This window comes from Notolepis coatsorum (assembly GCF_963971535.1).
Source record: "Notolepis coatsorum genome assembly, chromosome: 13".
NCBI lineage: Eukaryota > Metazoa > Chordata > Actinopteri > Aulopiformes > Paralepididae > Notolepis > Notolepis coatsorum.
Window position 1 is genome coordinate 120,436,296 of NC_140177.1, and position 136,885 is coordinate 120,573,180.

General features: G+C 45.0%; 1 protein-coding gene across 1 annotated transcript; it reads left to right on the forward strand.

The window, feature by feature from the left end:
• Positions 1-29,699: 29,699 nt before the first annotated feature.
• LOC311239696 (uncharacterized protein) lies at positions 29,700-93,507 on the forward strand. The gene is made up of 23 exons (XM_084328105.1): positions 29,700-29,815; positions 31,450-32,093; positions 32,257-32,448; positions 33,519-33,614; positions 33,951-34,089; positions 37,282-37,442; positions 38,204-38,395; positions 46,632-46,727; positions 49,252-49,399; positions 55,289-55,482; positions 56,245-56,436; positions 57,725-57,820; positions 60,330-60,477; positions 66,854-66,999; positions 67,758-67,949; positions 69,231-69,326; positions 71,841-71,988; positions 76,835-76,980; positions 77,739-77,930; positions 79,207-79,302; positions 81,703-81,850; positions 86,825-86,971; positions 90,296-93,507. Exons 2-23 carry the CDS (start codon positions 31,452-31,454, stop codon positions 90,337-90,339), a joined length of 3,651 nt encoding a protein of 1,216 aa, XP_084184231.1. The 5' UTR covers positions 29,700-29,815; positions 31,450-31,451; the 3' UTR covers positions 90,340-93,507.
• The last annotated feature ends 43,378 nt before the right edge of the window (positions 93,508-136,885 follow it).

Below are 136,885 nucleotides of genomic sequence, written 5' to 3' on the forward strand. Positions count from 1 at the left end.
CCAGTTCAGCCCAGGCTACTCGCACAGCCCTCACAGCTAGCTTAGCCCCTGCTAGCCTACCCTGCCTCTGTAGCTAGCACCTCTGTCTCATCCGCTAGAGCCCCTGCTGCTAGCCTTTTAGTCTCGTCCGCTAGAGCTCCCGCTGCTAGCATCTTAGTCTCGTCTGCTAGAGCCACTGCTGCTAGCACCTCAGCCCCTTCCGCTAGAGCTTCCGCGGCTAGCGCCTCGTTCTTGTTCGCTAGAGCCCCAGCTGCTAGCATATCGGTCTTGTCCGCTAGAGCCCCTGCTGCTAGCATTTTAGTCTCGTCCGCTAGGGCTCCCGCTGCGAGCATCCAAGTCTTGTCCGCTAGAGCTCCTGCTAGTCTACCCCAGACAGCTAGTGTAGCCTCTGCAGATAGCCCTCTAGACCTCTCGGCCAGAGTAGGCCCTGTAGTTAGCACAGGCCCTGCAGCTCGTACTCATAAACCTTCTGCTAGCTTAGCCCCAGCTAGCCTACCCCAGACGGCTAGCGTAGCCCCCGTAGCTAGTACTTTTGTCTTGCCCGCTAGAGCTCTTGCTGCTAGTGTTCTAGTCCTGTCTGCTAGGGTTCCTACGCCTAGCACCTCAGTTCCGCATGCTAGAGTTCCCACTGCTAACGCCTTAGCCCCGCCAGCTAGTGTAGCCATAGCAGCTAGCACCCTTGTTCCTCCTGCTGGAGTCACCCCGACTGCTAGCACCTTAGCCCTGCCTGTTAGTGTAGGTACTATGGCTAGTCTTTTTCGTCTCTCGGCTAGTGTAGCCTCTGCAGCTAGCACTGCTCGGGCAGCTAACCCAGCATCTACTACCAACCTAGCCCCTGCTAGTGTAGCCCTTGCAGCTAGCACAGGCCCTGCAGCTAGCACTGCCCAGGTAGCCAACCCAGCCCCCACTGCCAGCCCCGCTCCCGTTATCCGAGCTCCTATCTGGGTGGTCACTTTGTTCCCCATGGCTAGGACTGATTTTTCAGCTAGTTTGTCCCCAGCAGTCAGCACTGCCCAGAAGGCTAGTTTAGCTTCCGCTGCTGGAGTAGCCCCGTCAGCCAGTTCAGCCCAGGCTCATGCTTCGGCTCCCGTCCCCGGGGAGTCACCTCCGGCTCCCGGGGAGATCCTGACCTCTGGTCCGGCTCATACTTCGGCTTCCGTCCCCGGGGAGTCACCTCCGTCTCCGGCTCCCGGGGAGATCCTGACTGCTGGTCCGGGTCGTGCCTCCGCTCCCATCCCCGGACACAACCCACACACACACGCACCACACACGCTTACTCCATTCACACACACACACGCACCCACACACGCTACACGCGGCCCTCGGCTTCCACGCCCGGCCCTTCCTCGTCGTCTGGTCCGGTCTTCTCGTCTGGTTTCGTCTCTACGTCCGGCCCGGCCTCCACGCCCGGCTCTTCCTCGTCGTCTGACCCAGTCTTCTCATCTGGTTTCGTCTCTACGTCCGGCCCGGCCTCCACGCCCGGCCCTTCCTCGTCGTCTGGTCCGGTCTTCTCGTCTGGTCTCGTCTCTACGTCCGGCCCGGCCTCCACGCCCGGCCCTTCCTCGTCATCTGGTCCGGTCTTCTTGTCTGGTCTCGTCTCTACGTCAGGCCCGGCCTCCACGCCCGGCCCTTCCTCCTTGTCTGGTCCCAGCTCCTCGTCTGGTCTCACCTCAGCACCCGGGCCTGCGTCTTCTACTGGTCCCGGCTCTTCGTCTGGTCCCTCCTCAGCACCTGGTCCTGCGCCTTCTACTGGTCCCGGCTCCTCGTCTGGTCCCGCCTCTACGTCCAGTTTGGCTTCTGTGTCTGGTCCAGTCCGACGCCGTGGTCTGCGCCGTGGTCGACGCTGCGGGCTGCACCGAGGTCTACGCCGGGAGAGACCCCCGTCTGGGGTCCTTCGCCCAGTCCCGAGGTCTACACCTGGAGGGGCCCCCGTCCGAGGTCCCGCTCCGGGGTTGTCGCCCTCGTCCCTCGGCTCCGGCCCATTCGCTCCGTTTCCCAAGTCTGCACCTGGAGAGACCCCCGTCCAGGGTCCCGCTCCGGGGCTGTCACCTTCGCCCCTTTGTCCCGACGCCACACTCCGGGCCTCTGTCTCCGTTTCGAACACACGCACACACGCACACACCCAGACATCTCCCAGTTCTTGCCCTCTTCGTCCTGGTCTCGTTCCGTCTCCGGCCCCCCTTCGGCGGCCCTGTGTCTTAGTCTCCAGCCCCCCTCGTCTGGCCTCTGTCCTCGTTTTCGGTGCCCCTCTCCGGGCCTCTGTCTCCGTCTCGAATACACACACACACGCGCACATCCAGACATCTCCCAGTCCTTGCCCCCTTCGTCCCGGTCTCGTTCCGTCTCCGGCCCCCCTTCGGCGGCCCTCTGTTTTAGTCTCCAGCCCCCCTCATCGGCCCCCTGTCCCCGTTGCATACACACACACACCCACCCAGGTCTCTCCCAGTCCTCGTCCCCTTCGTCCTGGTCCTGTTCCATTTCCGGCCCCCTCTCGGCGGCCCTCTGTCTCCGTTTCCGGCCCCCCTCGCCAGTTCCCTGTCTCTGTTGCAAACACACACACACCCACCCAGTTCTCTGTTGCAAATTATGTGTCTGTAATATTTTCCTGCCTGTTAGTCTAGTGTCCTTGTCTTGTCGTATTCATTCTGTCTTTGTAATAGTGTCTAGTCTAGTCTCACGTATTCCTTGTCAGTGATTCTGGTACCCTAGTCATCCAGCTGTTTCCTGTCTAGTAATCAGTGTTTAGTATTTAGTGTTTGGCCCCGCCGTTGTCCGGCGCTCGTTCATAGTTTCCTGTTATGGTTTGGCACTTGTATTTGTATTTGCAACTCAGCTTGTGTGAGCAGTCTTCGTATTCGTGCTACGGCACCTCTCAGCTCGTGGAGCAGTTCTCGTATCTGTACCTCAGCAACGCAACTCTTGTCTTAGCCTCTGTTTTGTTACCCAGCCACGCTATGCCCTCTTGTTTTGTTACCTGTCTAGTACCTCGTCTCAGTAAGTGTATTCTTAGTGTTCTGTTTTTGGTCCTCTTTGATTTCCGTCTTTTGTTCTGGTCTAGTGTAGCCCTTTTATTTTGTTCCTTGTCCCGCGCCGGCTTGGCCGAGCCTCTGTTTATTTCCGTGTTCTCTCGTACGTTCATGTTTGCATTCTGCCAAGTAAAGACATTATTAGTAATCTACCGACTTCTTCCTCCTCTGTCTGCACTACTTGGGTCCCGCCACCAACACGTCCCCTAACACAGGGGTTCTCAACCTTTCTGCTGCCAAGGCACCCCTGTGTCCAAAAAAATATTCCAGGGCACCCCTACATACGATAAAGACTTTTGCGGTCCTGTCTTTTTTGCTACAATGATGACAAACGTGCTTGCTTTCAAAATAACGTTTATTTAACCCATTGAAACCGGGAAACAAACAGAAAATCATGTATTTTATTTTTAAATACAGAAAAATATCAAAGTGCTCTGTTGCAGCTGCACTGTTTTCCATAAAAATAACATAGTGTGACCATTTATCTAACAGAAAATCATGTATTTATTTTTTTAAATACAGAAAAATATCAATAAAGTGCTATCTGTTGCAGCTGCACTGTTTTCTATACAAATAACATTGTGACCATTTATCAAACAGAAAATCATGTATTTGTAATGGCCATGTTTTGTCTGTAAATGTCTGATTAACTTGGAGGGTGCCAAAGACTTGTTGGACAGCACTTGAGAACAAATGACACACTGTGGTTGTGGTGAGCTTTTGCTCCCAAGGAATACAACAAAGCCATAATTAAGGTATCCATCTTCATATTTCCGACATTTTGCCAGTTTTGGTTTAGCCGAACATTTTAGCTTTTTGTTATTAACAGCTTCTGTGTCATCATCTTCTGTGTCCAAGACTGTGTCAATCTCAGCAGTCGAATTGGTAATAGAAGGTACTGAATTGGTATTGGTAACTGTAACCTGTTTCGATGGACGAGTCAGAAACTTGTCCATTTTGTGTGAAAATTCAGCTTTGCGTTTCACGTTGGAAATATTATTCTAGTGAGGTGACGCTTGTTTATGACATCACATCCTGCCATTCTTTGTTGACGGCCAGGGACACAATGTTGACTTATAAAACAGCTATATATAAATGTAATCTGCAGAGTGCCTTTTACTGTTTATCTGTTAAATACAGTTTTCATTCATTCATTCATTCACATTTTGTATCATAATAATAACAGCAGCGGATACACTCACTTTGTCTGCACTTGGCGAGTAGCCCATCACCGTAGCCCAAGCGTGTAATTAGCACGCTTGTGATCCGGTCTTGAACTTTCCATAACGTGTCTCGATAAATCCATTTGATTAGATCCAGCACTGAATGCATTTAGTAATTATTATCACGACAGCCGCCCGTTTTGCAATTCATTGATAACGGATCAGAGCCGGCTCTGTAACGGAGATAGGACCCGCGATGTGACGTCACACGAATGCGACTTCTCTGGAAATGCGTTGGAAAATCTGTTGGTAAAAGCAATGACGCCTGACGCGGACGTTAAGTTGTTTCTATAATAACTTTACGAAACGTGTGAAGACATTTTGATCGATTTCTTTTTTAGTTCATGTTATTAGATTAGGCAATTATTGTATACACATGAAGCACTAGATAGACTATTTGTTTAGTTAATAGTTGTCATTCTATATTCTTAAAGAAACATTCCCATCAGGCATCTCGCGGAACCCCAGGCAGCTCTCCGCGGAACCCCTGTGTGCCGCGGAACCCCTGTTGAGAACCGCTGCCCTAACAGATTCAAGATTCAAGATTCATGATTGTTTATTGTCATCTGCACAGTTAAACAGACACCGTACAATGAAAATCTTACTTTGCTAGTCCGCCCTTCACAGAAAATCACCCAATACTTAACAAAACGTTTTGACAATATAAATACAAGCGAGTGCAAAAAAATTGCACACACATGCACACACACACACACACACACACACACACATGCACAGAGACAACTGAATGATTATGGTCTAGTTTCATGTCTTTGGATGGAGAACTGGCTGAATAGGATGAAGATAAGACTGGCAGAGAGAGAGAGAGAGAGAGAGAGAGAGAGAGAGAGAGAGAGGCTTGTTTGTTTGGTGTGTGTGTGGTTGGGTTTTTGTGTGTGTGTGTGGTTGGTTTTGTGTGTGTGTGCAGGGCCGCCTGGGAGAAATGCGAGGCCCTGTGCGAGATTTAAACGCGAGGCCCCCCCCCCCCAAAGGTAAAAAAAAATTAAAAATTATATATATATTTTTTTTTCATACAGTCAACATATTCTTAAATAATAGCGCTGCCCGAGGCTGGGCATGATACAGTCAACATATAGCAAGAGAGAGAGCGAGAGAGAGCTCCCGTTCTACAGTCAATATACAGTGTACAGAGAGAGAGAGAGAGATAGACACATTGGAAAGAAATTGAAATGCTATTTGGCCCTAAACAGAGAGTACACAGTGGCAGAATACCTGAGCACTGTGACTGAAGATCCTTGACTAGGTACAGACTCAGCGAGCACAGCCTAGCCATCGAGAAAGGCCGCCATAGGCAGACTGTGTGTGTTAGAAAGAGAGAGAGAGAGAGCATGTGTGTTTGTCGTGTGTGTGTGTGTTAGAGAGAGAGCATGTATGAGAGATCCAAAAGGACAAAGATCAACACTTAAATCCAAAGAGAGAGAGAGAGAGACACATTGGAAAGAAATTGAAATGCTATTTGGCCCTAAACAGAGAGTACACAGTGGCAGAATACCTGAGCACTGTGACTGAAGATCCTTGACTAGGTACAGACTCAGCGAGCACAGCCTAGCCATCGAGAAAGGCCGCCAAAGGCAGTCTGTGTGTGTTAGAAAGAGAGAGAGAGAGAGAGAGCATGTGTGTTTGTCATGTGTGTGTGTGTTAGAGAGAGAGCATGTATGAGAGATCCAAAAGGACAAAGATCAACACTTAAATCCAAAGAGAAGAGGGTCTATACCAGAGAAAAACAAAGCAGCAAGGAGCCAATGGCCGACATCAGCTAAATAGGCTAGCCAGGTACTGTGACACCAGGCCACACACAGCTTTGGCCAATGGCCCAACGCTACCCAAGCTACACAAACGACCAAGACATTCACACAGCACATGTCGTATCTCCAAATGTTGTGAAGTAGCATATGTTTTGCCTGGAAAAAAACATCGTTATTAACAAAACATTCGGGAGGGAAAGGAAGGAAGAGTGGGGTAATGTCATTACATTTTCATTCATCTTACCTGCACCAAGGAACGCAGGGCGAAAGGCCGCAACACAGGTCTCCACGTTGACGAAAGGCCTCTCGCTGGCGGGACAAAAATAAGCTATGCTATGGCCGGAGCCTTGTCATGGTGCAGGCCCGACTACATCTTCTGTCAAAGATGATGTCGTAGTCAGAGAGCCAGAACCCCCTGCTATTCTCATGGCTAATGTCAATGGTCGTAGCACAAGCTAACAGCTAACTCTAGCCTAGGCTAACTGATAGCATCAAACTAACGTTACGTGCGCAGCCGGCAGCTAACGTCGTAGCTAAACAGCTAACTGGCTAACACGGCTATCGCTAACCATTAGCTAACGCAGAAGCAAGCTATGCGGCTACCACTGAAACTACAACATGAGAAAAGCAATACAGGCGCTGACACCAGGCCACACACCGTTAGCTACTAACTCCATACTACAACAGCTAGTCGACCAGTTTGGCTCCAGAGAGAGAGAGAGAGAGAGATCCACGGCGGGAATATAATAGGTTGCATGAACTCACCATAACGCAGTATCAATGGTAAAGTTGGAAGGAGACTTTCTTGGCCCACGGTGTAATTTCTTCTGATCCATGCTGCTTTTGAAAAGACATCCACTCGCTCCTCTGAATAGCGCTGAATTAGATCCCTGTACCTCGTGTGTCCGAGAAGAGCCCGGAAACACTATCCTAAAATCTGTAGAGCAGCAAAGCCGCAGAAACCGGAACACTGCAGTCTGCAGAGCCGCAGAGGCAGGAACAAGTCAGACACATTCTACAAACGTGTCTAATGTGAAATATATAAGCATATAAGAAAAACTAGATTTTAGGTCTGTGATGAAAAAGGGCCTCGCGGGAAGGGGGGCCTCGCAAAAATAAATAAAAAATAAAAAATAAATAAAAAAATAAAAAAATATTTTTTGTTTCTTTTTTTTTTTGCGCGGCCCCCCTTCCCGCGAGGCCCTGTGCGACCGCACTGCTCGCACACCCCCTGTGTGTGTGTGTGTGTGTGTGTGTGTGTGTGTGTGTGTGTGTGTATGTGTGTGTGTGTGTGTGTGTCTGCGTGTGTCTGCGTGTGTCTGCGTGTGTGCGTGCATGTGTACGTGTATGACTACTACAAACCTGAAAGAACCACACTCGACTGAACCACACTGAAAGCTTTGTGTTCTTGTGTATTTTGCCATCTTGCTACTGTGTAGTAAATGTTGTATTTGAACAGCTCCATGTCGAGTCTCTCTCTATATCTATCTCCCTATCTCTCTACCACAGAGAGAGAGGGGGGGGGGGGTGCACCAGTTCCACACGTGGGGCGACAGTGGCTCAGGAGGTAGAGCAGTCGTCTGGCAATCCGGAGGTTCCCGGTTCGATTCCCGCTCCTGGGCAGCGTGTCGATGTGTCCTTGAGCAAGACACTTAACCCCTAATTGCTCCCGATGAGCAGGTTGGCACCTTGCATGGTAGCCTCCACCGTCGGTGTGTGAATGGGTAATATGTAAGTAACAAATTGTAAAGCGCTTTGGATAAAAGCGCTATATAAAAAAGCAGCCATTTACCATTCCACACGGCTGCTGTATATGGAGCTTTGGCATTTTGTCATTTAGAGCTAGCTCTGGTGCTTTTATCCAAAGTTCTGTAAGACAAGTCAGCAGGAAGGGTATACTCTTACAGCTGAGTAACAATGATCATCAAACAGTGTTGAAACTTGGGTGCTGCAGTGTTGAGTGCATAGACATAAGACATATTAGCATAGTAGGAAGAGTGCATGATAGTATAAGGTTAGTGTAAAAAAAAAAAAAAAAAAAAATATATATATTGATTGAAAATGTTTAGTCGACGGTGAAAGATTGTTTGGGATTCGCCTGTCCTAACTGTCGTAGGAAGTTCATTCCACCATTGTGGAGCGAGGACCGAGAATAGGCGGCTTCTCTTTGATGACCCTCCCGGAGTTCGGATAGGAGTGGGTCTGAGGCGGCCAGAGAATGTAGAGTGGAGGGGTCTTGAGGGTGTGTAGTTAGAGACCATTGACCGTAGGTAGGCGGGAGCCATTCCCTTCGCTGTGCGATATGCCAGGTTGAGGACCTTGAAACGGATTCATGCAGCGATGGGGAGCCAGTGCAGATCCCTAAGAAGTGGGGTAACATGGGCTGACTTTGGTAGGTATAACCATATTATACCATTATTTGTCTACTGCAGCTGCTATGTGTACAGAGTTAGCTAGCTAAAGAGATCAGGTTCATTAATTACCAGGACTGATCATAATCACAAACACCCCACCATGATAAATCATCATTATAAAAAAAAGTATGATTTTAATTTCTATTGGTGTTGTGTGTCCTCCAGGTCATTTCTATTGGTGTTGTGTGTCATCCAGGTAATTTCTATTGGTGTTGTGTGTCCTCCAGGTCATTTCTATTGGTGTTGTGTGTCGTCCAGGTCATTTCTATTGGTGTTGTGTGTCGTCCAGGTCATTTCATTTCAAAGCTTTATTTAAACTCAAAAGGCAACTGAGGTTTCCCTCATTTACAGTCACGTCAAGCATACATACAGGGAAAAAAGGCATACAAAATCACACAGCATATAAAATCACAACAATAAAACAAGCAAGGATAACAATAAATTAAAACACGTACAACTTGATTGACAAAGGTTGTAGATCAAGGTTTTAAACTCTGCAACAGAGAGGAAAATCTCAAGCTTTAACCTCTTAAGCTTCACTCCCAAAACGGGGCCATTTTTGTTTTTGTTTTTGAGGACTGCATACTTTTTCTTGCAAAGCTTAGCTTTATACGTTATACTTATAGTACATGCATGAGCCTGGGCTTTTTTTTAAGCTAACATTCTGAAGTTACTAAAGTAAAAAAGGGTAATCACTTTTAGTGCTAATGAAATAGAGTAACAGAGGTTTTAACTTGAGTTGAACTTGAACTTGTGTACTCACATTTCTCTTTAGTGGTTGCCAGATTCCTGTTTTTAAGTTCCAGCATAGAGGTATTATCTGGAAAACACCTAATTTCCATAGCCTGAAGTCGTACGTAGTAGAGGTCCAAACTTTATAAAAATCCATAAAATCTATAATAAAATGAGTGCCTGAAAGGTTTTAGTAAAGCGTATACCATAAAAGAAAAGCGTGAAAATCCAAAATGGCTATCCACCTCCATGCGTTCTGAAGCTTCAGTCACAAAAAATGTTTGCTCGTCAACTTTCACATACTTCCCCCACTCGCACCCACCCACGTGGGGTATCATTGGAAGCAGACGCTCATTGGCTACACCGCTGACAAATTATTTTCGCCATCAGCGGTGATTGGTCAGTTCTAGAGTTCATTTGACATGTGGCCTGTAAAAAGACGCTCGCCTGACATATCGTCATGTAACTCGAGATCCGAGGCACGCAATTGGTTCGAGTGAGGTGGCGTTCGAAAGGCGGCAAATTCAACTTTCGAACGTGTATTACATGATCTATATATATGTATATATATATATCAATTCATAATTCTCAATTCTTACATCTAATTTGCACATGTATTACATTTCTTTGGCGGGGCAAGGCTGTCGGGAGATGAAATAATATTAAATATATTAAATGTTTTACGGGGAGCTTGGTGCGCCTGGCGAGAGCTTGTATGGAACACGGGAGAATACAAATGTAAGTGCAGCCGCCAGTTTAGTGTTCGTTTTTTTTGCTAGTATGCTCGTGAAATTGGTATTAAATATAGCTCTAAGTGGTAATTTTATTTGTTTTGAACTACCTGCAGATACCCTGTGGGAAATGTGGTCACATCATGAGAATTAGGCTAACCTTTAGTGTGGTAGTGAAATATTAACCTTCTATAGTGTGGTAGTGAAAGGTTAACTTTCTGTAGTGTGGTAGTGAAAGGTTAGACTTCTGTAGTATGGTAGTGAAAGCGTTAACCTTCTGTAGTGTGGTAGTGAAAGGTTAACGAATACTATATGAATACTGGCTAAGCGTCCCGCTCTTAAGCCATACCGAGATATACCTCATCTCATGTACCTAGTGTACTCCATCAACGAATAAAACCAAAATACACCCAGCACCTGTCAGGCCCCCCCCCTACTGCCGTACTATATAGTACTGGGTGTGGCCACCACTCACTCTTCCTTGGAAAAAATCGTTTCCAAAGAAAAGTTTCCCCAAGGGAACTCAGGGCACGCTAAGAGCGGGACGCTTAGACAGTACTCATATAACTAGGTTATATACATAACCTGTCGTTATATTTCGTATTGGCATCGCGTCCCACTCTTAAGCCATACCGAGATATGGGGTAGAGCGGACGCGAGGCCCGACAAATGCACCCCCTGAGGACCCGTAAGCCCACATCAGGGGGGAGGGGAGTCCCGTCACCCCATCCTTCCTAATGAAGAGGGGGCGCAGTCAACTCCACCCGAGTGCGAACAAGAGGGAACTAGAACCTCTTGAACGCACAGCACAGGCGGAACCACGTGTGACACCACACATTGTGGCCCACACACGCCTGCTACCCTACCAAAGGACGGGAAGCAGGAGAGGCCACAGACCTCAGAACCGCCTGGGAGACAGAACCCCCGGTCATGTCCATGAGGTAAAACCTTACGAAGGGACCCGGGGAGGACCATGAACCCACAGCACAGATGTCCTCCACCGAGGCCCCACCCAGCAGAGCGGCAGAGGCCGCCACCCCACGAGTGGAGTGCGCCCTGACGCCCCCAGGGGGAGCCAACCCGGCCAACGTGAAGGAAGGGCAATGCCCTCACACAACCAATGGGACAGGCGCTGTTTCGACAGTGCCTTACCAGCACGAGAGCCACCGTAACAGACAACTGAACGGTAGCCCTGAGGCCCTGAGTACGGCTGAGGTAAACCCCCAAGCCCGGACCGGACATGACAGGTGAAGGCCTGCCTCCAACTCACTAGCGTGAGGAGGCGGATGAAACGCCTGAACCATAATATCCCTGGAGCGGAAGTACGCAGAGTGGCACCGCTATCGGAACGACAGACAGGCACTCTGGCCGTACCGAGAGAGCACAAAGCACACCCACGCATTTAGCGGAGGTGATGGCCAGCAAGAACGCAGTCTTGAACGACAGCCGTTCCAACAGCGCTTGCTCAAGAGGCTCAAACGGGGCCAAGGACAACCGACCGAGGACCAAATGAAGATCCCAGCTCGGAGCCAAAGAGCGTTTCACCGGCTTAAGGCGTCAACGCCAAGCAGGAAACGCTTCACAAGAGGGTGGCCATACACCACTCTTGGAAAATACGCCACTTACCCGCGTAACCCGCGATAGTGGAAGGAGCATGCGCGTTCCGGATGGTACCAACCACAGAAGGATCCATCCTCTCCAGACTCGCCCTCTCACCAGCCAACCCACCAGCAGCTGGCCCAGCACAGGGAACTAACACAGAGACCCGTGCGCTTGAGAGAAGGCCCGCGATGACCAAGGAACAGGCCATGACGGGATACCAAGAGCTGGATCAGGACCGGGAACCACACAGCTGCGCCCCGGTCCGGCGCAATCAGGATAAAGGACCTGCGCTCCTCAACGTACCCGCCCCAACAACTGACCTAACAGATGTATGGGGGAAAGAATCCCAGGCGGCACGGCATCGGTCCCAGACCTGCCTGACTATGTCCGGACGTAATCCCCACCCATCAGGGTGAGGACCGCCCAGCAACATTACACCTGTACCCACATTCACCCTGCCGGGGATGTGGAGAGCCCTCAGGCCGCGCAGATGGAGAACGCCCATAGCCAGCCGCCCGGTGCAGACAGGGGGAGCATACTCCTCCCTGTCTGACGATATACGACACTAACATCGTATTGAACGTCCTGACTTGCCTCTCACCAGGTCTATTTCCATACTGGAAAAGAACCACCTCCGTAAACCTCCTCCTGGGGTGAAGAGGAGGCCAAGAGGGACCACGGAATGAGCAGATGCCCTCATACCGAGCAGGCGTATCACGGACAGCGCCGTAACCGTCCTAGGACGAAACCTCCCGAGCGTGTCGCAACACGCTCTGAGAGGGATGCCCATAGCACTCCACCCGTTGACTGGGTAGAGGAGTACTCTACTTCCAGTCTACAGCAACCCCAGGCTGGTAGGAACCCTGCCTGGCATGAGACCTGAAGATCCACCTTGACCGCCAAGGACCAGAACGTCGGCAGGGCAGAATACACTTCGTAACCCCTGACGACGCAGAGGCCCCAGTGCGGCCTCCACGCACTTGGTGAAGATGCGGGGAGCCAGAGAAAAGCTGAACGGCAGCCCCTGGTACTCATACGCTAACCCTGTAAGGAAGCGTAGGTAAGCCCTAGGACGGAAGATCGGTGATGCGAACATGCATCCTACAGGTCTATGGAGGAGAACCAGACCCCCACCTGACAGTGTTCAACAGGTAGGAGACGATCCAAAAAATACTGAACCTTCCCATGGTCCAACATGGGTCTGACACCCCCCCCCCTCCCGATTTCTCAGGCACCAGAGAACACCGGGAGGAAAACGCCATGACGATGGATTGCTTCGTCCACAGAGATCAGATCTCGTCGACCAGAGCTGTCACTGCTGGTGACCCTGACAATAGGGTCTGTACCAAACCCGAAAACGGGTGGGGTTGTCCATCCACCTCGACATATGGTACTGCTGTAGCCATATGTGATGACACTCCCAACGCACCCGCCGCCATGTGGCGCAGGTCCGCTAAGAACTGTAGATAGGCGGCCCGGTCCCACCCGCTGTGCGTAGCCAACCCTGGACCCATGCGAGCAGAGCGTTCCGTGTCGGGACATCTGACCCTGACACTACCCACGAGGCAATCGCAGCCAAGGGGGGACCCCGACAGAAAGGGCCGGTTTGATACGGGGGAAGCTGACATCAGTTCTAGGTGACAAAAGCTCCCCCACTGAACACCCCTCCAGAACATGCTGAGGAGTTGTTCTGCAGCCGGACATGCAAGGTGTGAGGCCCCCATGGGTTCCTACACACCGTAGCCCTGCAGTGATATTACTACCACCCAAATCACGCGCACCTGTGAGACCACTGCCAATCTTTCAGGAGTGGGAGGCACCAACATGATACCTGGCCTGGCGAAGGCGAGGCCGGGGAAGCCCGCACTGTGTGCCTCAAAAGGTTTCAAGCCCCCCTGCTGACAACACTTATAGTTGACAGACGTAACACCAGGCTCAACCAACACAGCTTATGGTGTGGGAGCCGCTTGACAGCACAACATTCTCACGGACAGACCCAGGCTCAGCCATCAACTCAGCTCAGCCCCTGTCCCCATGAGAAGCAAAAAGTGGGGCCGCCCGCGCTTCAACGAAGGCACGCGGCCCGCAGCCAAAGGAAACAATCAGAGCCCCCTTTTTCCGCTGGTGTTGGGGGAGGGAGTGATCGGAGAGCGGGCTGCTCGCGGCAGGACGTATATTCCAAGCCGAGCCCATCCAACATGGCCGATCCCTCGGCCCCCAAGGCTGTCGGCCTTGTGGACACCTGTCGATTCAACGCCCAGGATACCTCTGGCGGGGGAAAACATGGCCGCCTGTCGAGGGCCTCGTCATCGCCGCTGACGAGGCCGTGCTCTCTCTTCTTCTGGCTGCGCGGTGTGAGGCGGTGTGGGGCCTAGGACAATACCGCCCACGCTCCAGCGGAAGACCAAAATCCTCTGCGGAGAGGGGAACCCTGAGCGGTTATAGCTAATAATTTAGGACCTGCTCAGAGGTCATCAATCGGCACACATGCGATGCATGCATGCAATTCGTATCTGCGATTAACCCATCCCGTCGTCCTTTCCCCCCCCAAGGGCAGCCGGGAGCAGACAGGCGTCAACGTGAGCCGCGCCAGGGGACCAATCCAAGTGCTCCTGTCCGTCTTCGTCAAGGACGCCACAGCGTTAGCGATCTATTGTTGTGCATGTTTTTCCATTGGGTTTATCTTATCGGGGGGGAAACCCTTGCGAGCATGGGGAGAACATGCAAACTCCACACAGAAATGCCTGGGAGATACCCCACCTGGGTAACTGGCATCATGGAAACCTGGTACCCAAGCGCGAATCGAACCCTGGACCTTCTTGCTGTGAGGCGACAGTGTTAACCACTACACCACCGTGCCGCTTGCGGCTAGGTCAAAGCTAATAACGTCAACAACCTTGCGCGATGTGTCGACATCGGCTGGCCCTCAAGGCCCCGCCACCAGACACCATTTTTTTATAGAAAAAACAGCAATTCGAACACAGTTACTAATCGCTGCCAATTCCATACCATGGCGGTACAGGCTTTAGCAGCCCACCAGCCCTCGCCGGGCCTACCCACCTCATGGCGTCAGCCGGGCGGGGCACTGTTTCAACATGTCAAAAGCAAAGGACTGATGCTAACACGGAGCACCAGTGGTGGTTGCAACCAGCAACCCCCACTGTGGTGTGCACCATGAAGGGGTTAATGAATAAATTAACTAACACCACGAACATACTGTAGAATGGGCAAGCCCATGCACACAACGTTAAGGGGAAGCGGACCAGAAAGAACCAGTCCCGCATTCATTCATAATATTCACAACAGCACACCAGCCCTAGACCTCAGCCCATTTACCCATGACGGTAAACAAAGCCCCCCCCGCACTACTCCCCCAGTAGACACCGATTGACCGTCAGCATGAATGGTTGAGAGGAGGGAAGACTGTAGCATAGACAGACATTCCCGTAGCAATATAGCATAGCGTTCAACGCTAATGTGGACAGAAAACAGTCAGCTGAGCCACAACACTGGCCGCCGCTAAATTCCATCCTGCAGCAGTATAGCTCTACTGCCACCCGCCGGGCCGACTCGCTCTCAAGCATCGGCTTCCGGGTGGGACACCGTCCAATCCCCGCCGAGGCACAGGATCGATGCTACCTGGCTAGGCTACCTAGCCACGGCACACCCGCCCTGCACCCTGTTGTCAACCCGTTTACCCGTAAAAAGGGTAAAATAGGACTCAGCAAAACCCCCCACAATAGCTACCGACTGACCTTCATCAATGAACCGGTTAAGAGGAGGGAAAAGCGGCAACATCCCACGGCGGGGAACATTAGAACAGTGCCCAGCATTTCAGCATTAGTGTTAGCATTAGCATTAGCTTTAGCATTAGTCAGTGGCGGCTGCTGGATGCTTCGCCACTAGGGGCGCTATACCAAACATTTTGCAAACATGTACAAGGCACGCATTGGCGAATATTATCACCATTGCCATCGATCAATATATGATCACAGTCAGTCAAATGCAACCACGTTTCCAATAGCCCAAAACAAACACGCACAGCTCTCTCTCTCTCTATCTCGCTCTCTCTCTCTCTCTCTCTCTCTCTCTCTCTCCCTCTCTCTCTCTCTCTCTCTCTCTCTCTCTCTCTCTCAGATCGATTCAATAAGAAACACATATGTATATATTGTCATTTTAAACAAGTTACCATTCATTGTCTGAGTGGTTATGCTCTACCCGCGGCGAAATTAGAGAGAGAGAGAGAGAGAGAGAGAGAGAGAGAGAGAGAGAGCGAGCGAGAGAGAGAGAGAGAGAGCGAGAGAGAGAGAGAGAGGGGAGAGAGAGAGAGAGAGAGAGAGCGAGAGAGAGGGGGAGAGAGAGAGAGAGCGAGAGAGAGAGAGAGAGAGCGAGAGAGAGACCGAATTAACTCACTGTTTACGTGGTCCACTCACTGTTGTCCCGACTCCCCAGACTGTTGATGTATATCAAGCCGGAGGGCTTGATAAAGTGTATAATCCGCTGTTGATGATGTATATCCAGTCCACTGTCCAGACTGCCATATAGCTTGTTAGCTGTTAGCAGTTAGCACCACACAACAAGTAGTTTGATTTCTTTGTCCATTTCCGCGTCGAACAGACTGCAAACTACCTGGCGTTCTATCGCCATGCTCTAAGACAAACTCTAACCTTAACCAACTTTGAAAGAGTGCCTAAGCTTAACCGTCGAAAGAACTTGCAGTCACGCTCTAAGATAAATAGCTCGCATCTCAGTCACAACAACACAACTATGATCTCTACCACCAAGCTAGAATTGGAACATAGAAATTGGATTCGGCCAATCAGAGATTGTCTCCGCGAAATGCTGCTACGGAAAAAAAAACTGACTCCGGCCAATCAGAGAGCGGCTCCGCGAAATGCGGCTACAGAAATTCTTGACGCTGCTGCCTAGACCGCTTCAAATCGCGCCCGGATTCCAACATAATAGTCATATTTCAACGCACAACGCGTTACGCACTGATTGGCTGCGACGGATACAGCGATCACACAGTGACGCGCACTCAGAGCGCTATTGCTTCTAGCCCGGGCAGAGAAATACAAAAAAAAAAAAAAAAAAAAAAAAAAGGTGAGTCACTTCCTGTTCAGGAAAACGAGTATTTTTTATTTTATATATTAACGTTATATTGTGCATTGGAAACACAAACATACTTAAAATGAGTAAATATTATTCATTTTAAACATGTTTATATTATTTATAGGGCTATAAAACAAAAAACCAAAAAATTTATTTTTCTTGTTCTACTCTCATATAACCAGGGGCCTGAGGGGGGGCGGCGCCCGAGCGCCCCTAGTGGCGAGCCGCCACTGGCATTAGTGTTTAGCAGCACGCTCCAGGATCGCTTGGAAACCGCCCACTTCAGGGAACGTTCACCAAACCATCCCGCCCCTGGCGCCGACACACAACTCGGTTGTGTAACAAAACAAACCAGCATTACTAACACATCAATGCCTAATGACACAGGGCCTACCTGTGTGCGAGCCGGCTCGATAGCCAAACCTTGCACGCTGTCCCCCGAGCGTGTAGCTTATTGCCAGCGGAAGAGTGCAAGAATGCTTCCGCATTCGTCACCGCACGCCAGTACGGTAATGCGCCTTTCCTTTCGCCCCGCTCAGACAAATGCATGTAGTACATTGCAACACAACGCAGCATTTCCGCGTACATTGCAACGAATCACTTGGAGTTTGAAAGTGATATCAGAAGAAACTACTCAACCTCGGCTGTCTTTAACTATGAGTGAACACAACGCATTGTAACGTTAACGCAGCTGTCAACTGTACTTTACTATGGAATACATGTATATTGTAAATTGAACCCTTGCACTGAAGAACCATTATGAATCTGTGTTAGAAAATGTTTTATATTATCGCAACGCGTCGTCACAGACTAAACAGTGTTCTGGATTTTCCTACAATGGATTATTGATTGTAAATTGAACCCTTGCACTGAAGAACCATTATGAATCTGTGTTAGAAATTTTTTTATATTATCGCGACGCGTCGTCACAGACTAAACAGTGTTCTGGATTTTCCTACAATGGATTATTGATTGTAAATTGAACCCTTGCACTGAAGAACCATTATGAATCTGTGTTAGAAAATGTTTTGGATCTAAATCACTTGGAGTTTGAAAGTGATATCAGAAGAAACTACTCAACCTCGGCTGTCTTTAACTATGAGTGAACACAACACTCTCAATTCCTTCATAGTTAAAGACAGTAGAGGTTATACTTTATTATCTAAACATGGTAAGTTAGAGTGCTGTGTTCACTCATAGTTAAATACAGTAGAGGTTGAGTACTTCATTATCTAAAGATGGTAAGTTAGAGTGTTGTGTTCAGTCAGACAGTAGACAAGTAGAGGTTGAGTACTTTATTATCTAAACATGGTAAGTTAGAGTGTTGTGTTCACTCATAGTTAAATACAGTAGAGGTTGAGTACTTCATTATCTAAACATGGTACGTTAGAGTGTTGTGTTCACTCATAGTTAAAGACAGCCGAGGTTGAGTAGTTTCTTCTGATATCACTTTCAAACTCCAAGTGATTTAGATCCAAAACATTTTCTAACACAGATTCATAATGGTTCTTCAGTGCAAAGGTTCAATTTACAATCAATAACCCATTGTAGGAAAATCCAGAACGCTGTTTAGTCTGTGACGACGCGTCGCGATAATATAAAACATTTTCTAACACAGATTCATAATGGTTCTTCAGTGCAAGGGTTCAATTTACAATATACATGTATTCCATAGTAAAGTACAGTTGACAGCTGCGTTAACGTTACAATGCGTTGTGTTCACTCATAGTTAAAGACAGCCGAGGTTGAGTAGTTTCTTCTGATATCACTTTCAAACTCCAAGTGATTTGTTGCAATGTACGCGGAAATGCTGCGTTGTGTTGCAATGTACTACATGCATTTGTCTGAGCGGGGCGAAAGGAAAGGCGCATTACCGTACTGGCGTGCGGTGACGAATGCGGAAGCATTCTTGCACTCTTCCGCTGGCAATAAGCTACACGCGTCCCCCGATCTGCTGCCACAAGACGAGGGAACATCAGAATAGACCCGACGTGTCGTTGGAACATACCCCGAAGATTCCAGGGGTAAGCAAATCTCCGTAAGCACTCAATATTATCTAAACTTTTAATAACAACTAGTTGCATAGGGCGTCTTGCATCCGCTATGATGGAAACGAAAATAGAGGAAGAGTGAGTGGTGGCCACACCCAGTACTATATAGTACGGCAGTAGGGGCGGGGCCTGACAGGTGCTGGGTGTATTTTGGTTTTTATTCGTTGATGGAGTACACTAGGTACATGAGATGAGGTATATCTCGGTATGGCTTAAGAGCGGGACGCGATGCCAATACGAAATATAGCCTTCTGTAGTGTGGTAGTGAAAGGGTTAACCTTCTGTAGTGTGTTAGTGAAAGGGTTAACCTTCTGTAGTGTGGTAGTGAAAGGGTTAACCTTCTGTAGTGTGGTAGTGAAAGGTTAACGTAAGGTTATGTATATAACCAAGTTCTATGAACACTGGTGACGCTCAGCGTCATTCTGCACTAACCTCACTTTGTGCACAGCACTGAATAAAAAATCCACAATGTACCTTTACATACCGACATCCGTCTGGCCACACCCCTATCCGCTTACCTTCATAAGCAGGTGTGTGGTCACCTACTCGCCTCCTTCCCAAACTTTCACCACAAGGCGAGGTCAAGGGCCGCAGTGGCGTCCTGACGCTGAGCGTCACCAGTATTCATAGAACTTGGTTATATACATAACCTTACGTTCTATATCATACTGGCTTCCGCTCAGCGTCATTCTGCACAACAGGAGCTGAGCGGGAGCCAGAAGCTCGACAAATGTACTCCGCTGAGGCCCCCCACAACCATCAGACCGGAGAGGACAGAGCCCCCCGACCCTCCCTAATGGAGGATACCCTCCCTATTGGAGGACGGGAGGGAGACGGATCCGACCGTGCGAAGAGAAACTCGAGCAACTCAACGCACAGGGTGAGCAAACCGTGGCTTGACCCCACGACTACGCACACGCACAACTCGCATGCCACCAGGGAACGAACGGAAGGAACAACCCTCGTTACTGCCCCCAAAATCACAGGGTCAAGAGCAAACTCAATCCCGTGGCAAGGCCGTAGCAGCGGAGCGCGAAGGAAGACCCAGACCCACTGAAGGGACTGGATCCCCTGGAAAAAGGGGGCCCGGAGAGGTCAATGACGCCAAGCATCAAGACCTCACCAGGCGGTCACTTAGTGACACTGCCCCCCACATCGCCAGCGTATTCGGACAGGGCCCCTCCAAGAGCAGGCCCTTCCCCCCACTAGTACGCCGCCTGGCACACTGACCCTGCAACACAGGCAGTCAGCATGGCCGTAACTTGAAGCACTCAAAAGGCTAACCATAACGGAAGCAGGCAGCGCACTGGGGAGATGACCCCAGAGGGGTCGATCCCTTAAACCAGGCAGCAGGCTTTAGACCCGAGCCTGGAGCACTGCGGACGAGACAGGCGCCAAAGGGGTCAACTGAAAACAGCACCCCGGCGGAAGGGGCGTATGCTGGCATTGTTGCGCACCATGACAAAGCCTCCACCAAAAAAAAAACACCCAGAGGGGTCGAGGCAGAGAAGGCTGACACGATTGGCAGACGTCATGAACGTGCAGGGGCACACTCAACCGGGTAACCCGGGAGTTGACTCTGCTCCAACACACCAGGGAATCAACCACCCTCTTGGTACCACAGGCGGTGGTTGTTCCTATAACCCCTCCAGGCCTACGGGTCAACGAAACACAACTTCGGACCGGGCCCGGCGGCTCGGGAAGCACACAGGGCTACCAGAGGAGGTCCAGAAGACCACCCCAACAGCCCCCTCTTCGCCATGCGTGAGAGAGGAACGAAAATAATGGAGAACCAGCCCCTTTATGATAGCGCAGGGTACAACATGTACCCAACAAAAGGTCTCCATAACGGCCAACCCTGTGACACCCGGGCCGACCCCGCATTTTTCCCCCCGAAAAAAGCACAAGTCCCTCAGGGTACCAGAACAGCAGATCTGCGTCCCCGGCGGACAATGGGTTAACTGACCTGGACCAGCGCGACCAGAACCAGTCCCGTGCCCTAACCACGCCGACACCCCACTCCAGGAGAGGGGGTCGGCATGCGTGTCGATCTAAAACATGAAAAGAGGGCGCCACCCAGACGGTCCCATTTGTACCACGCTCAGTGGCCCACCCCAAGGGCGTGAGACCCCTCTACCTATGTTCTGATCTATTCTGTTAACATCCCCCAGATATGAACGAGAATCCGTCAAGACCCAGTAACAGGCGCTCGGAAGAGGAAAAAACCCTCCCCCCCCCCCCCCGTGCCAAGCTGCCTAACAGCTTGGCCCTGACCGAATGAAAAGAGAGTCCAAGAAACCCCCTGACATATCAGAAGAGGGAAGGAGGGGTTTATCCGGTACCCCCTCGCAAGCCCAACCCTTGCATACGACAACAACAAACAGCCATATGATACCTTAAGTAGCCAGTATGCTAATGAACAGCGCAAAGCTAATTCAATGCACGCTAGCCACAGCCACGTCTGTGAACAGGGTTTATAACAAGGCCAAGTTATGTATGTGTGAACCCGACACCCGTGTCTATGTTGCAAGACACAGAAAATCTGATAGTGAGAGAGCGGCCTGAGCCGTGGTACTTTTTCATACACGAGCATTACTGCAGACAACAGAGCACACAACTAACCTCAACCTTTATGTGAAGATTCAGGTCGAGGCAGAAAAACCTTTTTTCAACCGAGTGTAGGCTGCAGGCCTTGCTTAAGCTCTAACATGAATGTAGCGACCAACAAGACTTAAAGTCTAGCCCTCCTATCAAACCCATACTAGCGAAAGATTCACACGTCGTATCCCCATCATATGTTTGGTGAATAAACACACAGTTTGTAACAAAGAATACAGTTCCTCCTTTTAGGAGGGACTCTTTATTTTCTATAAACAAATCATATTTGGGCCGGGAAGGGAACAGGGGGGGACCACAGAGGGAAAAAGTCAAACTTTCAGCGACGCTTGCCACGAGCCGCTCGGGACTTGCCACCCCGGGGAGCCCCGGAGGGACGGTAAACGATCGGAGGCTGGTCATGACGATCCCTACCGTCACCTCCGGGTGTAGATGGGCCGGCTGCAGTGGCGGAGGCGCCCTCTCTCCTCCTGGCCTTCTTTGCCGAAGGTCCAGCAGTGGCAGCAGCGGTGGCTACGGCGGCGGAACCCCGACGACGAGCCTGCCGTCTGACTCCACCGGCGACATCGGGCGGGGGAAAATGAGGCTGGAGCACGGAACGCTCCTCCTGCATCTCCCTGCAGGTTGAGGTCATCAATTGCAGTGCCGACCCGAAAAGTCCAGCATCGGAGAGGGGTGCCGTCAGAAGTGGAGTCCTCTTCTTCTCCGGCACACGCGCCTGCTCCAGCCAAAGGTGGCGCTGGACTAGAGTGGCCAGGGCGCGTACTTTCCCAGCGGCTATGGCTCCTGCCGACTGGGCGAGCTGATCATGTTGCAAATCAGTCAGCTCCATACCGCCCGTCAGTATCCCGGACATGAATCTCGCCAGCTGCGCGATGTTAGAAGTGGCAGCCAGAGATTGCGTCGCGGAGATAAATGACTGGTCACTCCAGAAAGCCAACCGCCTCGCCGATTTCCCTTGGGGAACCGGCTTCCGTAACGGCTCCCACACCACCTCAGGACAAAGGAGCGCCGCCATCGGCCTATCAAGCCGAGGCACGCCCTCCTTCATGCCTTCTACCAAACCCACCACCCTCGTGACTTGCACATAGGCGGGGGTGAGGCCCATGATGTGGGAGACCACCTGTCCCTGACGGACGTAGGCCTCCATTGAGGGGAAAAATGGACAGACAACGTCCACCCCTCTCACAGGACGGCGTTGCCATAGATGACCTATGAGATCGTCAGGAATAGGAACAGGCAGTGGCTGCGGCAGCGGCATGCCGTTTGCGACTGCCGCCGCCGCCATGAGCTCGGGGAACAAAGCACGCAGTTCCCCCTGCATACTTTCCCCCACCGAGCTCGCGTCCCTCACATGCAGCAGACTACTGGTTACAGAGCCACATTCTGATGTGGCTGATAGCAGGGCATCCCACCGCCGAGTCGGAGGTTCTAACCCAACATCTGCGTACGAGGAATCCCAAGGACACATCTCACCCCCCTCCAGTGTTACCTGGACGGGCGGCGGACATGTCTCCACCGGGGCGTTGAACAAGAACCCGTCCGCTTCTACCATGTAGTCCTCTGTTTCCATCGGCCATCGAGAATCAGACGCATCCTCATCCGGCTCCAGCAACTCACCAAAACCAGGCCGTTCGCGTCTACAAGCCACCATCTTGCGACGGGAGCGAGCCGACGCAAAAAGTTTGCGTCTCAAATCCTCCGCAACCAGAGGAGCCGGCCGCCCAACAGCAGACGACTCCCCGGAGGCAAAGGAACCAGAGCCGGAACCAGGCCATCACACAGGAGACGGCGCTGGTGCACCAGCTCCTTGGAGAGGCAAACTATCTATCGGACGCCTACCGGGCGCGGCTGCCGACCACGAAAGAGGCCTCAACCCCGCTCCAAGACGCACGACAGAGGAGGCAATGGAGAACCGCTGGTGAAGGGTGACGTTGCTAGCGCGACCCTCCGAGGTAAACATTATGACTTCGCTTTTTTCTTTTAAAATTTATGAGAGAAAGAAAAAAGCAAGAAAAAATTTAAACACGTAACTCAACTTTCTTCAACTAACAACCTCGTCAAGTGGGGTATATACCAAGGCACTTCCTTGTGGTGAAAGTGAAGAAGGAGGCGAGTAGGTGACCACACACCTGCTTATGAAGGTAAGCGGATAGGGGTGTGGCCAGACGGATGTCGGTATGTAAAGGTACATTGTGGATTTTTTATTCAGTGCTGTGCACAAAGTGAGGTTAGTGCAGAATGACGCTGAGCGGAAGCCAGTATGATATAGAACCTTCTATAGTGTGGTTTAAAAAAAAAATTATTTGGTGTTTTTTTTCCCTGTGTCTTACATACAGGTGTATGCCCAGCCCATGTGGGCTTACAAGACACATAAACAATAAGTATAATAGTATACTTGACATTGACAATAAGTTAGTAGTGAAAGCGTTAACCCTTTGTAGTGTGGTAGTGAAAGGGTTAAATCTGAATTGAATGAACAGATTTGGGCCCACTTTGCCTGCAGTCTTCATCCTATGTCGGGTAAAACCCTCATTATTTTTTATCATCCACTGATCTGTACGTAATAGGACAGGTTTGCGGAAATGTTCCACACTTGTTATGTCTTGTTTCAATCAAGATCATCTGGTCACGTTGGAACGAAGTAGATTTTTGGATGACGTAAAAGAAAATGCAAAGCCTTGCCAGTGAATGTTTGACACACAGTTGGATGGTAAAAAAATTTAAAAATAAAAATATATGGGGTAGGTTTGAGGTTTGAAATGCCTTTCCTATGATGACTTAATTAAACCTCATCACATTACAGTAATATGTTAACGATGCTCAACCACTTCTACAGCATACCATAGGATGTACAGTATGTGGTTTTGTTGGTATGATTTGATTTGATTTGATATTTTTTATTTTCGTGTCTTACATACAGATGTATGCCCAGCCCATATGGGCTTACAAGACACATAACAATAAGTATATAATAATATACTTTACCAATTACTTAACAAATGACATAGACCAAGATGGCCATAAAAAAAGAAAAATACAAGAAAATACAATAAAACGTAATATAACACAAGCTGTACTCAATGTAAATAAACAGAAAAACAGAAAAACAAGGTGAATTCAAATACAATTATATAGGATACAGTGTGTTTTGTCTCAGGTGCCATGCCTTCTCCAAAAATCCTGCAAAACCGAAGATGTCCTCCACAAAAAAACAACTCAACATACAGCTCTCAGACTGCCAAAACAAATCTGGGTTTGCAATTTGAATTTTTTCAAATAAAGCCCTCCTCAAAGTGGTGTACAAAGGGCAATAAAAAACAAAATGATATTCATCCTCCACCACTCCCAGATCACACAGAACACACAGCCGCTCCTCCTCAGGTTTACCCTGGAATCTACCCACTTCCACAGCCAATGGCAGGGTGCCAGACCTCAACTGGGCACACAGAGACCTAGAGGTATGTGTGTGTGTTCTACCACAATGACAGTTTTGTAACAGGTTAGACGTTATAGTAGCCTACTGCGGGTGTGGCAGACATTAGGGCAACTTACGGTAATTTAAGGACAGTAGGCCAACAGCAGATTCCTTATTTATTTATTTATTTATTAAAGGACTTATTGTACCTTTTCTTTTTTTTCCTCTAAAGCGAAAGCGAAATGAAATAAAAGTAGATGTTTATGTTCTTTTTATCACATTATATCTTGCACTGATTGTATTTTAGAGTTTGTCATTTCCAAAAAAAATAAAAATAATTATGACACACTCATTGTACTAATTTTGCGTCCAATTAAATGCTTTCTAGAATGACATTAACAGCACATTGTAACTGAGCAGCACTTAACTAAATTGAACAAATGTTCAATGTTACCTTGCTAGCTAACATTACTAATGTTGCATAACATTGCTAAACAATGTACATTGCTAACGTACGTCTAATACGCTTTGTTTCGGCTTGATTACAAGGTGGGTTTTCATTGATGGTGGCATAACAATCACACGAAATCACTGCATTTAGCTAATGACAACTACTGTCAAGGGAAACAGGATGTACCATATACTAATGATTAGAGGTTTTGATCTTCTAATTGATAATAAATACTTGTGTTCTAAGTAACATGTCTGAGTACTACAATGTTGTGGTAGTTAAGCTGTTAAGCCTTAAGGTCCCCCTATAGGGGGACCCTGCTTTTCTTTATCATAAATCGATCAATAGAGACCGTATTAGATCCCCAATTATCATATCATGGGATATCATTGGAAAGCCACACTCGTTGGCTACAACCCTCTGCAAAGATTTCGAGATCGCCAAATGATTGACGGAGCTAGAGCCCCGGGAGTCGGGGGTGGTAATGTGTACTTTTGCGTACTTTGGGGCACGCCTCACATATCGGCATGTAACTCGAGAACCGCTGAACGGATTTTGTCACCTGAAAGGGCAGTCGACAGGCAACAAATATGGCTTTAATTCTATCTATATAATGTATTAAAATAAATGCACACCCGATACACTAGAGGTCGGCAAAGAATTGTCCATATGTGGGCCCTTGGATGTTAAGAGATTAATGTTTTTTTTGTAGCCAAGAGTAAAGACCATAACCCTATCAAAAACAGTAGTCAAAGTGTATATTTTCATTTTTACCGATGTTTTATACAATTTATCGGAAATACGAATTTATCGGAAAATGCTAATTATCGTAAAAACCGCAAGGAAATGACTAAATCCAGATTCAACCCTGCCATTGGAAAGAGGAGCATTTTCCCTATCCATAGATGTATGATTTGGCCATAATAAGGTCAAGGTCAAGTTCAAGGTCAAATATGAATTTATAATTAAAATCGATTATCATTAATTACTGTATCTACAAATCCTTCTGTTTAATCATCTTCCCTTTATTCATTTGCTTAGATTTTTTGTACACATGATCTCAATAAGGTGGTGAATGAGCTCAGTGAGCATTTTCTCGTACCCCGCAGATTTAACATGATCAAAGATGCGAAAATCATAAATCATAATTTTTATTCTCCTTTTCTTAATTACAATTTACTCAGCCTAGTAACAGACACAATATTTATGACACTGGAAATACCCCCAGGTCCCTAGATGTTCCTAGATACCAAGAACATGCTAATTGACCTTGCAGAAGTGGAGCAATCTTCCATTTACTTAGGCATGTACCTTTAGGCGAAATATTCCTACAGCTTAACAAAGTGACCAAAGTGTAATCTAGTACTACATACAATGTAGGCCTGGTTATAGTGGGCAGTTACGCGTGTTAATCAGTTACATTTTCAGGTCAGTACTTGTAGAAAGAAATATAAGCTTGTAGGGTATTTTAGTCCAGCGTTTCTCGCAGATTGTCTTCCTGCGAAAATATTGTTTTCTGTCACAGTTCACTGACAAGATTGTCTATGTGGTATTTAAGTGTTAATTTCTCATCAAGCCACATTTTGAATGAATGAAGTTTATTTTTCGGTCTTGTTTACAGACAAATCAAACACACCCATGTGGACTTGCAAAAAAATATTATTTATTTATTATAAAATATTATTATTATTAAAAAATATATATTTTTGCCTATCCTTTACAAATTCTTAAAAACGAAATATATTTTAATATAAGAAAGAAAAACTTAAAATATGCTGCAAGATATAATTTTTTTAAAGAAAAAAACAAATGTTTGATGTTTTACTCAAACTGTACTCCTGAATTATTTTATCCTTTAAGGCTTTTTTAAATCGCCCCTGAGAAGTATACAACTTCAACCCATCACTAAGGCTATTCCATAATTTAACTCCCAAAATTGAAACACATCAAGCTTTGCATTAGTTCTTACCTTTTTACATGTTTTAAGAATACATAACCCTCTTAAATTATACTTTGAATACAAACTGGTAGGTTCTTACTCTTAGCACGAAAAATTATTTCCACGGTTTTTATGTACACCATATCTAAAAATCTTAATGTGCAGGAGTTTATGAATAATGGATTTGTCGATTCAAGGTAACTAGCTTTGTTTATTATTCCAATAGCTCTTTTCTGTAGTTTAATATGATCTATATTTGTTTTATAAACATTCCCCCAGACCTCAACACAATATGACATGTATGGCACAACAAGTGAGAAATACAATATATGCAAACATTTCTGATTTAAAATTGATGAGATCAAGCCAATATATGTATATTCTCTCTCACATCGGTTATTATAATCAATGTTTCTGAAATATATGCAGTATGAAAGAACAGCACCAGGCCCAACCTCCATTTATTTCAATTAATTTGGCACAATGACACAATTTTTTTGGCCCGGCCACAAGTACTCTCAGCCTTTTGCTGTAATTAAATCTCTGCATACATACTTAAGATAAGATAAGATAAGATGTAAATGTATAAGATAAGATAAGATATTCCTTTATTGGGAGGAGTGGGACAGGTATGGGCAGGGTAATAGTAGAAAGACATAAATATAGGCATAAATAAAATGTGATCTGAATATAAACATAGGAGGAAAAAATTATAAATGCAGATGATGATCTGTATGCCCTATCGGTTATACGGTACAATAAATATAGGCAGTTTGAATCTGAATATATACTATGAGTTAAGTAAACAGTATACACAAGGTCAACCTTATCCTTGTGTTTTCCGTCAACGTAAGAACAAAAACCTGCCAGAATCAATTTGTACTTCTAAAGGATAATTTGGCTTTTAAAAGTTCTTGCAGGGACACACGTTCAGTTAGCCTCACACTGTATTTGGAAATGTTTTTCTTTCTCCATACATTGTGTATACAGTAGCAACAGAGACCTTGTTGAACAATCACTCCTGTCCGTTCAGTCCTAGAAAGGGACAGTTCTGCCTGGGCTTGTCTCTCAATAGAGGGGAGAGGTTAACAACCACGGGACACAATGGTGATACAGAAACAGAGCGTGATTGCCCGCAGACAGACCTGTTTCTGGCCGCTTCTCTGGTTTCAAGAGATTGTCACTCACACACGCACGCACCTGACCTGTGGGTGCACATGTACCCACACAGACACACACACACACGCACGCACCTGACCTGTAGGTGCACATGTACACACACAGACACACACACACACACACACACACACACACACACACACACACACACACACACACACACACACACACACACACACACACACACACACACACACACACACACACACACACACACACACACACACACACACACACACACACACACACACACACACACACACACACACACACACACTTACTCACGGGGGGTACATTTATACTATGTCTCTTCTTCTCTCATTCCCTGTATGCGTGTACGTATCTGTTTGTACCAGTGTGTGTGTGTGTGTGTGTGTGTGTGTGTGTGTGTGTGTGTGTGTGTGTGTGTGTGTGTGTGTGTGTGTGTGTGTGTGTGTGTGTGTGTGTGTGTGTGTGTGTGTGTGTGTGTGTGTGTGTGTGTGTGTGTGTGTGTGTGTGTGTGTGTGTGTGTGTGTGTGTGCGTGCGTGCGTGTGACGAGTGACTGTGGCAGTGCGGGCTGGTAAGTTAAACTCACTTCCTCATAACAGGGTTAACAGACGCATAGGTACGGTAGTTAGGAGTGAATTCACTTCTTAGTGCAGCGTCCTGTGTCGTCGCCCGCGGCGCGGGAGCCCCCTGTTCGACTCCCCCTCGGGACATTAACATTTAACATCAACACAACGCAGACCAATATGATCCGTCACATTTGCACATCTCCAATATTTTCTTTCACTCTCAAGTCTATCGCCTAATTAAGTGGAAATACCATAAATAAATGTAAAAAACAAACGAAAACTAAAAAACATAATTATTCATTATTAATATACTGTACATACATACAAAGTAAGCTATAGTCCAATATAGGACAAATTACTTTTAATAATACGCATCGTTTTTTCTGCACTCAAGACTTATAGACAAATGCGTGGCCTGTAATTTACGATACTGAGAGGGAAAAGGTGGAGATATAGACATTTAATCAGGCAGCCTCACTCTATAGTATGAATAGAGTTATAGTATAGTTATATAAATATATAAATAATTATGGAATGTACACAGGACCAGGATGTGTTTGGGAAAGTCACTGTGATTCTCAGAAAGACAGATGGAGGAAGTGAACGGAGAAAAAGGCGTGGGAGGTCCGGGTACCTGCTGACGTCATGAGAGCACCTGACTGAAGCGTGAAGATGACACACCTGAAACGAACGGAACAAGTTTATCTCTCTCTCTCTCTCTCTCTCTCTCTCTCTCTCTCTCTCTCTCTCTCTCTCTCTCTCTCTCTCTCTCTCTCTCTCTCTCTCTCTCTCTCTCTCTCTCTCTCTCTCTCTCTCTCTCTGTCTCCATCTCTCTCCTTCTCCAACTCCTCCTTCTATAGTCCCTCCCCTTTGGTTTAAATAGTGGAGGTGAAACGGAGCAGGTGAACCTGTGTGAGAGGCGTGAAAACCACCTGAGGCTCCTCTTGACAAGGATTAACAAGGACCTCATTACTTCTTCGTCAAATTACAACACAAACAGGTAAGTTCCACTTTAAATATTATCTTACACCCTCTGTACTAGACCAACTATATTGAAATATTATCTTACACAGTCTGTACTAGACCAACTATATTGAAATATGATCTTACATGATCTGGACTAGACAAACTATATTGAAATATTATCTTACACCCTCTGTACTAGACCAACTATATTGAAATATTATCTTACGCACTCTGTACTATACCAACTATATTGAAATATTATCTTACACACTATGTACTAGACCAATTATATTGCGTGTGTCTTCTTATCTTACGGTACATTACATTTTACATTTTCTCATTTAGCTGACGCTTTTATCCAAAGCGACTTACACGTTTTGTACAACAAGTCAGCAGGAAGGGTACAACTCTAACAGCTGAGTAACAATGTTCATCAAAGTGTTGAGTGCTGTATATTAGGACAAGTGCATGACAGTAAGGTTAGTTAGGGTTAGATATATATATATATATATATATATATATATATATATATATATATATATATATATATATATATATATATTTTTTTTTTTTTTTTTTTTAGATATTGATTGAAGAAGTGTGTCTTTAGTCAACGGCGAAAGATTGGACAGGTTTCGGCTGTCCTAACTGTGGTGGGCAGTTCGTTCCACCATTGTGGGGCAAGGACAGAGAATAGGCGGCTTCTCTTTGATGACCCTCCCGGAGCTTGGATAGGAGTAGGTCTGAGGCGGCCAGAAGATGCAGAGCGTAGGGGTCTTGAGGGTGTGTAGTTAAAGACCATTGACCGGAGGTAGGCGGGAGCCGTTCCCTTTGCCACATGATATGCCAGGTCGAGAAGCTGATTCGTGCGGCAATGGGGAGCCAGTGCAGGTCCCTAAGAAGTGGGGTGACATGGGCTGACTTCGGTAGGTTTGAGATCAGGCGGGCTGCTGCGTTCTGAATGAGTTGAAGAGGCTTGGTGGCAGTGGCCGGGAGGCCAGCAAGCAGTGCGTTGCAGTAATCAAGGTGGGAGATGACGTTGATTGGACAAGGAGTTGGGTGGCTTCTTTTGTCAGGAAGGGGCGGATCCTTCTGCCGTTGCTCAGGAGGAATCTGCAGGTTCTGGTTGTCGCCGCGATGTGTGCGGATGAAGAGAGTAAGCTAATTTCCCAAGATGTTGGCGCGTTCCTTTAAGTAAAGTGGTGTGCTTCCACCACTGAATACCTGCCACCTCAGGATGGTTGATCGGCTGCCGACATAAAGGAGAAACTGACGTGTGTTATTGAATATTCTTCAACATTAGATTGCGCTGCCATCGCATCGAGGCAGTGATACACAAGGCAACGGATATGAGGAAACAGTGACTGAGAACGCAGCGTTTATGCTTTTACTGTATCATACATACAAGATACTTCCTTGTTGCCATGAACCTGAAGAGACACAGTAGTTGACCCTGTGTCTCACCTCGTTGCCTGGAGTGTTGCTCATCTATTGCCTCAAAATCATTGACCTGGTTTATCACTAGTTTCAAGTTTAATTTTATTAGTTGTCACAGACTACCCACAGACCCACAGACTATTAAAGAGCACATCAAATGCATTAACTTGGTCCCATTACTAACCTGTTAACCTGGTCCCATTACTACCCTGGCCTCTCTCCCCTGTGCAGGAATGGACAGCAGACTGCTCCTCGCTGTGCTGCTTGGCATCATCACCTGGATGTCTGTCGGCACCAGTGCTCTGAACTCCACTGTAGTGCCGACGAGCGACATGACTGCGGCAACAACAAGCAACATGACTGTAGCAACAACAAGCGACATGACTGCGGCAACAACAAGCAACATGACTGTAGCAACAACAAGCGACATGACTGCGGCAACAACAAGCAACATGACTGTAGCAACAACAAGCGACATGACTGTAGCAACAACAAGCAATATGACTGCGGCAACAACAAGCAACATGACTGTAGCAACAACAAGCGACATGACTGTAGCAACAACAAGCGACATGACTGCGGCAACAACAAGCAACATGACTGTAGCAACAACAAGCGACATGACTGTAGCAACAACAAGCGACATGACTGCGGCAACAACAAGCAACATGACTGTAGCAACAACAAGCGACATGACTGCGGCAACAACAAGCAACATGACTGTAGCAACAACAAGCGACATGACTGTAGCAACAACAAGCGACATGACTGTAGCAACAACAAGCAACATGACTGCGGCACCAACGGCCATGACTGCAGCACCAACGACCACAGCTGCCCCACTAACATTTAACGACACCGTGGCACCTCTCCCGGTAAGTGGTTATAGAATACTGTAGAAAAGAACAGAATAGGCATGGAATGGAATATAATATAATTGGTCTGTGTCATACAGTATTACATAATACAGCCTGCTAGAACTGTTCTCTCTCTCCCTCACCCCCTAACCTTCTATCCCTTGTAAACACACACACACAGGAAAGAATCACTCGGTCAGGATGCGGCATGACCCAAATCTGCGCGGAGGAGCCGCGGGGCTGTGACCCCTCAGTGGCTGGGTCCTGTTTCTTCGTGGCCGCCAGGCAGACGAGCGGTCGGAATTTTGTGTTTGCGCTGGCAGGAGAGTCTGAGGGCTACATCGCCGCTACACTGTCCGCCGACAGCCGTCTGGTGCGCTCACTGTTTAAACACTCCACATGTATCCCCCCAAACATATAGCAGGCTACAGTACACACTGTGGTGATGTGTAGTATTCCTGTTGTTTTTTCATACACGCTATAGATTTATTTATATTATAAAAGTACATAGTGAATCACTAGTATCCCTGTGCTTTTGCATTATAAATGTTATGTTTCTATGGTGATTTAACGTAGTATTACTAATAGTACTAATTAGTAATTGGTACATGCAATACTATAGTTTTCTATAGTTTAGTTTAGCAAATTGTGTCTTTTGACTGAAGTTCTGATGACTCTGGCTGTTTTTTGATTGGTCTTTGACCTTTTGACCCTGAGATGATGACGTTTTAACAACCTCTCTGACGATGACGTGTTAACGACCTCTCTGACCCTGAGACGATGACGTGTTAACGACCTCTCTGACCCTGAGACGATGACGTGTTAACGACCTCTCTGACCCTGAGACGATGACGTGTTAACGACCTCTCTGACCCTGAGACGATGACGTGTTAACGACCTCTCTGACCCTGAGACGATGACGTGTTAACGACCTCTCTGACCCTGAGACGATGACGTGTTAACGACCTCTCTGACCCTGAGACGATGACGTTTTAATGACCTCTCTGACCCTGAGACGATGACGTTTTAATGACCTCTCTGACCCTGAGACGATGACGTTTTAATGACCTCTCTGACCCTGAGACGATGACGTGTTAACGACCTCTCTGACCCTGAGACGATGACGTGTTAACGACCTCTCTGACCCTGAGATTATGACATTTTAACGAATTTTCAATTCTTTATGCGTTAAAGATGTATCCATACTAGAGAGCTCTAATCATTCTATTTTAGATAATTATTACATTATATACTATATACAGTTTGGTTTGGCTCAGAAAAACAATAACCCTTGATGAAGAATCTTCAACACTAGATTTCATCGATACACTGACAGAATGAAGGTAAAATTCTCTTCTGTATTGAAATCGTTACACTGCTAGTTACTGGTGATCATGTACATTATGGCATCCAACCTCTGACCTAACCTTCCTTTCCTTACAGGGGGGGAATGACACCACATACATCTGTGCTAACAACAATGGCGCGGTTAAATTCATCACCACTGTCCTGGCCAACGGTGTTCTTACTGTAACAAATGTACGTTTTGCCAGCTTTTTTGTGTGTGTGTGTGTGTGTGTGTCCTTGCTTTCCTATTCTTGCAATGGTTTTGTTTTGTTTTTGGTCGGACCCCACAATGACAAGGGCCTATTTTAGGGTTAGTGTGTGTGTGTGTGTGTGTGTGTGTGTGTGTGTGTGTGTGTGTGTGTGTGTGTGTGTGTGTGTGTGTGTGTGTGTGTGTTTATTAGCGTGCTTTGTACAATGTACTGTTTTAGTTTTTGCCTATTGCCCACAGAGAGATAATATGACATTATTAATATTACCATGACATGTCTGTCCTATCATATATTGAGTGTCAATCTTCTGTGCTTGTAGTTGCCAGCGAGCTCGGTGAAGGGTGTGGTCGACGGGAACAACATCCAGTGTACCTTTGAGGCCACCATACCCGACGCTACGACCAGAGCCTCCTCCTCATCCTTTTCCATGGCTGTGTCCACTGGAACTTTCACCAACGGTAAGCTAGGCATGTCTCGTGTAAGTTACACAAATGTAGAAGGGTGGATTATCCCTGCTTGTGGGAGTAGTAGTACACAGACACTGGGTAGTAGGATACTATAGTATTGGACCTATATGTACCCCCGTCTTTGGCCCGGAACGTCGTTCTGGAGGGCTTGCAGCTGGAGTGGATGGGGCCCAGGATTTACTAACCTGGGGACTGGTACTCTGGTCTCCCTCGCCTTCCAAGGCGGTCAGCAGTAGCTCCCCACACACCCTCACTTCCCCCAGTACCTCCGACAGCCCTCCCACACCCAGTGACTGTCAGTTCAATAGTATTATTGGGCTTCCCTTTAAGCAGTACCCTTCCTTGACCACCTGTATAGACCCTTCAAATGCTATTCTGTGAATGGGGTGTAAGGGTTAAATAATTATGCAGTCACAATATTTACCCAGGGGTTAGAATAGCAAATGGAAGAAACAGACACACAGACAATGCTCCCAATAAGGTCTACTTTACTGAAGCCTGGGCAGGTTATCAATTACAATTAACACTTTCCATTTATTCATACATGGCACCGGGTGCTCTCACTGTTAATGTAGGGGAAGCTCTTCCCACCATAGGCACCGCGTGCTCAATACATTAAAACACCCCGCTTGTACTAGGGGAACCCAGGCATAAAGTAGAGAAACATTGGGAATTCAAATAATCAAATAATCAGAATTACAAAAATAAAACCAAGTAAATGTGGGCCCACGTTACCAAAATAAAACCTAACCTAAGCCGGCTTAAATTGTTTGGGGTACCCCTTAGACACTGGTTGTTAGCGTTCACTTGAATGGACGTTGCTGTTGATACACGAGGTACCGGTAGTACTTAGCCAAGATGGCGGACCCACTCTTGTCACCACTCGTCCAGGTGACAAGATGGCGTCGGCGATCCCGCGAGCACAGCCAGCGGGCTGGGCGAACAGCATAGGCAGTGGTTAGCTGGAGGAGCGTGCTGGATGGCGTCATCTGCTGGTGGGAAGAGGCGTCCTCTGTACCATCTGGGAGACGTCCACTGCTGGTTGTTGCTTGCTTGCTGCTGTTGCGCGAGCTAATACTGTTGCTACCCTAAACACAGCTAAGCTTCGGGTCTGGATGCACCCTCCTGCTATATCGGTTGTACTACTAACGCAACGTGGCTGGCTATACCACCGGTCTTCAGCGCCGCGCGCCCGGTTGTCTACTGAAGTCAGACGGAGCCGCTAGCAGCATGCTAATACACCGCACACTGTAACTACTATAACCCGCTAACGATAGACGTTAGTCCCGTTAACTCTAGACTTTAGTCCTTCGGTTCTGTATCTCTTACTCACACACTATCGCTGGTACTTCTAGGATAACCCGTCACTAGCAAGTACTTCTCATCACCCGTTGCTCGTTCCAACGGGGCTCTCTTCTTAACACCCGTTGCTCGTTCCGACGGGGCTCTCCAACAACGGGGCTCGTTTGAGCACCCGCCCACTGTAACTGCGACTGATCACGGTCAAGTCCACTGCCGAAGAGAGCTTCCTGGTACTCTCGCTCCCAGGTAACTCCCTCTTCCTCATTGCTTTCCTCTCTCCTCCGCTCCACCTGCCACCACTGCCACTCCGCCCCCTGCTGGCAACCTCCACTGATCCCACTTTAGGACCGCTCCAGAAAGGGAAAAAGGGCTTCAATGTTATTGTTAGTGATTCATACTGAAGCCGGAGAAGAGTAGCACCTCACCTTGTCGTTAGACTGGGCGAGCTATCCAAAAGAACACTGTTAATCACACGTTATACACACACACAGGGAAAGTAACAGTTACTGTAGTTAGCACTTCTGAATACTTTGTATAATATTCAGGCTGCTACACATAGATGCTACTGTGGGGGCATGCACACACACGCGCACAGACACACACACATTTGAAATGCTTTTTTTATTTTTATTTTTTTTTATCAACAACACAACATCAACAACAATAATAACAACAACAATAATAATAATAATGACAAGACAATAAGAAATAAGAAATACTTACAGATCAAAACTTAACTAATAAATACAAAATACCAAGTAAAAAGAGTTTAGCTGTTTAAATGCTTTATTTATGTCCACATAAATACTAAGTACGGCCATAAACACTAACAGTGCAATCAGCTCATTGGGAGTCGTTCAGTTACGTTTGTGACGTTTGTGCAGCACCCATCGTACGCACACAATATTAACACTTTCAGCGCCAGAGGTAGCTGTGGGCCGTGTGGTAAGAATGCCAGCGCTTTAAAGAATAGGGATATATGGCTGTGTTTGCAGGGCTAAAACTATATTAAATATCATAACTATGGATATAGAACTATTGCCCATTTGACATCAAGTATCTATCGTTCAATTTGTGAAAAATAAATGCTTTTTTCATCCGTACATTCCCGTTTTATACCGTGGTGAATATGAGTATAGTTTTAGAGTAATCCTGTGTAATCCCAGAAAACGCAGCTATGCAGCGTTTAGTGCATTTCACTAGAAACCATGGCATTCCTCACCTGGATCAACAATCAATCTGAAATCAACGCTATATTGTCTGTATTATGTTTCATCATGCATGCATGAAAGGGTGGGGGGGGGGGTGTTTCTATGCTTCGATCGTCACCAACGGAATACGTTACACAGTACATTACACACATACGCTCCGATCGCAGGGAAGGGATTCTTCGATCAACGCAAGATTGATACCATATAGCCCTTACCTTGACTAGGATGAGCTCCAAAAATAATATTCCAATTATCTGATCGCCATTCCAAGTATTGATGTCGATCGTGTTGCCAACATAATCCACCAAAGAACATGAACTGGGAGTGCTTGATTATCCTCAATCCATGTGTTATAAACGCTACTCCTGCCCGACTAGGAAAACCCGGACCAAGGATGTGCAATACCGGCCGCAAGGCGGCAGGCGGCGGTATTGGACGTTTGCAATCTCAGACCCATTCCCAATGATAACATCAGGCTCCCTCGATGGATTATGAATGGAAATAGCGAATAAAAAAAATAACGACCAAAACCCGACTATACTCGGGTCTGGCGCCGAACGTTTGGCGAGTTAACCCGACTATACTCGGGTCCGGCGCTCAAAGACAAATAAACCTCTTGAATCTTGAATCAATGTGTCACTAATCTCGCACCCGTCTTTCCTCTCTGTAGGTTCACTAGGTAATCCCACCCCAAGAGTCCGAACTCAAGTCCTGGACCTGAACAGCCCCACCACTAATGTCACCAACCAGGTGACACCAAATGCAACTGACCCAACCATCACGGTGGCCTCACACATGCTGACGCCAAACAGCACGGTTACACTTCTCACGGTCAGTATAGAATAGAATATAATAGAATCAGGGATGTAGTGGTGGGTAAACCCACCTAAAGTTTCAGTTTACCTACTTTTGTATGCTGATATGAATGGTATAGATTATCGTAAGTATCAGGTCCATTTGTGAAAATAAAGCAAAAAGATATTATTCTGGAAAATGTATAAAATTCATCATTACTATCTTACTGTAATTTTGCTTCAACACAGCATCATAGAACAGCACACAGCATATAGTGACTTTACTAATAATCTAGGTCTCTATCATTTCTGTTTGTTTGTTTATTTTTACATACAAAGAACCAGCACTATGTGTCAGTCACTCATGGTTAGCCACTCTGCCCCTGGTGGTGGCTCAGAGGCATGCCACTCTGCCCCTGGTGGCGGCTCAGAGGCATGACACTCTGCCCCTGATGGCGGCTCAGAGGCATGACACTCTGCCCCTGGTGGCGGCTCAGAGGCATGCTACTCTGTAGGACCAGTTCGTTCCATGCAACATTCCAATGCTTTACTTCTATGACATGGGGTGTCCTTATTGTGCATGTTCACACGGCAGGCCTTCCCACGCTGTTCCCACCAAAGGTGGGACCCGTAAGGAACCCCAACCTGAGCGTGACATAAGAGCAAAATGGCAACTTTGTGAATATGGTCAATTGAGACATCACATTCCAAAAGTCATCCAATCCACTAAGATTGTTCTCTCTCCCTTCATTTGATCTCCTCTCCCATCCTTCTATCCTTTCACACACACACACACAGGAAAACATCAATCGAGTAGGATGCGGCTCAGTCCGTCTCTGCCAAGCGGAACCATCGACTTGCGACCCATCCGTGTCGGATTCCTGTTTCTTCATCTCCGCCAAGCAGATCAATGGTCGGGACTTTCACTTCCAGCTCTCAGGAGAGTCGGAGGGCTACGCCAGTATCATCCTGTCTGCTGACGACGCTCTGGTAATAGACCGTTGATATTATAATATTGTAATCTGATATTATAGAATTAGGCCCCCACAAAACAGACCATATTGTGAAGTGGGTCTTTGGGAACATTAGAATCTTGAATCCTGCAGGACGTACACACTATGGCCGCTTTTCCACTGCATGGTACCTACTCGACTCGACTCTACTCGCTTTTGGTACCTGGTACTTCGTTCGTTTACCACTGCAGGTAGTACCCCCCCCCCCCCTCAGTGTAGCTGGTTGTCATAGAGTGCTGTGATGTCATCTTCAACGCGACATGCACACACACATATTGAAGCTAGCTATGAAACCAGTGACTTATTAGCTAATGTACGCTAGCCGCAATGCTAACGGTTATAATGGGAAGTCCCAGTCACATTGTTCTCACTGCAAACAAATAAAGAAAGCTAATGTTTAGTAGTCGCAAGGCTATTTAAAGATGGCGGGTTTGTGTTTTTGTGCAGGACGCCCCCCGTGATATTTTTCCGTAGCCTATGTTTGCGAAGACGCTCTCTGATTGGCTAGCCGCGTACAGCAAAGACCCTCTCTGATTGGTTTAGCGCCGAAGGGTCTCTTACGCCTAATCCTAACCCTAACCCTAACCTTAACCTTAACCCTAACCCTAACTAACCTTAACCTTAACCTTAACCCTAACCCTAACCTTAACCTTAACCTTAACACTTTGATTGCCTAAGGCTAAATTCATGATATACCATCCCTTGCCAGCTCTATTTGTCTATGGAGAAGTTCCCCTTCTTTGCAGGGCTATAACTTTTTAAATTCTATTGCTAAATTGCCATTATTAGGGCCCATTCAATGTCCTATATGTATTGTTCAGGGTGTATGAACGTTAAACTTTTTCATTCACATATTCATACTAAAATATGATCTAAAGAATAAGTATGTTTTCATCTCTTTCTGCAGCTTTCTCCAGAACGTGATTTATAGCCCCAAATGCATTATATTGATGATCAAATACAGTTTTGATAGCAATCGGCGCGATATAAAAAAATCCAACTGGACGGACTTCTGGAAGTTACTACACGTCATCTGATGTTGACCGGATGGGCGAGGGGCGTTTATAATTCCGTGGGCAGCGTTATACCATTCATCTAATGTGGGTCAAATGTTCATCATAGCAGTTAGTGTCGAACACGGTAATATTACACTCTAAAACTCACCCCAGTCTCCGCGGGCCGTTGGGCGATCAGCGTGGGGTAGACAATTTTCCATTATGGGATGTTGAAATACCCGGTCCATTTCCAGGTTATATAATAATATATACGTCTATAAGGGCCAAACTTGATTTAACAAAACAATAAATCTATAAGCCCTTGAGGAGGCTGCTACCGGCTAAAAACCTATAATTGACGCGTCTGTGGCCGCTGTTGTAACCGTCTGGTGAAAGGAATGAATGTCCACAAGGTTCGTTCCAATAACACCCCAAATGGGTTTATTTACCACACAAACGTGATAAAACGCAATTGCCAAACGATACCTTTCAAAAGAACAAACAAAACACTTTACCCTACAAACAAAACGATAACAAACAACGTGCCGTGTCGACGTGACAACTTGACGACTTGACGGTCAAAAACTGTTTGGCTCTACCGGTAACCAAACGCACCTGCCTGTCATCAGTCCCGTTACTCATTAAGTAGCTACGTATGTCACCTACTGGTGAGCAACGGGAACTGATGCCACAAACTCAATTTGGCAGGCTGGCAGGCACAATGTATTACAGGCAGAATTTATCATAAATACATAAATCCAAACAAATGCATAAAATAAAACATATGGCACTACAACCATGTAAATTGGCTCTTACACGCCGGCCTCTAATTGTTAAATGTCATAACATATAACAATTATAACATAAAATGAAAAACAAAAAGAGCCAAAGTGTGCCATATAACCACAAAACAAATCAATGCCATATAACCACAAAACAAATCAAATATTTGAGACTATCGCCTCGTGCAAAACAAACTTAGGACCAAGCCCGGTCAATGGTCATTCCAAGATCAATGTCTTGGCTTTAAGCACCGAGCACCCCAAGCCGTTCTCGTCTGGGAAGGCCTCTAAAAACTCTGCCGAGGAGCTGCAGAGTTGCAAATGTCAATAAAATCTCCCGCCATCTTGTCCATTGGCGCTCAATGTCATTGGGAATGTTTTCATCCCAGCTGCACACTCTTCTCCACAGTTTGAGCAGCATGGACTTGGCAGGAAGTGATAAAATCTCCCGCCATCTTGTCCATTGGCGCTCAATGTCATTGGGAATGTTTTCTTCCCAGCTGCACACTCTTCTCCACAGTTTGAGCAGCATGGACTTGGCAGGAAGTGTAACTGGGCCAAGGAAACTCAAGGGATGGCACACCGAAATCTGGTTGTTCAGCGAAGTTCCCAGGTTGCTCAGTGTCTCTTCCAATCTGCTCACAGAAATCATATTGACAGTGGCCACTGAAATCCCATTTTCAGGACCGTTATTTTCTTGCAGGGGGCCGTTGACCACCCAGCCCAGAACAGTTCTCATAGCATACGGACCATTTCCACGGCCGTTGATCACCTCCCAAGGTTCCAATAACCTGGGAGCATTGGTACCAATCAATAGATCAACATTTGCCTTTATGCTGGGAATTTGGACATGGGACAGGTAAGGCCACTTCAGCAAATCTTCCTGTGATACAACATTGTCACTTGTCACAGGCATTTTCCTTTGTGAAAGGACTTCTGGGAGGCTATAGAAAGTGTCCCCATTGAGACCAGAGACCTCCAAACCTTTCAGTGAGGTACTTGATACCGTCTGCTCCTGGCTCAAAGTGCGCAGAAGGAAGCTAGTCTGTGGTCCAGTCACATCCAATGCACTCATTAAATGTTCAGAACAAAATGTTGCAGAACTGCCAGGGTCGAGAAAGGCGTATGTTTGCAGTATCTTTCCATTTGTGGACTTGACTTGGACTGGCAGAATGGACAGCTTACAATTTCCTCCGCCGGCCCCAGTAAGACCACACGTCTGCGTGGCTATAGTGACACTTGGCTTGACAGCTGAAGTGACACTTGCAGATGAATTAGGCTGCTGGTATGTGCTGAGGTAAGGCCTGTCAATGTGAAGCATGGTTGGATGTTTTTTCTCACAAACCTTGCAGATTAGGCGCTTGTCGCAACCAGCACTCATGTGACCGGAACACAAACATCCGAAACAAATCCTATTTTGCTTTATGAAGATAATTTTATCATTGTGGTTCTTGCCTTTCAGCCGCGGGCACTCTGACAGAGAGTGATCCTGAAAGCAGCATACACAAGACTCAGATTTCTCCATTTCAAAATCCTGCCCCCTATGGACAGAGCCTGAATTGACTTTGAAATCATGTCCCCTATGGACAGAGCCTGAGTATGCTCCGCTATCCTGTCCCCTATGGACAGAGCCTGAGTCTGGTTTAGAATCATGTCCCCTATGGACAGAGCCTGAATTGGCTTTGGAATCATGTCCCCTATGGACAGAGCCTGAATATGCTCCGCTATCCTGTCCCCTATGGACAGAGCCTGAGTCTGGGTCCTTGGAGTCCAGACGTGTGACAGTTGTAGCAAAGCTGTTGCCTTCAGCTCTGCCAAACTTGTACTGAGGCTGGAACTTGCTCCTGTTGCTCAATCCATCCTTTATGGTTGGTTTATCCTGGATGTCACCGAAAAGTGGGTCAGAAAGGATCCTGACCTGACGTTCCACGAATGTGACCAGATCATTAAAAACAGCTCTATGATGTCGTCGCTCAAGTAGCTCATAAGCTGTTGTCCTCCATCTTTCCCTAAATCGGTAGGGCAGCTTGGTTATAATCATGCGCATGTTGGTAGGCATGTCAAGCTCCTGCATGTGTTGCATCTCTGTCATCACGTTGCAACAGTTGCGCAGGAACAGAGAATAGTCCTGTAGTGCCTTTACATCTTCAGCCTTAACTGCGGGCCAGGCCAAGGCCTTTTCGATATATGACGTAGCAATCTTAAATTCATTCCCGAAATGTTCTTTCAGGAGACCTTTGGCCATGTCATAACCACGGTCTGGCATCATGTGCTGACAACTCCTTACCAGCTCACGTGGTTGTCCCGTTGTGAATTGCTCCAAAAAATATAAACAATCAGCTTTGCTGGCCTTGTTTTCAATATTGTGTTCAAAGGATCTTATAAAGCTCCCATAGTGAAGCGGGTCACCGTCAAATGGAGGTATGTCTTTTGATGGTAGAGACATTGTGAACTGTTGTTGAACAAGAGCACTTGTTATTTCATTCTGCCGTTGCAGGACTGTACTCAAGTCTCCTTGAAGTGGTATTAAACACGGTTGATACAGTTGTGGTTGCGCAGCAGCTCCACCTTGTGGTGGCATTTGAAAGGGTTGATACAAGTGTGGTTGGACAGCAGCTCTACTTTGTGGTGGAATGTAAAAAAGGGGTGGTTGTGCAGCAGCTCCACCTTGTGATGACATGTGGAAGAGGGGTGGTTGTGCAGCAGCTCCACCTTGTGATGGCATGTGGAAGAGGGGTGGTTGTGCAGCAGCTCCACCTTGTGATGGCAAGTGGAAGAGGGGTGGTTGTGCAGCAGCTCCACCTTGTGATGGCAAGTGGAAGAGGGTTGGTTGTGCAGCAGCTCCACCTTGTGAGGGCATGTGGAAGAGGTGAGGTTTAACCTTTGGCTTGACAACAGGCTCTGGCATAGGAGTGCTGAATTGCTGTGCTGCTGGATTTAGCACAGTATGGCTTGAATGAGGAGGTCCAGTGTGATTTCCCACATGCCTTTGGCTAGAGGTTCGTGACCGTCTCCCTGCATCTGACGTAGTATGCATAACAGCCAAATGGGCAGTGGATACAGCCAACTCAGCCTCCATTTCAAGCTGCTCCTTTTTCCTCCTTAACACTTCCTTGCTCCTCCTTAACTGTTGCTCTTGCTCCTCATTATTCCTCCTTAACTCTTCCTCTTGATCCTCCAGAGCTTGTCTCTCCTTTAAGTATGCTGCTTTCACCAGCAGTGATGCTCTTTTAGCCTCTGCTATGAGGCGTTCAGAGCTGGCACTGCTACCACTCTTTCTGCTGCCTTGTGAGCGTCCAAAGGAGATATTTGAAATACTGTCATTTGGTTTCACATCATCAACCACTGTTTGTATGTTGTCTGGGCGCACGTCCTCTGTGGGTGCACTGACAGTGTGCACCTCCCTTGTGTGCACATCCTCTGTGTGCACAGCCTCTGTGTCTACACAGACAGTGTGCACATCCTCTGTGTGCACAGGTTCTGAGTGCACTTCACCCTGGCTATTTGTAATTGCCATATTTTGTGCCAGCCAACTCTCAACAAGCATGTGGAAGCTTTCCAACGTGTTTATTCTTGACCCAAACCAGGCAGTTTGTAATGTATTTTCGTCCGGGGACATAGTTGACGTATTCATAAATTCATTTTGTACAGATTTGGCTGTCTCACACAGCCTTACATATTCACATAATACATCTTGTACCCCTGTCACGTCAGCATTGTGCATAAATACCTCCATCATTTTGTACAACTTTTGTGCCTTATTTAATATATCTGATCTTTTATTTTCCAATTTTCCCAATTTTTCCATTACAGCCTTTAAGGTCAGTTTAATTTCCCTTTTTTCCATTGTGACAGTTTTCACAGCCGCCTCTGCACCGACGAGTTGCTCATTATTAATGTCTTGATTGTCATCCGCAACGCTCATGTTGACAATCAGCAGTGAAATGATTGAAGCAATAACGTTATGCCCGGCGCGCACGAAGGGATTCAAACAGTCAACGATAGTTGTGCGTGGCGCACATAACGGATTATCATTCAACGCCAACGGTGGCGCGCACAAACAAATCAAAGTTAACGGTAGACTGGTACGCGCAGTCTATTTTCAGCTACCAATGCATTGGACTTTATGCTCGCAAAACGTAAGAGTTGTGTGCACACATTTACCATGGCCAAAAAAAAGGGGTAGCGCTACCTTACCTCGGCTTGTAGCCTACCAATGAAAATGTTGGCAGCTGACGTTGGGTACCGTTGGTTGTAGTCGGAGCTCTGATGAGTAGGTTGACGTTCAGCGCTTCTCAGCTCCTGGCTATGTTGACATCCAACAGCTGGAACTGCGCAAATCCCACGCAGTCCTCAACGCATCAGCTCCGCGCGCGCATCAAAGCGAGGCTGAATGGCTTCCCCGCTGTCCTCAACGTTTCTTGTTGCGCAAAGCTTAAACCTACTTTGCTCGTCTTGCTGTGGTTCTGGCTGATCCACTTTACTGATGAGCAAGTTTTTGACTTGCTTTGCTCTTGGTGTGGTTCTCAATCCACCTTTATACTAAAGAGCACTAGTTTTTGACTTGCTCTTCATGTGTTCTCAACGAGCACCAGTTTTTGACTTGTATAAGGGCCAAACTTGATTTAACAAAACAATAAATCTATAAGCCCTTGAGGAGGCTGCTACCGGCTAAAAACCTATAATTGACGCGTCTGTGGCCGCTGTTGTAACCGTCTGGTGAAAGGAATGAATGTCCACAAGGTTCGTTCCAATAACACCCCAAATGGGTTTATTTACCACACAAACGTGATAAAACGCAATTGCCAAACGATACCTTTCAAAAGAACAAACAAAACACTTTACCCTACAAACAAAACGATAACAAACAACGTGCCGTGTCGACGTGACAACTTGACGACTTGACGGTCAAAAACTGTTTGGCTCTACCGGTAACCAAACGCACCTGCCTGTCATCAGTCCCGTTACTCATTAAGTAGCTACGTATGTCACCTACTGGTGAGCAACGGGAACTGATGCCACAAACTCAATTTGGCAGGCTGGCAGGCACAATGTATTACAGGCAGAATTTATCATAAATACATAAATCCAAACAAATGCATAAAATAAAACATATGGCACTACAACCATGTAAATTGGCTCTTACAACGTCCAAATCATGTTGTTTTTTCGAGTTATTTGCAGCGATCGATGTTCACTGTGTGAAGACTGAGTCTCTCTAACATTAGCGAGTGCCCGGACCACATATGGAGTGAGTCCTGCCGGGTTAAAGGTAACATCCGTTTTTTCGATCTGCCGATCGGCCACCAGATGGCGGTCTTGAACCGCTAGAGGATTGAGAGGAGATCACACTTGTGTCTCAGGGCCCCGGAAAATAAATATGATTCCGATCACAGATTTTTGAAATATTGATATCAAAGACGAGTTACGGCGTCTTCGGCAACTTGAGCATGGCGGGGAAGGACGCCTAATCTCGTCCTTTGGCAACTAAAGTGTTAACCCTAACCCTAACCCTAACCCTAAGCATAACCCACTTCGAAAGAGGGCCAAAGCATAACCACTTTGAAGCAGAGAATATATATGTACAAGGCGGAAGAGACCCTTCGGCGCTAAACCAATCAGAGAGGGTCTTCGCTGTACGCGGCTAGCCAATCAGAGAGCGTCTTCGCAAACATAGGCTACGGAAAAAAATCATGCGGACGCCCCCCCGTGTAGCGCAATGATAACGTAGTGACGATTCTCTCTTCTGACCAATCAGTGGTCTGTACGTAACTTTTTGGTATTGCTTCTACCCGCTTGGAACCTCAATAATAAAGCAGGTACTAAAAAAAGTACCCGGTACCTGGTACCATCCGCAAATTTGGGCAATGGAAAAGTACGTAAAAGCCGTAAAGGCAGAGTGCAGTCGAGTCGAGGAGGTACCATGCAGTGGAAAAACAGCAAAAGTAGCTTGCAGTTGTCGGCACCTAGATAAAAAGGGTTCAATTAAATATGCTATCAAATCTAACCCTGAAACTGAAGCCAAGCTGACGATTATGCCAATCAAACATCTGGATGTTGCATCTTAAAGGTAGCATCTGTAATGCCGTCAAACAGCGACCTCTAGGCGAAAGAGCTCCTCTTGGCACTGCACTTTTCTTTGTTTTGGTTTGATGTGTGGATCGAGTGGGTCCACGGGGCACGGGCCTCAGGCTCTAAGGTGTAGCTAGTGATACAAACACCTCCCCTAAACCCACTGAAATCCAACACGCACATCACGCCGAAAACAAAGACATGTAAGCAAAGCGCAGCGTCAATAGAAGCTCTTTTGTCTAGAGTTCGCCGGTTGGCAACGTTACCTTTAACCAGCCTATATCCACGTTTGTTTTCCAACCTGGCTGCTGGCCCTGTGATCTGTCGCGCAGTGTTGTTGATTGTCCTCAATATTTTTTCACAGGGACAAAATGGCACCGCGTTTGTCTGTGCCAACGTCAGCGGCAGCGCAGTGTTCTTCGGTGCTCTGCTCGTCAACAGTGCTCTGACCATCACAACGGTGAGTTACGGCTGTGGTGTGTGTGTGTGTTGCACTGAGCAAACTGAGACCAGTAAGAGACTAGTACACCCTGAGCAAACTGGGACCAGTAAGAGACTAGTACACCCTGAGCAAACTGAGACCAGTAAGAGACTAGTACACTCTGAGCAAACTGAGACCAGTAAGATACTAGTACACTGAGCAAACTGAGACCAGTAAGAGACTAGTACACTGAGCAAACTGAGACCAGTAAGAGACTAGTACACCCTGAGCAAACTGAGACCAGTAAGTCGGCATGGTCATGCTGGACCTACAAAAGGCCTTCGACACTGTCAATCACACCATTCTGATTGACAAGCTAAAAGCAATTGGTTTTGATAGTCTATCAGTGAGCTGGATACAATCCTACCTGGAGGGGAGAGAACAGATGGTGGAGGTAAACGGTACCCTATCCCCCCCCCCCCCCTCACAGTGAACTGTGGTGTTCCACAAGGAAGCATACTAGGGCCGCTACTATTCCTAATTTATGCAAATGACATGTTGTCAGCTTGTGACTGCAACTTGTTCCTGTTTGCGGACGACTCAGCCCTGCTGGTCTCTGACAAGAACAAGTTACAGGTTTAAAAAACCCTCAGCTCAGAACTAGGCAAAATCTGCATATGGCTCGCCGACAACAAACTATCATTACACATGGGCAAAACAGAGTCCATTCTCTTCAGTTCCAATAACAAACTCAGCAAGACCGACGGCTTCTCGGTTACAGTGGGTGACAATATTGTCACAAGGAAAGATGAAATTACCTACCTGGGTTCCATCCTAGAGGCTAATCTTTCCTGTGACAAAATGGCATCCAATGTAATAAAAAAAGTCAACCAACAAACTCGATTCTTGTACCGGATCTCCTCTCTGGTAAGCAAGAATACCCTGAAGACTCTGGCAGGAGCACTCATTCAAGGGTACTACGACTATGCGTGCACCTCATGGTACCAAAGCACCTCAAAGGCGCTAAAAACTAAATTACAAACATCTCAAAACAAACTGGTCAGACTACTGCTTGACCTTACTCCTAGAACCCACCTCACCCCTGCCCACTTTGACAACCTAGGATGGCTTAGAGTAGACGACAGAGTACAGCAACTTGCAATGGGCCTGGTCTACAAGATACACTACGCGACCAAGGTACCCATGTACATGTCAAAATACTTCCCAAAGATCAGTGAATACCACGATCACAACACCAGAGGGAGCTCCACAAATCATGTTAAACCCAGATTCGGCTCAAACAAGGGACTAAACACGTTTCGCAATTATGCCACATCAATGTGGAACGCCCTACCCAAAGCTGTAAAGGAATGTGAATCACTACCCACTTTCAAAAAACACTCTCAAAGAACACCTACGGGAGACTGCAATTCGAAACTGGCCCCTACAAATGTCCTAACCCAGTTGTACAGTAAATGACCAAGTATGGCTTTGTCAGTATTCCAATGTACAGTGTACAGTGTCCCCCCCCCCCTACCCAACCCCCCCACCTCCAATGTACAGCCATCCACCCACCCACCCAACCCCACCCCACCCACCCAACCTCCCCCAATGTACAGTTTCTACGTCAAATGTATATACACTCTTTTTCTGGACACTTTTTGTATCACAAACAGTACTGTATTTGCAAATCTGATATGTCATAAATGTATAGATGTAGCAGTACTGTCTATCTGTATGTCATGTATGTCATATATGTTATGATGAATTGAAAATGGGGGACCCTGATGTAAACAAGACGAAAGTCTTTCTCTGGTCTGCATCCCCTTAACAATTGTATGTATTGAGCTGTACTGTACTGTACCCATTCTGCAATCTGTTAATAAACTTTTCAATCAATCAATCAATCAAAGAGACTAGTACACTCTGAGCAAACTGAGACCAGTAAGAGACTAGTACACTCTGAGCAAACTGAGACCAGTAAGAGACTAGTACACTCTGAGCAAACTGAGACCAGTAAGAGACTAGTACACCCTGAGCAAACTGAGACCAGTAAGAGACTAGTACACCCTGAGCAAACTGAGACCAGTAAGAACACTCTGAGAAAACTGAGACCAGTAAGAACACTCTGAGCTGCCCGTCTCTTAAGTTAAAAGCACATTTCTCATTGTTTTTGCAAAGGATTTACGATTGCCCTTTGTCTGCTATTGTAGCCCAGTGAAATTGTAGCTCAATACTGGACCAATGAGTGAAATTATCTCTCTTTATGTCTCAGGTACATGGTAGAGGAATGATAGATAGGTAGATGAATAGTGTCTACTGACTTTTACTTTTCACCCCTGTCTGAATCCTTTTATATTTCACTGAGTTTCTTGAACCTGTTTTGTACAATATGTATTGTTGTTTTGCTTTATTCCCCACAAAAAAAACATTTGGCATACAAAAAAGTATATATTATATATACTATTATTATGATATTATCACATGACATATCATCAATAGAACCTTGAATAGCTGTGTCTCTCCATACTGTAAACTGACTGGGCTTCTTCTGCACTCACAGCTGAATGTGAACTCAGTGGAGGCTGTGATCAACGGGAACAAGATCCAATGTACCTTTTCAGCCACCTTACCTGGCCCGTCAAGCAGGACATCACATCTGCGCAACCGCTTCAACATGGTTGGGGCCACTGGGACTGTCTCCAACAGTGGTAAGCTACGCATTTGTATATATATTTGCTCGGAACAGGGTAAATCTGCATTTTGCTATGATGCCCCTCTAGCTCATGGAATGAACTCCAACAGTCAGCTTGATATTCTCCCCTCTGTTGCAGAGTTTAAAACCTTGATCTCCAACCGTTGTCAATCAATTTGTACATGTTTTAATTGACTGTTATCCTTACTTGTCTAATTGTTATGAGGGAAACCTCAGTTGCCTTTCGAGTTTAAATGCTAGGGCATACAATGGTGTATGCACACACACACACACACACACACACACACACACACACACACACACACACACACACACACACACACACACACACACACACACACACACACACACACACACACACACACACACACACACACACACACACACACACACACACACACACACACACACACACACACACACACACACACACACACACACAAGCGTGCACACACACACACACACACACACACACACACACACACACACACACACACACACACACACACACACACACACACACCGTTGAGCCTCCATCTCCCGTGAGATGGCCTGGTTGGCCCTGGTTCCCCCGATAGGCCGACAGCTCCTCTGTTGGCTGGGGATTTGCGACGCAGACTCTTCGCCTCTGCTCGCTCTCGTCGTAAGGCGACAAGCTGCAGGGGCGAACGGCCAGGCTTTGATGTTGTGCTGGAGCCGGACGAGAGTTCTCTTGCCTCGTCTCCATTTCCGATGGAGACTGAGGATTATATGGAGGGGGCGAGAGCTCTCTTGTTCGAAGCCCCAGTAGAGACGTATCACTCTCCCCCTCTGGGAGTGGCAGGGAGTGTTGCGTCTCCTTGGGGTCCCTTGTACTCCGGGGTTGGGTTAGAACCTCCGACCCTGAGACAAGATGCCCAGCTATCTGCCGCGTCGGACGGTGGCGCCCGTGGCAGTGACATGGAGGGAGGTACGCAAGGGGAGTTGCTTGCCTTGTTCCCCGAGCTCATGGTGGCCGCCGCAGCCGCTAATGGCATGGCGTTGCCGCAGCCACTGCCAGCACCTGTTCCTGATGACATGATAGGTCATCTCTGGCAACGTCGTCCTGTGAGGGAGACGGGCGTTGTCTGCCCATTCTTCCCATCAATGGAGGCCTACGTGAAACAGGGACAGGTAATCTCCCGCATTATTGGCCTTACCCCCGCCTACGTGCCAGTCACGTGGGTGGCGGGTTTGGTCCAGGGACTAAAGGACAGGGTGCCTCGGCTTGATAGCCCGATGGCATCCATACTTTGCCCCGAAATGGTGTGGGAGCCGTTGCGAAAGCCGGTTCCCCAGGGGAAATCGGCTAGGCAGATGGCTAATTGGAGTGACCAGGAGTACATCACCGCGACTCAGAGCCTAGCTGCGACCTCCAACATCGTGCAGCTAGCGCGCTACATGTCGGGGATGATGGCGGGCGGGTCGGTATTGGGTGACCATCAACAATATCTTCACGCCCAGGCGGCTGGAGCCATCCTGCACGTAACCCAGCTGCAGGCGATAGCCGCGGGAAAGGAGCGCGCCCTGGCCACTCTATCCCAGCGCCACCTTTGGCTGGAGCAGGCGCGGGTGCCGGAGCAGAAGAGGATTCCGCTGCTCACGGCCCCCCTCTCCGATGCTGGGCTATTCGGGTCGGCCATGCAGCAGATGACGGCAGCCTGCAAAGAGATGGAGGAGGAGCGCTCTGTGCTCCAACCCCATTTCCCCCGACCCGATGCCACCGGTGATGTTCGGAAGAAGCAACGCCGGTAGAGGACCGAGACCGTTGCCTCCGCCACCACCGCCGCCGCTACTGGACCTTCGGCGAAGAAGGCCAGGAGTGGAGGGAGTGCCTCGTCCGCTGCAGCCAGCCACCCCATGCCCGGAGGTAACGGTAGGGATCGACGTGACCAGGCTCCCCAGAACCGTTCCTCCGGGCCGGCTCCCCATGGGGGCAAGCACCGCTCTGCATGTGGCAGGCGCCGCTAGTGACTCCCCTGTTTTATCCCCCCCCCCCCCAACATATAATTTTGTTATATCTTTTGTTACAAAATGTGTGTTTATTCACTATATATTGTGGATACGATGTATAAACCCTCACCTAGCTGTGGGGTTGTGTGTTTGCTTAGGGAGTAGGTCAGTTTTCTTGAAAATTGTTCTGGCCGCTATATACTGTAGCAAGGCCTGTGGCTAGCACTCGGTCGAAAGACTTGTCTTCCCTCATCATGAAGAAGACTGTGTTCTTCTTGCAGTAGTAAGAGTGAACCTTTTTTATCTGAGGGGGTTGTGTGTATTCTGTTAAGTTTGGGAAACATGATGGGCGGCTACGTGGCGTAGGGGGCAAAGCACTCGCCACGAATGCGGAGACGCTGGCCAGTGCTCCACATTGCTTTCAGTTTAGCTGGTCGTTCATACTAATACACATTGGCCGTATTAGGGGGTGGGAAACTGATGGGTGGGGATCGGGCGTTGTGGACAGCGACTCCTACAGGTCGGTTGGTGCGCCTGCGCAGTAGAATCAGGAAGTGTCGGGGGCAGCGTGAGCCTCCCACGCGTTACTCCTCGCCACTGAGAGATCGAGCTGCGCAGGTGAAAAGATGCGACTGCTGTAACCTCAAGTACCGGAGGGGACTTGTGCTATGTATGACTTAGTCCACATTGCAGCCGGCTTGCGGGAGGCAAGAAACAGCGTTCGTGACAGGGGAGGGTTGAATTGGATGATACGAAATTGGGATGGGAGAAAATATAGAAAATGGGAGAAAAAGTGGATAAAAAAAAAAAAGTTTGGGAAACATGGCATCGAGTCCACAACCAGGTTAGAGTGTTAGCCTACAGAAGTAATCATATATGTAGCTTGTACCGAGGTCTTTTGACCCTCTCTTTAAACGTCTGTGTTTTCTCTTTACTCGGTGAAGTATATAAACACAGGTGACGTGTTCGCACATGAGCCTAAAGCCTTGTATAAAAACCTGTTTTTCGCAAACGAGTTTATCGTCTGTGGCTGGCATGCAGATGGTTGAGCTTATCCTAGTGGATATACGTTTTTCATGTAGCATGCTAGGTAAACTGGTATCATCGCTGTTTGTTTGTTTTCATCGTATCCGGGGTATGGGGTCATGAGGGGGTGAACTGGTAAACCCCTCCCCCCCTTTTTTCTGATTGGCCAGGGGGTTGGACCTCCTGTTCTTCGGTCTTCCTGTCACACTGTTGGATCAGCGCGTCACAGGGTGGGGAGAGGGAGTTCCCTGGTCCCACGCCATATTTGGGCAGGTGGGTCACGGAATCTCCCCGGCCATAGAATACGTCACTGGGCGCGTTTCTATTGGTCGTGAGGCTTCCGTGAGTTTTTTTCAGGCTCCATGTTGTGGACTCCTGTCATTTTGAGATTGAGTTATGCGGTGCGTGGAAACTTTGTTTTCTGCTCTGCTCTCTATTGCATATGTGTTGAGCTTTTGGTCACATAGCTCAATGTTTACATATATCATTTCAATTATTACTCACGTGGGAGGTCTCTCTGGGGGTTCCCTGTCTCCTCTCTTATACAGAGCAGTGTTGGCAGGGTTTCTTTCCCTCAGATGCGTCATATGGGGCCCATATCTGTGTCTTTTGGCCAGCTTCCTACCGCTCGTCCCAGGCGGCATGGAGGGAACGATATCTGGGTTCTTGTTAGAATTACCATTGATGTGTTTTGGGTCTCGACGTGTACATAGCGCTGGCCCTGGGTGCTTCAATGTGGAACCACGCATGAGCTGGCGCGCCTTGGTTGCTCATTATAGAAACAGCGTTTTTTGTAGAGCAACTGGGATGGGGATTTTATCTTTTCCGAAAGCCAGTGTACTAGGTTAGTCTCGACGAATTCTCACTCATCTCTGGGGGGAGATGACGGAGTAGATCGAAGTATTGGTGGAGGGGTCTCACGCCCATGGGGTGGGCCACCGGGCACGGTGCGTTCATGTTCTGACCGTCTTGGTGGCGCCCTCTGTGATGTTTTAGATCGACACGCGTACCTACCCCCCCTCTTAGGACTGGGGATGGTGGCGTGATTATGACACGGGACTGGTTCTGGTTGCGCCGGACCAGGTCAGTTAACCCTTTGTCCGCCGGGGCGCAGATCTGCTGTTCTGGTACCCTGAAGGACTTTGTGCTTTTTCGGGCGGAAAATGCCGGGTTAGCCTGGGCGTCGCAGGGTTTGATGTTATGGAGGTGTGTTCGTGATTACGTCACTACGAGTTATCGTTCGCAGTTGCTTGGTCCATATTGTGTTGTACCTTGCGCTGTGCTAAGGGCCTGGTCCTTCTCCACTCTTTTTCGCCCCTCCCTTCCCCTGCTTGGCGGGGCTGGGAGGGGGCTGTCGAGGTGGTTCTATTGTACCCCTCTGGCATCCCTGTGTACGTCCCGGTCCGCCGGGCCCAGGTCCGGACTCGTTCTCGTCTACCTGTTTGCCTGGGTTAACCACTTCTTGAAAACTGAACCACTTGTACTGCCTGTATAGCCGGTGTATACGCGCAGTTGTGTTTCTGAGTTTTTCTTGGGGGGGTTAAGGGAACAACCGCCTCCTGTTAAACTAAACATAGGGGGGTGGTTGGTTCCCCGGTGTGTTGGTAGCGGAGGCGACTCTCAGGTTTAGGCCGGGCTTGACCCCGTCTGCCTGTGAGTGTGCCCCCGCACTTTTCATGACGTCTGCCAATCGTGTCAGCCTTCTCTGCCTCGGCCTCTCTAGGGGGTCGGGTTTTTTTGGAGGCTGCGACATGGTGCACAGCATACCGAATGCCCCTTCCGCCGGGGTGCTGTTCTCAGTAGACCACTTAGGCGCCTGTCTAGTCCGCAGTGCTCCGGGCACGGGTCGAGTTACGCTCTTGACCTGTTGCCAGGATTGAGGGATCAACCTCTTTGGGGGTTGTCTCCCCGGTGCGCCGACTGGCCCCACAGTGTTGTGGGGGTGTAGCCTCTGTAGAGTGCTTCAGGGCGGCCTGCTGTAGGGGGGGAAGGCCTGCTCTTGGATTGGGCCCTGTCCGATACGCTGGCGATGTGGGGGGTAGTGTCACTAGTGACCGTCTGGTGGGGTCTCGATGCTACGGCATCGTTGGCCTCACCAGGCCCCCTTTTTCCGGGGGGTCCTGACCCTCAGGCTGTTCCTGGGGCTGGGTCCTCCTCCGCGCTCCGCTGCTATGGCCTTGCCACAGGGTTGGGTTCTTGACCTTTGACCCTGTGATGTTAGGGGCTGTAACGTTTTTTTTCCCTTCCCGTTCGTTCCCTAGTGGCATGTGGGATGCGCGCCTGAGTAGTCGCGGGTCCTTCTGTGTGAAGGTAAGTCCCACGATCTGCTCACCCTGTGCGTTGAGTTGCTAAACCCTCTTCGCACAGTTGGATCCGATTACCCCCCGTCCCCCTCTAGGGGGGTCCGGGGGCTCGAGTCCTCCCCGTTTCTGATGGTTGTGGGGGGCCTCAGCGGGTACATTTGTCGAGCTTCCGCTCTGCTCAGCTCCTGTGTTCCAATAGAACAGAGCGTAAGCTATACGATAATATAACATACGGTTATCCTATAACCATAGTTATATGAGTATAGCGAGCGCTCTGCTCTGACTCACTGAGGACCCCGTGGTCTTCGCCTTCGGTGGTGAAAGACTTGGGAAGGAGCTGTTAGTATGGCCACGTCCCCGCTTATGTAGAGGAGCGGATGTGGGTGTGGCCAGGCGGATGGGTGTGTACATGTGAAGAAATGTATTCAGTATTAGATTGATAAGGGATAGGGTTCCAATAGAGCAGAGCGCTCGCTATACTCATAACTATGGTTATAGGATAACCGTATGATCATACTTAAAGTATGACAGACTTCTAGCAGCTGACAACATATTAATGTGTCTTCTGTCTCCTTGCCTCTCAGGTGCACTCGATCCTCCCACGAGCCGAGTCCAGACCGGACTTCTGAACCTAGCGGACCCCACTGCCAACGTTCCAACGACCCCAGCACCTGTGGCCTCAACCATCGCACCTGTAACCATGGCACCCACACCGGCACCTGTGGCCTCGACCAACTCACCCATTCTGACGCCAAACAGCACGGTTACACTTCTCACGGTCAGTACATATAGAATAGAATAGAATCAGGGATGTAGTGGTGGGTAAACCCACCTAAAGTTTCAGTTGACCTACTTTTGTATGCTGATATGAATGGTATAGATTATCGTAAGTATCAGGTCCATTTGTGGAAATAAAGCAAAAAGATATTATTCTGGAAAATTTATAAAATGCATCATTACTATCTTACTGTAAATTTGCTTCAACACAGCATCATAGAACAGCACACAGCATATAGTGACTTTACTAATAATCTAGGTCTCTATCATTTCTGTTTGTTTGTTTATTGTTACATACAAAGAACCAGCACTGTGTCAGTCACTCATGGTTAGCCACTCTGCCCCTGGTGGTGGCTCAGAGGCATGCCACTCTGCCCCTGGTGGCGGCTCAGAGGCATGACACTCTGCCCCTGATAGCGGCTCAGAGGCATGACACTCTGCCCCTGGTGGCGGCTCAGAGGCATGCCACTCTGTAGGACCAGTTCGTTCCATGCAACATTCCAATGCTTTACTTCTATGACATGGGGTGTCCTTATTGTGCATGTTCACACGGCAGCCCTTCCCACGCTGTTCCCACCAAAGGTGGGACCCGTAAGGAACCCCAACCTGAGCGTGACATAAGAGCAAAATGGCCACTTTGTGAATATGGTCAATTGAGACATCACATTCCAAAAGTCATCCAATCCACTAAGATTGTTCTCTCTCCCTTCATTTGATCTCCTCTCCCATCCTTCTATCCTTTCACACACACACACACACACAGGAAAACATCAATCGAGTAGGATGCGGCTCAGTCCGTCTCTGCCAAGCGGAACCATCGACTTGCGACCCATCCGTGTCGGATTCCTGTTTCTTCATCTCCGCCAAGCAGATCAATGGTCGGGACTTTCACTTCCAGCTCTCAGGAGAGTCGGAGGGCTACGCCAGTATCATCCTGTCTGCTGACGACGCTCTGGTAATAGACCGTTGATATTATAATATTGTAATCTGATATTATAGAATTAGGCCCCCACAAAACAGACCATATTGTGAAGTGGGTCTTTGGGAACATTAGAATCTTGAATCCTGCAGGACGTACACACTATGGCCGCTTTTCCACTGCATGGTACCTACTCGACTCGACTCTACTCGCTTTTGGTACCTGGTACTTCGTTCGTTTACCACTGCAGGTAGTACCCCCCCCCCCCCCCCCCCCCCCCTCAGTGTAGCTGGTCGTCATAGAGCGCTGTGATGTCATCTTCAACAGGACACACATATTGAAGCTAGCTATGAAACCAGTGACTTATTAGCTAATGTACACTAGCCGCAATGCTAACGGTTATAATGGGAAGTCCCAGTCACATAAGCTAACTAAATTTGCGATATTTTTGTGAGACTAAACTAAATGAGGCAGAATACACTGTGAATGTATATTTTTTTGTTTATTGCACTTTGTTCTCACTGCAAACAAATAATGAATGCTAATGTTTAGTAGTCGCAAGGCTATTTAAAGATGGTGGGTTTGTGTTTTTGTGCAGGATGCCCCCGTGTAGCGCAATGATAGCGTAGTGACGATTCTCTCTTCTGACCAATCAGTGGTCTGTACGTAACGTTTTGGTATCGCTTCTACCCGCTTGGAACCTCGATAATAAAGCAGGTACTAAAAAAAGTACCCGGTACCAGGTACCATCCGCAAATTTGGGCAATGGAAAAGTATGTAAAGGCCGTAAAGGCAGAGTACAGTCGAGTCGAGGAGGTACCATGCAGTGGAAAAACAGCAAAAGTAGCTTGCAGTTGTCGGCACGTAGATAAAAAGGGTTCAATTAAATATGCTATCAAATCTAACCCTGAAACTGAAGCCAAGCTGACGATTATGCCAAACATTTGCATCTTAAAGGTAGCATCTGTAATGCCGTCAAACAGCGACCTCTAGGCGAAAGAGCTCCTCTTGGCACTGCACTTTTGTTTGTTTTGGTTTGATGTGTGGATCGAGTGGGTCCACGGGGCACGGGCCTCAGGCTCTAAGGTGTAGCTAGTGATACAAACACCTCCCCTAAACCCACTGAAATCCAACACGCACATCACGGCGAAAACAAAGACATGTAAGCAAAGCGCAGCGTTAAGAGAAGCTCTTTTGTCTAGAGTTCGCCGTTTGGCGAACATTACCTTTAACCAGCCTATATCCACGTTTGTTTTCCAACCTGGCTGCTGGCCCTGTGATCTGTCGCGCAGTGTTGTTGATTGTCCTCAATATTTTTTCACAGGGACAAAATGGCACTGCGTTTGTCTGTGCCAACGTCAACGGCAGCGCAACTTTCTTCGGTGCTCTGCTCGTCAACGGTGCTCTGACCATCACAACGGTGAGTTACGGCTGTGGTGTGTGTGTGTGTTGCACTGAGCAAACTGAGACCAGTAAGAGACTAGTACACTGAGCAAACTGGGACCAGTAAGAGACTAGTACACTCTGAGCAAACTGAGACCAGTAAGAGACTAGTACACTGAGCAAACTGGGACCAGTAAGAGACTAGTACACTCTGAGCAAACTGAGACCAGTAAGAGACAAGTACACCCTGTGCAAACTGAGACCAGTAAGAGACTAGTACACTCTGAGCAAACTGAGACCAGTAAGAGACTAGTACACTCTGAGCAAACTGAGACCAGTAAGAGACTAGTACACTCTGAGCAAACTGAGACCAGTAAGAGACTAGTACACCCTGAGCAAACTGAGACCAGTAAGAGACTAGTACACTCTGAGCAAACTGAGACCAGTAAGAGACTAGTACACTCTGAGCAAACTGAGACCAGTAAGAGACTAGTACACTGAGCAAACTGAGACCAGTAAGAGACTAGTACACTCTGAGCAAACTGAGACCAGTAAGAGACTAGTACACTCTGAGCAAACTGAGACCAGTAAGAGACTAGTACACCCTGAGCAAACTGAGACCAGTAAGAGACTAGTACACTCTGAGCAAACTGAGACCAGTAAGAGACTAGTACACCCTGAGCAAACTGAGATCAGTAAGAGACTAGTACACTCTGAGCAAACTGAGACCAGTAAGAGACTAGTACACTGAGCAAACTGAGACCAGTAAGAGACTAGTACACTCTGAGCAAACTGAGACCGCAAACTGAGACCAGTAAGAGACTAGTACACTCTGAGCAAACTGAGACCAGTAAGAACACTCTGAGCAAACTGAGACCAGTAAGAACACACTCTGAGTAAACTGGGACCAGTAAGAACACTCTGAGCAAACTGAGACCAGTAAGACCACTCTGAGCAAACTGAGACCAGTAAGACCACTCTGAGCAAACTGAGACCAGTAAGAACACTCTGAGCTGCCCGTCTCTTAACTCAATCAGCACCAGACCCGAGTAAAGTCGGGTTATCTCGACAACCGCTCAGCGCCAGACCCGAGTATAGTCGGGTTTCCATCATTATTTCTTTTATTCGATATTTCTATTAATTTCAGGCACACGGACCTCGGGGTAACCATAGGAAATTAGTCTGAGATCGCCAAAGTGCAATACCGGCCGCATCCTGCTAGAAGGCAGTATCGAGCACCCTTTGAAACCTTATATCTTGCCCTGTGTTACATTCAAATCCATCCGGGCACAGTTTATTGGGTCAGGCGAGTCGAGCGGTTCGCAGGATTACATTGAAGCGCGTCCATTGCCCCCGATGCATTTGTTGGGGTGGATTATGTTGGCAACACGATGGACACCAATACTGGGAATCACGATCAGACAATTGGAATATTCTTTTTTGGGTACCTCCAATGAAGGTAAGGACTATATGACATCAATCCTGCTTTGATCCAACCATGATTTGACATCGATCGCAACGCGTGTGTAACGTTACTCCACAACGTATGCCGTTGGTGACAATCAAAGCATCAAAAAACAGGCTGCCTCCTCGTGTACCGGAGGGGACACGTGATGCAAGGCTTCTATCCTCACTACAGCCGACGAGTGGGAGGCATAGTCTAGCAACGTTCAAGACAGGGGAGGGGAGAATTGAAGGGGAGAATTGGCGATATGAAATTGGGATGGGAGAAAAAATAGAAAAATAAGGAGAAAAAATGGATAAAAAAAAAACGACCCCCCCCCCCCCCCCTTTCATGCATTCATGATGAAACATAATACCTATTATATACATTTGATTTGGAAATAGTAGCGTGTCCAGGCGAGAAACGCCAGCGCTTTTAGTGAAATTCACGTATTGCTCCATATCGCAGTTTTCTGGGATTAGCCAGGATCACTTACTTTCTATACACGCAAACGTATGCATGAAAAAATTTATTCTTTTTCATATATTGAACGATAGATAGTTGTGTCAAATAGCCATAGTATTGTATCCATAGCTATAATATAGATATAGCCCTGCAAACACCGCCACTTATCCCTATCTTAGAGTGTTGGCCCAGTAGGAACAAAGATGCTCCAGGTCCGTGGCATCCATTGAGTTAAAAGCACATTTATCGTTGTTTTTGCAAAGGATTTACGATTGCCCTTTGTCTGCTATTGTAGCCCAGTGAAATTGTAGCTAGCTCAATATTGGACCAATGAGTGAAATTAACTCTCTTTATGTATCAGGTGTACATGGTAGACAGGCCGTGAATAGTGTCTACTGACTTTTATTTTTCACCCCTGTCTGAATCCTTTTATATTTCACAGTTTCTTGAACCTGTTTTGTACAATATGTATTGTTGTTTTGCTTTATTGCCCACAAAAAAAACATTTGGCATACAAAAAAGTATATATTATATACTATTATTATGATATTATCACATGACGTATATCATCAATAGAACCTTGAATAGCTGTGTCTCTCCATACTGTAAACTGACTGGGCTTCTTCTGCACTCACAGCTGAATGTGAACTCAGTGGAGGCTGTGATCAACGGGAACAAGATCCAATGTACCTTTTCAGCCACCGTACCTGGCCCGTCAAGCAGGACATCACATCTGCGCAACCGCTTCAACATGGTTGGGGCCACTGGGACTGTCTCCAACAGTGGTAAGCTACGCATCTTTCTTTTTTCAACCTACTTTTTCTCCTCCTTTTTCTGTGATTTTTCTCCCATCCCAATTTCCTCTCGTGCCAATTCTCCCTCCCCTGTCCTGATCGTTGCTCGCATGTGCCCCCCACTGGCCGGTCATAGGGAGGATAGAAGCCCATCACATGTCCCCTCCAATACATGTGGAGGCAGCCAGTCACTTATTTTCACCTGCCAGCGCGGACTCTCATTGGCGAGGTGTAACGTGTGGAAGGCTCACACTGCCCCCGCCATTTCCTGTCTTTGCTGTGCAGGCGCCCTGACCGACCTGTAGGAGTCGCTGTTTCACAATGACCAGACTACCATCCATCGACTCCCCTCCCGCTGACTTTGCCAATTGAGTCAGTATGACGGCCGGCCCAAGCCGGAGGCAACGCTGACAGCCGGATTCGAGACCGGTGTATCTTGCGTTGGTGACAAGTGCAATGTCCGCTGCGCCACCCAGCCGCTCCTAAGCTACGCATTTGTATATATATATATTAGGGCTGTCAGTTTATTGCGTTAATTAGATTAATGAATTACACCGCAAATTATCGCTTTATGAAAATTAACTCAAAATTCATTTAAAAAAATTATAAAAAAATATTTAAATCTTTTTTGATCTCATTCATTCCATAAGGACATATAATACACATTTACAGACTTTTTTTTTTAATATGGTCCATTTGCATGTTCTTGGTATCTGATTCTAGGGACATCTATGGATCTCAGGGAATGTATTCTGCAGGGTCAGAAATACTGTGTCTGTTACTAGGCTTGAGTAAATAGCAATGAACCAAATGAGAATATCAAAAAAAGAAAATGTAATCTTTGACTGTGAATAACACCATGCTAAAATTGACCAGACCTGAAAAATCTAAGCAAATGAATAAATGGAAGATGATTAAACAGAAGGTTTTGTAGATACAATACTGAATTCTGCCATCCGGACACATGCCATTTGAAATATGATTATAGAATATAGAATATCAGGCCTAAAATGGTTATGTGATTAAAATGCAATTAATTTGATTAATTAATTACAAATCCTGTAATTAATTAGATTAATTTTTGTAATCGCCTGACAGCACTAATATATATATATATATATATTTGCTCGGAACAGGGTAAATCTGCATTTTGCTATGATGCCCCTCTAGCTCATGGAATGAACTCCAACAGTCAGCTTGATATTCTCCCCTCTGTTGCAAAGTTTAAAACCTTGATCTCCAACCGTTGTCAATCAAGTTGTACATGTTTTAATTGACTGTTATCCTTACTTGTCTAATTGTTATGAGGGAAACCTCAGTTGCCTTTCTAGTTTAAATGCTAGGGCATACAATGGTGTATGCACACACACACACACACACACACACACACACACACACACACACACACACACACACACACACACACACACACACACACACACACACACACACACACACACACACACACACACACACACACACACACACACACACACATCAAGCAATAATAAAGGTAATTAATAGAGAACATAGTAGTAATGGTGATAATAGTAATGAACAGTAGTGGAATGTCAGGATTAAACCAGTCAGTAATAATAATAATAGAACATAGAACAAAAAACAAAGTAACAATGGTGATAGTGATAATAATGACAACAGTAGTGAATGGCGGGATTCAATCAGACAGTAGTAATGGTCCATGCAAGGGCGACAGTCGCTTGGTAGGTAGAGCAGTCCTCTGGTAATCCGGAGGTTCCCTGTTCGATTTCCACTCCTCCCTGGCAGCGTGTCGAAGTGTCCTTGAGCAAGACTGATTGATTGATTGATTGAAAACTTTATTAACAGATTGCAGAATGGGTACAATACAGTACAGCTCAATACACACAATTGTTAAGGGGATGCAGACCAGAGAAAGACTTTCGTCTTGTTTACATCAGGGTCCCCCATTTTCAATTCATCAGGACATATATGACATACATGACATACAGATAGTCAGTACTGCTACATCTATACATTTATGACATACCAGATTTGCAAATACAGTACTGTTTGTGATACAGAAGGAGTCAAGAAAAGGGAGTATATACATTTGACGTAGAAACTGTACATTGGAGGAGGTTGGGTGGGGGGGGTTGGGTACATTGGGATATTGACAACCATACTGGGTAATTTACATTGGAGGTGGTTGGGGGGGGGGGGGGGGGGCACACTGTATAAACAAGTAAAACTGTACATTGAGGGGGGGGGGAGGAGACACTGTACAAACAAACAAAATTGTACATTGGACTATTGACAAAACCATACTAGGTAAATGACTGTACATTGGAGGGGGTTGGGTTAGGATATTTACAGTGGCCAGTGTTGAATTGCAGTCTCCCGTAGGTGTCCCTTGAGAGAGGTTTTGAAAGTGGGTAGTGATCCACATTCCTTTACAGCTTTGGGTAGGGCGTTCCACATTGATGTGGCATAATTGCGAAACGTGTTTAGTCCCTTATTTGAGCCGAATCTGGGTTTAACATGATTTGTGGAGCTCCCTCTGGTGTTGTGATCGTGGTATTCACTGACCTTTGGGAAGTATTTTGACATGTACATGGGTACCTTGGTCGTGTAGTGTATCTTGTAGACCAGGCCCATTGCAAGTTGCTGTACTCTGTCGTCTACTCTAAGCCATCCTAGGTTGTCAAAGTGGGCAGGGGTGAGGTGGGTTCTAGGAGTAAGGTCAAGCAGTAGTCTGACCAGTTTGTTTTGAGATGTTTGTAATTTTGTTTTTAGCGCCTTTGAGGTGCTTTGGTACCATGAGGTGCAAGCATAGTCGTAGTACCCCTGAATGAGTGCTCCTGCCAGAGTCTTCAGGGTATTCTTGTTTACCAGAGAGGAGATCCGGTACAAGAATCGAGTTCGTTGGTTGACTTTTTTTATTACATTGGATGCCATTTTGTCACAGGAGAGATTAGCCTCTAGGATGGAACCCAGGTAGGTAATTTCATCTTTCCTTGTGACAATATTGTCACCCACTGTAACTGAGAAGCCGTCGGTCTTGCTGAGTTTGTTATTTGAACCGAAGAGAATGGACTCTGTTTTGCCCATGTGTAATGATAGTTTGTTATCAGCGAGCCATATGCAGATTCTGCCTAGTTCCGAGCTGAGGGTTTTTTCAACCTGTAACTTGTTCTTGTCAGAGACCAGCAGGGCTGAGTCGTCCGCAAACAGGAACAAGTTGCAGTCACAAGCTGACGACATGTCATTTGCATAAATTAGGAACAGTAGCGGTCCTAGTATGCTTCCTTGTGGAACACCACAGCTCACCGTGAGGGGGGGGGATAGGGTACCGTTTACCTCCACCATCTGTTCCCTCCCCTCAAGGTAGGATTGCATCCAGCTCACTGATAGACTATCAAAACCAATTGCTTTTAGCTTGTCAATCAGAATGGAGTGATTGACCGTGTCAAAGGCCTTTTGTAGGTCCAGCATGACCATGCCGCAGTATTTGCCTGCGTCCACCTCTTAACACTTAACCCCTAACTGCTCCCGATGAGCAGGTTGCAGGCACGTGCACACATAGAGGCCAAGGGGTGCTTGAGCACCTGCCTTTTTGAGCATCATCAAAAAAGTGCCCTTTTTGAAAAAAATAAACTATATATATATATTTTCTTTACCGTTACGCATATAGACTGCCCTTCCAACTGAAAGATGTCAGGATAGAATCAAAATATTAGGTAAAGAGAGAGAGATGCCCCATATTCCATTGCAGTTTGCACGGCCTCCTCAGCGTGCCTCTCCGCGGACCTATATATTTTATGCATAGCGTGGGTGGTGATGATGATGATGATAGATGGGATTTGGGAATCTCAAATACAAATCGGGATTGGAATAAAAAATGCATTTATATTAAACAATACAGAATATACAGCACTTCTTGGGGTCTGTATAGGGTAAGCACTTATTCCCTCCCCCCTGAACATTTATGGAGATGTATGGGCCTTTTAAGTCAGTGATAAAAGTGTCTTTCAAGGATAAGTGAGCTCCTGCACTGATTATTATAGTTCAATATTCAATATTTGATCACCAAAACCCCCCAAAAAGCATAAAAATGGGGCCCCCCGCCCGAAAAGGGCCCTTAAAAATCGCGCTTGCGCGCCGCGCGCGCTCGGTTAATATATACACACAAGTGTAGTGCCCTTTTCAGCCTTTGAGCACCTGCCCCTCTAAAGTCCTGTGCACGTCCCTGGCAGGTTGACACCTTGCATGGTCGACTCCACCGTCGGTGTGTGAATGTGTGAGTGAATGGGTAAAATGTGAGAAACAAATTGTAAAGCGCTTTGGTTAAAAGCTGTTATATAAATGCACCATTTAGTAATTAAGAGTCAGACAATCAGTTCTCGTTCTCCAGCCCTTTGCATACAAACTGATTGCCAATCACTGATCATACTTAACCCTTTCACTACCACACTACCAAAGGGTTAACCCTTTCACTGCGACAATACAGAAGGTTTTCACTACCACACGACAAAGGGTTAACCTTCTGTAGTGTGGTTGTGAAAGGGTTAAAGTATGACAGACTTCTAGCAGCTGACAACATATTGCTCAATGACACTACAGCATGTAACAACCCATCATCTACACTCACTGCACACACATCCACATGTACACACTCACTTTAAACAAATGTGGTAAATTCCCAACATAGATCTCATGATTAACTAATGTGTAGAAATACTTGGCCCTTAATTATAGTTCATATTGTGTCACTAAGACCTTGTGGTCTCTCCAGGAGGGCATTTGCATATAGTGGCAGCTGGGGTAATACTTACTTCCCTTTAGGGGGTGGGTAAGAACAAAGGGCAGGAACATGTGTCTCCTGTTAGGAGACATCAAAGGCCCAACTGGTCTGCCAAAAGACAATGATTAGGTCACATATTGATGGCTACATGTGACCATCAAAGGTCTGATTACACACACACATAGACTCACACACACACACACACACACACACACACACACACACAGACACACACACACACACACACACACACACATAGACTCACACACACACACACACACACACACACACACACACACACATAGTCACACACACACACATACACATTCACACACACACAGTCACACACACACATACACACACACTCACACACACACAGTTTCACATACACATCCACACACACACACACACAGAGAAGATCACTATTGAAATCCTTAATTTAAGCTCCAAACAAGTAAAATATAATTAGGTTTGGTCATACTTAAATTAGGTAATTAGTTAATGTGCCTGTTCTGTTTTCATTTATGTTCAATATGATTAATTGATTGTTATGGTATTGATTTGTAAAGCTAAATGATTAGATTTGTTAGATATTTTCTGAAAGTCAACAGACTTAGTGATAAAGAAATATATCTGTGTTTATGTGGGCAATTGTAATTCAAATATAGATAAATGGAAATGAAAATGATGCAATGTTTAAGGACAGTATATATTGTTGACTGTAAGGACAGCCTCCCATTGCAGTTATGTGAAGAGGGTTTGGCCTATAAGCCAAACCCCTATTTTCAAATGCCAGCTTAGCAGGCTTGTGATTGGGGTAAAGAATGTGATGATGTCATCAACTCCGAGACACTGGGCCTTGGCTATAAGATCCCAGGTGGAATGGAGGAGAAGGACTCTGAAACAACCAACCCACAAGACCTCTCCAACCATCTCACCCATCTACAGCAGGCAGCAGAAGAACAAAGGACTTTTTGGAGGGAAAACAGACTGCTTTGTTTTGTCAGCCAGACAGCAAAGACCATCAACAACTTATCAACTATCATTCTTTATACTGTAATATTAGTCTAGTTGTATCACTTACGGCATAGTGTTTGTGATCACAACTATAGCATTTTCTTATTGTAATTTGTATACACTCTTAAACTTTGATTAAACAACTGTTATACTACTTTCCTCCTAAATTCCTTCTGCCTGCACCGCTCAGTTTGAACAGAAGTGATTCCCAGAGCTTTAAGGTATTGAATCACAACGCAGAGTACCAGCAAACAGGTTCTGGCAGAGCAGAACCGAAATAGCTTGGGAAATCCACTTCACAAACACTCACCTTAACACTCACTTTACTCACTTTAGACACTTTAACACTTTAATTTTACTCTGTATTGTATATTGTATAATAATATGTATATTGAATATTCCTCTTTACTTACTCTTACTTACTTTTTTACTAACTTTTTTTTTACTGTATGAAGCACACTCAGGGGCTCATACAGAAACAAGCATTTCATTGTAAAATATCTGTATTCTATTGTGACAAATAATAAAGAAACTTGAAACTTGATATTAATGTGTCTCCTTGCTTCTCAGGTGCACTCGGAACTCCCACGAGCCGAGTCCAGACCGGACTTCTGAACCTAGCGGACCCCACTGCCAACGTTCCAACGACCCCAGCACCTGTGGCCTCAACCAACTCACCCATTCTGACGCCAAACAGCACGGTTACACTTCTCACGGTCAGTACATATAGAATAGAATAGAATCAGGGATGTAGTGGTGGGTAAACCCACCTAAAGTTTCAGTTGACCTACTTTTGTATGCTGATATGAATGGTATAGATTATTGTAAGTATCAGGTCCATTTGTGGAAATAAAGCAAAAAGATATTATTCTGGAAAATTTATAAAATGCATCATTACTATCTTACTGTAAATTTGCTTCAACACAGCATCATAGAACAGCACACAGCATATAGTGACTTTACTAATAATCTAGGTCTCTATCATTTCTGTTTGTTTGTTTATTTTTACATACAAAGAACCAGCACTGTGTCAGTCACTCATGGTTAGCCACTCTGCCCCTGGTGGTGGCTCAGAGGCATGCCACTCTGCCCCTGGTGGCGGCTCAGAGGCATGACACTCTGCCCCTGATAGCGGCTCAGAGGCATGACACTCTGCCCCTGGTGGCGGCTCAGAGGCATGCCACTCTGTAGGACCAGTTCGTTCCATGCAACATTCCAATGCTTTACTTCTATGACATGGGGTGTCCTTATTGTGCATGTTCACACGGCAGCCCTTCCCACGCTGTTCCCACCAAAGGTGGGACCCGTAAGGAACCCCAACCTGAGCGTGACATAAGAGCAAAATGGCCACTTTGTGAATATGGTCAATTGAGACATCACATTCCAAAAGTCATCCAATCCACTAAGATTGTTCTCTCTCCCTTCATTTGATCTCCTCTCCCATCCTTCTATCCTTTCACACACACACACACAGGAAAACATCAATCGAGTAGGATGCGGCTCAGTCCGTCTCTGCCAAGCGGAACCATCGACTTGCGACCCATCCGTGTCGGATTCCTGTTTCTTCATCTCCGCCAAGCAGATCAATGGTCGGGACTTTCACTTCCAGCTCTCAGGAGAGTCGGAGGGCTACGCCAGTATCATCCTGTCTGCTGACGACGCTCTGGTAATAGACCGTTGATATTATAATATTGTAATCTGATATTATAGAATTAGGCCCCCACAAAACAGACCATATTGTGAAGTGGGTCTTTGGGAACATTAGAATCTTGAATCCTGCAGGACGTACACACTATGGCCGCTTTTCCACTGCATGGTACCTACACGACTCGACTCTACTCGCTTTTGGTACCTGGTACTTCGTTCGTTTACCACTGCAGGTAGTACCCCCCCCCCCCCCCCCTCAGTGTAGCTGGTCGTCATAGAGCGCTGTGATGTCATCTTCAACAGGACACACATATTGAAGCTAGCTATGAAACCAGTGACTTATTAGCTAATGTACACTAGCCGCAATGCTAACGGTTATAATGGGAAGTCCCAGTCACATAAGCTAACTAAATTTGCGATATTTTTGTGAGACTAAACTAAATGAGGCAGAATACACTGTGAATGTATATTTTTTTGTTTATTGCACTTTGTTCTCACTGCAAACAAATAATGAATGCTAATGTTTAGTAGTCGCAAGGCTATTTAAAGATGGTGGGTTTGTGTTTTTGTGCAGGATGCCCCCGTGTAGCGCAATGATAGCGTAGTGACGATTCTCTCTTCTGACCAATCAGTGGTCTGTACGTAACTTTTTGGTATCGCTTCTACCCGCTTTGAACCTCGATAATAAAGCAGGTACTAAAAAAAGTACCCGGTACCAGGTACCATCCGCAAATTTGGGCAATGGAAAAGTATGTAAAGGCCGTAAAGGCAGAGTACAGTCGAGTCGAGGAGGTACCATGCAGTGGAAAAACAGCAAAAGTAGCTTGCAGTTGTCGGCACGTAGATAAAAAGGGTTCAATTAAATATGCTATCAAATCTAACCCTGAAACTGAAGCCAAGCTGACGATTATGCCAAACATTTGCATCTTAAAGGTAGCATCTGTAATGCCGTCAAACAGCGACCTCTAGGCGAAAGAGCTCCTCTTGGCACTGCACTTTTGTTTGTTTTGGTTTGATGTGTGGATCGAGTGGGTCCACGGGGCACGGGCCTCAGGCTCTAAGGTGTAGCTAGTGATACAAACACCTCCCCTAAACCCACTGAAATCCAACACGCACATCACAGCGAAAACAAAGACATGTAAGCAAAGCGCAGCGTTAAGAGAAGCTCTTTTGTCTAGAGTTCGCCGTTTGGCGAACATTACCTTTAACCAGCCTATATCCACGTTTGTTTTCCAACCTGGCTGCTGGCCCTGTGATCTGTCGCGCAGTGTTGTTGATTGTCCTCTATATTTTTTCACAGGGACAAAATGGCACTGCGTTTGTCTGTGCCAACGTCAACGGCAGCGCAACTTTCTTCGGTGCTCTGCTCGTCAACGGTACTCTGACCATCACAACGGTGAGTTACGGCTGTGGTGTGTGTGTGTGTTGCACTGAGCAAACTGAGACCAGTAAGAGACTAGTACACTGAGCAAACTGGGACCAGTAAGAGACTAGTACACTCTGAGCAAACTGAGACCAGTAAGAGACAAGTACACCCTGTGCAAACTGAGACCAGTAAGAGACTAGTACACTCTGAGCAAACTGAGACCAGTAAGAGACTATTACACTCTGAGCAAACTGAGACCAGTAAGAGACTAGTACACTCTGAGCAAACTGAGACCAGTAAGAGACTAGTACACTCTGAGCAAACTGAGACCAGTAAGAGACTAGTACACCCTGAGCAAACTGAGACCAGTAAGAGACTAGTACACTGAGCAAACTGAGACCAGTAAGAGACTAGTACACTCTGAGCAAACTGAGACCAGTAAGAGACTAGTACACTCTGAGCAAACTGAGACCAGTAAGAGACTAGTACACCCTGAGCAAACTGAGACCAGTAAGAGACTAGTACACTCTGAGCAAACTGAGACCAGTAAGAGACAAGTACACCCTGTGCAAACTGAGACCAGTAAGAGACTAGTACACTCTGAGCAAACTGAGACCAGTAAGAGACTATTACACCCTGAGCAAACTGAGACCAGTAAGAGACTAGTACACTGAGCAAACTGAGACCAGTAAGAGACTAGTACACTCTGAGCAAACTGAGACCAGTAAGAGACTAGTACACTCTGAGCAAACTGAGACCGCAAACTGAGACCAGTAAGAGACTAGTACACTCTGAGCAAACTGAGACCAGTAAGAACACTCTGAGCAAACTGAGACCAGTAAGAACACACTCTGAGTAAACTGGGACCAGTAAGAACACTCTGAGCAAACTGAGACCAGTAAGACCACTCTGAGCAAACTGAGACCAGTAAGACCACTCTGAGCAAACTGAGACCAGTAAGAACACTCTGAGCTGCCCGTCTCTTAACTCAATCAGCACCAGACCCGAGTAAAGTCGGGTTATCTCGACAACCGCTCAGCGCCAGACCCGAGTAAAGTCGGGTTATCTCGACAACCGCTCAGCGCCAGACCCGAGTATAGTCGGGTTTCCATCATTATTTCTTTTATTCGATATTTCTATTAATTTCAGGCACACGGACCTCGGGGTAACCATAGGAAATTAGTCTGAGATCGCCAAAGTGCAATACCGGCCGCATCCTGCTAGAAGGCAGTATTGAGCAACCTTTGAAACCTTATATCTTGCCCTGTGTTACATTCAAATCCATCCGGGCGCAGTTTATTGGGTCAGGCGAGTCGAGCGGTTCGCAGGATTACATTGAAGCGCGTCCATTGCCCCTGATGCATTTGTTGGGGTGGATTATGTTGGCAACACGATGGACACCAATACTGGGAATCACGATCAGACAATTGGAATATTCTTTTTTGGGTACCTCCAATGAAGGTAAGGACTATATGACATCAATCCTGCTTTGATCCAACCATGATTTGACATCGATCGCAACGCGTGTGTAACGTTACTCCACAACGTATGCCGTTGGTGACAATCAAAGCATCAAAAAACAGGCTGCCTCCTCGTGTACCGGAGGGGACACGTGATGCAAGGCTTCTATCCTCACTACAGCCGACGAGTGGGAGGCATAGTCTAGCAACGTTCAAGACAGGGGAGGGGAGAATTGAAGGGGAGAATTGGCGATATGAAATTGGGATGGGAGAAAAAATAGAAAAATAAGGAGAAAAAATGGATAAAAAAAAAACTACCCCCCCCCCCCTTTCATGCATTCATGATGAAACATAATACCTATTATATACATTTGATTTGGAAATAGTAGCGTGTCCAGGCGAGAAACGCCAGCACTTTTAGTGAAATTCACGTATTGCTCCATATCGCAGTTTTCTGGGATTAGCCAGGATCACTTACTTTCTATACACGCAAACGTATGCATGAAAAAATTTATTCTTTTTCATATATTGAACGATAGATAGTTGTGTCAAATAGCCATAGTATTGTATCCATAGCTATAATATAGATATAGCCCTGCAAACACCGCCACTTATCCCTATCTTAGAGTGTTGGCCCAGTAGGAACAAAGATGCTCCAGGTCCGTGGCATCCATTGAGTTAAAAGCACATTTATCGTTGTTTTTGCAAAGGATTTACGATTGCCCTTTGTCTGCTATTGTAGCCCAGTGAAATTGTAGCTAGCTCAATATTGGACCAATGAGTGAAATTAACTCTCTTTATGTATCAGGTGTACATGGTAGACAGGCCGTGAATAGTGTCTACTGACTTTTATTTTTCACCCCTGTCTGAATCCTTTTATATTTCACAGTTTCTTGAACCTGTTTTGTACAATATGTATTGTTGTTTTGCTTTATTGCCCACAAAAAAAACATTTGGCATACAAAAAAGTATATATTATATACTATTATTATGATATTATCACATGACGTATATCATCAATAGAACCTTGAATAGCTGTGTCTCTCCATACTGTAAACTGACTGGGCTTCTTCTGCACTCACAGCTGAATGTGAACTCAGTGGAGGCTGTGATCAACGGGAACAAGATCCAATGTACCTTTTCAGCCACCGTACCTGGCCCGTCAAGCAGGACATCACATCTGCGCAACCGCTTCAACATGGTTGGGGCCACTGGGACTGTCTCCAACAGTGGTAAGCTACGCATCTTTCTTTTTTCAACCTACTTTTTCTCCTCCTTTTTCTGTGATTTTTCTCCCATCCCAATTTCCTCTCGTGCCAATTCTCCCTCCCCTGTCCTGATCGTTGCTCGCATGTGCCCCCCACTGGCCGGTCATAGGGAGGATAGAAGCCCATCACATGTCCCCTCCAATACATGTGGAGGCAGCCAGTCACTTATTTTCACCTGCCAGCGCGGACTCTCATTGGCGAGGTGTAACGTGTGGAAGGCTCACACTGCCCCCGCCATTTCCTGTCTTTGCTGTGCAGGCGCCCTGACCGACCTGTAGGAGTCGCTGTTTCACAATGACCAGACTACCATCCATCGACTCCCCTCCCGCTGACTTTGCCAATTGAGTCAGTATGACGGCCGGCCCAAGCCGGAGGCAACGCTGACAGCCGGATTCGAGACCGGTGTATCTTGCGTTGGTGACAAGTGCAATGTCCGCTGCGCCACCCAGCCGCTCCTAAGCTACGCATTTGTATATATATATATTAGGGCTGTCAGTTTATTGCGTTAATTAGATTAATGAATTACACCGCAAATTATCGCTTTATGAAAATTAACTCAAAATTAATTTAAAAAAATTATAAAAAAATATTTAAATCTTTTTTGATCTCATTCATTCCATAAGGACATATAATACACATTTACAGACTTTTTTTTTTAATATGGTCCATTTGCATGTTCTTGGTATCTGATTCTAGGGACATCTATGGATCTCAGGGAATGTATTCTGCAGGGTCAGAAATACTGTGTCTGTTACTAGGCTTGAGTAAATAGCAATGAACCAAATGAGAATATCAAAAAAAGAAAATGTAATCTTTGACTGTGAATAACACCATGCTAAAATTGACCAGACCTGAAAAATCTAAGCAAATGAATAAATGGAAGATGATTAAACAGAAGGTTTTGTAGATACAATACTGAATTCTGCCATCCGGACACATGCCATTTGAAATATGATTATAGAATATAGAATATCAGGCCTAAAATGGTTATGTGATTAAAATGCAATTAATTTGATTAATTAATTACAAATCCTGTAATTAATTAGATTAATTTTTGTAATCGCCTGACAGCACTAATATATATATATATATATATTTGCTCGGAACAGGGTAAATCTGCATTTTGCTATGATGCCCCTCTAGCTCATGGAATGAACTCCAACAGTCAGCTTGATATTCTCCCCTCTGTTGCAAAGTTTAAAACCTTGATCTCCAACCGTTGTCAATCAAGTTGTACATGTTTTAATTGACTGTTATCCTTACTTGTCTAATTGTTATGAGGGAAACCTCAGTTGCCTTTCTAGTTTAAATGCTAGGGCATACAATGGTGTATGCACACACACACACACACACACACACACACACACACACACACACACACACACACACACACACACACACACACACACACACACACACACACACACACACACACACACACACACATCAAGCAATAATAAAGGTAATTCATAGAGAACATAGTAGTAATGGTGATAATAGTAATGAACAGTAGTGGAATGTCAGGATTAAACCAGTCAGTAATAATAATAATAGAACATAGAACAAAAAACAAAGTAACAATGGTGATAGTGATAATAATGACAACAGTAGTGAATGGCAGGATTCAATCAGACAGTAGTAATGGTCCATGCAAGGGCGACAGTCGCTTGGTAGGTAGAGCAGTCCTCTGGTAATCCGGAGGTTCCCTGTTCGATTTCCACTCCTCCCTGGCAGCGTGTCGAAGTGTCCTTGAGCAAGACTGATTGATTGATTGATTGAAAACTTTATTAACAGATTGCAGAATGGGTACAATACAGTACAGCTCAATACACACAATTGTTAAGGGGATGCAGACCAGAGAAAGACTTTCGTCTTGTTTACATCAGGGTCCCCCATTTTCAATTCATCAGGACATATATGACATACATGACATACAGATAGTCAGTACTGCTACATCTATACATTTATGACATACCAGATTTGCAAATACAGTACTGTTTGTGATACAGAAGGAGTCAAGAAAAGGGAGTATATACATTTGACGTAGAAACTGTACATTGGAGGAGGTTGGGTGGGGGGGGTTGGGTACATTGGGATATTGACAACCATACTGGGTAATTTACATTGGAGGTGGTTGGGGGGGGGGGGGGCACACTGTATAAACAAGTAAAACTGTACATTGAGGGGGGGGGAGGAGACACTGTACAAACAAACAAAATGGTACATTGGACTATTGACAAAACCATACTAGGTAAATGACTGTACATTGGAGGGGGTTGGGTTAGGATATTTACAGGGGCCAGTGTTGAATTGCAGTCTCCCGTAGGTGTCCCTTGAGAGAGGTTTTGAAAGTGGGTAGTGATCCACATTCCTTTACAGCTTTGGGTAGGGCGTTCCACATTGATGTGGCATAATTGCGAAGCGTGTTTAGTCCCTTATTTGAGCCGAATCTGGGTTTAACATGATTTGTGGAGCTCCCTCTGGTGTTGTGATCGTGGTATTCACTGACCTTTGGGAAGTATTTTGACATGTACATGGGTACCTTGGTCGTGTAGTGTATCTTGTAGACCAGGCCCATTGCAAGTTGCTGTACTCTGTCGTCTACTCTAAGCCATCCTAGGTTGTCAAAGTGGGCAGGGGTGAGGTGGGTTCTAGGAGTAAGGTCAAGCAGTAGTCTGACCAGTTTGTTTTGAGATGTTTGTAATTTTGTTTTTAGCGCCTTTGAGGTGCTTTGGTACCATGAGGTGCAAGCATAGTCGTAGTACCCCTGAATGAGTGCTCCTGCCAGAGTCTTCAGGGTATTCTTGTTTACCAGAGAGGAGATCCGGTACAAGAATCGAGTTCGTTGGTTGACTTTTTTTATTACATTGGATGCCATTTTGTCACAGGAGAGATTAGCCTCTAGGATGGAACCCAGGTAGGTAATTTCATCTTTCCTTGTGACAATATTGTCACCCACTGTAACTGAGAAGCCGTCGGTCTTGCTGAGTTTGTTATTTGAACCGAAGAGAATGGACTCTGTTTTGCCCATGTGTAATGATAGTTTGTTATCAGCGAGCCATATGCAGATTCTGCCTAGTTCCGAGCTGAGGGTTTTTTCAACCTGTAACTTGTTCTTGTCAGAGACCAGCAGGGCTGAGTCGTCCGCAAACAGGAACAAGTTGCAGTCACAAGCTGACGACATGTCATTTGCATAAATTAGGAACAGTAGCGGTCCTAGTATGCTTCCTTGTGGAACACCACAGCTCACTGTGAGGGGGGGGGATAGGGTACCGTTTACCTCCACCATCTGTTCCCTCCCCTCAAGGTAGGATTGCATCCAGCTCACTGATAGACTATCAAAACCAATTGCTTTTAGCTTGTCAATCAGAATGGAGTGATTGACCGTGTCAAAGGCCTTTTGTAGGTCCAGCATGACCATGCCGCAGTATTTGCCTGCGTCCACCTCTTAACACTTAACCCCTAACTGCTCCCGATGAGCAGGTTGCAGGCACGTGCACACATAGAGGCCAAGGGGTGCTTGAGCACCTGCCTTTTTGAGCATCATCAAAAAAGTGCCCTTTTTGAAAAAAATAAACTATATATATATATTTTCTTTACCGTTACGCATATAGACTGCCCTTCCAACTGAAAGATGTCAGGATAGAATCAAAATATTAGGTAAAGAGAGAGAGATGCCCCAGCGTGGGTGGTGATGATGATGATGATAGATGGGATTTGGGAATCTCAAATACAAATCGGGATTGGAATAAAAAATGCATTTATATTAAACAATACAGAATATACAGCACTTCTTGGGGTCTGTATAGGGTAAGCACTTATTCCCTCCCCCCTGAACATTTATGGAGATGTATGGGCCTTTTAAGTCAGTGATAAAAGTGTCTTTCAAGGATAAGTGAGCTCCTGCACTGATTATTATAGTTCAATATTCAATATTTGATCACCAAAACCCCCCAAAAAGCATAAAAAGGGGGCCCCCCGCCCGAAAAGGGCCCTTAAAAATCGCGCTCGCGCGCCGCGCGCGCTCGGTTAATATATACACACAAGTGTAGTGCCCTTTTCAGCCTTTGAGCACCTGCCCCTCTAAAGTCCTGTGCACGTCCCTGGCAGGTTGACACCTTGCATGGTCGACTCCACCGTCGGTGTGTGAATGTGTGAGTGAATGGGTAAAATGTGAGAAACAAATTGTAAAGCGCTTTGGTTAAAAGCTGTTATATAAATGCACCATTTAGTAATTAAGAGTCAGACAATCAGTTCTCGTTCTCCAGCCCTTTGCATACAAACTGATTGCCAATCACTGATCATACTTAACCCTTTCACTACCACACTACCAAAGGGTTAACCCTTTCACTGCGACAATACAGAAGGTTTTCACTACCACACGACAAAGGGTTAACCTTCTGTAGTGTGGTTGTGAAAGGGTTAAAGTATGACAGACTTCTAGCAGCTGACAACATATTGCTCAATGACACTACAGCATGTAACAACCCATCATCTACACTCACTGCACACACATCCACATGTACACACTCACTTTAAACAAACACTCACCTTAACACTCACTTTACTCACTTTAGACACTTTAACACTTTAATTTTACTCTGTATTGTATATTGTATATAATATGTATATTGAATATTCCTCTTTACTTACTCTTACTTACTTTTTTACTAACTTTTTTTTTACTGTATGAAGCACACTCAGGGGCTCATACAGAAACAAGCATTTCATTGTAAAATATCTGTATTCTATTGTGACAAATAATAAAGAAACTTGAAACTTGATATTAATGTGTCTCCTTGCTTCTCAGGTGCACTCGGAACTCCCACAAGCCGAGTCCAGACCGGACTTCTGAACCTAGCGGACCCCACTGCCAACGTTCCAACGACCCCAGCACCTGTGGCCTCAACCAACTCACCCATTCTGACGCCAAACAGCACGGTTACACTTCTCACGGTCAGTACATATAGAATAGAATAGAATCAGGGATGTAGTGGTGGGTAAACCCACCTAAAGTTTCAGTTGACCTACTTTTGTATGCTGATATGAATGGTATAGATTATCGTAAGTATCAGGTCCATTTGTGGAAATAAAGCAAAAAGATATTATTCTGGAAAATTTATAAAATGCATCATTACTATCTTACTGTAAATTTGCTTCAACACAGCATCATAGAACAGCACACAGCATATAGTGACTTTACTAATAATCTAGGTCTCTATCATTTCTGTTTGTTTGTTTATTTTTACATACAAAGAACCAGCACTGTGTCAGTCACTCATGGTTAGCCACTCTGCCCCTGGTGGTGGCTCAGAGGCATGCCACTCTGCCCCTGGTGGCGGCTCAGAGGCATGACACTCTGCCCCTGATAGCGGCTCAGAGGCATGACACTCTGCCCCTGGTGGCGGCTCAGAGGCATGCCACTCTGTAGGACCAGTTCGTTCCATGCAACATTCCAATGCTTTACTTCTATGACATGGGGTGTCCTTATTGTGCATGTTCACACGGCAGCCCTTCCCACGCTGTTCCCACCAAAGGTGGGACCCGTAAGGAACCCCAACCTGAGCGTGACATAAGAGCAAAATGGCCACTTTGTGAATATGGTCAATTGAGACATCACATTCCAAAAGTCATCCAATCCACTAAGATTGTTCTCTCTCCCTTCATTTGATCTCCTCTCCCATCCTTCTATCCTTTCACACACACACACACAGGAAAACATCAATCGAGTAGGATGCGGCTCAGTCCGTCTCTGCCAAGCGGAACCATCGACTTGCGACCCATCCGTGTTGGTTTCCTGTTTCTTCATCTCCGCCAAGCAGATCAATGGTCGGGACTTTCACTTCCAGCTCTCAGGAGAGTCGGAGGGCTACGCCAGTATCATCCTGTCTGCTGACGACGCTCTGGTAATAGACCGTTGATATTATAATATTGTAATCTGATATTATAGAATTAGGCCCCCACAAAACAGACCATATTGTGAAGTGGGTCTTTGGGAACATTAGAATCTTGAATCCTGCAGGACGTACACACTATGGCCGCTTTTCCACTGCATGGTACCTACTCGACTCGACTCTACTCGCTTTTGGTACCTGGTACTTCGTTCGTTTACCACTGCAGGTAGTACCCCCCCCCCCCCCCCCTCAGTGTAGCTGGTCGTCATAGAGCGCTGTCATCTTCAACAGGACACACATATTGAAGCTAGCTATGAAACCAGTGACTTATTAGCTAATGTACACTAGCCGCAATGCTAACGGTTATAATGGGAAGTCCCAGTCACATAAGCTAACTAAATTTGCGATATTTTTGTGAGACTAAACTAAATGAGGCAGAATACACTGTGAATGTATATTTTTTTGTTTATTGCACTTTGTTCTCACTGCAAACAAATAATGAATGCTAATGTTTAGTAGTCGCAAGGCTATTTAAAGATGGTGGGTTTGTGTTTTTGTGCAGGATGCCCCCGTGTAGCGCAATGATAGCGTAGTGACGATTCTCTCTTCTGACCAATCAGTGGTCTGTACGTAACTTTTTGGTATCGCTTCTACCCGCTTGGAACCTCGATAATAAAGCAGGTACTAAAAAAAGTACCCGGTACCAGGTACCATCCGCAAATTTGGGCAATGGAAAAGTACGTAAAGGCCGTAAAGGCAGAGTACAGTCGAGTCGAGGAGGTACCATGCAGTGGAAAAACAGCAAAAGTAGCTTGCAGTTGTCGGCACGTAGATAAAAAGGGTTCAATTAAATATGCTATCAAATCTAACCCTGAAACTGAAGCCAAGCTGACGATTATGCCAAACATTTGCATCTTAAAGGTAGCATCTGTAATGCCGTCAAACAGCGACCTCTAGGCGAAAGAGCTCCTCTTGGCACTGCACTTTTGTTTGTTTTGGTTTGATGTGTGGATCGAGTGGGTCCACGGGGCACGGGCCTCAGGCTCTAAGGTGTAGCTAGTGATACAAACACCTCCCCTAAACCCACTGAAATCCAACACGCACATCACGGCGAAAACAAAGACATGTAAGCAAAGCGCAGTGTTAAGAGAAGCTCTTTTGTCTAGAGTTCGCCGTTTGGCGAACATTACCTTTAACCAGCCTATATCCACGTTTGTTTTCCAACCTGGCTGCTGGCCCTGTGATCTGTCGCGCAGTGTTGTTGATTGTCCTCTATATTTTTTCACAGGGACAAAATGGCACTGCGTTTGTCTGTGCCAACGTCAACGGCAGCGCAACTTTCTTCGGTGCTCTGCTCGTCAACGGTGCTCTGACCATCACAACGGTGAGTTACGGCTGTGGTGTGTGTGTGTGTTGCACTGAGCAAACTGAGACCAGTAAGAGACTAGTACACTGAGCAAACTGGGACCAGTAAGAGACTAGTACACTCTGAGCAAACTGAGACCAGTAAGAGACTAGTACACTCTGAGCAAACTGAGACCAGTAAGAGACAAGTACACCCTGTGCAAACTGAGACCAGTAAGAGACTAGTACACTCTGAGCAAACTGAGACCAGTAAGAGACTATTACACTCTGAGCAAACTGAGACCAGTAAGAGACTAGTACACTGAGCAAACTGAGACCAGTAAGAGACTAGTACACTCTGAGCAAACTGAGACCAGTAAGAGACTAGTACACCCTGAGCAAACTGAGACCAGTAAGAGACTAGTACACTCTGAGCAAACTGAGACCAGTAAGAGACTAGTACACTCTGAGCAAACTGAGACCAGTAAGAGACTAGTACACTCTGAGCAAACTGAGACCAGTAAGAGACTAGTACACCCTGAGCAAACTGAGACCAGTAAGAGACTAGTACACCCTGAGCAAACTGAGACCAGTAAGAGACTAGTACACTCTGAGCAAACTGAGACCAGTAAGAGACTAGTACACTGAGCAAACTGAGACCAGTAAGAGACTAGTACACTCTGAGCAAACTGAGACCGCAAACTGAGACCAGTAAGAGACTAGTACACTCTGAGCAAACTGAGACCAGTAAGAACACTCTGAGCAAACTGAGACCAGTAAGAACACACTCTGAGTAAACTGGGACCAGTAAGAACACTCTGAGCAAACTGAGACCAGTAAGACCACTCTGAGCAAACTGAGACCAGTAAGACCACTCTGAGCAAACTGAGACCAGTAAGAACACTCTGAGCTGCCCGTCTCTTAACTCAATCAGCACCAGACCCGAGTAAAGTCGGGTTATCTCGACAACCGCTCAGCGCCAGACCCGAGTATAGTCGGGTTTCCATCATTATTTCTTTTATTCGATATTTCTATAAATTTCAGGCACACGGACCTCGGGGTAACCATAGGAAATTAGTCTGAGATCGCCAAAGTGCAATACCGGCCGCATCCTGCTAGAAGGCAGTATCGAGCACCCTTTGAAACCTTATATCTTGCCCTGTGTTACATTCAAATCCATTTGGGCGCAGTTTATTGGGTCAGGCGAGTCGAGCGGTTCGCAGGATTACATTGAAGCGCGTCCATTGCCCCCGATGCATTTGTTGGGGTGGATTATGTTGGCAACACGATGGACACCAATACTGGGAATCACGATCAGACAATTGGAATATTCTTTTTTGGGTACCTCCAATGAAGGTAAGGACTATATGACATCAATCCTGCTTTGATCCAACCATGATTTGACATCGATCGCAACGCGTGTGTAACGTTACTCCACAACGTATGCCGTTGGTGACAATCAAAGCATCAAAAAACAGGCTGCCTCCTCGTGTACCGGAGGGGACACGTGATGCAAGGCTTCTATCCTCACTACAGCCGACGAGTGGGAGGCATAGTCTAGCAACGTTCAAGACAGGGGAGGGGAGAATTGAAGGGGAGAATTGGCGATATGAAATTGGGATGGGAGAAAAAATAGAAAAATAAGGAGAAAAAATGGATAAAAAAAAAACTACCCCCCCCCCCCCTTTCATGCATTCATGATGAAACATAATACCTATTATATACATTTGATTTGGAAATAGTAGCGTGTCCAGGCGAGAAACGCCAGCGCTTTTAGTGAAATTCACGTATTGCTCCATATCGCAGTTTTCTGGGATTAGCCAGGATCACTTACTTTCTATACACGCAAACGTATGCATGAAAAAATTTATTCTTTTTCATATATTGAACGATAGATAGTTGTGTCAAATAGCCATAGTATTGTATCCATAGCTATAATATAGATATAGCCCTGCAAACACCGCCACTTATCCCTATCTTAGAGTGTTGGCCCAGTAGGAACAAAGATGCTCCAGGTCCGTGGCATCCATTGAGTTAAAAGCACATTTATCGTTGTTTTTGCAAAGGATTTACGATTGCCCTTTGTCTGCTATTGTAGCCCAGTGAAATTGTAGCTAGCTCAATATTGGACCAATGAGTGAAATTAACTCTCTTTATGTATCAGGTGTACATGGTAGACAGGCCGTGAATAGTGTCTACTGACTTTTATTTTTCACCCCTGTCTGAATCCTTTTATATTTCACAGTTTCTTGAACCTGTTTTGTACAATATGTATTGTTGTTTTGCTTTATTGCCCACAAAAAAAACATTTGGCATACAAAAAAGTATATATTATATACTATTATTATGATATTATCACATGACGTATATCATCAATAGAACCTTGAATAGCTGTGTCTCTCCATACTGTAAACTGACTGGGCTTCTTCTGCACTCACAGCTGAATGTGAACTCAGTGGAGGCTGTGATCAACGGGAACAAGATCCAATGTACCTTTTCAGCCACCGTACCTGGCCCGTCAAGCAGGACATCACATCTGCGCAACCGCTTCAACATGGTTGGGGCCACTGGGACTGTCTCCAACAGTGGTAAGCTACGCATCTTTCTTTTTTCAACCTACTTTTTCTCCTCCTTTTTCTGTGATTTTTCTCCCATCCCAATTTCCTCTCGTGCCAATTCTCCCTCCCCTGTCCTGATCGTTGCTCGCATGTGCCCCCCACTGGCCGGTCATAGGGAGGATAGAAGCCCATCACATGTCCCCTCCAATACATGTGGAGGCAGCCAGTCACTTATTTTCACCTGCCAGCGCGGACTCTCATTGGCGAGGTGTAACGTGTGGAAGGCTCACACTGCCCCCGCCATTTCCTGTCTTTGCTGTGCAGGCGCCCTGACCGACCTGTAGGAGTCGCTGTTTCACAATGACCAGACTACCATCCATCGACTCCCCTCCCGCTGACTTTGCCAATTGAGTCAGTATGACGGCCGGCCCAAGCCGGAGGCAACGCTGACAGCCGGATTCGAGACCGGTGTATCTTGCGTTGGTGACAAGTGCAATGTCCGCTGCGCCACCCAGCCGCTCCTAAGCTACGCATTTGTATGTATATATATTAGGGCTGTCAGTTTATTGCGTTAATTAGATTAATGAATTACACCGCAAATTATCGCTTTATGAAAATTAACTCAAAATTAATTTAAAAAAATTATAAAAAAATATTTAAATCTTTTTTGATCTCATTCATTCCATAAGGACATATAATACACATTTACAGACTTTTTTTTTTAATATGGTCCATTTGCATGTTCTTGGTATCTGATTCTAGGGACATCTATGGATCTCAGGGAATGTATTCTGCAGGGTCAGAAATACTGTGTATGTTACTAGGCTTGAGTAAATAGCAATGAACCAAATGAGAATATCAAAAAAAGAAAATGTAATCTTTGACTGTGAATAACACCATGCTAAAATTGACCAGACCTGAAAAATCTAAGCAAATGAATAAATGGAAGATGATTAAACAGAAGGTTTTGTAGATACAATACTGAATTCTGCCATCCGGACACATGCCATTTGAAATATGATTATAGAATATAGAATATCAGGCCTAAAATGGTTATGTGATTAAAATGCAATTAATTTGATTAATTAATTACAAATCCTGTAATTAATTAGATAAATTTTTGTAATCGCCTGACAGCACTAATATATATATATATATATTTGCTCGGAACAGGGTAAATCTGCATTTTGCTATGATGCCCCTCTAGCTCATGGAATGAACTCCAACAGTCAGCTTGATATTCTCCCCTCTGTTGCAAAGTTTAAAACCTTGATCTCCAACCGTTGTCAATCAAGTTGTACATGTTTTAATTGACTGTTATCCTTACTTGTCTAATTGTTATGAGGGAAACCTCAGTTGCCTTTCTAGTTTAAATGCTAGGGCATACAATGGTGTATGCACACACACACACACACACACACACACACACACACACACACACACACACACACACACACACACACACACACACACACACACACACACACACACACACACACACACACACACACACACACACACACACACACACACACACACACACACACACACACACACACACACACACACACACACATCAAGCAATAATAAAGGTAATTAATAGAGAACATAGTAGTAATGGTGATAATAGTAATGAACAGTAGTGGAATGTCAGGATTAAACCAGTCAGTAATAATAATAATAGAACATAGAACAAAAAACAAAGTAACAATGGTGATAGTGATAATAATGACAACAGTAGTGAATGGCAGGATTCAATCAGACAGTAGTAATGGTCCATGCAAGGGCGACAGTCGCTTGGTAGGTAGAGCAGTCCTCTGGTAATCCGGAGGTTCCCTGTTCGATTTCCACTCCTCCCTGGCAGCGTGTCGAAGTGTCCTTGAGCAAGACTGATTGATTGATTGATTGAAAACTTTATTAACAGATTGCAGAATGGGTACAATACAGTACAGCTCAATACACACAATTGTTAAGGGGATGCAGACCAGAGAAAGACTTTCGTCTTGTTTACATCAGGGTCCCCCATTTTCAATTCATCAGGACATATATGACATACATGACATACAGATAGTCAGTACTGCTACATCTATACATTTATGACATACCAGATTTGCAAATACAGTACTGTTTGTGATACAGAAGGAGTCAAGAAAAGGGAGTATATACATTTGACGTAGAAACTGTACATTGGAGGAGGTTGGGTGGGGGGGGTTGGGTACATTGGGATATTGACAACCATACTGGGTAATTTACATTGGAGGTGGTTGGGGGGGGGGGGGGGCACACTGTATAAACAAGTAAAACTGTACATTGAGGGGGGGGGAGGAGACACTGTACAAACAAACAAAATTGTACATTGGACTATTGACAAAACCATACTGGTAAATGACTGTACATTGGAGGGGGTTGGGTTAGGATATTTACAGGGGCCAGTGTTGAATTGCAGTCTCCCGTAGGTGTCCCTTGAGAGAGGTTTTGAAAGTGGGTAGTGATCCACATTCCTTTACAGCTTTGGGTAGGGCGTTCCACATTGATGTGGCATAATTGCGAAACGTGTTTAGTCCCTTATTTGAGCCGAATCTGGGTTTAACATGATTTGTGGAGCTCCCTCTGGTGTTGTGATCGTGGTATTCACTGACCTTTGGGAAGTATTTTGACATGTACATGGGTACCTTGGTCGTGTAGTGTATCTTGTAGACCAGGCCCATTGCAAGTTGCTGTACTCTGTCGTCTACTCTAAGCCATCCTAGGTTGTCAAAGTGGGCAGGGGTGAGGTGGGTTCTAGGAGTAAGGTCAAGCAGTAGTCTGACCAGTTTGTTTTGAGATGTTTGTAATTTTGTTTTTAGCGCCTTTGAGGTGCTTTGGTACCATGAGGTGCAAGCATAGTCGTAGTACCCCTGAATGAGTGCTCCTGCCAGAGTCTTCAGGGTATTCTTGTTTACCAGAGAGGAGATCCGGTACAAGAATCGAGTTCGTTGGTTGACTTTTTTTATTACATTGGATGCCATTTTGTCACAGGAGAGATTAGCCTCTAGGATGGAACCCAGGTAGGTAATTTCATCTTTCCTTGTGACAATATTGTCACCCACTGTAACTGAGAAGCCGTCGGTCTTGCTGAGTTTGTTATTTGAACTGAAGAGAATGGACTCTGTTTTGCCCATGTGTAATGATAGTTTGTTATCAGCGAGCCATATGCAGATTCTGCCTAGTTCCGAGCTGAGGGTTTTTTCAACCTGTAACTTGTTCTTGTCAGAGACCAGCAGGGCTGAGTCGTCCGCAAACAGGAACAAGTTGCAGTCACAAGCTGACGACATGTCATTTGCATAAATTAGGAACAGTAGCGGTCCTAGTATGCTTCCTTGTGGAACACCACAGCTCACTGTGAGGGGGGGGGATAGGGTACCGTTTACCTCCACCATCTGTTCCCTCCCCTCAAGGTAGGATTGCATCCAGCTCACTGATAGACTATCAAAACCAATTGCTTTTAGCTTGTCAATCAGAATGGAGTGATTGACCGTGTCAAAGGCCTTTTGTAGGTCCAGCATGACCATGCCGCAGTATTTGCCTGCGTCCACCTCTTAACACTTAACCCCTAACTGCTCCCGATGAGCAGGTTGCAGGCACGTGCACACATAGAGGCCAAGGGGTGCTTGAGCACCTGCCTTTTTGAGCATCATCAAAAAAGTGCCCTTTTTGAAAAAAATAAACTATATATATATATTTTCTTTACCGTTACGCATATAGACTGTCCTTCCAACTGAAAGATGTCAGGATAGAATCAAAATATTAGGTAAAGAGAGAGAGATGCCCCATATTCCATTGCAGTTTGCACGGCCTCCTCAGCGTGCCTCTCCGCGGACCTATATATTTTATGCATAGCGTGGGTGGTGATGATGATGATGATAGATGGGATTTGGGAATCTCAAATACAAATCGGGATTGGAATAAAAAATGCATTTATATTAAACAATACAGAATATACAGCACTTCTTGGGGTCTGTAGGGTAAGCACTTATTCCCTCCCCCCTGAACATTTATGGAGATGTATGGGCCTTTTAAGTCAGTGATAAAAGTGTCTTTCAAGGATAAGTGAGCTCCTGCACTGATTATTATAGTTCAATATTCAATATTTGATCACCAAAACCCCCCAAAAAGCATAAAAAGGGGGCCCCCCGCCCGAAAAGGGCCCTTAAAAATCGCGCTCGCGCGCCGCGCGCACTCGGTTAATATATACACACAAGTGTAGTGCCCTTTTCAGCCTTTGAGCACCTGCCCCTCTAAAGTCCTGTGCACGTCCCTGGCAGGTTGACACCTTGCATGGTCGACTCCACCGTCGGTGTGTGAATGTGTGAGTGAATGGGTAAAATGTGAGAAACAAATTGTAAAGCGCTTTGGTTAAAAGCTGTTATATAAATGCACCATTTAGTAATTAAGAGTCAGACAATCAGTTCTCGTTCTCCAGCCCTTTGCATACAAACTGATTGCCAATCACTGATCATACTTAACCCTTTCACTACCACACTACCAAAGGGTTAACCCTTTCACTGCGACAATACAGAAGGTTTTCACTACCACACGACAAAGGGTTAACCTTCTGTAGTGTGGTTGTGAAAGGGTTAAAGTATGACAGACTTCTAGCAGCTGACAACATATTGCTCAATGACACTACAGCATGTAACAACCCATCATCTACACTCACTGCACACACATCCACATGTACACACTCACTTTAAACAAACACTCACCTTAACACTCACTTTACTCACTTTAGACACTTTAACACTTTAATTTTACTCTGTATTGTATATTGTATATAATATGTATATTGAATATTCCTCTTTACTTACTCTTACTTACTTTTTTACTAACTTTTTTTTTACTGTATGAAGCACACTCAGGGGCTCATACAGAAACAAGCATTTCATTGTAAAATATCTGTATTCTATTGTGACAAATAATAAAGAAACTTGAAACTTGATATTAATGTGTCTCCTTGCTTCTCAGGTGCACTCGGAACTCCCACAAGCCGAGTCCAGACCGGACTTCTGAACCTAGCGGACCCCACCGCCAACGTTCCAACTCCTGTTCCAACGACCGTCGCTCCCCAAACCACTAGCCACGCCGTCACGTTCCAACACTCCCAGGTCCAAGGTAATCTCTCCGCACACAAGTACACATGAGCACACACATACACACACACAACACACATTCTGCACTCGCTCACACACAAACGGTCACTTTAAACACAATGAAAAGGACACTTTAAAGGAACGAGGAAAAAAGGTCACTTTAAGAAAATAACTGTTGTGGTTCTTGTATTTACATTTTCTTTTACATTTAGTCGTTTAGCTGACACTTTTATCCAAAGCGACTTACAAGTTCTGTACGACAAGTCATCAGGAAGGGTACAACTCTATCAGCTGAGTAACAATGTTCATCAAAGTGTTGCGTGTTACAGCGTAGGTTCGTTTATTAGGTATTTGTATAGTATAGTTTAGAAATAGCAAGTACAGCATAGGGATATAGAGTAAAACTGTATATTGTATAGTAGTGCACATAGGACCCAGTGCCTTAATTCGTAGCTAACATTGTATTGCATTTATCTCAGGACTTTTAACATGTCTATTTTATCATGTCTATTTTATGTCTATTTTATGAATGAATGAATGATTATTACATTTATATAGTGCTTTTCTAGACACTCAAAGCCCCCCCCCCCACACACAATGTAGGGTGGAAATTGTCTCCTTCACCACCACTGGTAGCACCCAACCTTGGGCTACGCAGGCTCATTGGCTGCCATACACTGGCACCAGGCACACATCACATTACACAATGACTGAACGGCTCAGGAGACAGGGATTGATATCAGCCAATTAAGGGGGAGGGATGATTAGGTGGCCTTGATGTCAGAGACCTGATTGGGAATTTGGTCAGGAACATCGGGGAACCCCCTACTCTTTGCGATAGGCGTCCTAGGTTCTTTAACGACTGAGATTCAGTCAGGACCTTGGTTTAGCGTCTCATCTGAAGGACGGCACTCGCAGCTATACGGTGTCCCTATCACCGTAACAGGGGCATTGTTACTGACTAGTCCAGAGGACAGAGTGCTCCCTGCTGGGACAACAACACCACTTTCTGATAACGGCCTTCACCGGGGCTCGAACCTGTGATCTTCCGATCATGAGTCCGGAGCTCTGCTCATGTAGCCACGCTGCCAGACAGCATCTTCTACTTATTTTATTTACTATTGTATTATAGCACAATCAAAGCGGGCATGGCCACCCACATTTCACTGTATGCCCTGGTATGTATGTGACAAATAAACCTCTAGAATCTTGAATATTGAATCTAATCCAGTCTGGGCTCGCCTGAAGCTTAAAAACCCTCTGGGAACTAAGACCACGGTGGACCTCTGGCCGTTCACTTTCAGTGCAACAAAGACGAAACCGCACCACGAAACATTTGAGAAACCTACTGGTCGCCCTGGACTCGACGTGTGCGCTGCTATACAGACTAATTGCTGCAGTGCACACGTTTTAGTCAGGCCCCTCTCTTGGGTAATTGGTTCCCAAACTTTTGCCCCAAACATTTTTTAGTCAGCCCCCCCAATGTACGCATATGTAACGGTTGTCAAAAACGTTTTTTCTTACAGGACTTTGAAAATGGCTGAATGTATTAGTGTAGTTCAGTTTCAGTTAATTTTTTAAAAAGGACAAAAAAAAGTCAAGGAAGTGTTAAAAAAAAACCACACCATCTCTATTTTGTATTTTTTCTACTGGTCACTTTTTATTCAAACAGTAAAAATTAAAATTAAAATGTTTGAAGGCAGAATGCCGTCAACGTCAGTAGACATTTAGCCAAGCGAGAGGTGTGACTCGTAATGCTGTCTTGCTTTTGACTTTGTAACGTGAGTGATGTTAATGTCACCTGGAACGCATGTCATGGAGGTGACAGTGGCTCGGGAGGTAGAGCAGCCGTCTGGTAATCCAGAGGTTCCAGGTTCGATTCCCACTCCTCCCAGGCAGCATCTCGAAGTGTCCTTGAGCAGGACACTTAACCCCTAACTGCTCCCGATGAGCAGGTTGGCACCTTGCCTCCACCATCAGTGTGTGAATGGGTCAAATGTGAGGAACAAATTGTAAAGTGCTTTGGATAAAAGCTGTTATATAAATGCACCTTTTATGTCACGGCTGCGTCAGCTTCTCTCTCAGCTCCTGGTGTCAAAAACCTCCATTTTGTTTTCTGATGTCCTTCTCTCCCTGGTTGGAGGGCTAACGTAGCGTCTGCTAGCTCGCTCCCTATCACAGGTGATATAACAAGCTAACGTACTGTAGCGTCTGCTAGCTCGCTACCACAGGTGATATAACAAGCTAACGTAGCATCTGTTAGCTCGCTCGCTACCACAGGTGATATAATAAGGTCAATAAGAAATATCGCAGATCTGATTGGTAGTAATTTAGCGCTCTGCTCGTGAGAGTCGTGACGCTACCTCATATCGCAGATCTGATTGGTTATAGTAATTTAGCACGCTGTCAAAATGTAGCGCGCTGTCAACGTTTAGCGAGCTGTCAAAAAAGAAAACACAACAACATTACAAGCGAACTATGAATCAAGATGGAAAGCAGTAAAAAGAAACGGACCTGCAGTTACAACCAAGACTGGCAAACGACACATGCCTGGGTGAGGCCGATGTCAGGCAATCCACAGGGAGCTTTCTGTGTTTTGTGTCATAGTTCATTTTCAATTGCTCATGGAGGAGAATACGACTTGAAGCGCCACAGTGGACGTGAGTCTCACATGAAAGTGGCTCACCAAAAAGAAACATCCAGATCTGTTTCTTCTAAACCAAAAAATTATAGCCAGACGGACAATGTCACTGCAGCGGAGATAACAAGCATCTATCACACTGTACAACACTCCCATTCATACAGGTCAGCCGACTGTGGTAGCAAGCTAGCTCCTGTCATTTGGCCAGACTCAGATATCGTGTGGTCGTACAAAAGCTACATCCAGTTATTCTAATAGAGAAACACAATTTATTTGTATTATTATTTTTGTTCCCTAGTGTTCCCTAGTTCTGTGTTAACAGGGAATATCGAACACAAGACATTCCTGTCAAGTGATAAAGTTTGAATATTTAAAACAGATGTTAGGTGGTAACAAGCCGGCTGCCAGTGCCAAGATGAATGTGGAGAGATATAATTCTGTATTTAATTTGTATTTATTTTGATTTAACCTTTATCTATTCGGTGAAGACCAGTTATTCTAATAAAAAAAATTACATTATCTATCTGTCCCACTTTGTCCCACCAAAATCTTACTGTTGTCCTGCTTTTGGACTTTTTGCATCTGGTCACCCTAGTGTCTCTGTGCTCTTCAACAGTCCTGCTGCTGGTTCTGGGTCTGCTGGGTCTGGTCCTGCTGTAACATGACTTATATCTCCTGCCTGTGTGTCTTTGTGCTCTTCAACAGTCCTGCTGCTGGTTCTGGGTCTGCTGGTCCTGGTCCTGCTGTAACGAGGCCCAGAGAGGAGGCGCTAACTCAGGGAAGACGCCCACGAGAAGAAACCACTCACAGAGCTTCAGTGCATAGAATGGGCTTCTCCCCTTCCAGGTTCCTCTGACGCACAGTACACAGGAGAGGGGCTTGTCATCAAAGGAATAGGCATTGATTATTTATTTTGGAACGTCGTCCAACTCTCTGTGTAGGAGTGTGCATTCTGTTGACTCAAGTTCTACCAGAATCTGAACTGGGTTTTTTCGCCAATGCATATAGAAGTGCAAATTATGTAGATACACCAGATCTATGATTACCTATCCCCCCCCCCGTATTTACCGTACATAGCCCTTATTCACAACCAGTGTTGCCAGATGGGAAATGTTAAATTATCGTCCCAGAGGAAGTATTGTTTTTTGGATGTTTGTAAGTCATAACCAATAGAACATAATAGGTGTACAGAGGGCGAAGTTATCGTATAGAGGACAAAACCAATCAAAAGTATCGTACAAGGCCCCCTCGTGGTGCACCTCATAGTGCCACGCACACCTACGTGGCCGTCCTGGGTTCGACTCCCGCTCCCGGGGGATAATTTGTTGCATGTCTTCCCGCACTTATTCTCCTGTTCTCCCTCTCCTGTCGGTCATGTCTGACCATGAAAAGCTGGAAAAACACTAAAAAGAAAAAGAAAAAGTATCGTACAAATTATCATACACCTGGCAACACTGCTCTAAACACATCTCAGGGTTGGACCTTTTGTATTTTGATAATAAAAATGAGAGTTGAATCCCAATCCAAGATCACCTATTGTTCTGAAACACATAATATGGCATATATTATTAATGATTATGGTACATTATGGTATAATCATTAAAGGGGCAATTCGTCAAAAATGCTGATTTATTTTGCACATAATCTCACACACATCCAAAAACTCTAAACAGTTTTGCAAACATTAGTTTGACAGTTATTGAGAGTAAATTAGTTTGAATATGGCCACCAGAGATGTCTTATCTTGTGTTAATTACAGCTCCATGAAATTATGTAGATGGAAATAGCAATACCTTGTTTTATAGGGACTGCTACCTTATCATTTCATTGAGCTGTAATTAACACAACACAAGGTCACAATTAAATGTCCCAGATGATGTCACAATGTAAATACAATTAATGTTTAATAAATGTGTGCAAAACTGTTTAGAGTTTTTTGGATGTGTGTGAGATTATGTGCAAAATAAATCAGCATTGTTTTTTTGAAGTGTCCCTTTAATGAACACATGAAATAGTGCCATATCACTGATATGCTAAAAAGAAAGTCACCTATCCCAATTTAAGAATCCGTGAACGTGAATACTCCTCTCCCAAATTCCCCAAAACTAGAGCACTAAAACAACTGGCTACATTCACACTGCAGGCAACTCAGATCTGGAGTTTTTCACGACAGTGTGAACAACACAAATTACATTGAATCTGATATTTTCCATTCGGATTTGGGCCACTTTCATATGTGGTCCTAAATCAGATACAGGACCTCAGTCTGAAGAATCATATCAGAATTCATGCAACTTTTACGTCACTCTAGATTGACATTCATCCCAATGGACCTGTCTCAAACCCTGCCCTCTTTTCTTGATCCTCCAATCACAACTGTCGCTTACCTCGGACAAACCAAGTTTGTCCGAGGTAAGCGACAGTTGTGATTGGAGGATGAAGAAAAGAGGGCAGGGTTTGAGACAGGTCCATTCTGTGGCAGGAGTGGCAGTGAGGTGTTTACCTTATAAGTGCAAACTACTAACGAGTCGGTCGCAGTCAACCAGCACCTGCTAACGGGTCCGACCCTTTAGCTCAGCTGGTTAGTGCGGCCGCCTGTGGATCCTATGGTCACAGGTTCAAATCCACTCGGTTACATAAGTATTTGGCGTGATGCTCCAAACTTGAGGGAGCGTATCATAACCGTCTGTGTTTGAAAGCATATTGAAAGAAGAAATGTCTCTTTTTCACCTCCATTATCACCTGCTCACAAAATGTAGCTGTCCTCCACATCAACTTATAAATGAAACCATGAACCGTGGCGTCAGTGTCCTCCATGTTTAAGTCCATCTTCGTTATTGTTCATTTGCTCATGCGGGTCAGTTATGGCACATTATCGGTTCACACTGGATTCTGATATTGGCCACATTAAAAAAAATTATGTGAACAACCAAACAAAAAGGGATCTGAGCAATAAATCAGAATTGAGCACTAAGGCTCACAGTGTGAACGTAGCCAAAGTCACAAGGTGCGACGTCTGGAGTTTGTCCCACAGAGGTGAGGGTGAGACGAAACACCCAGAGGTACATTTTCAGTTTCAGAATTGAGGACACTATACTGTAAAAAGTCTGTTAAAAATAAAGAAAAAACGGTCTCCCGTCTGTCCATGAGGACGTCACACGTCCGGGTCTTCACCTCTCTGGTCTCTGAATCTGGGAGAAGCTCGTGTTCAAGTTCACAAATACTGATCGAATGGACTGTGGAAATGACACATGAAGGGCCTTTATTTCCGTGGCGATCTCCTTCACAAGACCAAATATATCCTAACAATACAACAGCAGCCCTGTTTGTAAGAACCCTGAAGGTAGTTGATCTGCTATTTTGAGTCTTTTCTAGTATGTGTCTAGTCGGAACCTTGAGCCCATTATGAGGAAGTATTTATTCGAAGTATCTTTATTTGATTTTCTAATTATTTTTGCTACAATGATTCTGCTTTGTTTAACCTTATAACAGACACTCCCTCATGACGTGTGTGTGTGTGTGTGTGTGTGTGTGTGTGTGTGTGTGTGTGTGTGTGTGTGTGTGTGTGTGTGTGTGTGTGTGTGTGTGTGTGTAGGCAAACAGATGAGCAGACACGTTTCAATATTTGCCTTGTCTTCACGCCCATCACTCTTACAATGATACCACTACGTGGCAGACATGAGTGTAAATGTAGAATACACAAATGAATGATAAATGATATGTTGCTCTATAGATCAAACCTCTGTCGGTGGATATTTGTGTGTGTGTGATGTGTGTGTGTGCGTGCAGTAGTTTTTTAACAAGGTTGAGCAGTGACGCCACTGGTTGGTTGAAGTACTCTAATTGCACGTTGTAATAAATACAACAAGGGAGCTTTTATTACAATTTTTTTAAATAAACATTTTGCTCACACTAAACCTGTCTGTTGTCATGTGTTGACTGTGAATGTGGACACAGTGAAAAAATAAAAAATAAAAAAAATAAATAAACATGTCAAGTGCTTGACAAGTTCACGCAGACCGCCTTTTTAATGATTTTAATGACAGAAATCAATTTGAAAGATTCCGGGAGTGTTTAATATAAATTCTCTCCTCATTTTGTCTATATTTATGCCAATTTCATGCTCCATTTTATGCCTGTCTATTTTGTGTCTACATCATGCACTGCTGTGAAGCACTTTGGGCTCCAATTCTTGTATGAAAGGTGATATACAAATGCATTTTTTTTTTATTTTTTTTTTTTTTTTTTTTTTTTTTTTTTTTTTTATTATTATTATTATTATTATTATTATTATTATTATTATTATTATTATTATTATTATTATTATTATTATTATTATTATTATTATTATTATTATTATTATTATTATTATTATTATTATTATTATTATTATTATTATTATTATTATTATTATTATTATTATTATTATTATTATTATTATTATTATTATTTATTATTATTATCATGATTGCAGTGAGGGATCCTTCCCACACCGTGTGAAGTTGGTTTGATATTGGATATTCAGATATCAAAGTATGCATAATGTTGTGTTAATTACACGACAAGAGATATGTAATGTTAATTACCTGAAATTATTCATTTTTTTTGGGGGGGGGGGGGTGGGCCTGCATATATCGGTATCGGTTGATATCGGTTGATATCGGTATCGGAAATTAAGAGTTGGACAATATTGGTATATCAGTATCGGTAAAAAAGCCAATATCGAGCATCCCTAGTCAAAACCATGCAGTTCTATGCATGCAGCACAAAGATGTTACATAAAAAGTCATATTTTTGCCTATTTCTGCATTCACAAGTGATGATTTGAGCACCGGTACTCACAGTTAGATCTTTCAATGTGAGTTGACACTTGTTATTTTTAAGTTGACCTCACTGTATAAAATGACAGATGCCTAGTGTTAATCACAGTGTCGTGAGGCAGAGAGGAGCCTTTACCTGTTGTGCCCTGGTCGTGCTCTGGTGGTGTACCTTAGACGCACACAGGACCTCAGGGCTACCAGTCAACTATTGGTCTGTTACGGTGGCCCTAACACGGGTAAGGCGCTGTCCAAACAACGCCTGTCACATTGGTTGTGCGAGGGCATTGCCCTCTGCTGCAGTTTGACCGGACAGGTTTCCCCCACGGGCGTCAGGGCACACTTCACTCGTGGAGTGGCAGCCTCTGCTGCCCTGCTTGGGGGGGTCTCGGGGGAGGACATCTGCGCTGCGGCCTCTTGGTCCTCCCCAGGCCTTTTTGTCAGGTTTTACCTCATGGACATGACTGGGGGCTCTGTCTCCCATGCAGTCCTGAGTACCGGGACTTCTCCTGCATCCCGCCACCAGGTGGGCTAGCAGGAGTGTGTGGGTGTGGAGTGGACCACAGGGTGTTTTTACACACGGTCCCACGCACGTTGTGCGTCCTAGGGTGGCTGTTCCCTATTACGCATATTGGATCAGGGTTTCTATCTCCCCGCTCCTCGTTAGGACGAGCGGCGGACAAGACCCTCCCCGTCTTGATGGTCGTAAGGGCCCTCAGGTGGTGCATCTGTCAGTGGCTGCGCATCCGCTCCCCCTCTAGTTCCCATAAGCGGAGTGTGAAATTCAGACTCGGAGGAGGAAAGGGTGGCCCTTATTGGAACACGGGTCGGGCGTGGCCATGATAGATGGTGCAGAGTGGACGTTTTTTCAACGTGCGCACACTAGGCGCACGGACAATGAATATATCCCATAAGCGGAGCGGAACGCTCAGATAGTATTCACATAACTAGGGTTATAGGATAACCTTCGTTTTTGACATATGGCACAATATTTCAACACTTTATTGAACACATTTATATTGATTGAATTTATATGAAAATGCATTCATATTGATTGAATTTATATTAAAATACATTCATATTGGGAGTAATCTGTTAAAACTTGAGTAAAACAATGCAGGAATTTACCCTGAATCAGTCAGCAGCGCCTTTTTAAAAATTAATCTATAATTCATCTCAAGGGATTTGAAAAAAGGCCAGAAGAGGGCGCTGCTGACTGCGATGCAAATGTGGCTGGATTCAGGCAAGGATTATCCTGAGAAGGATTGTCACTATATATATTATAAAATGCACCATTTACTAAACTAATGTGACCAAACATTATAGAAATAGAGCTCTGTGTCCAAATGTCCATTGAGATAGGAGAGTATAGGGATGTCCGATATTATCGGCCGACCGATATTATCGGCCGATATCGGCAGTAAGATGTGATATCGGAAAATATCGGTATCAATTTTTTTTTTTTTTTTTACATTTATTTAACCTTTATTTACCCAGGCAAGCAAGTAAGAACCAATTCTTATTTTATTTATTGTCAAAAGTATGCATGTTGGTTTAATTCAACAACAAGATATATGTAATGTTAATTTTTACTTTTTTAATTATCATATTTTGCACAGATAATGCTTACATTTAGAAAGCCTTTTGAATGCATCCAGTGAAATTATTAATTACCTGAAATTATTCCGTTTTTTGGGGGGGAAACCCTGCATATATCGGTATCGGTTGATATCGGTATCGGTATCGGTATCGAAATTAAGAGTTGGACAATATCGGAATATCGGTATCGGTAAAAAAGCCAATATCGAGCATCCCTATATGGAACTAAACAAGTAAACAAGAGCTCTGATAACTTTGCCACTGACTTTTTAAATGTTACAGACTCGTTTAATTTCACCCAGCACATCTCCGGTCCGACGCATTGCAAAGGCAACACGTTAGACCTTGTGTTCACGATCGGGTTAACACAGAGGAGTTATTGGTGTCCGATCACAGCTGTATTTTGTTTAGCTTAGCGTTCGATAATGACTTTGTTCCAGTGAAGTGTGTTAAAAGCTCTCGTATTGTCAATAGCACAGCTATAGATTGATTTGATTTGATAGTTTATTTGGTAGGGACAACACATGTCAATGAACATCAAGTACAAAATACAAAATGTAGACATGCAGGGTTGTAGCAAGAGCTAATTTACACCCGTAGTCCCTAAACAGGAGACAAAAAAAATGATCACAGTTCTGGTTTGCCTTGAGATGCAGTTTAACACTTTGATCGCCATGGTTAAATTCATAATTTACCATCCCTCGCCATCTCTATTTGTCTATGGAGAAGTTCCCCTTCTTTGCAGGGCTATAACTTTTTAAATTGTATTGCTAAATTGACATTATTATGGCCCATTCAATGTCCTATATCTATTGTTCAGGGTGTAGCAACGTTATACTTTTTCATTCACATATTCATACTAAAATACGGTCAAAGTATAAGTATGTTTTTATCGTTTTCTGCAGCTTTCTTCAGAACTTGATTTATAGCCCCAAATGCATTATATTGATGATGAAATACAGTTTGATAGCGATCGGTGCCAGATAAAAAATTTCAACTGGAGGTGGTTCTAGAAGTTACTACTTATCATCTGATGTTGACCGGATGGGCGGGGGGTCGTTTATAATTCCGTGGGCAACGTTAGATGATTCATCTAGTGTGGGTGATATGATCATCAGAGCAGTTTATATCGAACACGGTAATAATAAACGCTGAAACTTACCCCAGTCTCCTCGGGCCGTTGGGCGATCAGCTTGGAGTAGACAGTTTTCTATTATGGGATGTTGATCTAGATGAACCATTTCCAGGTTGTATAATACTATATACGTCCAAATAACGTTGTTTATTGAGTTAGGGCGAGCGATTGATTATCCAGTGTGTCGAGATGGAGTCCTGCTAACGATCGCGAGTGCCCGGACGAAATATGGGTGAGCACTTCCTGTTTGGCGCGTCACTTCCTGTTGGGCGATCTGCCGATCGGCCACCAGATGGCGCTCTTGAACCGTTAGAGAGTTGAGTGGAGCTCAGCAGTATATCTCAGGTCCCCGGAGGAGAAATATGATTTCGATCACAGATTTTTGAAATATTGATATCAAAGACGTGTTACGGCATCTTCGGCAGAATGAGCATGGCGGGCAATGACGAGTTTCGGCGTTTCCGGCGATTAAAGTGTTAAGATGGGTCTTGAACATGGAGTATGTTCATGTGGGGCACTCTCTAATCGCAACTGGTAGGCTATTCCAGTAGTTACCACCTTTAACACTTTGAATGCCACGGACGAGTTTCTCGTGTTTACCCCCCGCGGGTTGAATGCCCACTCACGAGAATATTAGTTTTATTCGTTTTTTTTTTTATTAGCGATCTGAAATCATATTGCATAAAGCAAGTCTATCGTTGGAGATCCAGGCACCCCCGGCTCTCAGATGTGAAAAAAGCACCCCCTATCGTCTCCCAGATGGTAAATCACCCTTTTGGATTGGACTCAATGAAAGTGAATGGGAGAAAGAAATCCTGACTCCACATTTTACGTCTCACTCACGCAGCCGGCATCGACCGGCATCACTCCGGAGCCTGAAGAGCAGCGGGGATTATGTGTTCTACTGTATACACCAGGGGTCTCAAACTCAATTTACCTGGGGGCCGCTGGAGGTAGAGTCTGGGTGAGGCTGGGCCGCATCAAATATTCCACAAAAAAGGGTTTCAAGTATTCAAAAAAAAAGTACAACTGATCCAATCTTCTCAATCTTTAGCAATAACATTTCAGAACATGAACAGTTCTTCGATCAGAACATGAACGGTTCTTCAGGCTTCTCAGTGGTGTCAGTGGACTCATCCACAGTTATGGAAATGCACTGTGCATTTTTTTTATTCTATCACAGAGCTGTTTATAAAAAAAATAGGTAAAAACCATATTATGCGTTTTCATCAATAAATAAATGCCCCAATTTTTTTTATAGATTGGGGGCCCACAAATTGATTATTTCATGGGGCCCAGAATCTCCAGCTACGCCCCTGGCTGGGAGGAACTCAGGATGAACGCATATTTTTCCGTCCATTCACCTTTGAATTGCAGTCGACTTTTCTTTTACTGACCATCTTTGAAAATGCCATATTTTTCTGCTGGCTGCCTGCTGGCGAAAATAGGCTAATAGCTACATTTATCTCACAGAGATAAAACTGGGAGCGAGTTTACTGTAGATGCGCGGTCAACTCTGCTCTGACTTGAACTGAAAGAGAGATACGACATGCAGTCCGTGAAGACCCGCCCTACTCCCCTACTCTGCCTCTGATTTGCAGACTGTGGGTGAGGGGGAAAAACGCTGACGGGACGCGTATGTGATTGGACCAGACTCGTACACAGACAGACAGTGGCAGTGCACGCTGACAGACATGCAGAGCACTGCTCGCAGTCAGAGGAGCGAGGATGCATTTGCTTCCACTTTACTTGATATCACTCCGGAATCACGTTTCAACCAAGTCACTAACATAACGTTGCTGTCATGAGCCTGCGCTATGGTAGCTTACAAGTGATAAAATAAATAAAACGTCCAACTCTCGCGCAACGACTGGGCAAACAGTAGTGCGCGGGCCGCATTAACACTACACTTTGATGTCCAGTAGGGGGCCGCAAAATATCATCCCGCGGGCCGCAATTGGCCCGCGGGCCGCGAGTTTGAGACCCCTGGTATACACGGTGGATCAATACAATGATCGATTTTTTCGAATGGCGATCAGGAATTGGAATAATCCATTTGGATACCATCTGATCTCAGGTAAGGAATCTATGATATCAGTCTTAGGATAATCAGACTCGTTTTCACTGATATATAAGCGTTTCCCCTATATGTGATGGCTGTTTTGACTGTAAAAGCGATCAGGAAATAAGAGCAGCGATTATCAGCGTGCGGCACGAGCGTGCGTGCACACACATATACTATCGATTATCTAGCGTTTATTTGAAAACGATTCATAAATAGGCAGACAAATGACAACGTTCTAGAATATTCCAGGAAAAGGCGATTATCAGGGAATCTCTTCTTTTTTCAGTGAAACCGAGTGCTTTTCAGAATGGTAGAACACGGAAATGAAGCGATAAAAAAACAATCTGCTTTGACAATGTTGACTGGAAAACGAGTCTTTGATAAGCGACGGGCAGATTAGACACATAATTTAAAACATAGATTAGGCGATATTAACGTTAACATTGAAGTGGCCCTGGGCCACTAACTAATAATGAATTAACCTTGGGCAGTCAAAGTGTTAACAGAGAACACAGTTTTTGCAAAGGTAGTATACCGAAAAGGCACCTCACAGTCCCCTCTACTGATGGCCCTGGTGGTAATGCCAGTGTCTCCTTTTTGTTGGATGAACTCATTCGGCAAGTCCATGCAGAACCTTGTACATGAAGGAAGTATATTTGAAAACTTGGAAATTCTGGAAACTTAGCATGTTATGTTTTTCTAAAATATTACAGTGATGAAATGAATTTGGTTTCCTATCAAATACTTTTATGGCTTTTTTGTAGAGTAATTCTATTGGTGTAAGAGTAGTGACATGTGAAAGAGACCAGTTGATAAAACAGTACTCAATGTGTGATAAAATCATTGAATGCAGAAATATCCTTGCAGCATTAATTGGCAGGCAGAGCCTGATCTGCCTGAAGTTTTCGATGTTAAACTTGACTGTGTTTGTTACTTTCTTTACGTGACTTTTGAAGGTCAATGTAGAGTCCAATGTGACCCCAAGATACTTGAACTCATTTACAATGTCCAGCTCCGCCTCTCCCAGAAACACATTAGCGTGAGTGACCTCTACTGGTGACTTTGTGAACATCATACACACTGTTTTCTTGGTGTTAAGTGAAAGACATGATTTTGTTAGCCAGTCTTGAACATGGGTCATTGCAGATGTCAGAGTTGCAGAGGCATCTTGTATTGATTTTGCAGATGTAAAGATTACACAGTCGTCAGCATACATTTGGACATTGGTGTTGTAGGAGCCAAATCCTATGATGATAAATTGTATCTTTATTGCCCCATTAGACATATAGTTTATTATGGTATTTGTGCTTTGTGTTTATTAATAATGAATTCCAAGATGGAGACTTACCTGGTCAACTCCCCTTTTTTACCACGTCCCCCCTAACCACTCATATAACATGGCAGGTAATTTAGAGTTCAGGTAGGCCCAGGTAGAGCGGTACCATATCGTTTTTGACCGCACATAATTTGCACTTAATTCGCACTTGATTGACAGTTTACGTTCATCTACAAAACCCTTTTTGTTTGTTTTATAGTGGTAGGCAGCTATTGGGGCTGTTGTGATTCGCTTTCCAATAAATCCTGTTTGTTTTGACAAAGTACATCGGATCAGCGTCATCTTTTCTTTTGGACTGCAATTCGGAGCGTGTCGGACTAACAACGCATTACCTGGAGCCTCAAGGCAACTGTGGTTCGTAGGATTGCCTTTTCATTGTCAAAAACTACCGCTGACAAAATGGCGACAGACAACTTCTAAGCGCAACAAGGACGGCGAGAGGTAACGTAAAGAATGGATGTTTGTTTCGGATCGCCAACTATAAGCCGTTGCGTCTGAAATATGGAATGGATGTGATGAACATAAACGGCGCTGCCGTCTTTATTGTTTGAAGGTATCTTGTGTGCGTTTGAGAGTGGATGACGTCACGCGCAGCATTCGCCAAGTGCGCTGTTTCCCACCTAGCTGCTTCATTCATAAAGCACTGTTCTGTTTTAAATGCATACAACGCCGCTGCTCATCTGAATTAAGAGGTTTTCATTAGCTGCCCACATTATGGCGGAAATGGAGAGTGGTATTTTTGAGGATCCTTTACAAAAATTAAAAGGATCAAGAAGTGCAAAACTAGGCGGTCAGGTGGCGTAGCGGAGATTGCGTTTGTCACCAACACCGGAGACGCGCTCACAGCTCCGGTGTTGTCACCAGCTTGGCTGGCCGTTCACACTAATACAATTGGCTGTATTAGAGGGTGGGAAAGCTGGCGAGGTGGGTCCGGGTCGTTGTAAACAGCGACTCCTACAGTTCGGTCGGGGCACCTGCTCAGCGCGGATAGGATCTAAGGGGGGTAGTGTGATCCTTCCACACATTACACCCTCTCAGTGAGAGTCCGCGCTGCCAGGTGAAAAGAAGCGGTTGATTGGCTAGACGTGTGTTGGAGGAAGCACGTGATAGCCTCCACTCTCCCAGACCGACTGTGGGGGGTAAGTGCGCAGCGACCAGGAAGGGGATTGGGAATTGGCATAACGACTAACATTGGGATGGGAGAAAATCGGAGGAAAAAGGAGGGGAAAAAAAAAAGTGCAAAACTGGGTGCACTTACTAAAAAAAGGAATGAAATCACTGAACTTATGGGAAATCATGGAAATGTGGAATTGGTTCACACAAAAATTACAGATTTCTCCAAGTTGTGTGGCGAGTTACATGAACTCAATACAGCTGTAAAGGGTTTGCTAACCAAAATATCTATAGAGGAAACAGAAAAGGACCAAGCAGAATGGTACGAGCCTAAAGCAGCATCACTGCATGAATTTGCTGCCCATGTTAAAACAGCCACATATTGAATATGACAAAGGTGAAGAGGAGATCCACCCAAGGGACAGCATTTCAAACACCTCTTCAAGGCGTTTGTGGTAAATATTGAGTTGAATTTCATAAATAATATGTGTGAATAGTTAAAGAAGTCATCACAGCTACTCTGCCAACTAGCAGAGTGGGATTTCAGTGCTAATTATGGATGGAACAGGGGTGACAGAAGAGCCATTCTCCACCCCCACTATGTGGCCAGATTAGTACTGTATGGTAATAAGGCCCAAAGGGTCAAAGCGTATTCACACCCCCCCACCAGAGGACATCATGTCACACCCCCCCTCGTGAGACAAGACCCAACACCGCGACCACACGGACGTGGGCCACCGATGGGCCCCTTCTGTCTCTGTCCCATCACGTCGCCACACCCCAGGGGGGGGGGGGCTGCCAGCGCCCACAGGAGACCCCCCACAGGAGACGCCTGATTGGATCAACTGTAATAGTGAACTGTATTCTATTTTGGCTAGAAATTGTAGTATAAAGGAGGGGACATTTTGGTAATTCGGGAGCTCTCAGACCGGACCGACCCCAGGGGGTCTGGGGGCTCCACCGCTCCTCCCGACCAGAGAAACTACTGCTTTTTGATGTAAGTAAGCCGGATGGAACCCGTATGTTTGGTTAGACTAGAATGTAACTTAGCTTAGAAACCAGGCTTACTTATATGCAAAAAAGGGCTTACAGTAAACTATGTATGTTCAAACTATGTTAACGAGCGACTGTTTTATGTACATTATTGAGGTTTGAGATGCAAACCTGATTGTGATATTTCTGTCTGTACACAGACAGCCCTGTTAATGTTTTCTGATAAATCCTTTGTATGTAAAAGGCAACCTTTTATTCACTCTTGGCCCTGGCTCAAATAAATCAGCTGAGTTGAACTACAGTTCTGGTTTGTCTGGCGTGCACGTTTATTCCTCATCTGCTAAGTCAGATGAGGAGACCAACAATTCTATCAAGTATGATCCCTTCCTCCTCCTTCCAGATAATCAATCTCATTGTATTGTACTACAATAACCTCAAATTATTGTAGAAAGTCTGTGGGAATTTACCACAGAAATGGTGCCGTTCTTCCCACCCTTTGTGTCTCCCCCTGAAAAGGTGCGGTAGGGTCTTGTCATATCAAATCTGGACCTTGCTGTGTGTTGGGGACACGGGGCAAAGCGCTGGGGTGTTGCTGCGTTTGGAGTGATAGACGGGGGGCTTGTTGTCTGAATGGAGGAGAGAGAGGGACAGGATGAAGGTTGGTTGTGTACGCCACTGGTTGGGACCCACGGTGAATGTGGCTTTTGCATGCAGGGTTGGGGGAGCGGTGTCTTAGGTTAGGATGTCTGGAGGTATGAAGATCGCGCTTGTTGTGCAGTGAACATGCAAACGTGGGCTTTTTGTGTTTGTATGTTTGTTCGGACACAGGAGGCCGGTCTCGGCCTATGCGGGCCACGGGGGTTGGGTTGGTTAACTCGTATGGAATATACTTTATGAACTGTACGGGGGAGTTGCACCAAGAAGATACGGCATGTAATGGGGTGACGTATTGGTGGGGCGCAGACTATCTAATCATGGTTATTGGAATTAGCGTCGCATGACGGCAGATAAAAGGCTTTTCTGGCTAGGAAGCACGGTTGTCTGGTGTATACGACAGGGGCGCGTTCTGAGTATATAATTGCCCTAAAATTATTCTCAGGAAGGGGGCGTGGGTGAGTTGGATTGATTTAATTGTTCTGAATGGAGGGACAGCTATGTGTAATAGGGTACGGGGAATAGTTCTATGGGACGAACTGAAGTACAGAGAATATGGGAAGAGTGCAGAGCTCTGCTACTATTCAGAACAATGCAAGTCAGGTATGGTAAAGAGGAGTGAGATAACATGATCAGCGCAGGGGTCTGTGCGATTACAGGATTGACACGTAGTAATTAATAGAAGATGAGGGTGCCGGCGTGTTCAAGAAGGCTCGATAATGGATGGTACGTGTCGGCAGGGACCAGTCGGCCTAATTTAAATGAAGTTATATATGTCGTCCTTAGGCATAGTATCGAACGGATCGGGTGGTCCTTTTTAATCTTGAGCGAAACCGGCCTGTTGATTCGATTACGTTCGCTGTGATACAAAAACAATTCGGTCGAAATGACTGATAAGTACTTAATGGTTGTATGGGGGACTATGGCTATGGTTAGGAATTGTATGGGGGACTATGGCTATGGTTATGAATGATTGGCGAAACGTGGGAGCTTATTGTTGTTTTGTTATGATATTTTAATGACCAACGGACATAGGTCGGAGGCGAGTCCTACTGGTGGTTGGGGCTAGCTAGCTTAGCTCTGTGGAAGAGTCCGCGGTGAAACTGGGGACGTTACGATGGCGTTATGAGGGAAATGATTAAACACTGTGGCGGCGATTGCAAGTAAGAGGCGAATCTAGACGTAGACTGGAGAGATTGTGGCCGTTTTGAGGGTTATTATTGATGCGGTAGCGATAGTGTATGATATTAAGGAGTCACTGCTTGATGACGTCATGGTGTTGTGGAGAGTGTGTAACGTTCGCGGTGCTGTGAAGTGAGGCGGAGTAGGTAGGAGAAAGGATTTGTGTTGAACTATATGTGCGGCGTTGGTTGGTGTAAATGTTTTAAAAATTATTTTCTGTTAGAGTGGTTGGTTATTTTAAGCTTGTGTGAGTTGTTTATGCTTTGATTGGTACTGAGCGAATTGCGTGGATGAACGGATCTTGAAAGGCACGGCTCCCGTGAGGGCCTTGAACGTCGCATTAGAGCTGGCTAAGCTAGTTAGCTCGCGTGCCGTTGTTTTGTGGCGTTTGCGAGCGACATACGTTACGTTTCGAGTTTTGAGAATGATGTTGGGGAAGGGGTAGAGAACGTGATGAATGTCGTGGCAGGTTATGAATGTCGGGGCATGTTATGAATGTCGTGGCAGACTTTGGTTGTCGTGGCAACGTTATAAACGGTCGCTTCGGTTGCCACTGCGCATGCGCGGTACAGCGTGGATTGGGTCTAGTGCATTCGTGATAGTTCGCTCAGGGGACAGAAATAACGGGTAAGAGAATATTCTGCATTATGTAATATGGCGGTATTTGTATATTGTACATTGTATTTTTGTGTAAACAGGGGAAGGGATGTAACATGTATGGTGGTTAGGTTAGGGGAGATAGTCAGTAAGGGTTTACTTAGGCTGCAAACAATACAGTGAGCCTATTGAGGAGAAATGAAGTGATGGATACATTGCCTATGATAAATCTGGAGTTCACAAACCGGCTAGACTGGGTAGATTGTATTATTGTCTTTGATACACAGGGGTATATTTTTAACCAGGGGGGAATGAGTAGTGATTGATTAAAAATATTGTTTAGTTAAAAACATACAGTTGTTAAAAACATACAGTTGTTAAGGGGAGGCAGACCAGAGACGGAGTCACCCGTTTTAAACACATCATAACTTTTATTGCATACATGGTACACAGATAAACGGGAGTTTGAGAGTAGCTATAGGCTGAATTTGGAAAGTGGCTCTACACTAGAGTTACATGTTGCTTGCAGTAAAATCAATTTATCACACGTGTATGAAGAAAGGAGCATTTAGGACTAACCACTATAATGTTATGCTGGAATGAATGATGCTTACATGTATAATAATTAGAGTTGATGGACATTTCCAGTTTTTCTAATTTGTGTAACGTGTACAATTGTAAGCTTGGAATAATGATGTTGTGTTTTATGTAGCTTGAATTAAGATGCTTGTATAGAATGCATTGATGTTGAAATGTCAGATATTGATACTTGTTATTGCTTTAATGACACTGTTGATTTAAATAGGATAATGTTTATATTATTGGCTAAATGTTTTGTAGTGGAATTTGATACAAGCCCAGTTGTGAAGCAGGATAATTTACTGATGCTTGTTTTAGATTGTTAAATCTTTAATACACTGTTAATATGGTTAGGACATGTGTTTATGCTTGTTTTAGATTGGTAAATCTTTAATACACTGTTAAAATGTTGACACAAGCCTCCGACTTGTAGGATAATTTATTGATGGAGGCTTGCTGTAATGACAAATTTTGATATGGTTGTGTTTACAGTGATCGAAATGATTGTTTTTATTAATCCTTAATAATGTTATACGCTGGGGAGGGGGTCAGCCTTCTCCCTGGGGAAGTGTGATTAACCATTTAATGATTTACAGATGGAGTTATTTCATGAAGTGAGGAGATAGGGTCTTTGTGTCAAAAGCCTTTATGCTCAGGGGAGACTGTATGCATGGAGCATGAAAGAGACAAAAGTTGAGAAGGTTATATGGCCCGGGGGGTAGGAATCCTTTTGAGGCAGTAAACGGCCCAAGGGGGGTCGAGATGTGCAGCTGCTACATGTTCTTTTTATGACAGGATGGCGTGAGATTAGATGCAACAGGAAAGAGGCCACAGGTGGAGATAGGAGGGAACAGTCAAAGTGAGATAACAGATGGCGTTATTTTTAGAGCAGAGGACAGGAAGTGGGGGTAATGGGCCAGGGGGCCAGGAAGTGACAGGAAGGTGAGACAGGGGAAGGGTTGTCAGGGAACAGCTGGGTTAGTGAGTGAGACAATCAAGGAAGTAGGCATTCATTTGGGGTTATGACTTATGAATGTTGACTATTTTGATAAGGGAATATTTGGATCTGTCTGTGCACTGGAAGGCATGGATAGGTCTGAATTAAAGATGGATTCCAGTCCGTCTTTGAAGTGAGAGTAGAGGAGCTGATGTGAGGAGAGGCTGTAGAGCCTGAGATCAGAGTAGCCTGAGATCAGAGCAGAAGATTGAGAGAGTTGAGCGCAGAAGAACTAACCTTTTGTTTGTCAAAGATGTGAAGTGATTAACGAGTGTGGTATATGTTTATGATATGAATGAAGGGTGGATGATGTTGAATTGTGATGTTTGATTGGGTTTTGCTTTTATTTCTTTTTTAAAAAAAGCTCTCAGGATTGAATGTGTTGTGACACTGTGAAAGTGGATGTTTGGTTGAGTTGTTACAGATATTATTTTTTATTTAAATTTAATTTTTGTATGTATGTGTGAGATTGAGATGTCCTTTTGATTTCAGTGAATGATTGAGCGGGGGATGGGGGCCAGGAAGCCTTAATTACCCATTCACACACACACACACACACACACACACACACAGACACACACACGCACACACACACACACACACAGACACACACAGACACACACAGACACACATTCACACAGTCTGATCACACATACATACACACACACACAACTTAGCTTTCACTTAAGGTGAAACTAGTCTTAAAAATAACAAAATGTGTTTAGGTATGATATATCTGTGTTGATGTAATCAATTGGATGAGGGTATTGAATTTAGATTTATTTTCTATTTTTGATCTATGGTTGTGTGGCCTGATTGGGTGTGAATGGGGCCTGTAGAGGGTGACTGTGCTGGCTTAAGAGGTGTCAAAGTCACTGACATGTGTGAATGGAACGGTTGGGTGATGAGATGTTGAATGGGTGGTTTTGGAAAACCTGGTGTTTATTTTATTTCATTGATTTACTGTTTTAGGTATGAAGGGTTTAGATGTAGGGTTTTGGATTTCTTTTCTTTTCTTTCCAAATAACCATTGAGGTGGTCTGCGGTTGGAGCTGGTTGATTTCATTGATCTGCTTTCACATCTGTGGGAATGTTTTTTTTGATTATTTGCCTTTTGTTGTTTCTCTGTCATGATCTGGTGAGAGGACGGTTGACGGCTGGGATGCATTGGGACAGATCGAGGCTGGGGTGCATTGGATCAGATCGATGACAGTTAAGTGGTCCCATCACGTTTGCATAATGATTGAACATTTGGCTTCTCTTGAGAATATTTGACATATTGTGTGAAGAAAATTTGTTTTGTGTTTTTGTTCCCTTGCAGTTCAGTCGGAGGGGGAGGATGGACCATCACAAGTGGAGGGATCATGGGAAGATGTGTAGGAATACATTTCATTAGATTATGACACAATGGTGTGGACCCGTTCAGTCAGTTCCTGTGGGAGATTGTTGGATTGTGGAGAAAGGTCGCTTGTAGACGCTGCCCCTCCTTCAATATAGCCCCGGTTACAGAGGCCGGAGGTTTGGGACAAACCTCCAGACTGACGGAGTCGTCTGTAGATCCATGGAAATACAGTCATGGGACAGAATATGACGAGGTCACAGGCCTACAAACATTGCTTCAGCTGAGGCTGGCCGACATGGGGTGGAGGGGGGGGGGCGAAAACGGTCAGAGACTGTGCAACCAAAGCGTTGAACAAGGGCCTCTGTGTGATTGATTGGTATGTTGAACGGGAGGTGACTGAACGGTAGCAACTGGTAAATATTATGACACAACGCAAGAGTACTAAAACACATACACATAGGTAGAATATTAGGTGTAGATTATGGCCGACATGGTGAAAAAAAATTTCCTTGCGTGATGCTCCGCCCTCCCTGTCGACTGTGCGCTGAGGTGGTAGGTGTTATGTCCATGGGATGTTCATAAAAGGGGGGAGAGGTGAGAAGACCAACTGAGTTGATTATGCAAAATGTGATTGGGCTGACTTGGAAAAGGAATTAACAAGAGAGGAGAAGCTAAATGTATGAAAGAATGAATAATAATTTCTGTGTCCTCCCCAGATCATGTAAACGAATACTGTAATTTTAAAAAATTGTGATGGATTATACTTTAAATGTGTAATGTTTAGATTAAATTGTTTTAATTGTTTTTAGCATATTCAAAGTGCCCAGAGGAACAAAGCCCAATGATAGTAGGTGGTAAACACTGGATCATGAGGGCAGAGTAGGTTAATTGGGAAAAAAAAAAAATTGAGAAATTTTGAAAAAATGAATTTTAATTTTGGAAAAAATGAATTTTATTATGTATGGTTAGAATGTATAGAAAATCAAGTCAATATATCATATGTGACGATAAGAATCGTCAAAACGGGGAAATGTGGTAAATATTGAGTTGAATTTCATAAATAATATGTGTGAATAGTTAAAGAAGTCATCACAGCTACTCTGCCAACTAGCAGAGTGGGATTTCAGTGCTAATTATGGATGGAACAGGGGTGACAGAAGAGCCATTCTCCACCCCCACTATGTGGCCAGATTAGTACTGTATGGTAATAAGGCCCAAAGGGTCAAAGCGTATTCACACCCCCCCACCAGAGGACATCATGTCACACCCCCCCTCGTGAGACAAGACCCAACACCGCGACCACACGGACGTGGGCCACCGATGGGCCCCTTCTGTCTCTGTCCCATCACGTCGCCACACCCCAGGGGGGGGGGGGGGGCTGCCAGCGCCCACAGGAGACCCCCCACAGGAGACGCCTGATTGGATCAACTGTAATAGTGAACTGTATTCTATTTTGGCTAGAAATTGTAGTATAAAGGAGGGGACATTTTGGTAATTCGGGAGCTCTCAGACCGGACACAACCCCAGGGGGTCTGTTGGGCTCCACCGCTCCTCCCGACCAGAGAAACTACTGCTTTTTGATGTAAGTAAGCCGGATGGAACCCGTATGTTTGGTTAGACTAGAATGTAACTTAGCTTAGAAACCAGGCTTACTTATATGCAAAAAAGGGCTTACAGTAAACTATGTATGTTCAAATTATGTTAACGAGCGACTGCTTTATGTACATGTTGGGGTTTGAAGATGCAAACCTGATTGTAATTTCTGTACACAAATAGCCCTGTTAATGTTCTCTGATAAATCTTTTGTATGTGAAAGGCAACCTTCTATTCACTCTTGGCCCTGGCTCAAATAAATCAGTTGAGTTGAACTACAGTTCTGGTTTGTCTGGTGTACACGTTTATTTCTCATCTGCTAAGTCAGATGAGGAGACCAACAATTCTATTAAGTATGATCCCTTCCTCCTCCTTCCAGATAATCAATCTCATTGTATTGTACTACAATAACCTCAAATTATTGTAGAAAGTCTGTGGGAATTTACCACACGTTCAAGGAGGTCATCAAAAGGTAGTAAGCACTCGGATTACTCCTCTACATCCTCAACCCGACTCAAACTACAAGCTGAGAAGGCAGTTTTATTGATCAAAGCAGAAGCATTAATAAAGAAACAAGCACTGGACAAGGAGGAGGCTGAACTAAAGGGGAGGAGCCGTAAGGAGGAGGCTGAACTAAAGGCCAAAAGGGAGCAATTGGAACTGCAAACTGAAATACAAGCCACCAGTGCTAAACTGAACGTGTTCACAGAATATGAGAACATTCATGAGATGGACAATAGACCAGGTGATGGAATGAACAAATATTTCGTGGAAATGGAATGGTCTAAGGAAGCCTCACAAAAGGTTATTCAGGAGGCAATGATGCCCACCTCCACTGATGTCATCACAACATTACCCATCACAAATTCACATGTGTATGATATGGAATTCCAGTTTCTTACTCCATCTTCTCAGCTTGCACAGTTGAACAGACACAGCAGCCTGTTACCAGAAAGTGTTCAAACTGTATATCACCCTGTTCACCCAAGACCAAGCAACATAGGAGGGGAGCCTGTTGTAAGACGAAAGGAAACGTCACAACAGCCCCAAATTGGAATGTCTGCTTTAAGGGTCAGCCATGGAGGATCTGCAAAACAGCATGAAAATGGAGCCGTCAGACATGATAGTGCTGTCACTCTAGAAGGATACAGGGAAACATCAGGGGTCCTTCCCAGCCCTTCCCAGCGACAGTCGCATTTCTCTCCTCTCCCCAGGCTCCTCAAGGCCATTCCTACCACCGCCTCTACTGCTCCATGAAGCCTGAGGCTGCTATGCTCTATGTTTCGTGCCGGTTACCAGACTATACTCAAATCAACTCTAAATGGATCTAATCAGTGGATTGCATACTTTCGTCAAGAAGCAGAATAAGGCTAACCCTCTCTGCCTTTTGGGACATCAGAATCGGGCTATCAACTTGAAGACGTGGTCATTTTTGGATTATCGAAGCTTTTGGACTGCAATAAGAAGATTTTGGATCTGTTTACCGTGCACAGGACCTACCAAAATGAACTGATTAAGACACTTGGACACTTGGACTAATGTGAGCTGTCTGTACCAATACTCACACAATAACCGGTGGTACTTCTTTTGTCTGTGGCATCTGCCGCCCAATCTGCATCACTATAGGCTTGAAGCCCTAAGCCCTCGCTGCTCTTTCTGAAACAAAGCTGTTTATCTGCTGTGCCTTTGAGATAACGAAAAACATGTTTTGCTGTAATCCAGTGCTCTTCTGTGGGATCAGCAAAATGCTGTGATAATTTACTCACTACAAAACATAGGTCAGGGCGAGTACATGTTGTCAAATAAATAAGGCTACCTACAGCTTCTCTGTACATTTTTACATCTGTCAATTTCTGAGCATCCTCTTGGCAGTCTAGCTTTTGATCACATGGTGTTTCCCTGGTTCTACATTCTTGCATGTCAAAACGATTCAGGATCTTTTCCACATATCTCTTCTGGGATATTTTTACACAACTGGCAGACTGTTCGAAGTCCATGCCTAGAAAATGTTAACCTACCTAGGTCTTTCATTTTGAATCTGGTGGAGAGCATACTTTTCACCTGCTCTAGGTTTCTAGTGTTGTCTGCTGCGATGATTAAATCATCCACCCAAATCACAAGTATCACTCTTTTGACTCCTTAGTGTAAACACAGGGGTCTACTGGGTTCTGTATGAAGTGATCTTCAATTAGACATGTATGAAGCATCTCGTTTCAGGCCGTAAATGGATTTTTCTAGCTTACACACTAGCTTCTCTCCTTTCTTCTCGTAACCTTCAGGTTGTTCCATATATATCTCCCTATCAATGGGTGCGTGCAGGTAGGCTGTCTTCACATCCATCTGGTGTAAAATCAAACTGTCTTCAGCTGCCTTCTGCATCACTACCCGTACACTGGTCAGATTGGCTGTAGGGGAGAATGTCTCACCGTAGTCTATTCCTTCCCTCTGACTGTAGCCTTTAGCTACAAACCTGGCCTTGTACTTGTTGTGGCCTTCAATACCCTCCTTGATATAGTACACCCATTTGCCTCCCACTGTCTGACTACCCTCTGGTAACTTTGTTAGAGTAAAAGTATGATTGTCCTCTAGGGACCTCATCTCCTCATCCATTGCTCTCTCCCATTTTCCTGACTCAGGGGATATCATGGCCTCTTTAAAGGTCTGAGGTACACCACTCACTACTCTGTAGCAGTAATCTATGCTGGTAAGTGTATTGTCATCCTCGTCACTTTCTCTTTGGGCATAGTCTTTCAGATACTTTGGGGGTTTATGTTCCTGGGAGGGATATCTCCCACTGCATGATGCACGTGATGTCACCCTAGGGTGCTTCCCGTCATCATCCTCTGGGGGTTGTTGACTGTCTGTCTGCATGTCTGTGCTCAGTACACTAGGCTGTGGTGTCTCTCTTTCCTCACACCCTACTCTGGAGTCCAGCTCTGGCTCCTGTGTCTGTGTCTCGTTCTCACATGTTGTCTTTGTGACAAATTTTACTAACCTGTGCTTTTGCACTTTCCCTTTACCGGGATAGTAGACTAGAAAAGCGGGGCTGCCCTTGTCATGCCCTACAAAGAGTCCTTTTTCACACCTGGACTCGAGCTTTCCTCTGTCCTGTTGGTAAGCATAACACATTGACCCAAACTTGTGCATCCTGGCTAGATCACACCTTTTTCCTGTCAGTGCTGTATACGGGGTGGTGCCCGTGTGCTTGTTAAAACACAGATTTCTGGTGTAAGCGGCTTCTTGTACCACATAATGCCATACTCTTGGATAAGTTACCATCTATTAGCTTACACCTAGCCATTTCGAAAAGAGTGCGTCCTTCCCTCTCTGCTATCCCGTTCTGGTGCGGGAGTAAGGACAGGACGTCTTGTGTCTGATCTTGTTCCTTCTCAGCAGTGATTGGAACTCTCTATTTGTGAACTCTGTTCTGTTATCGGACCTCAAGCATTTTATGTTGCCATAAGGAGCTACATCTGCAAGGAATTTTTCTGTGGCCTGGAGTGTGTCACTCTTAGCTCTGAGAAAGTAAACAAACACTGCCCCTGTACACACATCTGTAAAAGACTGTTCATATTTAAAGCCACCTATGGATTCATTATTTACTGGACCGGCTAGATCTGTGTTAACTAGCTCAAGTGGTGTCTTTACTTTTTCCGTGGGACCTCTGTTCCTTGTTTGAGTGAACTTTCCCTTTATACACACATCACATTCTTTGTTAGGTCTATGCTTTTCACCGTTATTGTGCATGCCTACTGTCACCGCTTGCAGCTTATATATATATATATCCTCATAATTACAATGACCCATGATCTCATGCCATGTCTGAATATCATGACTGACATTACACATATAATTTTCGTTACCTTCTGTTTGTAGATAATACATTCTCTTGTACAGCTCAATGTTAAATCTCGTACCGTCAGGCTCTACAAGAACATCTTTACCTTCATTGAAGAACACTTTGGCACCGTTTGCAGTAGCAGATTTTACAGAGAATAGTTCTTGTGGGAATGAGGGTATGTAGAGGGCGTTCTTCAACGTCACTGTACACCGGCGCCCCTCACTGTCTATGAGGCATACCTGTGCGTCTCCTCTCCCCTGCGCCAACCCGAATGTGCGCTTCCCGTCTGCCAGCTCCATGCTGTGTCTCTCCGGCTCGAAGGTGCTGTCAAAGTTCTTGAATCGGTTCCTGTCATTGATAATGTGGGACGACGCACCTGTGTCCACGATCAGTCCCTTCCTTTGGACCTGCTGCTGCTGCGTTGACTGGGTGACGTATGCTGTCTGCGCCCCGAAGGTGAAGTCCTCTCTTCCCACTGCTCTCCGGGCGTCGTCTCACGTCCACCACTGCCGCCATCTTGCATACAGCCGCCATCTTGCACGTGCGCGTACCGAGCGCTCTGTTCGCGCTTCTTTCTACACACTCTGTCCGCGTGTCCCGAAGTTCCACAGAAACTACACCAGACTGTTTTTATGCATTTATCTTTTCGGTGACCCTTTTCTCCACATCACCAACACGCCATCTCTGTTAGGGGTCCGGTCTTTCTCTTTGGCGCTGCTCGGGCCTTCATTACCCTTTCTCCCGCCTCTTCGATGACCGGGTCTGTGTCTTCTGAGGCCTCGAAGTTCTGCAGCTTGGTCTTGAACTCCCCCAGCGACATGTCCGCTGAACTGTGTGTCACCAACAGTGTGAATGGTTTATACATCTCCGGTAGTCCCTGCATAACCATCGCCATCATTAGTCCATCGCTCTGTGCTTCTCCTGCACTCTTGAGCGCCGTGATGATTTGTTCCGCCCTAATGACGTATTCAGTCACAGTCTCTGTGTTAGCTTTCTTCAGCGTGGTCAACGTTATATACAGGGATACAATCCGGGGCCTACCTCTGCTGATGTAGTGTTCTCTTAACACTTTTAGACTCTCTCTGCCTTTGTCCTTTGTGTCCCGGAATATCAGCCCCAAGCTTGTGTTGTCTAGGAGTGGTGCTAGCTTGCAGTATGTGTCAGCTTTCAGCTTTGTATCCAGGGCTTGCACGGCCGCCGTTACTTCTCCGGTGAGGCCCGTCAAGATGGTTTTCTTCAGCCCCACTCCATGCATACAGCACAACATTCGCTCTTCCCAGAGCTCGTATTCTTCTGCCCTTCCGTTAAACGTGGGCCACTTGCTCCTTCCTCTTGTCGCCATCTTTTGATGGTAGCGTAGCTTACCTGCCCGTTAGCTCAGCTTTAGCGTCGCACGGTTCTGCCGCTGCTAAACTAGCCTATACTTTCAGCAGGCACGTTGGAACTTTAAATCGGTAGGGGGTGCAGCCTTTGAGATTTTTTTTGCGCAGTGGAGAAAAACAGAGTCGGGACACATTTCCTTTAGTCTAGCCTGTACCCCCCAGACATGTTGCTGGCCCTGTCAAAACAGTATCCTATCAGCCTCTCCATGGGCAGGTCGAGGCGTAAAAGAATGTCTTTTATACACAAAAACAGCGTCTCGGCTGTTGTGTCTGGGGCATTGTAAAAACCCCAAAAGAAGTTCTGAGCTTCCAATTTGTCATCGGCGAAATGTATATTACACGAGAATTGTTCTTTTCCAGTGACATCAGTGGTTCCGTCAGCGCTCCAATGGGCTTTTGGATGCTTTGCCTCTAATTTGTCGCTGAATATCATGGGCAAACAGCTGTAAGATTTCATTTTGGATGTTGTTGGACATCCAGTTGTCTCTCTTTTGGAGCCAATTCTTCAACTCGGATCAGACTCGGTGCGCACTCTTTCCATCATAAGCTGCCATAACACTCCATCCCTATTTGCATCACCCCTCAGTGGAAGCCCCTGGCGCCCGAGGAATCGTATGCAGCTGAACTGCAGCTCTAGCATTTTCCTCGCTGTCATTTGTTTTTTTGCAATCGTTTTGGAAAGCAGTGCAAATTGGCTTACTTTTCCAGTGCTGCACATTTTTGACTCGCATCTGAATGAATGCGAGATTTGTCATGGTTCCATAATTTCTCCATTGCTTTCTGTAACGTTCTGGGTTCTCGGGTCTGGTTGACCTGAGATCCCGGCTACCATCCTGTCACCTGTGTAGGATAATAATAGTATTCAAATAGGAATAGAGTCAAATGACTTGCTCACTCAGAGGGTCCAGATAATAAGGTTTATTACCCAGATCAAATCAAATCATTACAACAATAGAGAATATGGCTGGAGATCTTACCTAAACAGACCAGCTCCGTCAGTCAGGTAAAAAGATCTTGCTCCCCAGTCGGGGGAGCAGTTAAGTACCAGGTGAACAATGGGGGGGTGGGGGAAGGGGAGGGGAGGAAGGGGGCGTAGTTCATACATCAATATATTCCACAGTTGGGTCCTTTTCTCTTTTATAATGTGGCTGGGACAAGTATTCTCAGATGTATGACTGGAATAGGTAAGGTCAGCATAACATGAGATAATAAATGAGATAAAATAGTAAAATTATAAACTTGTTGTGACCTATTTTGGTCATAGGGTCAATGAATGACACAATTTTAAAGGAATGAAAAGAAATATAAAATAGTAAACACATGAGATACACAATTTTAAGGAATGATAAAATGAATTAATAAATGAAATATAAAATAAACAATTAAAGGAATGAGCATATGGTGAAACAATTAAAGGAATGAAAGTAAATATAAAATGAATTAATGATAAAATGAATTAATAAATGAAATATAAAATATTAAAGGAATGAAAAGAAATATAAAGAATATGGTGACATATAAAATAAACAATTAAAGAAATGAAAGTAAATATAAAATGAGTTATTATTTAAATGTCAGTATTTATACAGTGTGGGTTAAGATCTATGTGTATTTTTAGGGTTGTGAATATCGTTCCTTTTACTTTTTTACTTGATGGCAACACCTTTTACTTTAGTATATACACTGTCATCTGGCTATGACCATCAGGTCAATGGTAAAATATAAAATCATTTAAAGGTTGGCATAGAGATATAAACGTGAATGAAAGAATGCAAATATGACCATCAGCTCAGTGAATGACACAATTTACAGGAATGTTTAAGAGAGATATAAAATGAATTAAAATAGTAAACAATGAGATAAAACGGTAAAAATATACATCATTTAAAGGTTGGATAAAGAAATGAAAAGAAATATAAAATGAATTAGAATAGTAAACAATGAGATAAAACGGTAAAAACATGAATGGAATAGGACTTAATTCAAATATGACCATCAGCTCAGTGAATGACACAATTTACATGAATGTTTAAGAGAGATATAAAATGAATTAAAATAGTAAACAATGAGATAAAACGGTAAAAATATACATAAAATAGTAAGGTTTAGAGGTTCTGCATTGTGGATTCTAGTGCGTATCTGTGGAAGTATGGTGCAAGGGGGTTGGTGGGTTCGTCTTGCGTTTCTTCTCTCATGGTCGTGGCGATCATCATGGTTATCGGGGGGGGTTGGCTTGTGCAGAGTACTTTTGTGATGTATCCAACTCCGAATTTTATAGTATGCACACACACTACTAGGATAACAAATATTATTACTGCATACATAATGTACCGAACTACCACTGCTCCTATTGTACCAAGTTTCTCGGTCATCCAATCGGACATGGTATACGTTGGGGGGATGTGTGCGGCTCTGGAGATGTTGTGCAGGTGTTCAATGATGCTTGGTATAGTCATGTTGTCGTTTGCAGGTATGTAGACACAGCATTCTTGACCGATTAGTTTACATGTTCCTCCAGTACTAGATAGCAGGAAGTCCAGCGCTGCTCTGTTCTGCAATGTCATCAATCTGATTTATGTCAGTTCGTTGCTGACGAGTGACAGTCCTTCAGCATCTGTGTTGGCTAAGTCTTCTATCAGTGTGGATAGGTCTGCGATTTGATCTAGGGCTGACATCACACCATAGGAGGGGATTAGTGCTCTGAAAAAGTTGCATGTCTTGCAGGCCCGGTCATGTGTGTGTAAGTGATTTGCGTGGCGTGTCTTTCTAGTTAGTGGGTGTTGTGGTAGGGTCGGTGTCACTCTCATGGCTGGCACTAAATATCCTAATGCACATGTGCCTTTCCATCCGGGTGGAAGGGACGGGTAAGCTTGTGCGCCACATATCCAGTAGGTCCCAGGCGGTGCTGGTGTTGTCGTTCGTTGGGTGGTGGGGGGTTCTTTGGTTGTAGGTTTCAGTGGTGTCTTTACAGGGTAGATGTTGTCCCAGGGTGGTGTTAATCTTTGTTGGCGGATGGGGTAGATATTGTCTCTGGTCCGGGGGGATATCGTTCTTCGTTTGCGGGTCGCCTGGGGCACTTCACAATGTTCCAACACCCGACATTCTTTCCCCAACCCTTTTGAGATACACATTCTGTAAACTTCACTGGGGTAATAGAAACTGGTATTCCATTTGTATCATGACTTTGTCGAATCTTCATGTTTGATTTTGTGCAGCTTTCAGCTGTCCCTGTGGACTTGTTTAGAGAGGCTTTGTGGCATTCGGTTAGTGGGAGGCCCATTAACGGAAGACCATCTTCGGTAGAATGGGGTATTAAGCCGCATACATAGCAATTTGATTGGTTAGCAAAATGTGCGACTGCTTGGCTTAGCTTTAAATATAGGTTGTTGCGGTGACTGTTAACATATCTTTTGGTGCGTTCAACTGCTTTCCCCTTACCGCCCTTAAACCCATTGGTCCATGATTGAGGTTCGTCCAGTGTCGCCCACACAATGCATCCCGCTATGCCACATGCGATGATTAAGCAGTTCCAGTTGGTGGTCATTTTTCCTATTGTTATTGGTCTCATGGTAGATTTGCCCTTTTGCAGTGGGATGCGTGGATCCAGGATGCTTTTCCGTCGCACTTTACTGCCGTGTCCGTTACTAGCAGCACCTGAAATGGACCAGACCATCTGGGGTTTAGTTTACTTTTTCTTTTGAACACCATTATATATACATAGTCGCCTGGGTTCAATCCATGACATGGTGTTGTTGGTGGTTGTGGTTGTGCCTGCCTCACTAAGGGGTGGAGTCTCTTCATCTGGGCACACAAAGCTTTGTAATAGTTAATAGCAATTTCGTCTGCTAACAATAACTGGACTTGTGATAACGGGGGAAGCATTGTGGTTGGTGTCGACATTGGACGTCCAAATAATATCTCGTGAGGTGACAATCCTGTTCCTCTGTTTGGCATTGATCTCATTTGCATTAATACTAAGGGGAGGGCGTCGGGCCATTTAAGGCCTGTCTCTGTACATGTCTTAGCTAGACGGTTCTTGATGGTTGAGTTTTGTCTTTCTACCGCACCTGCACTTTCAGGGTGGTAGGGTGTGTGCAGGTGTATTTTCATGCCTAATGCGGTAGATAAGTTGTTTATCAGTTGTGCCGTAAAGTGCGTACCTCTGTCTGAATTTATGGAGTGTGGACACCCGAATCTTGGAATTATTTCTCTGACTAATACCTTAGCTACTGCTTGAGCGTCGTTGCGTCTGCATGGGAAGACTTCGACCCATTTAGAGAACATATCTACTAAGACTAGCGCGTACTGGTATCCCATGCTTTTTTCTAATTGGATGAAATCCATTTGGATGTTAACAAATGGTCCCCAAGGTGGTGGGTGGGCGCCACGTCTAGTCTTTATAGCTTTACCTATATTGTGTTGATTGCATACAACACATCTTGAGCAGTATTGGTGAGCTAAACTGGTGATGCCTGGCGCGTGCCACTGTGAAGTGATACTGCCCACCATTGCGAATTTTGACACGTGGCTAAGTCCATGTGCTAATCTTACTAACAGGGGGAGGAGTTGTTTTGGAGCTACAACTCTACCGTCAGCATGTTTCCACATGCCGTCTGGCATTTTGGAACAACCTGCTGACGTCCATACTGGCCACTCAGATGTCGCCTCTGCCTGTAATGAAACGACATTATCAAAAGTGGGAGTATTATCATTGGCGATTGTGATAGCCATTTGTTTTACCAACAGGGAAGGGACGGTCGCTGCCCTTTTGGCACAGTGATCCGCTCTGGCGTTTCCCTTTGCAACCAGAGAAGGAGAAAAAGAATGTGCAACACATTTTACAACAGCCAATAGCTTAGGAAGTAAACACGCCTCTAGTAGGTTAGTGACCAATACAGCATGTTTGATGGGAATGCCTGATGTCTTAATGAACCCTCTGTGTTTCCATATTAATCCCACATTGTGCACTACATTGAACGCATAACTTGAGTCGGTGAAAATTGTAGCAGACTTACCCCTGGCCAACACGCACGCTCTCGTCAAAGCGAAGATCTCCGCTGCCTGTGCTGAACAATTATTAGGTAGTTTTGCACTTTCAATCATCACATGGTCATCAACAACAGCGTATCCAGCATTCAAATCACATCCATTAGTGTGTCTTGACGCGCTACCGTCAACATAATATACTAGATCACTGTTAACTAGTGGTGTTTGTTGTAAGTCGGCTCTGGGTGAGGTGACAGCTGAGATTGTATCAATACAGTTATGTGACATTTCGTTATCCTCATATAGGGGAACAAAATTTGCTGGGTTTATTGGCGGTGCACGTTTTATGGTCAAGTTTGGGTTTGCCAATAGGATCGCTGTGTATGTAGTGTGTCTGGATGCTGATAAGTGTTGTGTAGCTGCGTTTTGTAAAATAATACACACAGAATGTGGGACGTAGACTGTTACTGGATGTTCTAGAGTAATGTTGGCGCTTCTCGATACGCAGAACGCGGCTGCAGCAACTGATCGTAGACACGGAGCATACCCCAAGGCTACACTATCAAGTCTTTGTGAATAGTAGGCTATTGGTCTCATCTTGTCGCAATGTCTCTGGGCTAGGATCCCTGTCGCATAGCCTTCTCTTTCTGCGGCAAAAAGTGAGAATTCCATACTGTAGTCTGGCATGCCAAGGCCAGGCGCTGTGGTTAAAGCTTCTTTCATTGCTTGGAACGCAAGTTGTAGTGTCGGAGTCCATGCGATCTGTTTGGGTTGGTCAGATAATGTTAGTGCACGAAGAGGCTGGTCTAGTGCGGCGTAGTTGAACACGTGTTGGCGACAAAAATTAGCTGCTCCCAAAAATGATAGCATTTCTGTCTTTGATTTTGGATTGGGGCAGTTTTGCAGAGCTTGTACTCGGGTGTGGGATATTACCCGTTTCGAACCGTCGAGTGTGTGTCCCAGGTATTTTACTCTGGTTTTGCAAAACTGTAGTTTTGGCAATGACGCTTTGTGTCCTTTGTTTGCAAGGGCAGTCAATAGTATGACAGAGTCTGTGTGGCATGCTGCTTCACTTGGGGATGACAACAATAGGTCATCTATGAACATTAACAGTGTACTTCCGCCGGGGAACTGTATATCTTTTAGGTCGTGGTGCAAAGCTTGACTATACAATGTTCCTGATTCTGTGTATCCTTGTGGTGCTCTTGTCCACGTCAGTTGTTTACCATTAAATTCGAAAGCGAAAAGATATTGTGAGTCGGCATGGATTGGGAAACTAAAATATGCACTGGATAAATCCACTACTGTGTAATGTGTTGTTGTTGTGGGGATTAATGCCATTACTGTAGATGAATCAGAAACCAATGGGGTGATGGGGATCACGCATTGATTTATGGCTCTCAAGTCTTGTATAAATCGCCAATCACGTTTGTTAGCCTTTATAATGGGACAAATTGGTGTGTTGCAAGGACTTTCGCAGTGTTTTAAAATGCCTTGTGATAGCAGTGATTCTATTACTGGTGTTATTCCATCGATGGCTTCCTGTTTCAGCGGATACTGCTTTAGTTTGGGAGGGGTACAATCTGGTTTCAGTGTGACTCTGTGGGGGACTGCAGATGTCATTAGCCCGACCTCAGTGGAGTGCGACGCCCACAGTTTATGAGGTACCTTAGACAATGAAGTTTCAGGAAGGAAAACAGCGTGTGGGGGCTCTGGTATGCATATCAATGGCCCTTCAATCATGAATGGGGGTATGGCTATTATGTATCCATCTTTCAATCTAGTTAAATTCCACCCATTTTTCATCTTAACAGTGTGGGAGGTAGCCGTTCTTTTGTCTGTCTGTAGTCTTATCATCATGGGGGACAAGTCCTGTTCTCCTTCCGTTGTGTCGAATGCGATTGATATGTGTGGGGTATAATCAGAGTCATGAATTGCCACTCTTTGAACTTCTGATAAGATTACTGTGGCTGCAATGCCTTCATGGGAGATGTATATTTCTGAGAATGCTGGAAACAGTGTGGTCTTACCAATGGATGATTTTACCTTTTCTATATATACTTTTGGTACGTCTGTATCCCATTTGGACGCTGTTACGTGGTGTTCGGCCAGGAACTTCATCTGTAAACACCTCGCGTTCACTCCTGTGTCGGCTTCTGTTATTTCTTTCAATGCTGTGGAAACAAACTCATTGATAGGATCATTATTTAATTTCCATCTGTATTCTATCACATTTCCCACTCGTTGTGACATCATCTGTTGCATTTCAATTCTTTCTCCCTTCTCTGGTAGCTGTAAAAAGACTCCATCTTGTGAGCAGTAAATGTTAGCGTTCATTTTACAAAGCAAATCTCGTCCACAAAGGTTAACTGCTGCTTTAGATGTTAATAACAAAGAGTGTTCAGTTGAAAAAGAATCGCTAGTTGATTCTATTTTAACTGGTATAGACAAAGGGATTGTCTGTGGGATGCCGTTTATCCCGACTGTTAATACAGACTGTCCAGACAATGGTAATGACATTGTGCTCTCATCGATTGATGATTGTGTGGCTCCGGTGTCTATCATGAAAGTAACTTCTTTGTTATTTATCATTAAGTTAATTTTGGGTTCCTCTTCGGGATTTGCTGTTAATATTTGCATAACATTCTCCAGACAGATCTTTTTTTCCTGTTGGCACCTCTATGCGACATTCGTCGCCTCGTCTCCTTTGAACGGATCCGCCATAGTGTAATCTGCATATGGTGGGGCGCTAGGATGGGGTTTGTGGGGCCTGTGTGAATCTCTTTGCATATAGTCCCCTTTGTTTCCATTCTTCCTATTCTCCTTTTGACAATAGGCCGCCAAATGGCCCTTTTGTTGGCAAATTAAACATGTTATATGGGGGCACTCTTGTACTCGGTGTTCTGGTTGATTGCAATTGTAGCATGTTGGAGGCCCGTATCGCTTACCCCCACCCCCACCCTTCTGGTTATTTCCTGTTCCCTGGGGGTAGTAATTTCTAGCTGGGTAACAGTGTATTGCTTCCTCTTCTACCACCTCTTGTCGAGATACAAAGACTCCGATGTCTTTGATGACACGTTTCTTGTCGTGATGCTGTCGTTCTATATTGATGGCTGCGTTCTTAACGTTTGCAATAGGAGAGCTCTCCCAATCTAACTGGACGGCTTTCAAATGTTTTCCAACGTGTGGTAGGAGGCCGTTAACGAAATAGGATACCTGGATTGCGAGTCCCTCGTCTGCCGTTAATCCGCTGTTCGCGGCCCAAGCCGCTTTAAATTTACTGTAAAACGCATCGACTGTTTCAGACTCGTTTTGAACGCATGCTGTGATATTTGACATGCATGCATTTCGCCTTGCCAAACCTTGTATCGCGGCTGCTATCGCAGTAATACACTGTTCCCTAGTGTTGTTTTCACTCCAGGCATCACTGCTTGGAATAGCCATTTGCGTTGAGACGCTGTGATATTTATTTCCTAGACATCCCAACATTAGCTGTTTTATGTCTCTAGGAGTCGGGCTATAGCAATGGCATATTAAATCCAATTGTTCGATAAAACCCATTGGGTCTCTGTCGGGTTTGGGAAATTGTTCAACGAGTCCTTTTAATTCTGTCTGTGACCATGGTCGGTAAACTGTAGCGTTTACATTTTCGCCTAGTGGGACAATCCTCATAGGATATGTGCTGGTCGGTTTCTCGGATCTAGTGACCATTTGTGATGGTTCCTGAGGCGTTTTAACCTTTTCTATTCTATTCGCTGGTGGTGACGGCGTTTGCACTGCTGGTGAACTGTCCTGTGTTCTAGCAGGTCTATTGTTCCTTGATGGTCCTGCGTCTATAATTTCTCTTTCGTCTGGGTTCCTATCTAAAACCACATGTGCGTGTCTGTTAAACGTTACTCTTGTGGATACGTCATCGTCTGAATCGTCCTCTACCACACATGCGGTCAGGCTTGGATATAGGCCTTTAACATCAACCTTTCGGGTTGAGACTGCGTTATAATAATTTTTTCCGCCTCTTCTTTTAAATGTGTCATATTTCTCAACTCTATTTCACATTGCCACAAAACCAATGCATGTTCGATACGACTCTGTTTTCTCACGGTAAACGACCTGGCACGTTCACGGAAACATTCGCGTACGCCCCTAAGTTTTCCATTATTAAAACACCCTAGGACTGGCCAGTTGTTTTTTGTCCATTTTGACCATAATCCCAAATATTTTACAGCTATAGGTCCATATTTTGTTAGCATGAAGTCGCACGGAGAGTTGCCGGTAACGTCATTTTTGCTTAGTGAGCGCCCCATGATACCAGCTATATGCTCCGCGTTGCCCTCGACGTAATGTCCCTGATATGATCAACCGTGTTGTCAAACCGGTATGACTGGTAAACAGTGAGGAGGAGAGAGAGAGAGAGATAGACAGACAGAGATAGACAGACAAATAACTAGAACAAATGCCCTATTTTTTGTTATAACTAAATAATTGTATATAAGGTGGAGACCAGACACTCAATCTTATATATTTGGTATCTTAATTATAACTTATTTTATATACTTGGTATCTTAATTATAGCTTATTAACTGTAGCAATCTATATTGTTCTAGAGAACCAATTTGGGTATTCATTCAAGTCAAAGTTAATTTGTCAGGTCTGATTCTAAGATATATGTATTTCAGTTGTATACTGCTATACCTAATTTAGATGTTGAATCCTTATACATATTATTCCAATTACTTTATGTATCGTTATCACTATGTAATTTATAGCGCCGTTATCATTACCTATCGTGAAACCGGAAGTGGAACCAAAACTACAATTCCCAACCGGAAATCACTTTCCTGGCTTCCTTGTATAACGTTAACTCGTCTCTCAATGCTTTGCGATATCAGCCGGTTCGTTCTTAACTCAATAAAACACCTCAGCGGGTTATAATACTGTGCACATACAAACAAGACTCAAACAGACAAACAAACGAAAATACATAAAATTTAACGTGTGTATATACCTGGTCTGTATTGGATCGGTGTTCGTTTAGTCGGCCAGCATCTGCTGCGACAAGGCATTTATCCCTTGATATAATAATACATCGTTATTAAAGTCATAACGACCGAACCTGACTTCGAAATTTAACAGCGATATATTAGATTATATATATCCTTTAATCATACTCTCGGTCTCTTCAACCCGCGACTAATGTCCCGTTAAATGTACATTCACGTACTACCGGGACATCGCCGGTCACCTTCCCGCTATCTGTATGATTGAAGGGTTAATTTTAATCCGAATATATCGTTTTCAGGAATGGAAGAGATTGTGAGCTTAGTTTAAGGTTGCATCTATGAATATATATATCGTTACTCTGTTAAATCTAATTAGATTATAACAGCTTCTCGGTCCTAACTTCCCGCCTCTTTGCCAAAAGAATCATAGAATAGTTTCTAAGAGAGTAGCGTTTTCCAATGATATCACTCTAATAAGCTCACGTATCTCCTTTTGTTGCCTATATTTCAGCCTGAATTAGACTTGGGTTAGCAAACCAACAACCTTAATTTGTGCCCTAACTTTCGGTTTGGCAACAGCTCAAATCCGGGAATAGCACTAACAACCCATCCTCTCAGAACATCTGTCCAGGTAAAGGACCCAGGTACACGCGTTCCCCAGTACGATTCTCAATACAGCCCAGATATTCAATACACGTTATTCTATTGTCCAGCCATAGTCTCGAATATTAAAACACACAGTAAATGCTCACCTTGTGTAGAGAGAAGTGGGGATCACACCAATGTGTTCCAGATACCAGCCGGCCTAAACTAATCCTTTTCTCTCTACACCTGAGAACAGATCAGTCTGCACAAAACTCGAAGTTCGCGACGCCAAATTGTAGGATAATAATAGTATTCAAATAGGAATAGAGTCAAATGACTTGCTCACTCAGAGGGTCCAGATAATAAGGTTTATTACCCAGATCAAATCAAATCATTACAACAATAGAGAATATGGCTGGAGATCTTACCTTAACAGACCAGCTCCGTCAGTCAGGTAAAAAGATCTTGCTCCCCAGTCGGGGGAGCAGTTAAGTACCAGGTGAACAATGGGGGGGTGGGGGAAGGGGAGGGGAGGAAGGGGGCGTAGTTCATACATCAATATATTCCACACCTGTCACTTTCCTCTCCCTTGATTGTATTATTGGTTGTCACCTGGTATTGGCTGTCACTCTGTGGAATGTGTGGAATGTCTAGTATGTTTCCCTCAAATAACTCCTGTCTTCTCTGTTCCTCGTCGGCTCTTCACACAATCTCACATAACTAGCATTCTATCCTTTTGTTCTCTGTTGATCAGTACTCCTATTTACCTAAACTGCTCTACGGTTGTTCCTAATAAAGAGGATACCCGAATTGTGAAGAACGAACCTACTCTCCGTCTCCTTATTGCCAACCACTATTGGAACTCTACACTCTTACCTGGTGCCATCGTAACAGAAGAGCCGACCAAGATGAGTTCCACGGAGGCGATCTGGGCGGAACTCCAGACACAGAAGGACGGTCTGCGAGTGGTAGTGGAGCGTCAGAAGGAGGTGGGCAGCGAGCTGGGACGCCTGGGCAGTATATCCGGTACTGCCCAGAGGACGGCGGATTCGGCCCTGGCATCGGCCAACATCGCTCGACAGACAGCTGCCGGGACGGGGGCTACAGGAAGTCTTTCGTCGGAGGATGCGGCTTCCAACAGCGAAGGAGGGCGATCGTTTCCAGAGGAGGTTCGGGAGCCGAGGCTGACGCCGCCTGGGCGCTACGGGGGACCCCCGGAGGGTTGTCGAGAGTTTGTCACCCAGTGTTCGCTTATATTCCAGCTCCAGCAACGGTCATTTCCTTCCGCCATGTCCCGGGTGGCCTACATCATCACCCTTCTCACCGGCTGGGCCCTCTCCTGAGCTACGGCAGAATGGGAAAGCGGGTCGATTATCTGCCACGATGCGGATGCCTTTATCGGGGAATTAAGACGTGTGTTCGACACTTCCCGTGTAATTTCCATTTATGAAGCCGGTGGGCGGCTTATCGCTTGCCGGCAAGGCCTCCGCACCATGGCAGATTATGCCATTGATTTCCGCATTCTGGCCCGGGAGGCGGCCTGGCCCGAAATACCCTGCTGTGTTCTGTTTGTCCAGGGGCTCTCGGTTCGCATGAAGGATGAGCTGTCAGTTCGCGAGTTGCCGGAGCACCTGGATGGCATCATAAACCTAGCCATTTAGATGGACAATCGGCATCGGGAGAGAGGACGGGAGAGAGGATCAACAGCGTCTCAGCCTCAGGTATGATTCCCTTTCTCTTCCGGTGCTGATCCCATTCCGCGATACACAGGCGAACCACTGGGTGACGAACCAATGCAGTTGGGAGCGCTGTCGCTCTCCGACACCGAGAGGAGGAGGTACGTGGAGCAGAAGCGTTGCTTCCGGTGTGGGCGGACCAGTCACAGCTTCGGCAGTTGTCGGGCTGAGTCGGGAAACTGGAGGGCTTGCTAGGCTCCGGAGAGGCTTTAGCAGGTGGGCTCCTTTCTCCTTTCACCCGGGATTAGCACAAATTTTTTGAGGTTACTGTGGGTTGTGGGGAGACTTTCAAAAGAACCAGGGCATTGGTGGATTCGGGGGCAGCGGGGAATTTGATTAATGTGGGGTTGGCTGAACAGTGGGGTTTAGCCTTAGAGACATTGCAGGTACCTATTCCGGTCCAGGCGTTGGATGGACAGCCACTGGGTGATGGGATCATTACCCAGAGGACGGCGCGATTACACATCCAAGTGGCCGGTGGGGGGTGGGAATGGGTACAGTTTTATGTCATCAGATCTGCGTGTTGTTGTTTTGGGTCATCCGTGGTTAGCCGAATGTAATCCTGTCATTAATTGGGCAACGGGTGAACTTTCGGTGGGGAGCGGCGTCGAGTCGTCCCCCGGCGAGGGTTTACCCACCCCTTCTTCTTTTTTGTCTCCCTCTTCTCTCTCCAGGATGGTGGTGAGCATTGCAGATTCTGTCATACCTCCTAATCCTGATTTAATGGGTGTGCCCGAGATCTATTGGGACCTTGCGGACGTTTTTAGTAAAGCGCGTGCTAAAGCACTACCGCCTCATAGGTCATACGACTGCCCCATTGATCTTCTACCCGGCGCCTCTCCACCCCGTGGGCGTATGTTCTCCCTCTCTCGCCCTGAGACTGTGTCCATGAACGATTACATTCAGGAGGCATTGCTCGCGGGGCATATCCGCCCGTCCACATCCCCTGCTGGCGCTGGTTTCTATTTCGTTGCTAAAAAGGATGGGGGTCAGCGACCGTGCATTGATTATAGGGGATTGAACAACGTTTCCGTTAAAAACAGTTACCCCCTACCTCTCATGGACACCGCCTTTGAGTGCTTACAGGGGGCACAGGTCTTCTCTAAACTTGACTTACGTAATGCATACAATCTGGTCAGGATTAGAGAGGGGGACGAGAGGAAGACTGCGTTTAATACTCCTAATGGGCATTATGAGTATTTAGTCATGCCCTTGGTTTGGCTAATGCTCCAGCAATCTTCCAAGCCCTGGTTAACGACGTGCTGCAGGACTTAATTGGGGTGTCAGTTTTTGTTTACCTAGATGACATCCTGATTTTTTCTCGCGATATGGTGCAACACCAACTGCATGTTCGTGAGGTGCTTCGCCATCTCCTTGAGCATCAGCTATTTGTTAAGGCAGAGAAGTGTGTGTTTCACGCTGACACCGTTTCCTTCCTGGGCTTTGTGTTGACGAAGGGTGATCTTCGCATGGATCCAGCCAAGGTGAGTGCAGTCTTGGATTGGCCACGGCCTTTTTACATGCGTTACATGCGTTACAGGCGTTTTATTCGCAATTTTAGCGCCTTAGCCAATCTGTTAACAGCTCTCACTAAGTCCTCTCTCCCTGGCTTTGAATGGTCGCCTAGGGCAGAGTCGGCCTTCTGCGACCTCAAACGTCGATTTACCTGTACTGATCCGCCACGATGCAGAGGCTCAGTCTATTGTGGAGGTGGATGCCTCTGACATCGCGGTGGGGGGGTGATCTCTCAGAGATGTTTAAAGGACGGTAAAGTGCATCCTTGCGCTTTTTTTTCTTGCCGGCTGTCTTCGGCCGAGCGTAACTATGACGTGGGTAATCAGGAGTTATTGGCAATCAAATTGGCACTACAGGAGTGGAGACATTGGTTGGAGGGGGCGGCACATCCCTTCATTGTTTGGACTGATCATAAGAACTTGGCTTACATCCAAGGGGCTAAACGCCTTAACTCTCGCCAGGCCAGGTGGGCGTTATTCTTCACTCGATTTCGATTTACCATCTCCTATCGACCCGGTTCCAAAAATGTTAAGCCTGACGCATTGTTGCGAGAGAAGAGCCCCCATCCCATTATTCCACAGGCCTTGATTTTGGCACCCGTGTCTTGGGGCATAGATAAGGTGGTAAGATCGGCTCTGGCACGGGAGCCTGATCCTGGTGGGGGTCCTCCGGGACGGCAGTATGTGCCCAAGGCTGCACGCTCACGCCTGCTGCAGTGGGCACATACTTCTTCAATCACCGGCCACCCTGGGGCCACTAGAACCCTGGAGTTTATCCGTAGGATGTTCTGGTGGTCGACAGTGGAGGGGGATACGTGTTCCTTTGTGGCGGCCTGCCTGGTGTGTGCGCGCAGTAAGACCTCTCGCCGTGCACCAGCAGGTCTCCTCCGGCCTCTTCCTATTCCCAAACGTCCCTGGTCGCACATATCCCTGGATTTTATTTCAGGCCTACCCTTGTCAGATGGGTTCACTGCCATTTTGGCACTTCATTCCCCTTCCCAAACTTCCCTCGGCCCGAGAGACGGCTGATCTGGTGGTACAGCACGTCTTTCGGGTCCACGGGCTCCCAGTGGATATTGTGTCGGACTGGGGTCCTCAGTTCGCCTCCAGGTTCTGGAAGGCGTTTGCCACCAGTCTCTGCGCCTCCGTCAGCCTGTCATCTGGGTTTCACCCGCAGTCGAACGGGCAGACGGAGCGCGTCAACCAGGATCTGGAGGGGATCTTGAGGTGTTACGTTGCCGGGTGTCCGGCAACGTGGAGTAGGAGGTTGGCCTGGGCTGAGTACGCGCATAATACCCTCCTCTCCTCCTCTACCGGTATGTCTCCATTTCAGTGTCAATATGGTTTTCAACCTCCTCTGTTTCCCGAGCAGGAGCAGGAGGCGGAGGTGCCTTCGGTCCAGGCACATGTGGCTCGCTGTCGCCGGACGTGGAATCGGGTTCGAACGGCGCTGCAGAAGGCTTCGGTTAAGGCTAAGGCCCAGCATCAGGCTAACCGCAAGCGCCGTCCGGCTCCGGTTTTCCGTCCTGGGCAGCAGGTTTGGCTCTCTACCCGTGATCTCCCTCTCCGGGTGGAGTCCAGGAAGCTGGCTCCTCGCTTCATAGGACCCTTTAGAGTTGGATGTGTTAGTTGGTTGGATGTCTTAGTTGAAAGGCAGTTGGATGTGTTAGTTGGTTGGATGTCTTAGTTGAAAGGCAGTTGGATGTGTTAGTTGGTTGGATGTCTTAGTTGAAAGACAGTTGGATGTGTTAGTTGGTTGGATGTCTTAGTTGAAAGACAGTTGGATGTGTTAGTTGGTTGGATGTCTTAGTTGAAAGACAGTTGGATGTGTTAGTTGGTTGGATGTCTTAGTTGAAAGACAGTTGGATGTGTTAGTTGGTTGGATGTCTTAGTTGAAAGACAGTTGGATGTGTTAGTTGGTTGGATGTCCTACTGAGAACAGTTAGATGCACTTCCGAGCTGCTTCCACATGGAGGCAACTTCTCTTTTTTTCTTTTTTGGGAACAACTTTTTCTGGCGGATGGTTTTTTCAATAAATCTTCAATTAATGTGTGTTTATTGTATAGCAATAAGGTTGAATGAATGTGGCAGTTGTATAAAAGCATTACACCACTTGCAGTCATGGTTTGTGAAAAATATTATTTTTTTATACATTATTTTTCACAAACCACTCCTGCGCGTGATATAATGCTTAAATAAATGAATAATTATTCATTAAAATAACATTATTCAGTCTGTCCCTCAGTAACCCTCAACCCTGTTACACTGAGCATTCTCCCCCCCCACAAAAATAATGGTTCAATCCATAGAAGCATGTGAAACAGGAAGTGACAACTTTGAAGTCTTTTGGAGAACACAACACCAGAAACAGGCAAGTAGCTACCTCATTGTACTATGTTTTCAGTCATTTATCATGTAATATTATGGTAGTCAAACATAATTACTCAACACCGTTACTTGAAAATAATATAGCAAACTATTACTTGTGAATATGATCTTTGTTATAAAACATTTTTAGATGCTTTCTTAATATCATGCATGCCATGTGCTCTCCTGGTATTCACCACATGTGGAGTAGCAACCATTTTGTGCACAAAATCACAACCCTGTTACACTCAACCCTGTTACGTTTGAATGTAATGTTTGAATGTAACGGGGTTGTGAGATTGTAACAGGGTTGTGATTTTAAAGTTATACAATAATAGTAAAATTAATTATTGAGCTTTTTCAACATGCTTATGCCACATACATATTAATTGTAATGTGCATGTTGCTGTGTGTGTGTGCTCACATGTTACCCTAGACTCAACCCTGTTACAGCTACATGTTTATTAATTATTTCTTTAAGTTTATGAAAAACAAATTCAACTTTTGAATAATTTTGTCTGAAACGTTTAGAGCAAACATAAGAATATCGATTTTAGTTCAAAATCTGAGGTCAAATCACATTTCTGATGAAAAAGCTTGCGGCCGCTGTCAAAAAAAGGCAAATTTCAGGGTTCAGAATAGCAAAAGTGTAGGATTTTACGTAATTTTTAGACGAGCAATTATAGAAATGGTGTGAAGGACATCTAATTATTATAGAAATGTTGACTTTAGCACAAATACATGTTTTAATCTTATTCAGAGAGCTTCCAGAGTGTCCGTAACGGGGTTGAAGAATAATGGTGTCCATATCATACAATAATGACCAAAAATAATAGAGATTTCATGCCTGAGATGGGAAAATATATTTTTCTGTAAGTTAAATATGTCATTCATCTTGAGGGGTGTTCAGAAAAGTAATACCTCTTGGTAAAAAAAATCCCAAAGTCCAAATCGGACTGGATTGGTGGAATGACTCTACTACTACTGCTGCTACTACTACTGCTAGTCTGCTACTACTACTACTACTACTACTACTACTACTACTACTACTACTACTACTACTACTACTGCTACTACTACTACTGCTAGTCTGCTACTACTACTACTACTACTGCTACTACTACTACTGCTAGTCTGCTACTACTACTACTACTACTGCTACTACTACTAATGATGATGATACTAATACTACTACTAATAATAATGATGATACTAATAATAATGATGGATGTCAAATCACATTTCTGATGAAAAAGCTTGCGGCCGCTGTCAAAAAAAGGCAAATTTCAGGGTTCAGAATAGCAAAAGTGTAGGATTTTACGTAATTTTTAGACGAGCAATTATAGAAATGGTGTGAAGGACATCTAATTATTATAGAAATGTTGACTTTAGCACAAATACATGTTTTAATCTTATTCAGAGAGCTTCCAGAGTGTCCGTAACGGGGTTGAAGAATAATGGTGTCCATATCATACAATAATGACCAAAAATAATAGAGATTTCATGCCTGAGATGGGAAAATATATTTTTCTGGAAGTTAAATATGTCATTCATCTTGAGGGGTGTTCAGAAAAGTAATACCTCTTGGTAAAAAAAATCCCAAAGTCCAAATCGGACTGGATTGGTGGAATGACTCTACTACTACTGCTGCTACTACTACTGCTAGTCTGCTACTACTACTACTACTACTACTACTACTACTACTACTACTACCACTACTACTACTACTACTACTACTACTACTACTGCTACTACTACTACTGCTAGTCTGCTACTACTACTACTACTACTGCTACTACTACTACTGCTAGTCTGCTACTACTACTACTACTACTACTGCTACTACTACTAATGATGATGATACTAATACTACTACTAATAATAATGATGATACTAATAATAATGATGGATGTCAAATCACATTTCTGATGAAAAAGCTTGCGGCCGCTGTCAAAAAAAGGCAAATTTCAGGGTTCAGAATAGCAAAAGTGTAGGATTTTACGTAATTTTTAGACGAGCAATTATAGAAATGGTGTGAAGGACATCTAATTATTATAGAAATGTTGACTTTAGCACAAATACATGTTTTAATCTTATTCAGAGAGCTTCCAGAGTGTCCGTAACGGGGTTGAAGAATAATGGTGTCCATATCATACAATAATGACCAAAAATAATAGAGATTTCATGCCTGAGATGGGAAAATATATTTTTCTGGAAGTTAAATATGTCATTCATCTTGAGGGGTGTTCAGAAAAGTAATACCTCTTGGTAAAAAAAATCCCAAAGTCCAAATCGGACTGGATTGGTGGAATGACTCTACTACTACTGCTGCTACTACTACTGCTAGTCTGCTACTACTACTACTACTACTACTACCACTACCACTACTACTACTACTACTACTACTGCTACTACTACTACTGCTAGTCTGCTACTACTACTACTACTACTGCTACTACTACTACTGCTAGTCTGCTACTACTACTACTACTACTGCTACTACTACTAATGATGATGATACTAATACTACTACTAATAATAATGATGATACTAATAATAATGATGGATGTCAAATCACATTTCTGATGAAAAAGCTTGCGGCCGCTGTCAAAAAAAGGCAAATTTCAGGGTTCAGAATAGCAAAAGTGTAGGATTTTACGTAATTTTTAGACGAGCAATTATAGAAATGGTGTGAAGGACATCTAATTATTATAGAAATGTTGACTTTAGCACAAATACATGTTTTAATCTTATTCAGAGAGCTTCCAGAGTGTCCGTAACGGGGTTGAAGAATAATGGTGTCCATATCATACAATAATGACCAAAAATAATAGAGATTTCATGCCTGAGATGGGAAAATATATTTTTCTGGAAGTTAAATATGTCATTCATCTTGAGGGGTGTTCAGAAAAGTAATACCTCTTGGTAAAAAAAATCCCAAAGTCCAAATCGGACTGGATTGGTGGAATGACTCTACTACTACTGCTGCTACTACTACTGCTAGTCTGCTACTACTACTACTACTACTACTACTACTACTACTACTACTACTACTACTGCTACTACTACTACTGCTAGTCTGCTACTACTACTACTACTACTGCTACTACTACTACTGCTAGTCTGCTACTACTACTACTACTACTGCTACTACTACTAATGATGATGATACTAATACTACTACTAATAATAATGATGATACTAATAATAATGATGGATGTCGAATCACATTTCTGATGAAAAAGCTTGCGGCCGCTGTCAAAAAAAGGCAAATTTCAGGGTTCAGAATAGCAAAAGTGTAGGATTTTACGTAATTTTTTGATGAGCAATTATAGAAATGGTGTGAAGGACATCTAATTATTATAGAAATGTTGACTTTAGCACAAATACATGTTTTAATCTTATTCAGAGAGCTTCCAGAGTGTCCGTAACGGGGTTGAAGAATAATGGTGTCCATATCATACAATAATGACCAAAAATAATAGAGATTTCATGCCTGAGATGGGAAAATATATTTTTCTGGAAGTTAAATATGTCATTCATCTTGAGGGGTGTTCAGAAAAGTAATACCTCTTGGTAAAAAAAAAACCCAAAGTCCAAATCGGACTGGATTGGTGGAATGACTACTACTACTGCTGCTACTACTACTGCTAGTCTGCTACTACTACTACTACTACTACTACTACTACTACTACTACTACTACTACTACTACTACTGCTAGTCTGCTACTACTACTACTACTACTACTACTACTACTACTACTACTGCTACTACTGCTAGTCTGCTACTACTACTACTACTACTACTACTGCTACTAATGATGATGATACTAATACTACTACTAATAATAATGATGATACTAATAATAATGATGATAATAATAATAAAATGACCCTTTAGCCCAGCTGGTTAGTGCGACTGCCTGTGGATCCTATGGTCCCAGGTACATTGGTGACAGCAGTGGGATCTCACTGCCCTGTGAATAGGTATCCAGGTTCAATGGGGATGGGATCTCTGTGCCTTAACCCCGGAAAAAGTGCACGCATGGCCGAAAGAACGTGCCAAGGACGCACCTCTCAGGGGGGAGGACGACTGTAAACTACTAACGAGTCAGTCGCAGTCAACCGGCACCTGCTAACGGGTCTGACGAACTGGCCGCCTGTGGATCCTATGGTCCCATGTTCAAATCCACTTGGTTACACTAGTAGTGATCCATTGAACGTTGAGTCCGTTCTATTTTCTTCTGTCTTAACTGGATCATCTCCTGAATCTTGAACTGGGTGGAATGGAGGTCACCCTAAAAGATGCATTCATGAAGAATAATCATTAAGTACGAGTGCATAGAAAGTAGAACACTTTCATCACCTAAATGTCATTACTTTTCGTCTCTGCACTTCCGTTTCAAACGTTGCTGGTTTATTATCACCAAAACGCCTCTCAGTACAATATCTGGTTGCATCACCTCTGTAGTAGTGTACCAGACAACCTCATGATCACCTCAGTGGGTCAGCCCCTGCCCCCCTCCCCTCCACCAACCCGCAGGTCCACGTGAACACCAGCGTCACCTGCAAGCCCCGGGTTGGTAGAGAGCAGAGTGACAGCCCGGCTGACCAATGACCCCGATACCAGGGTCGCTACAATATTTTACCATGCAAACCCACTTTCAGAAGATTTCAGATCTGCAAAGGTAGCCTTGATAACGAAACACTGAGACAGGGAAAAACATTTGAGACATTGTGAAAACAGTATTTAATGCTGTAAAGCAAGAACATAGTTTTATTCAACATGACCATCTTCTGAGCATTAAACTCTTATCTAAATCAACGTGCAAACAATAAACCAGACAATTAGAAATTATATTGCAATGCATTGTCTCCTTGTTTACAATTCAGTTTCAGTAAAGTGTCATGCATTCAACGACTTGCTATACTTTCACGAGTCAAGCCTACTATACTGAATAAGATCTGCATTATATTTGTCAAGCTACGGTATTGCTAATACAAAGTATTCATAACAAACAACACAGGAAACACACTTTTATGAATATGTATTAACCAAAAAACAATGCCTATTTATTTTGCACATAATCTCACACATCCAAACAGTTTTGCATGAATATGGCCGCCAGTGATGTCATCAGGGACATTGAATCCCTGTGTTGTGTTAATTACAGCTCAATTAACACTTTCTTTGCCAGGCTTATGTACATCATTATACCGTCCTCTGCCAGCTCTATTTGTCTATGGAGAAGTTCCCCTTCTTTGCAGGGCTATACACTTTTAAATTGTATTGCTAAATTGACATTACTATGGCCCATTCAACGTCAATTATCTATCGTTCAGGATGCGGGAACGTTATACTTTTTCATTCACATATTCATACTAAAATACGGTCTAAAGTATAAATATGTTTTTATCGTTTTCTGCAGCATTCTCCAGAACGTGATTTATAGCCCTAAATGCATTATATTGATGATCAAATACAGTTTGATAGCGATCGGCGCGAGATAAAACATTTCAAATGGACGTGCTTCTAGAAGTTACTACTTATCATCTGATGTTGACCGGATGGGGGGGGGGGGTCGTTTATAATTCCGTGGCCAACGTTAGATGATTCATCTAGTGTGGGTGATATGATCATTAGAGCAGTTTGTATCGAACACGGTAAATAAAAACGTTGAAACTTACCCCAGTCTCCTCGGGCCGTTGGGCGATGAGCGTGGAGCAAAAATATTCCTATTATGGGATGTTGAAATATGCGATCCATCTCCAGGTTGTATAATAGTATATACGTCCAAATCATGTTGTTTATCGAGTTATTGGTAACGATTCGCTATCCATTGTGTCGCGCTCGAGTCCCGGGACCTATAGCGAGTGATCGG

Bases quoted from the DNA above. Each gene is read 5' to 3' on its own strand.
- LOC311239696 (XM_084328105.1), top strand. From the start codon at position 31,452: ATGGACAGCAGACTGCTCCTCGCTGTGCTGCTTGGCATCATCACCTGG. The intron at 79,303-81,702 runs GTGAGTTACGGC...CTGCACTCACAG, and splicing joins GTGCTCTGACCATCACAACG to CTGAATGTGAACTCAGTGGA. The intron at 81,851-86,824 runs GTAAGCTACGCA...CTTGCTTCTCAG, and splicing joins TGGGACTGTCTCCAACAGTG to GTGCACTCGGAACTCCCACA.